Source organism: Paramisgurnus dabryanus, chromosome 23 (genome assembly GCF_030506205.2).
Source record: "Paramisgurnus dabryanus chromosome 23, PD_genome_1.1, whole genome shotgun sequence".
In the NCBI taxonomy this organism is placed as follows: domain Eukaryota; kingdom Metazoa; phylum Chordata; class Actinopteri; order Cypriniformes; family Cobitidae; genus Paramisgurnus; species Paramisgurnus dabryanus.
In genome coordinates, this window is record NC_133359.1 from 18,564,448 (window position 1) to 18,687,133 (window position 122,686).

General features: G+C 38.6%; 3 protein-coding genes and 1 long non-coding RNA gene across 9 annotated transcripts; 2 read left to right on the forward strand and 2 right to left on the reverse strand.

The window, feature by feature from the left end:
* Nucleotides 1-77,231: 77,231 nt before the first annotated feature.
* iftap (intraflagellar transport associated protein) lies at nucleotides 77,232-98,563 on the reverse strand. Of its 4 annotated transcripts, none has more exons than XM_065297648.2 (8): nucleotides 98,527-98,563; nucleotides 97,865-98,007; nucleotides 86,945-87,087; nucleotides 86,717-86,853; nucleotides 82,440-82,514; nucleotides 81,470-81,524; nucleotides 78,121-78,260; nucleotides 77,232-77,841 (listed from the first exon to the last, which is right to left on the reverse strand). In XM_065297648.2, the coding sequence occupies exons 3-8, from the start codon at nucleotides 87,075-87,077 to the stop codon at nucleotides 77,755-77,757; spliced, it is 627 nt and encodes a 208-aa protein (XP_065153720.2). In that variant the 5' UTR covers nucleotides 87,078-87,087; nucleotides 97,865-98,007; nucleotides 98,527-98,563; the 3' UTR covers nucleotides 77,232-77,754. The 4 variants fall into 4 exon arrangements, with proteins under 4 accessions (XP_065153720.2, XP_065153721.2, XP_065153719.2 ...); XM_065297649.2 differs by having other exon boundaries at nucleotides 97,859-98,007; XM_065297647.2 differs by having other exon boundaries at nucleotides 97,854-98,007.
* rag2 (recombination activating gene 2) lies at nucleotides 98,023-101,194 on the forward strand. The gene is made up of 2 exons (XM_065297646.2): nucleotides 98,023-98,153; nucleotides 99,516-101,194. The coding sequence occupies exon 2, from the start codon at nucleotides 99,530-99,532 to the stop codon at nucleotides 101,120-101,122; it is 1,593 nt and encodes a 530-aa protein (XP_065153718.2). The 5' UTR covers nucleotides 98,023-98,153; nucleotides 99,516-99,529; the 3' UTR covers nucleotides 101,123-101,194.
* Nucleotides 101,195-102,435: 1,241 nt separating this feature from the next.
* Nucleotides 102,436-109,625, reverse strand: rag1 (recombination activating 1). Of its 3 annotated transcripts, none has more exons than XM_065292344.2 (4): nucleotides 109,502-109,625; nucleotides 108,174-108,494; nucleotides 106,348-107,483; nucleotides 102,436-104,993 (listed from the first exon to the last, which is right to left on the reverse strand). In XM_065292344.2, exons 2-4 carry the CDS (start codon nucleotides 108,473-108,475, stop codon nucleotides 103,246-103,248), a joined length of 3,186 nt encoding a protein of 1,061 aa, XP_065148416.1. In that variant the 5' UTR covers nucleotides 108,476-108,494; nucleotides 109,502-109,625; the 3' UTR covers nucleotides 102,436-103,245. The 3 variants fall into 3 exon arrangements, with proteins under 3 accessions (XP_065148416.1, XP_065148415.1, XP_073669468.1); XM_065292343.2 differs by lacking the exon at nucleotides 109,502-109,625 and adding an exon at nucleotides 109,351-109,461; XM_073813367.1 differs by lacking the exon at nucleotides 109,502-109,625 and adding an exon at nucleotides 109,351-109,387 and having other exon boundaries at nucleotides 108,174-108,497.
* A 4,892-nt stretch (nucleotides 109,626-114,517) lies between these two features.
* Nucleotides 114,518-120,905, forward strand: LOC135781196 (uncharacterized). Its single transcript, XR_010545094.1, has 5 exons — nucleotides 114,518-114,663; nucleotides 115,459-115,505; nucleotides 116,981-117,027; nucleotides 119,418-119,554; nucleotides 120,784-120,905. It is a non-coding gene; the product is annotated as an uncharacterized lncRNA (long non-coding RNA).
* Nucleotides 120,906-122,686: the final 1,781 nt, after the last annotated feature.

Here is a 122,686-nt window from a genome sequence, read left to right on the forward strand (position 1 = left end):
ATCCCTGATGCTATTTTGCAGTTTCAAAAAACAATTGCGCCACTGACCAAAAAAAAACTAGTCTGAAGTCAGTGGCGCGTTGCGTGTTGTTCATTATGCTATTTTAAGGGCGCATGCTTGACCATAATGTATAGTGTGCACAACGCGCACACAATTTGCTTATCTAATCTACACAGATGCAACAGTTATTTTTGCAAATCATAAATTGTTACAATAAAAAAATATTAACACATGAGATAAGGGAATCTTAGTGGTGAGCATTGTGGTGATAGTTTTTATTTATTGTGTGGCTGCGTTAAAAAATTCTCATGCAAATAACGATTAAAATATTTTCATAAGTTTGTTGTGTGGCTGTATTACGTTGATTTTATGTAAATAATAATTAAAATGTTTTCATAAGAAACCTTAATGTATATGAACTTGATTTGTAAGTGTACTTTGGGGTTGGACCTTGCTTGCGTTTCTTGGGTCCTATTTCAAAGCCCCCAAACCCTTTCAGCGGTGAGGGTGGACACAGATCTGTGTAGAGGCAGATCCACCTCCCGTTACACGGCGTGCCCGATTTATGCTGGCAAGCTTGGGATTCCCCGGTCTCCTGACATCATTGTAGCGCTTGGCGCAACGATGGGGATGCCAGCTGATGAGACAATTGTGGCTATTTCCTCTCACGCCTGTTTAACCTACGCTGATTTGGGCGGGTTTCTCCTATCCCCATACAAAACAACTTCTCTGTCTTTGACTGCTCTTACAAGAACGTCTGTCTCCTCGGCTGTGAACCGCTCCTGGCGTGCGCCTGATAAATTCGTCATAATAATAGCAACCCGGCATTGAACTTGCGCCCTTGCGTTTAAAGGGAATGTTGGATAGCGTTCTGATTGGTTTATTTGAGGTTATGCCCAAACCACACCTATGAATAATGAACCTACTTCAGACCAACCCCTTATTGATTAGCGCCCGGCGCAAGAGTTATTTCTCCCACCGGGAAAAAAGCAATGGCGCCCAAGATCCGCCCACAAAGTCACTTGCACATTGTGCTTCGCACTTGCGTTTCAGATTGTTAAAATAGGGCCCTTTGAGTTATTTTGGCAAATGTCCTTGATCTACCAAGCTTTATAAAGGTAGAAAACAGGAACAACTTTTGACTTTAAACCGCAAAAAAGTGCATTCATCTTTCACAGAAGTAATCCACATGGCTCCATGGAAAAATATCTATATTTTAAACTTTATAAACTATAATAACTAGCTTTCGTTAACAAGATGTACCCATGGAAACAAATGCTTACTACTATAAAACTCTATTTTGAATTGCGTGAGTCCAAGATGGCACCATTACCGCAATCTAGTTATTATAGTTTATAAAGTTTGAAATGTAATTTTTTAACTACAAAATTGCATTGATTACTACAGAGCTTAAGGGGACATGGAGCAAAAATTAAATAAAGTTTAGTTTTGCGTGCGCATTTGAAACTATTGCATGCGCACGTGAAACTATTGCATGCTCACATGAAACTATTGCATGCTTAGTGAAACTATTGCGTGCGCACATGAAACTACCACATTAAGTTTCGAGTGCTCACGTGAAACTTTCACGTGCGAGCGCGAAAGTTTCATGTGAGCACGCAAAAATAAATCTTAAAAAAAAAATCTGCACATGAAGGTTTCGCTGAGCACATGAAAGTTTCACGTGAGCACATGAAATGAAACTTAAGATTTTTTTACCTTATGTCACCTTATGGGCTCGGTAGATTACCCACAGAAGACCTTTAATAACCCCTATGGAGCCGTGTGGATTACTTCTGTGAAGAATGAACACTTTATGGGGTTTAAAGTCAGAAGTTGTTCCCTGATCCCTGTTTTCTACAGTTATAAAGCTTGGAAGATCAAGGACATTTACTAAAATAACTCCAAATGTCTAAAAGATGATAAACATATGTATCTCAGATTGCTTGAGGGTGAGTAAATCATGGGGAATTTTGATATTTGGCTGGAGTATGCCTTTAAAGTGGACAAATCATGAAAATCTAACCTTTTTAATGTTTATTAAATGCTATAATTGGGTCCCCAGTGCTTCTATCAACCTAGAAAACATTAAAAAGAGCAACCCAGTAACTTAGTTTTGGTAAACCATTCTCTGCAAGCATGTAAAAAAATGGTTATTGAAATCTGGCTCCCCTTGTGATGTCAGAAGAGGATAATACCGCCCCTTAATCTGCACTATCTAGCCACGGCACTGCCATTTAGGGCAGATATCAGCTCATTTGCATATAAAAGGACACACTAGAACTGTATTTTGAGCTAGAACTTCACATACGTACTCTGGGGACACCTTGTGAAATGTCCCCTTTAAAGCTCTTTGTTATTGGGTGTTTCTGTAGTTCAGCTAATGGACCACATATATGGGTTTCATTCCTATGGATCACACAAAAGAAAATGAATGGCCTTGAATGCACTGTGCATTCAGGTTCTGAAAATGACACACATGTGAAAAAGTACAAAAAGATTGGTGAAAAGGTTTATAATACTGTATAAGACTCATGACACTAAAGGAAGGTCAAAACCCACTGTTTGCAAATCAGCTCATTTCTATGCGGCACTTACAGCTGCATTACCAACCCATTTAACTACTGACCAGTGAACAGCCGACACAAGATGGCCAAAAGCATTAGGTCATCCCTTTCAAATGAACAACTTTGGCACAGACCCCATAATTTCAGTGAATACAAATCTTACTGCTACTGCATACACAGACATACTACATAATTGTGTGCTTTCTTCCTTGTGGCAACAGTTCATATAGGCCCTTTCCTTAACCCAGCTGTGTGTTCTCTTCAAGTTTTATCCAACATGGATAAAAAATAACTCCGTCTTTGTGACCCTGTTTGTGGAAATCCATAATCTAATTATGAGCATCATTTCAATCATCAATTTTAATCTTTGATGTGATCTTAGTCAATATTAAATATATCAAGGTTATATTTTCACACAATGTTCTTGGATGGTTTTATGTAAAAAATAATTATGTAGTGAATCAGAAAAGGCTTTTACATACTGGCTCACATATGTTTTGGTCATTTGATGTACCTGTTGTCCACCGGTTTAAACAAATCAGAAACCTCCCTCGAGCATCTGCAAGGCCCATTGAAGATAATGAAATTATATGCCCTAAAGGATAAAGTCGGTCGTGTTTCTGGGCAGCCCGAGAGGAGAATTGATCTGTTGTACTGTGTGCGGTGGCAGAGGCCCGCCATGATGGCAGGGGTTCAAATGCTATTGATTCCTCGAGGGCTGCGGGAATTGGCGAGCCAAGCAGGGACTGGAGAAGAGCTTCATGCCCCAGCAACTACGCTAATGCTATGGTCAAGCCTAAAAATATAACACTTGATTGTTTTATTAAGTGGGTCCTTGGACAGACTTTTTCTTGGCTATTACCTGTAATTTATTCAGCAATAACTGGTTAAGGATAAAGAGAGTATGGGGAAAAATCTCTTTTAATTTAGAATACTAAGCACATGTGGGTACAAAGGAGGGTATTTTTGCGATAAAGAAACAGCTCACCTAATGAGGAATCAATCAAAACCCCTGTATGGTCAAATATTAAATGTGTTCTGTGGAGTTTTTCACACCGCAGAAAAATGTTATTGACCACCCAACCAAATGTGAATGATGGAAAAAATGGCAAATAAATAAAAATAGGCAGGATTCTCAGCGTGTCTGCTTTCTGCACTGAAACCACGCCCTCTCTCAACTTTTAAATACAGCTACAACCTGAATAGATGTTTGCGATTGTGTTAGGGGTGGGGCCATGCTCAGTGGCTTCAGTGCATCATCAAGCCACCGCTTTAGTCCCGCCCAAATAATCCTGAACACAGAAATGTGGGAAAAACTGTTTAACTCTGCAATTCAGTACTACATAGTTTACAGTCTTTGTTATGTGTGTCAGCAATACATGTCTAGCATCTATAATGTGTTTAGAAACAATTTTCAATATTGACTTTACAGGGACTTTAAGTATATATGAGGAGCTCAGATGCAAAAGCCTTTAAAAGCCAACTCCATCAAAAATGGCATAATGATTGAATAACCAAATGCTCTCGGCACGTACTATACATTCATCAAATACTTTCGCTTCAAGTCTGCCTAATCCAGGCCTCAGGCCATACAAAAAAACACTCAAGAATCCAGTAAACACTGTTAAATGTAAAAATACACTTTTTAGAACCTATACTTAGAGGATTTTGCAGCAAAAGATGTGCTCCCTATGTTCAAATCCACAACCAATAGGAATAGGGTGACCTATTCCTTTAATAAATAAACAACAGTTTTACACCCGAGCAACAGGTTAAATCTCTAATCTTGTGTAAATCTTTTAACCAGATAAACTTTGCGAAAGAATTGAGGCAATGACTTAAATCGATAGCCGTTCATAATTACTTTCTGGGGAAAAGGCCTCAAGAGTATATGGGCACCTAATTAACTGAATTCCACAGTGGTTAGGGCGTTAAATTGCCTGGATTTTTTACTTTCTTTTAAGGAAAATATTAAAATGTCATGATCGAATAATTCTTGATGCAATCCACACTCAAAATATCACCTGAACCCCCTCTCTGGACTATGTTTCCAGAGAGAGAGCACAGGCTGGATTTGATCTTGACAAAGATAAACAACATATTAATCCCTAGTGTCCTGACAAAACTAATTTGTGGAGGTTACCGATCTTTCCTCTTTGAGCAGACATTTTTATGTCTTACTGAAGTTTGTATTTCTCTTTCATTGGTTAATCAAAAGGTCATTACCAGGTCATCTAACCCTTTCAGTTGTCTCTTCTTTATTGCCATAATCTATTTTAGTCCTGCGCCCTACACCTGCTGATGTACAGGATATGGTCGTTTCTATTTGTAGCTAAACGTTACTCACTTTTATAAACCTCTAAAACAGGGGTCGGCAAGTAAGTCTGGCATCGGGCCAAAAAAAATCATTCCACCTCTAGATGGCGGGTGACTTTTCTTTGCTTATTTATTCTTTACACCATGGGTCTTCAAGAGGGGGTCCAGGGACCCTTGGGGATCCTTGGTGGTATTACTGGGGGTCCTCCAAATATTGTTTGAATGCAACATAATTTATTTTTGAAAAATGAAATTGGGCATAAAACAAAAATGCATTAATAGGACAATAAAAAACTTGAAATGAGCTGCATAACGTTCCCACAGTAAAGTCTATGCCAAAAAATATTATTTTAATATAGTTGTAATGTAACCATCATAAAAGTAAATCCAGTCTTAATTTGTTACATGCACTGAGGGGTCCCTCCACCTCTTCACTATCCATTTAAAGGTGCTCTAAGCGAATTGACGCGTTTTAGACCATAAAACATTTTTTGTTACATACAGCAAACATCTCCTCACTATCTGCTTGCTGCCTGTCCACTGATCAAACTGTAAAAAAACGCGATCTCTGTAGACAGCCCAGGCTTCACAAACGGCAATAACAACACAGTGGCCAAACCTACAAACAGAAACCATAACAAAGTGTTCCAGCCAATAAACGACAAGAAGGATTTGGGGGTTGGGCGCGTTTATGAAAGCACGGAAGGGAGGGGGAGGAGTTAGCTACGCTCCGTTTGTTTGAAAACAATTCAAACGTCAACAAAAACTAACGTCTCGCAGATTCGCTTAGAACACCTAAGTTTCTGATTAACAACATTCCAGCCTCTATGGGTATATTCAAGACAAGAACTGGTTAATTCATAAACAAGTTTTAATTAGACAAGTCAATCCAGATACAGGTTGGGGGAGGGACAATTCGGCATCCCAAATTTGCCTAACTTGCATGTTTTTGTCCTGTGGGACACAGGGAGAATATGCAAACTCGACACAGAAAGGCCACCTGACCTGCCGGGGCTTGAATGTCTTTCAGAACTTTTGAATGTCTTTCAAAACTTTTCAAATAAAAAGCTTTCAATTCATACCAAATAAAACATTGCAAAGATACTTTAATTTTGTAGGCAAAATCACAAAAGATAAAGTGATTAGGTGTGACTTCACCCAGTGATGCAAAAACTGACATCAAAGGGCAGCAAAGTACCGTGAGAATGATTCGAGAAGTTGAACAAATCTTTTGTGAGTAAATATTGCTGTCATAACAAATCTATTTCAAGGCACGGGTAAGATATTATTATTTTGGCTGGCAGGCCACCTGTTGCTGACCACTGCTCTAAAAGGACAAGGTCAAGTATATAACCTTTAGTTTTGGCCACACTCAATGGCAGTCGGGCGAAGATCAGAATAATGCCAGAACCATCAGTCATCCTTCATACGTGTTTTAAAACATCCAAGTACGGCGTGATGGATGCTCCCCGCAGTGTTGCTCCCTCAGCGAATTCGCCAGTCAACTTTTCCAGAAGCTAGCTGATGAGACGGGTCCATTATCTCCTTGCCGTGAAGGTCGGTCAACGGATGTTGCGGCCTGTGTGGATGAAGCAGAGCAAAAAACATTTCCACTCACTAAAGAGGTCTCTCCAGGAGTGCGAGCTTTCTCATTTTAGCGGCTGACAGCCTCTCCGCGGTCGCCGGCACCCTTCTTGCTCCGGGACTCCGGCTCTGGGTGCGTGAGCAAAGAAACACTCTGGGAAGAAGACCTATTCCGTCTCAGAAGTAGTCTAGGGGTCTTTTATCAAGTGCAGAAACCTGCCAAACACGCAAACGTAGAAAATCAGGCCCTGCCGCTAGTTCGGCGTGCTTCCAAAGAATGATTGTGCCCTTGTCCAAAGTAACCTCAATTTCAGACTTGGACAGCCTTTGTAATGAAGCCCGGAAAGAAAGCGGTCAAGATAGAGAGCCGCCGAGAGCAGACGAGAACACAATGAGACTTTTCTGATGAAGAGAGAGGGAGAGTCAGCTCTTCACTCCAAGAGAGGAGATAGAAAAGAGGACGTGATCAACTCTTCAAGTACATCCGCTACAAAGAACGTATTACTTTATGGATATAACTGGCACACACTTTAACCAAAGTGGACGTGTCACAGAATACAGTAGTTATCTGAGGGTGGTCAGCGGTAATAAACCGGTGAACAGGGGAGGAATGTGCTGCTCTCTCTCTCTCTCTCTAAGCGGTATCATGGCGTCTTTTAGCTCCCTGCATGCATGAAACGGTAATAAATATTTATCTCCTAATAGCATCACTGCATTTTCAAAGGCAATGATAGATTCCCCTGTCTTTGCCCACCTTGAGAAACCCGCCTCATGAATATTTAACACGCTCTCCCAAACAATTTTTACATTTTGTCACTGTCAATGATGCATGCCGTCAAACATTCCACTAGCGTATATTTTTTACGTGTGGGAGTACAAATTTCCAGATGGGTTCCTGCGAAGAAATAAGTGCAATCATTATTTCTATGGAAACGTACTTAAATATAAAAACTCTAAATTTAGCCCGATCCGCGCACCGTTTGCTGGCAAGCCACGTTATATAAAAACATTTAGTACATTTTGTAAAGCACTGTTGGGGTAATTATTTACCTCAGCACCAGGACAGAGATGCTCTTTGCACAAAAGCCACATTGATGTAGCCAAGCCTCCCTCTCTCTCTCACCCAGAGCAGATGTCCCCAAATTACCTCTCCGGTGCGTTAGCAAGAGGTCTTTGGCAGATTCCATCATTGGCACTGACAGAAACACCACGGTAGCCCAGCCCAGAGGGGAAACCATGCAGAAAAATATGGAAATTGCCACTTAAAGCCGTCCATCGACCCCTTGTCAGCATTCAGACCCCTACGCTCTGGCATTGTCTGGCACTGTTTGTATCTGTTTGTCCGTAAGGCAGAGAAAGCACTCTGGATGTGAAATAGCTCAAAGGGTGTTTTGACAACCTTATTGCTATGGTCATCAAAGTAACAGGTGCAAAATGGTGGTCCAATACATGGGCCGGCAAACAACTTATCTTACCGAAGCAGACAACGAAAGAAAAAAAAACATTTTACTGTATCTGGGTGTTATCCTAGACTCTCTGTTGGAGAGATTTATTGTATAAACAATATATAGTTTGTGGTTTAAATTTTGATTTTGAATTATGAGGTACATTTCCTCCACCTTGTCATATCCAAGTTTCATAAAAAAGCACATTTTTGAGTTTGAGGATACTTTCAATATTCCTTCGCATAATAAGATGTCTTTTTTAGTGTACACCAGGGCCCTTGCTAGAGCGAATTTGGTGACAAGAAAGCGACATACGCAATCCTCAACCTGCCGCATTGGGGATCAATTAATATAGAGCGCTCGGCCAATATTCCCATTTCTGCAAATAAGAAACGCAAACGGCCGGTCACACATAAAAGGAGCCGGATAAGACAACAACATTACTCACAACCGACTTTAAGGCGCAACAATGTGCAAAAGCTACGAAAACAGTTTATCGACAAATCCAATCATAATCCTCATTGGCTGGTCAGAGATGAGAAGCCATCCTAATGTAAAAAAAATATAAGTTTGGGGTTGGATAGACAACAGCGATTTCGGTCGCACTTTTACCTAATGTAGACCATTCACTTACCTTAGCAATGAACTACCTAACGTGAATAAATAAATGCAGCCACAAAATGAATTTCTCATTTGGCTGAGCAAAGGCCATATCAAGTTTGTTTGTGACTTGGCTGGTAAGGTAATAAGCAAGGGCAGATGGATATCTTTATATGGAACGATTTTAATTGTGTAAATGTATTTGTCAAGGGTCATATTTATGAGTATTATCAACACTTCTATTACAATTACTGGCAACGTCATGGGCCATTGCTACCGGTGTGGTGTTCCCAAACACAATACATCTGTCCTATATATACAGTAGCACGTAATGAGCAAACAGAAAAAAACAGAGCGGCCGTCTCAAACAAATAAACAGAGACCTAATGGCAGGAAGCCGGCTACGAATAAAGGCCCTTATGTTTGTTTGTAATGCAATCTTATAATTAGGATCAAATTCCATTAATGGAGGCCTGCGTTCAGCAGAAATTTCACTTCATTAGAAGAAGCAAGAAGCCCAGACCCCCCAAACACATGCCCCCATGAATGCCCACTGCATCACACACGGCGCGGTAAGACTGACAGGTATAAATTTTGCCTCTTGTGTCTCCTAGCAGCCTAATTACGATGCTAATGAAGAACTAAAAGCTGCAAATTAAGATCAGGACCCAGACCAACCTGATGTAATAAACACTCCTACCAAAAAGTACCAAGTCAGCATTGGACCTGTCACTTAAAAGTGGAGAAATGATGGAGAAATTGGATTTATATACCACTGGGGAGGACGAAGGATCTCAGGCGGCTGCTGGAGATCGGGTTTCGGCTAGAATGGACCACTTTTAAAAGACCAAATGCTGATCTAAACAGAACAGTCAGATTTATAAGCCAGGACGAAGATTGATTACATCATATCAAAGATAGCACTGCGGTTGTGTTTATCGAAACTGCAGCCGACATGTAAACAGGCTCTTATTTATCTCCACAAACTGAGTTTGTGTCAAAATGTAATTAGCATTTCACGCTTTCTCAGAGTCAGGAAACCAACAAACATCAACGGAGTCTTGTGTGTGATGTCTTACGTTTTAGATCTTTTCGCATAATGCAACAGTTATTACTATAAAAGTGAGCCGTAATCTATATTTTCAAAGCAGAAAACGAACATAAGGCCAAACTAGCCACATCATTTGCTAAAACGAATTATTGTGTACCTTATTGTTATACATAATTAGGGATTAGCAAGCAGTGGGTGTCTAATTGAGACAATTTATTTAGGCATATAATAATAAGCATTTCAGCATGCCTTGATGTAATTTGCAGGGTGTGAGGGGTCGTATGGGTCAGATGTCGGACGTATTTACTCATTCACAATCAGCTATGTTTTGTTCACATGATTTTATTGAATTCCCCTATAATAAAACAATTTCCTGTTTTCCTAACTGATGTTGAACTCTTTAATAACAATAACAATAATCTCTGATCCCAATTTTATTGTCTATAAAGCTTGGTATTGTAACATCTATGCATGTGGCAAATGCTTTACCCTTAAATGATTACAGTAATGTGCTGTCAATCAAACCCATGACTGTGACATAACTACAGGCACATTTATGTGAACAAATACGCAGCACTGGATCAGACTAACATACTGCATTAAAGAAAATTTCTAGCAATCTTACATTGTGAACATACGAAAAGCTAAGCAGCAGCTCTGCTCGGATAAATGTCAAACAGACAATGCGAATTTACATCAGTCTCATTGGCAAAGCTGATCTGTACAGAATTGACATGGTGATTCAAGCAGCACAACATTCACGTCGAATCACATCGACACAAATTCCAAGAAAAGGACTATAATCCTGATAAGGAATTGCAGTGTATTTCTGACAGATTGTGGGAACAACACAAAAGAGTCAAATGTGTTGTACCTCTGTAATAATAAGAACAAGCCAATATGGTCTGTTCGCAACAACCAAATGTCTCGCATCCTGTTTACAGGGACGAAAATCGACCTGTTTGAAATCTACAGCTTAGATGTGGCCCCACTGTCACTCAAGTGCCAGGTTCCCCAGCAGACTCAATTATAAGTGTATTTGCATACGTTCACGTTTCACAGGAGAGGGATGAGAGCAGGTTATGATCTCCTCTCGAGGAAACTGTCTGTTGGGAAATGGAAAGAGACTGTCGACTCAACGTCGCCGTGTTAGATACAAGCAAGTTTTCCACTTGCGAATCCCACGCACCGGCACGCGGATCTCGGCGGCAAACACAATTATCTCAGGAGCCCTAGAGTAAATTTACCCTACCGCCTGTATACTAAGAACATTTATTCAAAATATTGAAAACTAAACACCTTGTGTTTGTAAGGTTCGTCAGGGCTAAACTTCTAACACTGTTGCCTTGGAGCACAAAACGTTTGTCTCAACGTGGTATCTTGGTTGTATTTAAGCAATGTCAACATACAGTAGGATGATCTATAAACTATGCCTGAACAATGTTGAGGTTAGAATGATGGAAAATATCTACGCAGCCACCGGCTTTCCAACCATGGCCGTAGCCAGGGTTTGAAAATTTCCGAGGTCCAGGGTTAAGCATGACTTTATTAAAGGTTAACTTCTACATTAAATGAAATAACAGAATTCGTAATGCTTATGTTTTGTTGAGATTATCTTTACAGTTTTACGCTGTTTTAACATATTTGGCATCTTTTATTTAAACCCAATTCTTCTACATCTTTGTACCACAGTTATTTTCTGATATTTTGTTGATACTGTTGATACTCTTACAGACACAATTATGATGATTACTGCTTTTATCTTACGGGATGTAGTATCAGCAATAACCTGCTCGCGCTGAATGATGCGTCTTATTTGATAACTTTCAGTTTCCATGTTGCCAGATATTAGTACGAAAAACAAGCAAAAATAATTGTCCTTAAAAAACAAGTCCGTCCAAACCTTGTATTTCAGAAATAAATCAGAGAAATCGCTAATACTAACCTACACCTAACAATCACTTTATAGATAATGTCAAAGTGTCACATTAATGGGATCTGGCAACATGGCAAATTCTGTACCTGCGCCGTCGCAGCTTAAAAGAATAGTTCGGCCAAAAATGATATTAAACCCATGATTTACTCACCCCCAAGCTGTCCGAGTTGCATATGTCCATCGTTTTTCAGACAAACACATTTTCAGATATTTTAGAAAATGTTTTAGATCTTTCAGTTGATTAAATGTGAAGTTACGGGGTCCACGTCCTTAAAGACCAAAAAAAGTGCGCCCATCCTTCACAAAATAAATCCAAACGGCTCCAGGATGATAAACAAAGGTCTTCTGAGGGTAATCCGTGCTGTGTTGTTGTACAACCCCAAAACAGAAAAAGTTGGGACACAGTAGAAATTGTGAGTAAAAAAGGAATGGAATAATTTACAAATCTCATAAACTTATATTTTATTCACAGTAGAATATAGATAACGTATCAAATGTTGAAAGTAAGATATTTTGAAATGTCATGCCAAATGTTGGCACATTTTGCATTTCATGAGAGCTACACATTCCAAAAAAAGTTGGGACAGGTAGCAATAAGAGGCCAGAAAATTTTAATGTACATATAAGGAACAGTTGAAAGACCAATTTGCAACTTATTAGGTCAATTGGCAACATGATTGGGTATAAAAAGAGCCTCTCAGAGTGGCAGTGTCTCTAAGAGGTCAAGATGGGCAGAGAATCACCAATTCCCCCAATGCTGCGGCAAAAAAATAGTTTTCTGAGTTTCTCAGAGAAAAAATGCAAAGAGATTGAAGTTATCATTATCTACAGCGCATAATATCATTCAAAGATTCAGAGAATCTGGAACAATCTCTGTGCGTAAGGGTCAAGACCGGAAAACCATACTGGATGCCCGTGATCTTCGGGCCCTAAGACAGCACTGCATCACATACAGGAATGCTACTGTAATGGAAATCATAACATGGGCTCAGGAATACTTCCAGAAAACATTGTCAGTGAACACAATCCACCGTGTCATTCGCTGTTGCCAGCTAAAACTCTGTAGGTCAAAAAAGAAGCCATATCTAAACATGATCCAGAAGCACAGGCGTTTTCCCTGGGCAACGCTCATTTAAAATGGACTTTGGTAAAGTGGAAAACTGTTCTGTGGTCCAACGAATCAAAATTTGAAGTTCTTTTTAGAAAACTGGGATGCCATTTCATCGGGACTAAAGAGGACAATGACAACCCAAGTTGTTATTAGCGCTCATTTCAGAAGCCTGCATCTCTGATGGTTTGGGGTTGCATGAGTGCGTGTGGCATGGTCAGCTTACACATCTGGAAAGGCACCATCAATGCTGAAAGGTTTATCCAAGTTCTAGATACATATGATCCCATTCAGATGTCGTCTCTTTCAGGGAAGACCTTGCATTTTCCAACATGACAATGCCAGACCACATAGTGCATCAATTACAACATCAAGACTGCATAGAAGAAGGATCTGAGTACTGAAATGGCCAGCCTGCAGTCCAGATCTTTCACCCAAAGAAAAGATTTGATGCATCATAAAGCGGAAGATGCGACAAAGAAGACCTAAGACAGTTGAGCAACTAGAAGTCTGTATTAGACAAGAATAGGACAACATTCCCATTCCTAAACATTGGTCCTCCTCCAGCGGTTTCTTTTATCTACATTTAACTTTTCTGGCCTCTTATTGCTACCAGTCCCAACTTTTTTTGGAATGTGTAGCTCTCATGAAATCCAAAATGAGCCAATATTTGGCATGACATTTCAAAATATTTTACTTTCAACATTTGATATGTTATCTATATTCTACTGTGAATAAAATATAAGTTTATGAGATTTGTAAATTATTCCATTCCTTTTTTACTCACAATTTCTACTATGTCCCAACTTTTTCTGTTTTGGGGTTGTAGAAATATCCATATTTAAAACTTTATTAATGAAAATAACTACCTTCCGGTAGCGCCACCATCTTAGTCGCGTCCGCATTCAAGATCAGAGCTTTACGCAACTTACGGAGGTTACTCTGCTGTTGCTCTGTGCCCCCGCCCTCCGAATTTGTCATATGTCACTAAGAAAAGTGCGTACACTACGCTAATACTCTCTCCTGTATACAGAGGAGTCTAAGATGGCGGCGCTACCGGAAGTAATACATTTGAAAAAAAATTAATTATCTGTATACCGCTGTTTTCACTGTCCTCAAAACGGGTTGATTTCTTCCTTGTTCTATGAAGTCCCTCCTTCAAAAATACGTATCAAGTTCAGATTGTGTAGTTCGTTTAGTGTGTTGTGATTCGATAGCAGCTTAGCTTGCCGTTAGCTTAGCTGGCAACTGACGTGTTCCTGTGGGCGGAGTTTAGTCAAAAAGCTGTACTAGTGATGTCATTAAAACAGGAAGTAGGGGGCTGGAGTCCAAACCGGCCATTCGCTGTTGGCTTTAAAAGGCAAATTCTGTTCAAGAAAATATATCGCCTGACAGTGAACTTTGAGCTTTATCATTTTACAGGTATTATTTATACTATTATAGCAACATTACACACTAACTAGGGTTTAAAAAATGGGATCATAAAAAATGTGACCTTTAACACCCCACCCTGGACCTGTCACGGTGATCCGTGTCATGTTTTGTTTGTCTCTCCGATTACGTCACCTGGACATTCATGGACTGATTCATCACACCTGTTCCCTGTTAAGTGTTGTGTATTTATACTGCTGTCTGTTTCTCACCTGTCGCCGGATCATTATCATTGTCATTGTCATTACGTTCATGTCTGTTCCTGTGTTCCATGTACTGCGTGTTCCTGTGTTATGGTTTACTCCTCGTGTTTTGTTTCTGTTCATTTTATATTAAACGTTATTTATTTCATGGTGAACCCTGCACTTGCGTCCTGATTCCTGTCACTCCTGTACCCAGTCATGACAGAATGATCCGGCCAGACTGGACGCAGCGGGTTCACGGAGGGCGGCTCCCCCAGGAGTTTCGTCGAGGGGGAGTAGTGACATCGGGGTTCATTCTCCACCAGCCCCGATGTCTCTTGGGGACCACCGTGAGCGATCGCTCGCTCCTGCGGGTCTGCGGGAGGAGGATCGGCCCAGGCGGTCCCCCAACGGTTGAGTCGTCGTCGTCAACGGTCCCTCGGAGAACCACCGTCCCGCTCGTAGGGGGATCCGGAACGGACCACGCCCGATCTTTTCCCCGGGGTGGCTACCGAAGTGAGGGTCCCCATTTCCGCGAGGGGACGGGAGATGACTTCCGGGGGGCATCGGATCGTCGGCGATTCCCAGGAGGGGGGTAATTCGTCTGCCTCGGTCCTCGGAGCGATCGCTCCGGTTCTCCTGGCGCAGTCCGGCCCACCGTCCTGTTGGTTTCGTCCCGGCGGCTGCCGGCAGCGCCAGGGTCCTCAAGCCCTCCACCCCTCCCTTGGACTCTTGCTACCAGACTTTTGTGTTTGTTTTGTTCATGTGAGTGTCTGGTAGCCACTCGTAGAGGGAGGGGTCATGTCACGGTGATCCGTGTCATGTTTTGTTTGTCTCTCCGATTACGTCACCTGGACATTCATGGACTGATTCATCACACCTGTTCCCTGTTAAGTGTTGTGTATTTATACTGCTGTCTGTTTCTCACCTGTCGCCGGATCATTATCATTGTCATTACGTTCATGTCTGTTCCTGTGTTCCATGTACTGCGTGTTCCTGTGTTATGGTTTACTCCTCGTGTTTTGTTTCTGTTCATTTTATATTAAACGTTATTTATTTCATGGTGAACCCTGCACTTGCGTCCTGATTCCTGTCACTCCTGTACCCAGTCATGACAGGACCTCACTAATTTTCAAACCCTGGCTACGGCCATGCATATACTGTATTTCGTTACTACCCAACCCTGGCAATTATAAGACTTTGGCAATATTGCCATTACACTTTACCTAATGTAAACTTCGATCAAAATATGCAATTAATCTTATAATCACATGTGCCATATGTAGATTTTAATCTTAGTAAACATGCATGTAAACATTTTAAATCACATCTATTTCACACTAACTGAAGTGCGCTATTTTGTCAAGCACCTTAAACGCAGATGTAAACATGACATTAGGACCTTTTCCCTGAACTCTGTCAAATCGACTGGCTGACGAAGCGAAGAACGCAATGCCAGCGTTTACAGCCATTACAAAGGCATTGCCAAATATATCTGTGTTCATCAAAGTGCTGAATAATGAAATGTGACCATAGAAACATGTTTGGCATTTGAAGTACATTAAACCAGTGGCCAGTAATACACCTACTGTATTTTTACATGATGTTTCTTACATCATAGTTGAAGTAAGCTACCGGCTAAAATGGCATATATAGGTCTCATGTTCACATTAAAAAAGTTTGAAGACACACATCCCTACAAATGCACTGAGAAAACTATTCACCCTGTGCTGCTTGTGGATCAATAAAATTCCTTTACGGCCATATCTCAATGTCATAGTTGCTCAGCCAACTGTGTAAGTCACCAAACTGTGTGATTTCAACTCAGAATTGGATTGAATCGGATTTACAATGCCTAAATCCACAAACACTAGGGAGAGTACTTAAGTTTGGGCATAACTCAGGGAGTTAGATAAATTAAGTGGGGGATAGAGGGCTTTTTAGTAGCAGCCCAATTTTATTTTAACTAATAGGGCCATTGGTGCTAATTGTTCTTCTTAGCTGTTTGCCACTGGTGAAGATGGTGATGCGATTCAGCATTCCCCACGGATAGCACAAACACTTGACACTTGTCCGATTTGGCCTTCCATCTCCAACGGGATAGTCACAAGTAATTGAGGCGACATTGTTTCGGCTTAAGTAAATATGCGCCCTTGTTAGTAAACTGAAGTGTTTCATTTAGTCTATGAGGTAGCTAGACTACTACATTAAAACTTTATCTGGTACGAAAGAATCTCAATTAAGGCGACAACACTAAACAGATCAATATTAAACGGCACACCATCAATAACACAAAGTGGCGTCATTTAGAAAATTACATAATTTACATGACTAAGTCATAAACAAAATGACGAAAAGCCCCGTTTAACCAAATATTACAGTAATAGGTATAATAGCATTTGGGATAATAGAAAAAGACATAAATGTCAAGCAGGTGTTTCAAATGAATCTGTAAATCATTTTGCTTCATGTAAATGAGCCAAGTAAACGAACCAATTCAATGACATGAATCAGACTTTCCAATGCTTCACATGAGTGAGAGAGAGAAAATGATGTTAGCTCGGCTTTTAAGCTAAACGTACAATGCACTGACAAAAGACAATGTAGCAATTCATTACGCTACACTTCTACTTACTCTACAAAGTAACTTTTTATCTCTTTTTAAGCAGCTAAGAGGATACAATTTTAATTAAAGAGCACTTATTTTATTGCTAAAAACAACGTTATTTTGTGCATTTGGTATAATACAATGTGTTCGACTGGTTTAGGGTTAAAAAACACATTATTTTGCACATACCGTACATTTTTGTAGTTCAGATTTGAACAGCTCTGTGTCCCTGATTGGCCAGCTAATCTGTACGTTGTGATTGGTCTGAATACCTCTGACGTCAGCCGGAAAAGAGACGCTTCTTATCAGGTTTGAAACATTCGGTCACAATGCAATGCTAACCGGAGTTAACTTACAGGTTGTAAGTCCGAAGCAGGAGGAATTATGATAATGTCACTATTTTCCATGTCACCAATCCCAGGACGTAAACTGTTGCCTACAATCTGTGTGTTTGTTGTAATCCAAGAAAAGAGATTTACGTTGGAATGATAACTAGCGTCATCGTTTACTTTGGGGTTTGTACCTTATGTATATCGTTAACATGTACATGAGTACACACTTACACACCAAAAGAAAATTTAAAACATGAAACGGACAATGGGTGCTCTATAAAGCAGCTTTACGACTAAGTACCAAAACAGTGTAAACAAGGACTTTAGTGTCAGTCAAAACAAAACTTTTAACACTGTTAGCATGCTAGTTGGCACGCTCTTCAAACAAGCCTCTAATGTAATTGTCCACTTTGTGGCTCACGTTGAATCGTGATCTTGCAGTGTAAGGGAAATTGTTCGACTTATTGCCGGTCAGGGGGTCAACGTCAGTCATATTTTGTTTGGCGGTTTGTGCTAACAGCTTTGTTGTGAAATGGCCAGAGGGCAAGAAATAGTTCAGCTCCCCGGTTGCTAAATTGTTTACTCATTCCAAAAAGACGGCAACCTCCGGATTCATGGGCACTTCAGCTAGAACACATCTCTAATACTATATGAGCATTTACTGAAAGATGAAAGGCTATAGATGCACACAAGCAATTCGCTTGCAGGTTTTCAAAGAATTCAGTGCATTTACTGTACAGTCAATACATCGGCTTTAATCTAATTCAATAAATGAAGTGCTTTAACAAAATATTCAGTCTGGAGGAAGGCTTTCTAAGAATGAAGCAACCAAGAAAACATGGAAACTAAAGTTCTCTCATTTATGTTAAAGTATTCCAAAGACTTTTTTATTAATTCTACAATAACAATGCGAAGACAGCTGGACTGATCTGGCAGACGGAGGAAAGATCGTAGCCACGCATGTTCTCGGAATTACTTCATCATTCATTTTCATAGGATTACCGCATATTTCATCAGCTAATGGTTTCCTGGTGTCAGTAAAATTAGACTCGAGGATGAGGTCATTTGAGGATCCTGCTTGTCGAGGTTAATCAAAGGTTAGCATGAGATTCTTTGACATTTGACATTGGCTAGACACGAATAGAGCCTGGAATTACAGAAACGGTCAACACAATTCCAAGCCGCCAAGCAAAAACTGCTGGGGTGGAGCCAAAAAAGCTAGCAATGGTAGCTAGCAGGGTGAAAGACCGTCTCTTCCAGGGGTAGTTTAACTTATCCATTCTCGCAAAAGCGCTCGATAATTGGCAGGCCTGACCGTTCGCAGTCCAAGTGCTTTTGTTCCAAACGTTGAAACACTATGCGGGCCGGAGCTGCTCTCAGCTATTAAAGTCTCGATATATACACGTATAAGGAAGTTAGGCTTGCGATGAATGCCAAAGGAAATGGAGTGGATATTAAGCCTGTCCAAAAAGACATCATTTGAGTCGCTAGTGGTGATTAATTGCCGTGCCTTCTCTGAGAGCAACACAGATGACTGAGCTGTTGAGTAACAGGCGATTAAGTTTCGCTACGGAGACGAGGCGCTTTTTTACCTCGAGTGTCATCTTGCATTTGTTTAACAAATGCTTAACACTGTCGCTTGGGAGCCGGAAGACAAAATAAAAACTGATGAAAAGAAACTCACCCCAGTGGTGATTCTGGGATTTTGAGGTCAAAGGTTAAAGAAGACTAAGTGACATAATTTAGAAATTTGGCGTTCAGGTCGGGGTAAGTAGGGACACGTCTTTACATGCCAGTCTATCAAACAGGCCTAGAAACAGCATTCAGATGTCAAAATCTTTAACCTTCTCAGGCCTGGTGTGTCCACATACATGGATGTCACATTTTTTGTTGTTTGCACCATAATATTTAATTCAGTGTAACTGGATGGTTACTATATGGTTATTATAATGGTTATTATATTTATTGGTTCTTCCTAACCCCAAATAGCTCAAAGAAATCTAAAATGCAAGCCAAACCAAAGCTCGGGTCTTATGGGGTTAAATCAACTTGTATTTTTTGTGCTTTTTTGTGTTCTATAATACAGCAAAGAAAACAACAGTTTTATATTTATATGCATTTGGCAGATGTTTTATCCAAAGTGGCTTATAATGCATTACAAGGTATACATTTTGTAAGTATGTGTGGGGCTTGAACCATGACCTTTTGTGCCACTAACACAATGCTCTAACAATTGAGCAACAGGAAAACCATCTCTGAGTAGTATGCATAAATGGCTCCCAGTAGCATTAACAGTACAGCTTTACAATCAGGAATACTGAAATAAGATCACAAAAAAGGCTGCAACTGTCTAAGCTTAAAAAAAGTTGCATATTGTCTTGATTAGGCACTTCATTGAATCAGTAAATACTTAACACTTAACTGTGTGTAGTTTAAATGAAATCGGGACACACTACATTCACCATGCTGTCATTGTCATGTGACCTTCCAGTCACATACGGTTTCTCGCCTACTACAGTATATAGCACGAAAGTATGCTGTTTTGGACGCAGCCAATATCTGGTTTGTACATGCCAGCATGCAGAAAAATTTCTTCCTTATGAGCACCACACTGTTATTTACAGTGCTATGCTGCCCCTTAGCAGCCCTGCTGGGTACTGCAACACAGGCAACAGAATGAAGCATTGAACAGCCACAATCTATTTGTAAGATACCACGGCACATCACATAGATTGCAGAAGGGCACCAGCTGCAGCAATAGCAAATATGTACCATTACTTACAGCTTTCTGATACTAGAGGGTTTGAGTTAAAGCTAGGTAAAACACAAATGTGACTTGGTGAATAAAAGAATCAAAGGCCAGATTTTACAATACTTAAACCTTATGTGGAGACATAGCTTTGGGACTCAATCAATAGCACCAAGGTGGGACACAATGCTGTTCAACTTAAGTAATTTACCGTACACCAAACTCAGGGACAGTCCCAATGGTGAAACCTGATGTTAAGTGTTATGCTTCCAGGCAAAAAATTTATTAGAGATGGATTGCTCAGGTACGTCTACTTGGGACTGAACCTGCAACCCTTCTGTTAGCAGACCTGATCCATATCTATTACTACCAGCACTGTATCTCTAATAACTCTTTAAGAGACTGTTGCATAGCCAGACAGCTTAGTGGCTGCCAATGGGAAAAAGTGTTTTTTTAAGCCACCGCTTGAGAGAATTTGATTTTTATGTGATGCAGGGGCTGTTTTCAGACCTGTCTAAATCCTAATCTTAACTCATAAATGAGAAACCCCTAGCAGTGGCTATAAATCTCACTTGAAGGTGAGAGGATTTTCTAGGGGGAGAAACCTGGTTAAAATCTTCATCGTAAGAAAGAAAATCCAGATATTTCATCAGTGCTTTAATATTTGCCTGCATGGCGAAAACTAAAATAAACTGTTATAGCTCAGTAGGTAACGAATTGCATTCGCAGCTCAAAGGTCAGTGGTAAGATTCCTAAAGAAACCTGTGTGGCTTGAAAGCACTGCAAGTTGCTTTGGATAGAAGCATCTCCAAATGCTTTTCAAGCAAATCGATTAAGGAGATACTCTTCAAGTGTTACAGCCAAGATGAATCATTAACCAGTATCCGACTAAACTACCAAATGCTTTTCCATCACCCATGCATCCCAATCTAGAGGAATAAAAACATAAAACATGTTGTAGTCCTTTGACACTGCGCTTTGAGAGAAGTTCTTGTGCTCAATTACAGAGTTTTTAATCTTAACACAAAACCTCAATCTGCGAAACGTGCCGTGGATTACCAAACACGCTTTGTTTTCTCTCACACAGGAAAGCAACAGATGGCCTTTCTGGTTTCACCATCGACTTTGCGGTAAAAAAAGCCTGTTGTTTTCCCTCATTCCTGATGACTCACTAAGTGAGAGTCTTTTGTTCCGTCTGTGTCCCTTCTCCCTGGGTGAATGTCATTGCATTAGGACCCTTCAGAGTCGATCAATCGTACCACATGACTTACATCAAGTGGACAATTAACTCCGTTCTAACATTAAGTCCCCTGAGGATACTGGACAAAGAGCATCACAATGAGGTTTGATCTTTGGTGGAATATGCTCGGTGTTTTCGAGACCCTGTTTGTACTGATCTGAGATCAGCTTTACCATTGAACTTGACCCCCCCTCATTATAACAGACATCATGTGACTGGCGGTCTATGACTGTTTTATGTGCCAGACATGAGCGCTTTTATATGATCCGTGCGATTGTAGATGTTTTTCTTAAAACCGATTCCGGTGCTGTAATTCAGGCCTTTATGGCCGTACCATTGCTCCTGATGAAAGGCTCTTCGTTCTTGGTTGGAAGCACAAACCATATTTCTTCTTGAGCCGAGCGGGCGTTGGATTATGAGCTGTAGAAAAGATAGAAATCTGACATGGGAAAAGGCAGTAGAAACGAATAAAGTAAAGAGAGAGAAACTGGGCTGTTGAAAACAACATCTTAAACCTGTCTAAGGTGGTTCGCTGGTCTTAAATTGGATTACAATGGTCTCCCAGGCTGGCTGACCAAAGATGAGCTTAACCGGTTGGTAAACCATCTCAAACTGGGTTGTTCTGTTTTGTTTTTCATCACGGGAAGGTTATTTCGCAAGATTGCTTAATAGCCTGAAAGCGGGATGTGAATGCCGTAAACAATAACAATAGCCTTTACCCCCAATTTCCACCGACTGCGGAAAGGCTGCGGATCCGCTGCGGAGTCAATCGGTTTCCATTCAAGTCTACGTGTCACGGTGATCCGTGTCATGTTTTGTGTCTGTTCCATATTGTCATCACCTGGACACTTGTTAATTATCACCTCATTCATTCCACCTGTGTGTCATTAGTCTTTGTGTATTTATACCAGTGTTTGTGTCACACTCATCGCCGGATCATTGTCAGTACTACCATGTTTGTTTCCCGTTACATGTTCATCTGTTCCTGTGTTTTGCTTACCTGCTGTTATTTTGATTCCTGTGTTTTGTTTCCAGTTTATTTATTAAATGTTATTTATTCAGTCATCAAGCTCTGCACTTGCGTCCTCACTTCCTAACTCCTGCAAACGTATCGTGACAGAATGATCCGGCCAGTAAAGGACGCAGCGAGTTTGTGGAGGGGAGCTTCCCCAAGATTTTTATCGAGGGGGAGTAATGGACGTCGGGATGCGCTGTCCGCTGCGTCCCGACGTCTACTGGAGTCAGCGGAGAGCGAACGTTCGGGTCTCCAGGCTCGGCTCAAGTTAGCGGCAGCCACGCTCGATTCATTCCCCGGGGTGGTTGTCGCAACACATGAGCCGGGTCCTCGGAGGCTCGAGTCTGTGGTCGTGGTTCCCTGGATGGTCGAAGCTTCGAGGTGGATTCTCGGGAGGAGCGCCGCCGTGCTCGATGCGGTTCTTGGATCGGCCGCGGCCATGCCCGATTTATTCTCCGGGATGGTCGCGGCTATCTACGAGGCCATTTCCCTGAGGCGAGCGAAGTTTGTTCCTGGGCTGAGTGAATCCTCGTCGGTTCCCGTGAGGGAGGAGTCGTCGGAGTCGGTTCCCGTTTGGGTTGAATCTGCTGAGTCGACTCCTATTATGGTCGAATCTTCTGGGTTGGTTCCTGTGTCGGTCGAACTTTCTGAGTCGGTTCCCACGAGGGTTGAACTCTCGAAGTCAGTTCCCGCGATGGTTGAACTTTCAAGGTCGGTTCCCGTAATGGCCTACGCACCTGAGACTGTTCCTGCATTGGCCGTGCTGGTGACGTCAGGTTTCGTCCTATCTCCAGCTCGGCCGAACCCGCCGTGGTCTCCTACCCTCCGTCCCTCCCCCTGAGTCGCCCTCCCAGACTTTGTTTTGTGTTTATAGGTGTCTGGAAGCCACCTTTTAAGGGGGGGGGGGGTAATGTCACGGTGATCCGTGTCATGTTTTGTGTCTGTTCCATATTGTCATCACCTGGACACTTGTTAATTATCACCTCATTCATTCCACCTGTGTGTCATTAGTCTTTGTGTATTTATACCAGTGTTTGTGTCACACTCATCGCCGGATCATTGTCAGTACTACCATGTTTGTTTCCCGTTACATGTTCATCTGTTCCTGTGTTTTGCTTACCTGCTGTTATTTTGATTCCTGTGTTTTGTTTCCAGTTTATTTATTAAATGTTATTTATTCAGTCATCAAGCTCTGCACTTGCGTCCTCACTTCCTCACTCCTGCAAACGTATCGTGACACTATGTGTGTATTTCCACTGACTGCGTTCCGAATCCGTCACAGCTCCGGCCATCCGCAGCCCACCGGCACAAATACACAGAGCTTCTATTTTGGCCGGATGCCGGACAGCTCCGCAGGGCGGAGCCATGACTTTATCGCGTGATCATACCTGAATTCGCGAGATCTCGTGTTGTGATCTGGGCTGGTAATATCCCAAAATGTCTTCTATTGAAACTAACTTTTTTATTTTATATGCTAAATTCTTCATCCACAAACAAAAATGGCTTAAATCCCCTCTGTAATAAGATCCATTGTCTCATCTCTAATACTTATAAAAAACAAAAAATGTATGCTATTCTTGAAATGTTATGATGATTTATTTAAAGATGTGGCTTAAATTATGCACTTTTTCTTACCCATGTAAAGAATTTACGACAGTATAGGTTAACATCATGCAAACCAATTACTGATTGTGACGTTTATTTGTCTTTTATATTTTTGTATTGTTACTCGAATTGTCTGTAATTCAACAATGCTTTTCTTTCCCTGAATGTATTTGTACTCTTTATATTCGTTAATAAAAATAATAATAATAATAAAAAAATAATCTGGGCTGGTCCAGCAAAACATCATAATTTAACGTCATAATGAGCGGAGACAGAACTAGATATCGCGTGATCATCATGTGAATTTGCGAGACCTCATGGGTCCTCGTCACTTCAGCACAAAGCCGCTCTGCAACAAATACGGAACTGGTGGGTATTGGCGGACGGCGGAGTGCGGAGCCGTAACGCAGCGAAGCCGATCTGCAGCCGCTCCGCAGTTGGTGGAAATCCGGTGATATGCCCAGCTGCACTACTTCCTGAATTTCAGCAAGCTCATTGTTTCCTGTCTGCCATTATTGGACAAACTGATTAATCCAGGTGTGTCTGATTATTGTTGTTGTGACTACTGAGGTCAGGCATACCTGGATTAATCCGTTTGTTTGTGACTTCTGAGTTCAGGCACACCTGGAGTAATCAGTTTGTCCAATAATGGCAGACAGGAAACAAGGTGCTGGCTGAGGTTCAGGAAGTAGTGCAGCTGGGCATAAAGCCTATTGTGAAAGAAAACAACATGTAATGTGTTGGACGTAGAAGACAAAAAGGTTTGCGGCAATATCCGTCTGATTCATGGCTAAAAACGTGACTCGAACAAAGGGCTTACAAAATTTTACCCTTTCCGAATGCTTCAAGATTAGCTTAAGAACCATGACACATAATAATTGAGTAAGCATTGAAAAGCCAACAGCAAAAATAGATCTGAACTATGACGTTACCGTAATAGCTAGGTGTTTTGCTCAATTGACCATAACACATTGGGGACCGTTGACATGTTGCAAGTGTCACGAAAGCCTCATATCTTTAAGAAATTAAATCATAGGGAGAATTAACAAGGTAGTGTTCCAGTCACAGACAAATATGTCTCATTATAAAATTATTGGGGAGAAAGTGACGTGGAAAGAGAGGATGGCCAAAAATGCAGTGAAAGAGAAAGAAAGGAGAGGGTACAATAAGAAATACCCAGACTCTTTAGACTGTTCACTTCACTAACCTACTGCAGAGTCCTTACATGGCACTCCTGCCGATGCCTGCCCCCTTTAAAATCATCTTTATAGACTGGGACGCATCACTGTGGTAACGTCTATTGGACCACTGCTGTCACTCCCGGACAGAGAAGCCAACACAGCTGAGAAGTGATTGCTTACACACACGGCAAACATTAATCACACACCTTCACAAACACACACGCCGACAGCTCTGAGAAATTGGGAGGACAAGGAGAAACGGAGAGACAGGCACAGGGAGGGGGGTACTTTAGCAAAACGAAGGGCATGCGTGCTGTAAGCAATGCTAATATCTCAGCTTTTACCGCAGACTGTCTCGGAAAAGACTTCCGTTTCAAATCTCTACAGCTGAAAACTCGAACCTGTCATAACAGCACTAATGCCTTTACATTAAACGCCATGTTCAGCAAGGTCAGAATATGAACTGGCGAGGACAATGATTAATCTCACTAAATGGATTACGGACCTCTAATTTTCAAACGTCCACTGAACGGAGGCTAATTGAATGCGTTGGAGATAACATACGAGGCAAGACTACAATAAAAGTGAGCTTTGGCGCAAAACAAATTGATCGCTATTATGAAACAATAGGAATTAATGGCTTTTGGGCACCAAGTTTGAGAGAAAACACGAAACAGCAAGTAAACAAAAGAAAGCGCTTGGCTAGGTTCTGGCCTTGCTGTAACGTTCATAGGTTTTGGACTCAGATATCTGTGTAATTGACTTTCACGGTAAACCGATGCTTAATTAATAGGGGTTCTGTTGTGCATGTGGTGTTCATGGACCTTGACAAAAAAAATCAATACATGAGGCGAAACCACACGAAATGTGTATAGGTGGGAAGTTGGCACTTGTTTAAAGAGTTTGACGGAGAAACTCTAAGCAGTAAGGCTGTGACATATATTTTAAAATATCGCAATGGTTTGCAGTACCTTTATGATTTTAATAGTTTTAAAAGTTATATGTAGGCCAGACAGACTGGCGAGAAGTGATGCTTCTTCTTTCAGAATCTGAAATGCATGTTTGTTATTCAATTTTTAGTTTTTAAATATTGTATTACGAACTTATTACATGGCTCGTTGGAATGCTTGATTTTGATTGGCCGTGACATTTGCAGGTTTGTTATTCCCAGATAATAACCACTCAAAACTAATAACACACAGTAACCCGGATGCTACAAGCAGTTTGACAGATAAAATTAAAAATTAAATCTGAATGTCTTTAAATAACATGTATGACATTATATTTACAAATGATTGAACCAAATAGCGTGTTCATGACATTTAAAAGACCGAAAGTAAACTTCCTTGCGGAAGGACTGCATTCATTAAAAATGATCAAATAAAATATTTCATATCGATATTTAACATTTCTTACCTTACTTATGAGGTAAATTGCCGTACTGCAATATGCAGTACTTTCATGTTTTAAGTAAGGGATAATGTACAGGTTCCGATTGTTATTAAATTGCTAAATAAGCCCCTTGAATGTGATACAAGTCCTGATCACACTTTTGGGTCTTATTTCTGCGATAACAACCTGCTGCCTATACTATTATCCTTTACTGAAAACATTAAAGTACTGCATATTGTATATTGCATTGTTCAACAAGTTACCGTTTTTTTTTTCAATATCGTGCATCCCTACACTGTAAAAAAAATCAGTAGAAATTACAATGTTATTGCAGCTGGGTTGCCGGTAATTTACCGTAGATTTACATTTATGTTATTTACTGGCAAGAGTTTGTTCAAAGTTAAATAAATTTTAAATATGAACAAGTCTTTATCTTTACAGAATAAAACTATACAATAACAGCCTCATGCAAAGCATTGTGGGAACCAGAAATCATCATCAACCTTTTTCTGTTTTTTGCTTCAGATTTTGTTTTCCAGAACGTTTTGCTTGATGCTGTTTTTTAGTTTTACTCTGTAAAGACAAAGAATTGTAAATGTTTAATTTTCATTTAACTTTGAACAAAATGTTGCCAGTAAAAAACATAAATTTTAATCTACGGTAAGTTACCGGCAACCCAGCTGCAATTTCTACGGAATTTTTTTACAGTGCAGGAACAGAGTTTAAAATACCTGTCCTTTTAACATGCGTTCCTGTGCTGATGTGGTGGTATCAAACTTAAAACTTAAGAGGCAGATAGAGTTCGTTTCAAATAAATCACATACATTTTTTTCTTCCCGAAAGCTACCTAAAACATGTCAACATATTCCTCAGCAAAATAATTTTTATATAGCTGCTTGCTATCTGTACTATAGTTGACGTGAAAGACAAAACTGACATTACTGCATATATTTCTCAAATGTGTTTTGAGTAAAGGGCTCGTTATAGTATACGTACGTCCCACAGCGTAGCCGCGACAGCTTAGGATAAGTGTAGTTTTTTTTATATATATACTTGTGCGTCGTCGTCCACATCTACGTGCTAACACACATGCAGACTGCTGGTAGGAACTATCCATGCGTTTAACCACAGTAGATCCGCACGAATCAGCCGGTTAGTGGATCTGTAGAGCGAGTGAAGTCTCCTCAAAAGCAAATGCACAACAAAAGCCTTTCACTTCTGAAATAACATGCTTGTAGGTTTTAGGTTTGGTGTATATGGTCGACCATTTTAAAAAATAGGCCTAATAATAATAGCATAATAATATAGAGAAAATATAGAAAAAAACTGTGTCCTGCTTATGTAGACCCCAGAGCCGGAGAGTCTCTGCAATGTTTCCAGCAGATCTGCATATCTGGAGTGTTTCCGGCTCGAGAGACAGTTGCGTGGAACAGCCGGTTACAGATCAGCCAGTTATAGTTGAGAGATTCGAGTTCGCGGCTCGCGTGGATCAGGAGGTCTCTTGAGTTTGTAATGTAAATGATACTAGAGACTCGCGACTCATGAGTTAATTTAAAGATCCGGGTGAAAGATCCGAGTGAGTCACGACTCAAACAAGTCTGCCATCAATGAAGAAGCAGGTTTGCCAGTTTAACCCACAAATGAAGAAGAAACAGCAACTTGTGTATGTATTGGGAAAACCAGCAGTGTTGGAAGTAAATAAACAGCGACTTTTGTTGCAGTGCTAACTAAATAACTCCTCAACTTGGCCAATTTTTATTCTCAGCGTCGCAAACGAAAATACCTATTACTTGAAGAGAGGGGTTCTAGAGGACCAATCACAGCGCTTGCAGTACACGTAGAATTGACGCGCTGTAAAAAATTTGGCACGGTGCACGTCAGGCTACGGGGAGCAACTAATATAAGTTAACTATAATTTCTGCACATACTGTATGGGCGTAGTGTTTAGGCTTCTCGATTGTTGGCCATGTAGTGTCCCTTTGGCTTCTTGCATTTGAATGAACTTGAATAAACTGACCAATTTATAAACTCAGAAGTTGGTTTAAAATGATTCAACTACATTTTGAAGGAGAATTTAAGAAAACTGCACCTCAAGCATAGCAAAACAAGTATATGCTGACCCACACATATTTAGCAGAGGCCAACGACACCCCACAGGCAACGTCTAAACAACACAACAACAAAACCTGTGCATGAGAGTTTTTGACAAAATATGATCAAAAGGTAGTCTGAAAAAACACAACTCAAAACTAGACTTCTGCTTCCTAACCGTATTGCTCACTCAGTCGGATTTGGTGGGCGGCCATCTCACACTCAGCAGCAATGAGAGAGAAATACATATTTAAAGAAATTTGTTGTCTGAATTTCCGTCATCCATCAAATTACGGCGGATATTTGTGGTACGAAGAAATTGCATGTTGACGTGTTATTCCGTTCGGTTATCTGACTGTGTTCCCAACCTGTCACATGAGTCACCACCAGTGTTGCCAATGCTACGCACAATATAGCGGCCCTAATTACACATCGCTCCCATTTCTTCCTGTCAGACACAGCGGAGGAATCGTCTCCACAGTCAAGCAGCTCATTCAACACCCCTTGCTTAGATTTTACATGCTGTTCTTAGACCAGCTGTGTTTATCTGAAGCCTCAAAACATTACAAGACCCGCCACACTACTGACCACAGATCAGACAGAAACGCACAGCGGCTCCCTCGAGACGGCTGGCTGGATCTTTTTTCTCAGGCTCTAGATCTGCTGCGTTCCGGCAGACTGGCTCCGGGATTGGTGTGGATTTTTCATTATTCCCTGGCTCCTGTGGAGAAGTGTCAGTCTCTCGATTTCTCAGGCCCGCGGCCGGAGCTGTGGGTCTGATCTTGCCAGCAAGAAAGGGAAATGTGTGGACAGAAAGTGGAATCTAAAAGAAAGATGAATGTGATAATAAGTCTATCGCTTTGGGAAAGGGTGACCGTGCGTTCATCAGGTGCCATTAGGTGGAAGGGGGATGTGAGGACCCAAAGGGCCACAAAAATCACCTACACTTTAAAGTACAGCCAACAAGGAAAATGACTGAATGGTTCACCCAAAAATGAAATTTGTCATCTCTGCTCACCTCTCGTTGTTTCAAATCTAAACATCCCAGCCATTCATTTCCAAACAAAGAAGGCAAATAGGGACTGAAGCAGACAGACAGACAAAAAGACAGGAATGTGGACAGACAGATGGACACATTTCTATATTGTCTGTCTATCTCTGTCTACATGTCTTTCTATCTACCTGTCAATCAGTCTGACTTTCTGACTGTCTGATTGTCTGTCTACTTATCTATCTATAAATCTGTCTATCTGTCTGTCAGCCTACCTATCTATCTATAAATATATGTTTGTCTGTCTCTTTGTCTTTCTGTCTGTCTGTCTGTCTACATGTCTGTCTATCTACCTGTCAATCAGTCTGTCTCTCTGTCTGGCTACCTATCTTTAAATCTATCCACCTGTCTGTCTGTCTGTCTGTCTATCTACCGGTTAATCAGTCCGTCTGTCTACCTATCTACCTGTCTATCTGTAAATCTGTCTGTCTGTATGTGTCAATCTGTCTGTCTACATGTCTGTCTATCTACCTGTCAATCAGTCTGTCTGGCTACCTATCTAACTATAAAACTGTCTGTCTACATGTCTGTCTATCTCCTGGTCAATCAGTCCGTCATTCTGTCTGTCTACCTATCTATCTATAAATCTGTCTGTCTGCCTGTCTGTATGTCTGTCTATCTATCTATCTATCTATCTATCTATCTATCTATCTATCTATCTATCTATCTATCTATCTATCTATCTATCTATCTATCTATGTCTGTCTGTCTGTCTGTCTTTCTGTCTATGTATGTCAATCTGTCTGTCTATTTGTCTACCTATTTATCTATAAATCTATCTGTCTGTCTGTCTATCTCCATATATGTCTATATACCTAGATATCTGTCTATCTACCTGTCAATCTGTCTGTCTCATTGTCTGTCTACATTCCTGTACATCTGTCTGTCTATCTACCTTTCAATCTATATGTCTCCTTGTCTGTGAATCTACATGTCAATCAGTCTGTTTGTCTACCTATCTATCTATCTATAAATCTATTTGTCTGTCTATTTATGTCAATCTGTCTGTCTACATGTCTGTCTATCTACATGTCAATCAGTCTGACTGTCTGATTGTCTGTCTACTTATCTATCTATAAGTATGTCTGTCTGTCTGTCTATCTATGTCAATCTGTTTGTTTTTCTGTCTACCTATCTATCTATAAATCTGTCTATCTGTCTGTCGGCCTACCTATCTATCTATAAATAAATGTTTGTCTGTCTCTTTGTCTTTCTGTCTGTCTGTCTACATGTCTGTCTATCTACCTGTCAATCAGTCTGTCTGTCTGTCTGGCTACCTATTTATTTTTAAATATATCCACCTGTCTGTCTGTCTGTCTATCTACCAGTTAATCAGTCCGTCTGTCTAACTATCTATCTATAAATCCGTCTGTCTGAATGTGTTAATTCGTCTGTCTGTCTGTCTGGCTACCTATCTAACTATAAATCTATCCACCTGTCTGTCTATCTGTGTCAATATATTTGTCTGTATGTCTGTCTATCTGTCTACATGTCTGTCTGTCTTCCTGTCTATCTATAAATCTGTCTGTCTGTCTGTCTGTCTGTCTGTCTATGTCAATCTGTCTGTCTACATGTTTGTCTATCTACCTGTCAATCAGTCTGTCTGTCTGGCTACCTATCTAACTATAAATCTATCCACCTGTCTGTCTATCTGTGTCAATATATTTGTCTGTATGTCTGTCTATCTGTCTACATGTCTGTCTGTCTTCCTGTCTATCTATAAATATGTCTGTCTGTCTGTCTGTCTGTCTGTCTATGTCAATCTGTCTGTCTACATGTTTGTCTATCTACCTGTCAATCAGTCTGTCTGTCTGGCTACCTATCTAACTATAAATCTATCCACCTGTTTGTCTATCTGTGTCAATATATGTGTCTGTCTGTCTGTATGTCTTTCTATCTGTCTACATGTCTGTCTGTCTACCTGTCTATCTATATATCTGTCTGTCTGTCTGTCTGTCTGTCTGTTTGTCTGTCTATAAATATATCTGTCAATCAGTCTGTCTACCTATCTATCTATAAATCTGTCTGTCTGTCTATCTATGTATGTCAATCTGTCTGTCTGTCTGTCTGTCTGTCTGTCTGTCTTTCTATCTATTTATCTATAAATCTATCTGTCTGTCTTTCTATCTCCATATCTGTCTATCTACCTAGATATCTGTTTTTCTACCTGTCAATCTGTCTGTCTAGATGTCTGTCTTTTACCTGTCAATTAGTCTGTCTGTCTGTCTACCTAGAAATCAATCTATCTGTCTGACCATCTATCTACCTGTCTGTCTACAATTCTGTCCATCTGTCTGTCTATCTATCTTTCAATCTATATGTCTCTTTGTCTGTCAATCTACCTGTCAATCAGTCTGTTTGTCTACCTATCTATCTATTCATCTGTCTGATCTCTCTTTCTGTCTATGAAGGTACACTTAATTAAAGAAAACATCTTTTTATGACAGCGCCTGCATCATGAAGACTTTGTGTCACCTCTTCTCCTGTTTTACCTTCACTCTGGTTTACATATATATGGCATAATCACACATATAAACTAACAAGACAATCTCTCTCTTTCTCTCTCTCTTTTAGAGTTTGTGTGTGTTAGCAGGAGCTGTCTAGAAAGATTAGGTTTCTCTCAGCAGGCGTGTGTTAAGTGATGTCAGCATCCCTCTATATCACAGACACAAAATTTAAAAGAAGCACTCAGACCCATAAAGTCTGATAATAATCGATCCCTCCACCTACAGTCTAATAGAGTGAGATTTTGGTAGACAGGCATAGCTACAGTATGACGTAGCCTAAAAAATATGGATTTGGCACATGCTTTCATCCAAAGCAACTGATCATAATGATCACAATCATAATGGGAAAAAAGACCAGCACACCAATATTCAAAACACAATATGCTCAGGACCAACACAAACTCGACAACCAATCTATTCAGCGCACGGATATTTATAGCTTCTCCCGGGCTTTTTCCAGAACCTCCGCAAGGATTCCTCCTCTGAGTTCACGGGTGATTAGCGGCTCTGTTTTTGAAACCGCCACTTTAGGAGGGCTAAAGGGTTCCGCTTTCTCTCGCTAACAGGGTTCCGCTCTAAAAGCCCAGACTCCCCACAGTGGCGCTGCCCTATGGTGCCTCTGAGGACCAAGTGCCCATCCTAGTGCGTAAAACAAGCAGAGAGGGCCCTTACTTCACCTCCATTTTAATGAGCTTACAGCCATTCAGCCATTCAGTTTTCTATACTTGTATCTGAGAAAGAAACTTTAAACATTTTTAACTGTATGATGTTGCAAAAAAACTTTTTTGATAAGCTTTTATCAAAAAGTAAAACCCTGCTTTGGCTCTGAAATGTTGATCAATAGCCAAAAAGCTTTTACTACACTGTTTAGTCTACTCTTTATAGAGAATGTAGCTTTTGTAGTATAAATAATTTAAATGTGCAATTTGTAAGATATTTGCAGTAAAATAACCAAAAACCACTAGGCCAGTGTCCAACTAATTTCTATCAATATCTGTAATGTTTTCAACTACTTGTAAATCGTGAGAAAACTGTCAATGACGTTAATATCCACGTGACCCTGTTACCACCTTTACTGACGTAAAAAGCACACCGTGTCGTGTACAAATGCGGAAGTATGCGTTAGCGCCTGTCGGGCTACGCGCGTGTTTATGGACTACGATTACTCTTTACCGTCTGCCGCTGGTTGTGCAGCAAAGGCAGCTCCCGTAAGCGTACGGGCCAACCAAACGACCCAAAAAGAGTTTGGAACAAGACGAAAGAAAGAATGAGGACCAATATTGATGTTGCATTATCTGGATGGAGAGAGCTTCATGACAACATTTAACTAGACAGAGTTGCTAATCTTGCTTGTGTTTTACAAGACGGGTGAGTTGTTTTGATTCATAACTCTTTAAAAATGTAATGCCATTATGTCGATCACAAGATTAGTGTGTTGACTGTAATCAGTGCGTCTTCCTGTGGACGAAATAATGCACATCAAGTATTGTACAGCAATAAGACAATTACTAATAGAATAGAGTTTGGTACTGTACAGTCTATCATAATTTTACATCATAACCTCACAATTAGATTTGTACTGTCAATACATTGTGTGAAAAATCATTTTAGATTGTAAGTTTGAACACTTAATTCTGTGCTGTGTTACACACACATTTGGACTCATACTGTAACATCTATGACTAACAATTTCGTTTTGAACATCAAATATAACATTTTATACTGAAATAAAACGATGTCATCAAACGCAACATTTATAAGACTTGATTACCTTATCCGTCAACGTGATTTCTCGTTTGCGTCTGGTTAATGGCCATCAGCGGTTGAGTTAAAGACTACAAATCCCATAATTCCACGTTGCTTCAGAGCGTCATTAATCAACGTCATTTGTTGTTATTGCTGTTTTGGCGCCATCTAGTGGCGAATTCTACGTAGTATTATAAATACAAAGCAAAAATAAACATTTAATTTAGATATGTTACCACAGAAATACATTGAGATCCCAAATGTAAAAAATGGAAATCGATTTAGCAAATTCCTGCAGATTCTGTCTCCAAAACGGCATATTAAGATGCGTTGTGGTTAATCAGATCACAAGTGGACAAGAGACCAGTGGAGGCTTGTGACTGCTCTCCCCGAAAGGCGCAAATTCAAAATAAGTGTTCAGAGTGTCATGTGTGTTGCTTGTGTTTTCAAAATATGTGTTTGTTACATCATGTGAACCATGTGCATCATGTGTTTTGTCAAAATAAGTGCCTGCTGCACACGCATCAAAACCATTTATGATAAAAGAGACGCTCACGTTCACAAAATACACGCCAGACACTCCCTTAACAGTAAACTCTGATTACGCATGAGATTATGCGAGTATCTGGCAAACGGGAGCGTCTCTTTTATCATAAACCCTATAGACGCGTCTGCAGCAGGCACTTATTTGTGATGCACACAGGATGTCTCGATGCGCCAAACACATATCTTGAAATTACGAACCACACACATGACGGGCTACATACATGTTGTGACAAACTTTGCATCATGCGCCCTCGAAAAAAAGCAGTCACCGGCCACCACTGCAAGAGAGACACATGTCCGACAAAAAGCAATGCATCCCCTGAGCTACATACTACATTCTCCTGTTAACGCATGCACGACCTACACGTACAATGCATGCGCGGTTACAAAGATCTGGCGGTGCACAGTGCGAGGGTACTATTCTGATGATGAAATTTGCGCCACATGCACTGTCACTGGACATTTGCGAATGCAAAAAATTGGACTGTACTTCTAGCTTAAATACTGTATAAGTGCATGTGTGTGAGGCAGAGAAAAAAAGGTGTGAAGATGAGTAGCGTGAATTGGCTGAGAGACTCAAATGTTTCCATGCATCTGAAACCCAGGCTGCACAGTGTGACTGTCACTTCCTGTAGAGAGGCCCAGCAACACATTCTTACCTCTGACAGCTGTGTGCTGACACTATCCACCATAACACCCACTCTGCAGGAGAGAGAGAGGAGACGGAGGAGAAGAACGAGAAAAAGAGAAACAGAACTGGAATAGAGGACAGATAAGGATACTATTTTTTGCCAATTAGGTCTTTTGTTTGTCTGATGAAGATGCCACCCCCGTATGACATCGTAAGTGCTACTATATAAGCCCCTCCCACTTACTTTCCAGAGGCCTGTCAATGTATATGCCATACATTTAGGTTAGCAACTGCCCCATATTATGTAGTGTGGGGTTTTTTTTTTTGTTGGCTGACATAGTTTTTTCTCCTACAGGACACGTATTGTCTCATATGCCAAACTATGAGCGAGATAAATCCCGCCGTGCATCTTGTTTTGTTGCGCCTGTCTGCAAAAATTATGACAGAACAGGCGACGTTTTAGCACACAATACATTATAGAGGAATCACATCTACTGTATACCACAATATGCTACGAGTCAGTACAAGCAAAAATACCCTTAAGAAAGAAAACATGGCGAGACCTTTCAACGCATCGAAATACATAGGGTGTAGCTTAATTGGTAGAGCATTGCGCAAAGGTCATGTGTTCAATTATGACAAAACAAATATACTGATAAAATGAATGCACCGTAAGTCACTTTGTAGATAAATATTACTGACGATTAAAAAAATTATAATGGGATAGCTCACCCAAACATTAAATCATTTACCTACGTTCTCCTGCAGAACACAAAAGAAAGAACATTATGGGTGACTCGCGGTCACCATTAAATTATGCCAATCTTCAAAAGCTCAGAAACTTGTGTTAGAAAGTGAACTGCAACAACATAGAGAAAATAAATAAGACTGCACACTGTGTGGAGATGCCTCTTTTGTCAGGCCACATACTGTATATTCCTCTGTGTGATAAACAGAACAGGGAACATAAGGTCACATTTAGACAACAACAACATCTGCCTCATGGGCTTTTAAAGGCTCTTAGGGGTCTTCTTTAAAGCCGAGCATTTTAGGAATAGCATCAATTTGAGGTTAGTTACGCGGTGTACAGGAAGCAGTTGTGTTAGAGTTGCCGTTTTTGGAAACGGGTAATTGGAAATTGTGTACTGCCTCCATGAGAGATCAAACAAAGACTTTGGGAATCAAAAGGCACCTGAGGCGCCCGCGTCTGTTATGATAAAGGCCACCCCATCCTTGCGTTTCTCTAACTACAAACACACAGGATTTGTCTGGTTTTAGCATGTGCGTTTTAGCGTTTCTACATGCATTCTGCTAATGAAGACTTGTTTACCATGTTTGTTTGACAGGTACAGTACAAAAATTAAATATAAATGTTTTTTAATAACATATGTGACATTATATTTACAAATGATTAAACCAAATAGTGTGTTCGTAATATTTGAATGTCTTATCTTAAAACTAGGGCTGTTAAATATATATATATATTCAAATATTCATATATTCAAAATTTAATTCCATATATTCAGAGTTTCATTCAATATATTCAAAGTTTCATTCCATATATTCAGAGTTTCATTACATATATTCAGAGTTTCATTACATATATTCAGAGATTTATTCCATATATTCAGGTTTTTTATTTATATATTCAAACTTTCATTACATATATTCAGAGATTCATTCCATATATTCAAAGTTTCATTCCATATATTCAGAGTTTCATTACATATATTCAGAGTTTCATTACATATATTCAGAGATTTATTCCATATATTCAGGTTTTTTATTTATATATTCAAACTTTCATTCCATATATTCAGAGTTCCATTCCATATATTCAGATATTCAATCCATATATTCAGAGATTTATTCCATATATTCAGGGTTTTAAATTTATATATTCAAACTTTCATTCCATATATTCAGAGTTTCATTCCATATATTCAGAGTTTCATTACATATATTCAGAGATTTATTCCATATATTCAGGGTTTTTAATTTATATATTCAAACTTTCATTCCATATATTCAGAGTTTCATTCTATATATTCAGAGTTTCATTCTATATATTCAGAGTTTCATTCCATATATTCAGAGTTTCATTCCATATATTCAGAGATTAATTCCATATATACAGGGTTTTAAATCAATATATTCAAACTTTCATTCCATATATTCAGAGATTCATTCCATATATTCAGAGATTCATTCCATATATTCAGAGTTTCATTCCATATATTCAAGATTTATTCCATATATTCAAGATTCATTCCATATATTCAGAGATTAATTAAATATATTCAGACTTTTTCATTTCATATAGTCAAACTTTATATTATAAATATAATAATTTCCTGAACGGCATGCCATATATATATATTATGGCCGTTCAGGAAATTATTATATTATTCTATTTGTATGTGTGTATTTATATTTATACATCATAATTTATACATAATAATTACACACAATAAACCCACAAATATATTATGCAAACACAAACTTTTATTTTGTATGTAATTTATTGCAATAAATCTTTTGACAGCCCTGCTTAAAACCGAGAAAAATACAGGTTTTACTAAAAATGAGCAAATTCCTTACCTTACTTATGAGGTAAATGTAATAAGTGTGATAATATACAGGCAGTCAGTTGTTATTGCAAAATAAGCCCTTTTAGTGTGATACAAGTAAGGGATGATTTCTGCGATAACAACCGAGTGCCTATGCATTATCCCTCCAAGCATGTGCTTATAGTCAGTGTTCCCTTTAATGCTGCATTTACACCAACCGCGGTAAGGGCGTGAAGCGCGAGTGATTTCAATGTTAAGTCAATGTGAAGACGCGTTGACGCGCGTCAGGAGGTCCCGCGGCGCGGAAGAGGCGTTCGGCGCGGAAGATGCGTTTCCGCCTCTTTCGCGCGTGAAGCTCGGGCGAAAGGCGCGAATTGAGCGTTGTGCGCGGTAAGCGCGAATGGTGCTTTTTGTGCATCTTGCGGTTCACGCGAATTTGCGGCTGACGCCCGAGTTGAAAAATTTGAACTTTGGCGGAATTTCGCGCCGCGTTAACCAATCAGGAGCCTGCTTGCTGCTGTGGTGGCAGCCCCGCTCGGAGTCACTCATTCAAGCAGTCACTCGGAGCTATATGACACAAGTTCTTATTTCTATAGGATACAGGAATAAAAAGGACCTCGCTTTGAAGAGTGTCAGTAAGGACTTTGGGCAACCTGGTAAGTTGTAATACACACTTCACTTTTGAGTCACGTGACGTTTATCGACCCGCGTCGTTTATTTTCCCCCTATAGTAAGGTTACCCCTCCCACAAGAAGCGGAGTTTGCCTCGGACGCGCGTCAAATGCTTGCTTTTTCCGCGAATGCATCCAAATTGTTCAAACGGCAAACCTGGCGCGGTAGACGCGATTTTGACGCCCAAACCGCGTTTGGTGTAAACTCAGCATAAGACATCATGCATCTTCTCTCTTTCTACCCAGAATGCATTGCAACATGGTTTATAAAACGAAGCAAGGACAGATCCACAAACGGTTAAACAAATTCCAGCCAAAATTAAAAATGAAAAGGTCTAAATTAAAAATCCCACTTCAGTCAAGGCTATCGTTTAGTTTCTGTACCCTCCCCAATGCTTTGCAGGTTTCTGTACAACATGTTCCCAAATAAACCCTATGATGTCACTTTGCAGACAAACCAGGGAATGTATTGTCATGGAGGCCGGTGTGTTTTGCTTATATAAACCTTAGGTAAGTTTAAGTTGCCGGCTTTTTAAGTTTCATTTCACGGTAGTCCTCTGCTCGAGTACGCATTTGCGTTGGCTCGCCCGGAGCTGCTGTGTTTGTTCAGGAGAGACGATTTCTAATTACATTTAGCCTCATTAGCTGGACCCGGTGACTCTGCCTCACCATCAAGTTAATGTATGTGGCCCTTCAAGTTTGGGAAGGGAAAATGGATTTGCACTGCATTAGTTGATGAAAAGCATAAATTACATTACCAGCCACAATGTGATCTTAATGTCACTCATTCAGTCGAGGGGGGGAATCTGTCAGCCAGGACTCCGCCCAGGGCTGTGGTCAAGAGTCTGTCCTTGTCAACGGACACGCCCACTGATAATGAAAGTAAACACTGTTCACTTCTCTTTAAACTGAAACTCACATCCACTGAATCACTCTACCCTTAAAGACCCACTAAAGTGATTTTAAGGATGCGCTGACATTTTCCACTTAAACAGAAAGTTGGGGTGGGACATTGAGTGGCTCCTCCCTCTTTTAAAACAGCCCACAGCATTTAGTTCACTTTATAGCCTGGAATTTAATAGAAGGCTGAAGTGCAGACTGATGTCATAAAAATCGTTGATCCGTATGGTCGGAAATGACAGACTGTATTCATATATTTTAGATGTGAATTTTGACAGTGTTTTGAAGCATATTGGTTTATTAATATGATTTCGACTTACATATTTATACTTACATTTTGATTTCATGGGGACTTTACTATAAAATATCTTAAAGGAACACTACACTTTTTTGCAAATATGGTCATTTTCCAGCTTCCCTAGAGTTAAACATTTGATTTTTACCATTTTTACCATTCAGCTGATCTCCGGGTTTGGCGCTGGCACTTTTAGCATAGCTTAGCATAATCCATTGATTCTGATTAGACCATTAGCATAACACTTAACATAACCAAAGAGTTTCGATATTTTTTCCTATTTAAAACTTGACTCTTCTGTAGTTACAACTTGTATCAAGACTGACGGAAAATTAAAAGTTGCAATTTTCTAGGCAGATATGGCTAGGAACTATACTCTCATTCTGGCGAAATAATCAAGGACTTTGTTTTTGTAACATGGCTGCAGCAGGTGCAATGATATAACGCAGTGCTGAAAATAGTCCCCAGCTATTGAAAGTTAGCAAGTGGACTATTTTCGGCTGTCTTAGAACACGATGTAACTACAGAAGAGTCAAGTTTTAAATAGGAAAAATATCAAAACTCTTTGGTTATTTTTAGCGTGATGCTAATGGTCTAATCAGATTCAATGGATTATGCTAAGCTATGCTAAAAGTGGCACTGCCAGATCCGAAGATCAGCTGAATGGATTCCAAAACGGTAAAAATAAAATGTTTAGCTCTAGGGGAGCTGGAAAATTAGCATATTTTCAAAAAAACTGGAGTGTCCCTTTAATTTGTATTGTAATAAAATATGACCCAACTTAAAATCAATGATTGAAATCAAACATTGATGCTCCAAATGTCATTATTTGATTATGAGAGTTGGATTTCACTGACAGGGTCACAAATGTATACATCATTAGGATAAATCTTCAGGTTTTTTATAGCATTGCTCTATTTGCCACCCATAATGACATAAATACTCTTATTATACATCTGTTCTGTCTAAAACGTTTCATTTCAGCCACACACAGCATTCAGTGCATATTCAATTTGTTTTGATTAAATGCATAAAATAAGACTATTTAAAGATCTTTCAAACAATCAAGACCACCTTGCCCTCGCCATATGTAGCCAGAACCCACACAGTGCATTATAGACAAAGAGTGCTTAGCCCACGCTGATCTCTTTAAATCACTGAATCAACACATGAGCCATGCAGCATCCATGAAACGTAAGTGTAAAAAAACACTCTGTTGGATTGATTCTGGATATCTCCTTTTCCTGGTTTATTTACACATCAATATGTTATTTACCAGTAAACCAAAGGATGCGTGGACTCCGCATCATGCATTTTCAGTCTGCACGTGGCATGCAAACATTCAGCCTGTGATTGCACTTATGCACCCCTACTGACACAACTACAACAGCTATTTATAACCAAATACACACTTAAAGCTTAAAAGCTGCCTATTTTGTGTGGCATTTCTAATGGCGTTGAAAGCTTGCACATCTAAGGATGTTAGATCTCTGACATAGTTAATAATGGCACATTACTCCTTCCAGGAATTGTTTGATAGGAACAAATACAAATGTAATTCATTATAATTTGTATTAAAGAGAAGAGCACGAAAAAATGACAAAAACAATCGCTAGTTGCCCTCACTCACTTGCAAAACTCTCGCCCTAGCTCCGATGAAGTTTACATAACTGCACGCTTACGCTTCCAACAAGCGTGAGCCATCTTGATGAGTGAAATATCAGCAGAAACACAACCTGTTGACACACACAAGGCCAATTCATAGCGTATGATAAATACCATATGCGATGTGTCGGATGAGTGATTTTAAAACTAACTTCGAGTTGTCAAAACAGACCACCTACAGTTATTAACACACAGAAGGTGGAAATCAAAGGCATATGTGTGATTTCTATATACATGATGTGTACCATTTTAATTGTAATTAGCAAAATCAGCAATAGGTTTTAAAGGCAGTTAACACATCTTTCTCACATCTTTGCTCATTCATTGCATGTTTTTCTGAAATACTTCATTCTAATTGGTCAATATTTTTCATTTATACTACGGGTCTGTTGAATGCTTTATTCTGATTGGTTGAGAAATGTTCCACGGGAGTTGATTATTTTTTTTTGTAAAACGCACACCTGACCTGACACATGTCGCTAAAATAGGCACCAGAGCAATGTTTGTGGTAACCGTAGTATAAGAGGAATAATTGACTCCAAGGCTTTGAAATATTTGAAAATAATACCGGCATCGTGCTGCACTACTACCTCGGATGTGCATTATTTTCTAAAAATTCAACAGCCTATCATCAATTATTACATGATCCAATAATTATAAAAAAAACAAAATAATGTTTAATAGGGTTGTCAAAAGATAAACTCTTTCCCCGCCACTGACAAGGTATCAAAATTGCATTAAAAAAGTTCATGATGACTGTTTATGTTCATCTGCAATACCAAGATTATCCACTAGATGGCTTACCCAATTAATGAAAAAACTGAAGCCAAAACTTTATTTAAAACTGTATGTTTTAATAATCATTCTGAATCTGATCTTTAAAAAAATTCCTTCACAAAAATGCAATTATTTTAGCTTTTTGCTAAAAAAAAAATATTTTTGAAGAAAAATACCCATATTTTAAGGAACAGTCTGTAAGAAATTTATATCAATGAATCATAAAATGGCCCTGATGTGTCACTAGACATTAAAAAATAATTTTCATTTCAAATACTTATATCACTGACAACAGTGGTCTGGCCAGGATATTGTCATTTAAAAAGCTCAACTGATGTTTATGTTGTCATGTTGTGTATTGGCCACCAGTTGTGTGATTGCAGTACCAGTTTTAGCCACAAGTTTTGTTATTGCAATACCAGTTTTGACCACAATCCTACATACTGTTCCTTTAAGAGTTTCTAGGCAGAGAAAAAAATAGATAGGATGAAAGGTTTTGTTCCCGTTTTGTTTGAAAGCAGAAGGTCTGCTCTTTCATTTGATATATTTGAATGTTTACATATTTTTAGAAGAATAATTTCCTGGAAGGCATTTAGTGCAACGTACGGAGCTCCTAAGGGGAGATGAAGCAAAAAAATATAAAGTTTAGTTTCTTGTGCTCACGTGAAACCTTCACATGCTCATGCAAAACCTTAATGTGCTCACGCAAACTTTCATGTGAGCACAAGAAACTAAACTTTTTTTTAATTCTGGAAAAAACACATGAAAGTTTCGCATGAGCACATGAAACTAAACTTTAGATTTTTTACTCCATGTCCCCTTAGGAGCTCCGTAGAAACGTTTGTGAAAAGCACAAAAAATATGCTGCTTGGCAACTTTTCAAAAAATGGCTGGCGGGGAATGAGTTAATTGTGATTAATCGTATACAAAATAAAAGTATTTTTGCATTATTTATGTGTGTGCACTGTGTGTACATTTTATATATATATATATATATATATATATATATATATATATATATATATATATATATATATATATATATATATATATATATATACACATTATATATACACATATATACCTAAATATACCTTTCTTAAATTCATACATGTATGTGTGTATTTAAATATACATAATTTACACACAGTACACACACATATATTACACAAACACAAACTTTTATTTTGTATGTGATTAATCACGATGAATCTTTTGACAGCCCTAATATTTAATAATATACAGTAAACTGCTCACAGCAAATTATTTAAACACAAATCTATGTCAGATAGAAATTATGACAAAATAAACTCACAATTCAGGGGTTAATAGAGACCACCTTGGTCATTATTATACACACACAAAGTAAATCTCTGGCTGCTTCAACATTGTTCTGAATTGTAATTGAATTCATATCGAAAATCCTTTTCTTTCAGATTCAATAAAAATGTGCAGAATATAAATGCATATCTCCTGGTGCGGGCCATCTCTGTGTCAAATAGCCTTTCGTCATTGTTGTTACTCTGCAGCTACGCTTGTCTGAAAAGACCTAAAGCGCTCCAAAATTACAGCTTTCTTTCTCTCTCTCTCTGTCAGTGTAGCAACATTCTGTCCGTCTGCACTTTCCAAACCCGAGAAGCTCAAATCAGCGGAAATGCGACTGTCTTTTGTTTAGGGTTTTTGTCTTTTCTGAGCGTGTTATCAGCCTACGACACTTTTCAGATTTAATAGGAGCCCCGTCCAAATGCAAAACCTAGGACAATACATTTAAACGGATGTGCTGACATATTGCACAATTCTAGCATGCAAAATGTTATTTGCAAATGTCTGTTACTAAATATATTTGTAGCGCTTAAAGGTGTATTGTGTAACTTTTAGGAGGATCTCTTGACAGAAATGCAATATAATATACACAACTGTATTGTCAGTGGTGTATAAAGACCTTACATAACAAACATACATACACCGCTGGTCCCCTTACATGAAAGTTGCCGTCATGTTTCTACAGTACCCCTAAACGGACAAACTGCTCTATTTTTGTCACTACGTTGTCTCAGACGATTACGTGTTTGTCCTGTGGCGGTGGTCATTTTACATATGGTGGCACTTCGATAACTTTGAATCTCTTGTGATGAAATGCGCATGCACAAATAATCATGTGACACTCAAGAACCATTTGACATAATCAATGTGCCACCATATTTGAATTTACCACACTGATCTGTTTCCATGTTAGCTGATAATTTTTTGTCACAATTGTATCGTTTCGCTTCAGAAGTCATATATGAACTTTAACAGAACAGGGGCCTTATTTACAAAGTATGCACAAATTTGATCGTAGAGTGTGCGTACACAAAAATCTACGGAAAACTTTTTTTACTTAAAAAACTCCTGCTGCTCGAAAAGGACATTGACAGGTGCTCTTTTATACACTCACCTAAAGGATTATTAGGAACACCATACTAATACTATGTTTGACCCCCCTTTCGCCTTCAGAACTGCATTAATTCTACATAGCATTGATTCAACAACTGAAAGCATTCTTTAGAAATGTTGGCCCATATTGATAGGATAGCATCTTGCAGTTGATGGAGATTTTTGGGAGGCACATCCAGTTCATGAAGCTCCCGTTTCACCACATCCCAAAGATGCTCTATTGGGTTGAGATCTGGTGACTGTGGGAGCCATTTTAGTACAGTGAACTCATTGTCATGTTCAAGAAACCAATTTGAAATGATTTGAGCTTTGTGACATGGTGCATTATCCTGCTGAAAGTAGACATCAGAGGATAGGTACATGGTGGTCATAAAGAGATAGAGATGGTCAGAAACAATGCTCAGGTAGGCCGTGGCATTTAAACGATATCCAATTGGCACTAAGGGGCCTAGAGTGTGCCAAGAAAACATCCCCCACACCATTACACCACCACCAGCCTGCACAGTGGTAACAAGGCATGATGGATCCATGTTCTCATTCTGTTTACACCAAATTCTGACTCTACCATCTGAATGTCTCAACAGAAATCGAGACTCATTAGACCAGACAACATTTTTCCAGTCTTCAACTGTCCAATTTTGGTGAGCTTGTGCAAATTGTAGCCTCTTTTTTTTAATATTTGTAGTGGAGATGAGTTGTACCCGGTGGGGTCTTCTACTGTTGTAGCCCATCCGCCTCAAGGTTGTGCGTGTTGTGGCTTCACAAATGCTTTGCTGCATACCTCAGTTGTAACGAGTGGTTATTTCAGTTAAAGTTGCTCTTCTATCAGCTTGAATCAGTCGGCCCATTCTCCTCTGACCTCTAGCATCAACAAGGCATTTTTGCCCACAGGACTGCCGCATATTGGATGTTGATTCTTGTTGATTTACATAATTGCATTAATGAAAAATTGAACAGGTGTTCCTAATAATCCTTTAATAAATTAGACATGGTTTAAAAGCAGAGTTTTGAAACTGTCCAGCTGCGCACAATTTCAAGATCATTTGCGATTTACAGATTTGAAAGTGAGGCGTACGAGCGTTTTTCTGTGCATACGGTCCTTCTATGACTCACACGTACGCACCTTTTAGAAATGATCGTAAGATGACATTTGGCACGGTTTGGTATGCAGCATTTTATAAATGAAGCCCTTATCACCCAAAAATCATATATGTTGTTTAAAATATGACTTTTGCAAACATGCATTAAAAAATAAAGAGATGTTAGGCATAATACCTAATGCTGTTTTGGGAAAAAAAAGTATGGGAAAGTGTAAAAAGACCATTTTTCGAAACTTTTGTGTGCTTAACAGAAGTGTGTGAAACGACAGAAAGTAAATGATTACAGGATTTTCTATTTGCATAAACCGTTCCTTTAAACAAGTTGGATGTAGAGAAGAAAAGGTCCTTTTTTCCCAACTGAGTTGTACATCTGAGTCACTTCACCCTGGAGCTCCCACATCGAATAAATGTAAAACTGTGACTCACAAAAACGACGAGCACCAGCATCCTGATTTCACAGTAAAGTGCCACTGCACACGGGCAAAGGGACATTTTCTTATCATTCTTATACTCCTGGGAATGATGAAAAACACAAAAGAGCTTCATCTATCAAGAAAAGCAATAGGTCCAAGTGCAATTACGTAACGCGGGCCAGATGCTATTGTTGGTGTTTACGGATTTAAAAACAAAAGACTAAGTTGACTCTCATATTTTATTTCCCTTGAACCTTCAAACAGCTCAAACAAAAAGCCACAGGAAGCTCACAAGGAAATCTTGCTTTGATCCATTTTAGGAAGCGAGATGTCACACTGTAACACTATCTTCACCCTGAAGTATTTATCAAAATGTCAAATGGGCTTCGGAGATTTTACAAAACAAATCCAGCACTTAAAAGAAGAGCTTTTTCTATCACACCTTAACAAAACAGCACCAGTGGCCTAGTTATATCTCATCACATTAAAACATAAAAATCATAACCGATCAAAAATCTACAGGATATACTCTTAAAATAGTGAATTAATCAAGGATTGGGTATAACAGGGACAAACTCAGTTGTTGAGTTAAATAAAATCAGAGTTGTATACTACTTAATTATTTTAGTTACATTTTCCAAGCATCTGTGCTTTATCAGAGTGTTTTTCTTGGGAAAAAAATACTTTACTTTACAAAAAAAATGTAACATTCTAAAGCATAGAGTCATACTGGTAATTACATAAAATTTGTGTACGAAAGTACTTTTTACTTAAGTAAAAGTAAAAAAAATTACTAGATGTTTAATGCAATTAAATATTAAATATAAACCAAAAACTTATGAAATGTAATGTAAAAATTATGAAATGTATTGTAGTAAAAGTTATGATAATATGCTTTGGAATCTATGTTTTCAAAGAAAAACACTATTAAAATATGAATACTTGAAAATGTACTTTTATGTAGAGAGTAAAAATACTTAAGTAATGGCCGCTTCTGAATAAAATGTTTATAGTTCACCAAACAATGGGTCACTAAGTTGTCACTGGGACCCTACCTTTAAAAAAGGTCCCAATATTTACCATTTTGGTACAGATACTGTATGTACTGCTGCAACCTGATCTCGCAAATTTCTGTGGCATAGTCACAGAATTTTTGCTCATTTTTTCGTGGCTTTCTCACAGATCTCCGTCTTTTTCCGTGGCCCTGCCACAGACTTTCTTTTCCGTGGAATTCTCACGGATTGGTTACTCAACTGTTTTGTCCTATTTTCTTACCATTGTCGCTTTAGTTTATGGTTAGATTTACATAAAATGACATCCCTACCCAAACTCAACTCTAACCCCAACGCCAGGCAACAATTGATTAAAGTTAAAAAAATATAAAAGAATACTTCAGAAATTTTTTATAAACCAATACTTAAAGTGACATACTAATGCAAACATCAAAACTAACCCTAAACCGAAGTGACGATGGTTTGAAAATATGAAAAAACAGTTGAGTAACCAATCCGTGAGAATGCCACGGAAAAATGAGCAAAAAAAAATCAGAACTTTGTGAGATCATGTTGACCTGTGAGGTACCAGTACTTTTTGAGATACCAATAATATGCACCTTTTAGGTACAAAGAGTACTTTTTTATAATCGCAACTTTTGCACATTGAATAAAACAACTTGTAAAAATTACTTTAAAAAAATCCTTGTAACAAATTTGCACAAACTTTTTTAAGTAAAATGTACTGCTTTTTCAAAGTACAACTTACCTACTAAAGTCAAATAAAATACTTAATAATGCATGAAACATTTGTTAAATAATTAAGTGACATTTACTTAATTATTTAACAAATGTTTCATGCATTATTACGTCTTTATTTTAGAAGTTAGATTTATTTTAATCGTTTAGATAAAGTCTTTTACGTTTTTGAATATTGAAGCATTGCTGTCTTAAAAATATTAAATAAATATTGTTTACTGTAGTATAGTAGATTGCATTTCCTGATGGTTATTTTCTTTAACATAGTTGCATGGACTTAGAGGCTGTTTACACTTGGCATTAACATGCGTTTTCGTCGATCGGATCACAAGTGGACGACGTTAATGCCAGGTGTAAACGGTGTTCAAAACGTTTTGAACGCGTCCACTTTCGATCACTTTCAACCACATCCAGAGGTAGTCGAAACCACTTTCGATCGGATTGCTTTGGAGTTGCGGAACGCAAATGTGGTTTAATGTGTTCGAACAGCCACACGCGACCGCCTTCTCTCCGCCCATTTTTCTAATCTGAGGTATTAAACACAAGTTTTACGTCTTTTTTGACTTCTGGTGTGAACATACGGTGAACAGCGATATTTTTAGCCTTTCATTGATAAAACTACTGCGGGTGTTCTCCGTAGTTTCGTTTTGAAAGCGTGAAAGTTGCGCGATCGTATTTCATCAATTGCGCTGAAAATTCAGAGAAAGCTCTTACATATACACGTACAAAACATATTACTCCCGCTCGCGTTTGAATGGCAGCAGAGAGACTCGCCCACTGTCTCACGGATCGTCCCTTCACAGTATTCAGGACAGAAGCGGTCGAAAGTGGACAAAAAAGACGGATTTAAATACTAGGTGTAAACGTAATGTGTCTCTCTCATCCACTTGTGATCCGATCGATAAAAACACATCTTAATACCAAGAGTAAACAGCCCCTTAGTTACTCTTACTGATATAAATGGCATTATAACACAAAACTTATGTCTGACTCTAAGTCAATCATTGAGTAAAAGTGATTCTCCACAGAAACATACACAACTGTGTTTTTGACATGCATTTTCAGCATTGTGGAGAGAAATACAATAAACACTGTTTACCTGAATGGTGACTTCGCAAAATTATCATTAACAACAAAACAACATCAATAATATAAAAGCTTAAACCTTTATGACATTTTATGAAGAAATATTTAAGTAGTTAAAGTTATTATTCTGTGAAAAAGCTTTAAAAAATCAAAATATTCAGGCGCAAAGTGGGTATTCATAAAAACATGTGCAAGTAAATTTAAGTTCATTTCACTTGAATGTTTTAGTTTAATGGATTTAATACCATTAAGTTAAATGAACTCAGATTTTTTACATCAACACGCTAAAGTTTTTCATTAAAATGTACTTAATTATTTTAGGACTTTTTATTTTAGGATTGTATGTGCAAGTGACAATAAAATAGTTAAATAATACAAGAAAATATATAATACGACATATTATTCCCACACAGTTCATTTTGTAGATGAATTAATTGTGTATTATTATCATTTTACTTAGAAAAATCTAGTTCTCAATAAATGTTAATATTACTTTGTAGAAATTATGAGTGTTAATATATTTTACTAAACCAAAAAGTTTGTGTTTTCATTGTACCTTCTTGTGCCTTTTTTGTCTGAGTGTGTAGGTTAAATTCGTCCCTTTATGACCCAACGTTGGGTTGAAAATAACCCAGCAATTTTTTAGAGTGTGTTGGATTTGAATGAAAAGTATAGATGCCGTAAAACCTGGGTAGGAAAGTAGAAAGCGTTTGGCAAGCCTATGCCTTTTTAAAACATCTCTTGCTTGACTATCAATAGGTGGCTGTTTTTAATCTTATACACTAAATCTGGCCTTCTGAAATGCATGACAGCTTTGAAAAAAAACATAGCTTACTCACAGTTTGGAAAACATTACAGATTTCTCTGTATTTTTATCTTGATATAAACTGTCTCAGATGTTTCACCAACAGTTAAACAAAACAGATGCCTTTGAATCTCTCTCACTGTACCACGGAGGACCACCGCTGAAGAGCTACGATCATAGAAATCATCACGTTTCACGTCTGGGGCAGCCGAAACTCACGATTTCGGCTTTAATCATAAGACTCATTTACTGCCGGTCTCATTTCATAGCCTTCCTGTTACAGCATCACACAAATTGTTCTCTATCATGGGACTGGCCAGCAAGGGCACGATGCATTCAGAATCAATATGTCTACTTGGTAGTCATTGTCTTAAAGTGCTGGATGAGTGACAGGCGTTATCCTCGGATGCCAAGCACAGAGGTCTCTCATGCAAACGATACAATCGGAACAGCTGCCAGATTCCCTTTCCATCCCATTCTAAACAGAGCGAGTCTGCCGGAAAGAAAGGTTGGCAATAACAACCGACCAGGCACAATGTCCTTCGGTTTCAAAAGCAAAAGCTCAGAGGACTCCGCCATTTGCGGCTGACAGGATAAATGTGCGGTGAAAGCAGAGGCGTGTGCTCTTTCGATGTCACTGTATGGCAAAATAAACACAGAAAAGAGAAAAGTGTGGGTTTTGACACCAGCTTTATGCCAAAATGTAAGCACCACATCAAAAACAATGATATACAGCATAGTCGCATTAAATTATGGGTATGGGTCAATGTAATAAGCAATGATTGTTCGGAAAACGCATCACACTCAGCCACAATTATCCCAAAAACTAAGAACACAGACACGTGAAACACTCATCCCCTTATTGCTCGAAGCAAGGATCAAAGCAAGAAAGTGGATTTAGGCTGTAAAGCTTGAAAAAGACGGAGAAATGTAAAAGAAAAGTACAAAGTGTACAACAAAGTGGACTCAGTCTGAAAAGTTCAACGTGGTAAATTAAAGTCTTCTGTCACATTTCTTAGGTGTCATTTGAAGAATCCTAATGCCATTTTCTGTTCCTCTGTTCTCGGTATAGGCGTGATATTACGGAAAACAAATAAACTCGATTGGATGGGTGGCGAGGTCCTCTGTAAGTATGTATGGGTGAGGAAAGCATCCCTTACTCTTCCATAAAGGTTGCAGGAGCAGCAAGATTAAAGGAGTGTCAGTCAGCAGTCTTCAGAAAAAAAAGAAAGGAAAGAGATTGCAAAAGAGAGAAGAGGCGGTCGAGGAAAAGCAAGCGAGCGAGAGAGTAGAAGTACAGAGTGTGGAGACATTGTGAAGAGTAATTTGGAGCGAGATGGACGGAATGATGATATGCGAATAAAAGGGTGACGGACACTAAAGAGACGGTGGGGTTGCAATTGTGCAGCATTTGACACCTTTGCAGAAAACAGCCCTTGCCAGCCTGTCAATCACAGGGGATAAGTTGATTGATTTTCCACGTTCTCAATCAGGTCCTTAAGAGGATCTCGCTTCTTTTCTTTCTTTGTCTGCTTGACGGCTTTTCTTCGCCGTGTCTTTTCTGCTCTCCCTTCTCTCCCCCTTGATCCCAAATATCACCTTATCTCTTGACACTTATCAATCAAATTGTATACTTGGGCAAAGACCTAGTGTTTATGTATAATAAAATAAAGTCAGCAATTTCCAGAGTTAAAAGTGAAACGTGTCATTTCTGTGCCAATTGGGAAAGTGACTACTCTGTTCAAACGGGCCGTCCAACCCAAAGTCAAATCACACCATTAGTTACACAGAGCTAAAGACAACCAGTAACATTTACATAATGCTGCATATATAATACAATTACATAGTACTTCATCTTTAAAGTCCCCATGAAATCAAAACTGACCAGTTTTTATATTCTGGAATTTTGCTGTGTTCATTATAAAAATGTATCTGTGTGGGTCATTTTTTTTTATTTCACATGCCCTCGTAAACTTTGATAACAATCTGAAATGTACTTCGGCCCTCTTGTGGTGATCATTCTCTGATGACGTCAGCTAGACAGCTTAGGCGGAGCATCGCAGACTTGAAAATGGCCGAGTTGCTTTATTCATAATAAACATTTACTCTGTGTATATAGGGTATTAGCTTAAAGGTATAGCGGAAGATTTTCCCGAATTATTTAAAAGAACCGCCCCTCGATATTTTTTTAAAAATGCTCCCGAGAGGGAACGCCTGTTAAACGCGTGCACGAGACAGAGAGAGAGCATCCAGGAGCTCAGTTCTTCTCTTCGCTCTGTTTACAAGTTTCTGTCGGCATGTTTACCGTGTCTGTGCGGTTCGTGACTTGTGCCAGGGCTAGCATCGCAAATCATAGCTTACATCAACTTTTACCAGCAGTGATTTTAAATGGATTTCTCCAAATAGCATGACAAAATGTACCTTTCCAGTAGAAACTTCGCGTGGGAAGCCCAACCTGTCCTTTTAGCTCACGCCAGCGTGTGAAATAGTCTCCCATAAACATTCTGGTCTTGTTTCTTTATTTATAGTCCTTTCTCTTCTTGTCATACAATTCGTAGACACCTTTTCTCATGCGACCCTCAGACATTTTGAAAAAAAACACAGTGAGAACGCGACCTTCAATGAATGGTTGAAACCGTAGCACAACACACATACACGTGAAAGTGCGCATGTGCAGAAAGCGAACGTAGAGGCGAGCACGTACGACAGTTATACGTCAACATATAATCAGAATGATTGACATCTGGGATGACCAATAACAGTGGTGATCCACCCGGAAAACAAAAATCTTCCGCTATACCTTTAATAGAGGGATGTTTACAGTTTACAAGTAACTTAAAATTGACAGAACTTTATAAGGAGAGTAACACTTAACTCTTTTCCCGGCAGCGGTTTTTTTTTAGGTTTCCAGCTAGCGCCAATATTTTTTATGATTTTCACTAAAGTTAAATGCCTTCCAGAAATTGTGCTTTTTTAAATAAACATACAATATATCAAATGAAAGAACAGACCTTCTGCTTTAAAACAAAAAAAACTTTCATCCGTTCATTTTTTATCACCTCTCAAATATGGTTTCTTCAAAAACTTTTGATAGAGATCATGTCACACCCAGGGGCTGGCTGTTAATGGCTAGAGCCACGCCCCCTCTCAACTTCCACCTCGAGGAGGTCCCCAAAGCCAACCCAATGACCAGACAAACACGAGAGCAGGTAAGTAAAATATAAAACAATCTTTATTGAATTTAAATATTTAAAAAGGACTGGGGAAATGGGAAAGGGGGAATTAAAACTAATGAGTCTCTGGCTCCTCCCTCCAGGGAGACTGCGGCCACGGGCAGGCAGGGACAAGGGGCAACGGGGGTGCAGACCACCGTAAGCCGGGGGGGGGGGAAACGTCAGGCTCCGGCCTGATCCCTGTTATCCGTGGCGCCCTCCTTCTTCCTTCCTGGAGGCAGATTACAAACAGTGTGACTGGTAAGTGGACTTTTCGCTATCTGCGTACCTTTCTCTGTTCGGCAGGGGGTCTTCGCCCCGCGTGCCTTCACGTTTCTCCGTCGTACGTTCACTCTCTTGCTCCTTGTCCTCCACAGGTGGCCGCTGGGACACAAAAGCACTGTTAACTTGGACTTCGAGTACTTCTTACCGGCTCTGCTGTTTACAGCTCTCTTGGTAGGTATAACTTTCCACAGTCTGTTCTCCTAATGTTCACTCTCGTTCTCCTTTTTCTCCACAGGTGGCCGCTGGGACACAAAAGCACTGTTAACTTGGACTTCGAACACTCCTCACCGGTTCCGCTGTTTACAGCTCTTGGTAGGTATGGCTCTCCACAGTCTGTTCCCTTAATGTTCACTCTCGTTCTCCTTTTGCTCCACAGGTGACTGCTGGGACACAAAAGCACTGTTAACTTGGACTTCAAATACCTCTCACCGGTTCCGCTGTTTTCAGCTCTTGGTAGGTATAGCTCTCCACAGTCTGTTCCCTTAATGTTCACTCTCGTTCTCCTTTTGCTCCACAGGTGACTGCTGGGACACAAAAGCACTGTTAACTTGGACTTCAAATACCTCTCACCGGCTCTGCTGTTTACAGCTCTTGGTAGGTATAGCTCTCCACAGTCTGTTCTCCTAATGTTCACTCTCGTTCTCCTTTTTCTCCACAGGTCCAGCAGAGGGGCGAAGATGACACACCGCCTCACCGGGTCGAGCGCTGCCCTATCCTCCTACCCGTAGGGCGATCGAATCCTGGACAGGGGCGCCCCTTTGTAGAGACCACGGGGCGGCGGAACTCTTCCGCCTCCGTCTCTGCGACAGGAGCAGATACAGGTAAGTTTCCAATACAAATATTCCAATGTTGTACTCACATTCGCTGACAGCTCTTAATCTGCGTCGCTTCACGCTCCAAACAGCACACTGCGTATAGTAGTTGGTAATTCCTAGGGTCGTTAGCCTCTCCGTCCTCTGCCCAGTGAAAAATGGATGATGCGGGGTTTCGTCTGACAAGACACACAGCAACCCACAGCAAATACACAGCACCACTTCAACGTGAACAGTTTACTAATTTCAAAGACTCACTCACCACACTATCGGTATACGCCCTGCGTCCTCCACTTCGCTTGGGCTGGATGAGGGCGATGGAAATACGACCGGAGTGGTAGTTCGTTGCTGTGGCTGTTTGGATGGACGCTTCTACAGCTCACCCACCACGCTGTTTCAGGGGTAGGGCCGCCCTCCTTCTCCTGGAGGTATCCAACAATTGCACAGGTTAGTTTTTACAAGTTGCTCAACACCAGAGTTGATACTCACAGCGGTTTGCCTTTGTTTGCGTTGCAACACAAAGTCGGTTTCCTTCCTGCTTTACTCCTTTAAATGTGTCACTTAGACCAATGTTTCTTCTACCTATAGGATTTTCCTTTAACTCCAGCGTTTCCACCGCAGACTACAACGAGAGAGAGAGAGAGAGAAAATATAGACAGCCACCAATGTCTATCGACGAGCACAGCTCCGTTCCTCAGCACACACTAAACTTTCTCCAAAAAGCACACGGGGTGCTCCTTTAAGAGATCCACAACTTGCCCTTCTTTCGCTTCCTGTGGCTCCGTCTTCTTTCCGCGTGCTCCTAGCGCAGCCCGGATCAACAGAGCCTTCGGGCTCTTCAAAGGGTGCGTGTCTCTTTCCTGCCTTCGGCAAAGGAGCTTTCCCCGTGTCAATCGCTTCTCGTGTCCATCGCTTCTCCTTTTGTGTTCCTGCAGAGCTATTTAAGTGCTTCATTCTCCCACAGCCTCCAATCACACTTTGATTAATTAATTCGTTGCACCTGTGGCGAATTTGGCTTCGTTTGTTGCTATGGAGAGTCAGGAAGTAAACTGGTGCATTAAAAAAATCTGCCCGGGCGGAACCTCTCCTCTCCATTTTTGGTTCCGCCCGAAGTCACCCTGTGACAATCAGATTCAGAGCAATGATCAAAACATACACAGACATAAAGCTGTTAGCGCTAGGGCAATAAATCTGGGTTTTAAAAGTAGCTGAAGAGCGCCAATTGGTGGATAATAGCGGTATTACGGACTGCCGGAAATACTCGTCATTGGCAGGGAAGCATTTACTCTTAATTGATGAGTTAACTCGTCAATGGTGGGGAAAGATTTAATATAGACTTTAACTGATACAGTCATGTGTTTATGTTTTTATTTATTTTGGGATCAAACAGACAGAATTCCGATTTCCGATTTGTAAACCTGTATAAATGTCTTTGTTCTGATAAACATGCAGGAAGATATTTTGAGTAATGTTTGAAGCCAAACCGATTATAAGCCCCATTGACTTCCACAGTAGGAAAAAGAATCCTATGGAAGTGAATGCTGCTCATGATCGGTTTGGTTACAAACATTCCTCAAAATATCTTCCTTTGTCTTTATCAGAACAAAGAAATGTATACAGGTTTGTAACAACATAAGAGTGGGTAAAATGAGATAATTTTAATTTTTGGGTGAACTATCCCTTTAACCATGCATTGTAAATGCGACCTTAGTCATATACAAAACCTTTAGGTATCTGTAAGCATTTTAATGACTTGAAATCGTTAAAACAGTTCTTTACATCTTTATTCATTTACAAGTTATGTCAATATTAAAAATGAGATCGAGGAATAAGACCTGAACTCAAACCTTTGTCCTCTATAGTGCATTACCTGCTGCAATAGGGCTCTGACAGTTCAACTTTATTTCATGTGTAAAAAATGTGCAGGTATAAAAGACAGTGACGAGAACACAACATAGGGATTGTGGAACATGGTAACCTTTTCATACTCAGCTTAAAGGTTACACCGCATAAAGGCAGCACACAGAAACCGTCCCCCCTTGCTCATTTACAGAAACTCAGCACTACCTGTTGGTGTATTATTATATTACTCTGAATAGGTTCAAGTTTTAACCTTGGCTGTATTGCCATACAGTACTACTCTTGCTGCAGTAGCACGTACAGTATGTTATTGTGCACTCACTGCACTTTTTTCAGTGTATTCATAGTATGCATTCAGAACAACATGATCTCACGGAAAGTCGAGTTATAGTCACGAAAAATTTGATACATTTATTCATGTCCATGGCACGAAATTCAGCTTTTTTTGTGTCACTCGCACAAATTTCTATAAATAGTTTTTCATGTCCGTGGCACGACTTTCTTTTTCGTGTCATTTTATGGATTGTTTTCTCTTTCTTTTTCCTATTATTAAATCATTGTCACTTGGGGTTGGGGTTAGATTTGGGGTTTATGTTAGGATGTACTTTTATGTATTGGTTTCTACATGTTTTTCTTCTGCTTTTAAAACTATTCTTGCCTGGAGTTGAGGTTTGGGGTCAAGGCATGAAAAGAAGCTGAATTTCATGCCATGGACACAAATAAATAAATAAAAATTTTTGTGACTACTGTATAACACGACTCTCCATGAGATCAGTCTTATTCAGAAACATAGCCTATAAACCACACACTGTCAAAAACCTTGTTAGTATGTTAGTTTTTTGGTACATATCCTTATGTACTATTAGCCTGGTCTAACCAGACTCGCGTACTTTCATTTCATTTGTACAGAGAGTCTGGCCACGCTCCATTGCAAAGCGTTACTTCTGTGAAGGAGGGTCCTCTGTTGAAGTTTAAAACTATTGGATCTGCCCAGAGTCACTCAGGATCTGCCATACACAGTTGCTAACATGTGGTCGTGACGTATATCATGCGCCGAAACCGGACGGAAACAACAAGTACAAAAGATCAGACCAACAAAACTTAGCAAACCTGGTTCTTGCTCCGGCTTTAACTTCTGTATATTCGGCAGCTTTGCAACAACGGACCGAATAGCTTTTCTCACGTCTTTCTCCACTGCCATTACTGAACTACTGTACAACTCAAACTGACGCACGACCTCAACGTCATCATTTTTAGCCACCCCCCTCTGTTCGCTGATTGGACCTGCAGATTTTTGCAGGAGAAAATGAAACTCTACAGCAGGGCCGTGCAGAGACAATTGGAGGGGCAGGTGCTCAAAAAATAAAAAGGGCACTTTGCTCGCTGACACACAAGCACACAACTGAAACAAATAATAAAGTAATACAGAATAGAAAGATGATTTTAAGTCTAACGTTTTCCTTTATTTTCCTGGCAAATAGAGTGAGAGAGAAAAATCTATATAGACTGAGTTTTATATCTATATATTTATGCATTTGGCAGCCACTTTTATCCAAAACGACTTACAGTGCATTTCATTTTGTTTTTGTGTGTGTCAACAGTATATGCAGTTTTGAAATTATATGATATTATTGCATTGTGACATTAAGATATTATTACGTTTACAGTCTTGTGTTTTTGTTGTCATATTTAAAATATAATTCTATTCTATTCTAATCCTGTTCGAAATTTGTATACAAAGAAGGTAGCCTACATATTTTAGTTTTGAATCGTGTTTGTGTTGTGTTTTTGCACACTTTGATGCCTTGATGACACGGCAATAAAATAATGACATTCATCTCTCCTTTCATTCATGTTATGAAGCCTCTAGTACTTTCTTTATTTTCAGGTAAACTAAAACTGGTTGCAAAGCTGGAGAGTTTTTGACTGAGTTAATAATTTAGCACGAGTATGGCTATATTACCCAACATCAGCTCACATTGTCTTTTATCAAAGGCGAGTCCAGGAATCGTAAATTCAATAGGATACAAAAATTAAACGAGTTTTTTTTTACCGTATTCATCGGATCTTGATCCTCCAACAAACTCCGCGTGACAGGTGGATGACATTAGAACAGCGCGAGAGCGATTTGAAATCAAACTCCTCCGTATGATTTCCCGAATATTTCTCGCGGTACTTTGATGTCATGTGCGTTTCGGTTCTTGCATTGCTGCGTGAAGTTGAGCACACCTAAATACTCGAGACAGCTACCTGTATGAACTCCCGGCAGAGAACGTCCCTGCCTTTGCCTCATCCATTGTTTTTATATGGGAAGAATGTTTTATTTTCAGCGTGAGAAATACAAGGTGTGGCGTCACTGGCGTGTAAACTGGCTGAAGTGCGTGTGTCTCCCGCCGAATGCGTGAGACTTGAGAGCCCTGTTTGCATCTAACGTTGTAGAGATGTTAATACACACAGACAGCAATGAACAAAAGCTGTGCATGCTCTCCTCACGTTGTTCTTGTAAAATAATAATAATATAACAAGCATATCGCTTCGGTTCAATGCCGGCTCGAGGGGGATCCTCCCTGTACTGCGCACCGTGTCGTGCAGGTGTGGGCGCTGCTAGCGCTGTGAGCTAGCTAGTGATGATCGTCCCTAAAGAGATTGTCCAATGAAAGGTCAATACGTCATCATGTGACTAATTTTATTTGCGTCTAAATTATTTTTTTTATTAATTTTACTAATAGTTAGATTGGGCAGGCCTTCACAAAAGGGCATTTAATTACAAAAAAATGCCTTGACAAAAAGGGCAATTTGGTCATCCAGGGGTAAAGGGGCAGGTGCTTGGGCACCCGCCGCCCCCCCTCTGCACGTGCCTGCTCTACAGAGCAATCCCAGACGTACTGCTGAAGCGAAATGAAAATTAAGTGGAAGCACGTAGGAGGGCGGACCCAGGCTAATGTACTATAGCTTACTTTTATCAGTTTACATTTGTGGCTTTGGAATGAAACAAGAATGTAAAAGCATTAACTCATTCGCTGCCAGCCATTTTTTGAAAGTTTTCAAAAAAAAACTTTCGCCTAAAAAAATATATAAACATACAAAAATATCAAATGAAAATTTGCAGACCCTCTGCTTTCAAACAAACAATAAACAAACAAACAAAACTAGAAAAAAAACATTTTTCATTTTATCTAAATTTTTTTCTCTGGTTATAAACTCTTAAATATGGGGATTTTTCTTCAAAAAAAATTTTTGTAAAAAGCTGAAATAATTGCATTTTTGTAAAGGAATTTTGTTAGAGATCAGATTCAAAACGATTATCAAAACATAAACGCAGTGTAAAAAAATTGCTTCAGCTTTTTATAAATTGGGCAAGTGCGCCATCTAGTGGATAATCACGATATCAAAGATAACCCTAAAACCTCATCAGTAACACGTTTTTTAATGCAAATGTTTTCTCTAAAATGACGAGATATCTCGTCAATGGCGGGGAAAGAGTTAATATGGTACCATATGTTTTTTATACAGTAAGTAAGGCCAGGCAATCAGTTTTACGTACCTGTAGGGTGTCCCATTTATTCATTTTAAGTTTGAAATGTTTGCTCATGGGCACTCCCTTTACAGTCGATATGTGCCCTTGTGATGCAGACTTCATCCCGACAGTCAAAGCGGCATTACAGTGAGTGGACTTGCAGGAAGACATTAATTGCAGGTTTAATTTGTGCATTTATGGTTGAAAGTTAAAATAACAAGTAGGCCTACATTTAAAAAAAATGTGATTATAACTATTACTGAATTTATTTAATAAAAGTGTGAAAAGCCAAAAGATGTTACATCCATGTATACAATGTGAATCCCTTACCTATTTGCTTTCATAACTAATATACTAATAAACTATGTCTATTCATACTAATATGTTACAAAATTATAAGAAAACTAAAATAAGTAATCACAGTTATTTTGGCAGATTGATTACCATTAACGTAACTATTGTTATTGTAGTGGTAATTTGCAGTGTTGGGGGTAACACATTACAAGTAACGTGCATTACGTAATAATATTACTTTTCTAAAGTAACGAGTAAAGTAACGCATTACTTTGTAAATGTACACATTAATATTGTAGTTACTTTAAAAAAAAGTTACTTTTCAGTTTAATTAATAAGATGTATAAAACAATGTACTGCATTAAACTGAATGTATTAACGTAGAATTACACACTCTATGTGTGAACAGTTTCAGTAAGAAATGGAGATGGCAGACGAGAGCTTGACATTTTTGTGATGGAAATATGCAATTGCTGAATGCAGAACTTCTCAGTCATAAAAAACACCTGGAAAGTAGGAAAAATAACGCAAAAGTAATTTTAAAGTAACGTAAGCATTACTTTCCATAAAAAGTAACTAAGTAGCGCAATTAGTTACTTTTTTGGGGAGTAACTTAATATTGTAATTAATGCATTACTTTTAAAAGTAACTTTCCCCAACACTGGTAATTTGTGGTTACTCTGTTTTGGATAAATAAAGCTGAATACTATGGTAAAACAAAAGAGAGAAAGACAAAGAGAGAGAGAGAAAGTGAGATTTTAAAGATACTGTAAGTGGCTTTGGCTCTCTTTAAACACTCATACAAAGAGATAAATCTTTGTTCACATGATATATTAAGATATGTAAATTGGTAATATTTCATCTTTCGGCTCATTGCTGCATTCTGAGGTATGTAAGCAGCAGTCCCTCGCCCGCCGGTGGGGATTTGCCATGTGAAAAGGAGAAATCAATGGATGAGAGGACTGTATATTTACTTTAACTAGATAAGGACCATCACAGCCGCCAGTATATTGGATACCGTGTGGGAGAATAAGAGAGACAGCAAGTTAATTAAGGAAAGAATAAATGACAAAAGCAAGGTGCTAAACCAAGAGTCACTCTCTCTCTTTCTCTCACTTCCCCGGCTTGATGTAATTTTATCATTCCATCCCCCTCGTTCCTGTAACATTCATGTACGGTCCATTTAAAACCCCTCAACTGTCAATCACGTACTCGAATCATTCAGTCGCCATAGCGAGGGCAGAAATCAATCACCCCGCCGTCCTCTCGACTCGGATCTCAATCACGCAGTCTGTGAGCCTGGCATTTACCAACAGATATTACATACACATATAAAATATAGGACACAGATTAGATATGTGATTACAGAGTCGGATCCGCATCGCTGGGAACGGGACAGCGAGATCTAATCGAAGGGCCGGGCTGAACGGGGTCCATATTGAGTTTGGAGAAGGGGTCGGCTGAAATAGGGAAATGAAAAAGAACTCATTTCTTATTTCCGTTGCACTACGGCGCACCCTGACTTAACATGGGCTTCGGGTGATATGTGAATGATACATATTGCTAAGCCTGGAGGCGGTTTTAAATATACTCTGCCCTTTTCTTTTGAGCAAATATGTGTTTTAATAATTGTATTATAAGTGGGATATAGTGAATGGTTGACTTCGGCTTACATACTGTAATTTTGGGTACATGGTGGTCATAAATGGATGAACATGGTCAGAAACAATACTCAGGTAGGCCGTGGCATTTAAATGATGCCCAATTGGCACTAAGGGGCCTAAAGTGTGCCAAGAAAACATCCCCCACACCCTTACACCACCACCACCAGCCTGCAAGGTGGTAACAAGGCATGATGGATCCATGTTCTCATTCTGTTTACGCCAAATTCTGACTCTACCATCTGAATGTCTCAACAGAAATCGAGACTCATCAGACCAGGCAACATTTTTCCAGTCTTTAACTGTCCAATTTTGGTGAGCTGGTGCAAATTGTAGCCTCTTTTTCCTATTTGTAGTGGAGATGAGTGGTACCCGGTGGGCTCTTCTGCTGTTGTAGCCCATCCGCCTCAAGGTTGTGCGTGTTGTGGCTTCACAAATGCTTTGCTGCATACCTCGGTTGTAACGATTGGTTATTTCAGTCAAAGTTGCTCTTCTATTAGCTTGAATCAGTCGGCCCATTCTCCTCTGACCTCTAGCATCAACAAGGCATTTTCGCCCACAGGAATGCCGCATACTGGATGTTTTTCCCTTTTTTACACCATTCTTTGTAAACCCTGGAATGGTTGTGCATGAAAATTCCAGTAACTGAGCAGATTGTGAAATACTCAGATCGACCCGTCTGGCACCAAGAACCATGCCACGCTCAAAATTGCTTAAATCAACTTTCTTTCCCATTTTGACATTCAGTTTGTAGTTCAGGAGATTGTCTTGACCAGGACCACACCCCTAAATGCATTGAAGCAACTGCCATGTGATTGGTTGATTAGATAGTTGCATTAATGAGAAATTGAACAGGTGTTCCTATTAATCCTTTAGGTGAGTGTAGTTAAGTATATTATGTTTCATTACTGTCAAGAAATTCTTTAACAAGCCAGTCTGGACTCAAAATGAAGGTATAGAGAAATGTCCTTTATCCCCAAAGCAAATGCCACAAAGACCTTATCTTAAAGTCAGTTTGAAGATTTATATGATATACTTCATGAATACACTGTATGCTTTTCCCAAAAACTTTCCCAACTTTCAGCCCTTCGCCATGACACAGATCATCTGTGGACGGTGAAAAGAGGGACACATGGGAGATGGATCGGAAAAAAACTGAGTGAAATTTGCCACATACCGCGTGACGCATTCCCCTGGCTCATGCGGACTGATCCGGCACCAAATCCCGGCTCACGGTGGGCTGAGCACCATGCCACTCTCTCTCTCTCTCTCTCTCCAGCTGTGGAGGGCAACAGTGTGACGGCAACGTTGCCAATGCTGCCTAACTGGGCCTTGGCAAGGTGACTGCCAGCCCTGAGGGGGATAAGAGAGAATTTACATAAACTGCTTTGGAGATCATCAACCCTTCTCTTTCCCTAGCTCTGATCTCTCGCTCACTCACTTCCCTGCGGCACGATGCTTTATTATCAATGGCTTTTATTACACCGTGATTTTGTCTGTTGTAAATCAATGCAACCTTAGCACCGGACACAGTCGTAGAGACGTGTACAATCGAATAACACAGAAGGCAGTGTTAACTCCTGTTTTTCTCCACTGTAAACCTGATGAAACCGGCATAAATTTCAGCACATCCGTTTCATTAATCCAACTTCTCCCACAGGAATCCATCACAGGCTTCGGCACCAAGACCCATTACTGCAATAATGCAGAGAGGAGGAGGTGGAAAAAATGGAATACTCGAAGGCTGCTGTGTTAATTTAGCCATTGTTCTTCCAAGACCCTTAACATTGCGGTTCAGAAGTGCACACAACCTTGACCCAGGCGAGTTTTGTCTTTCCTGACGTTCCTGGGAAATTATTTATTCATGTTGGCAAATTGGCGAAGGCGTGAAAGTCATGTACAATGGCTGTATGCTTAGCGCATTGGTCTTAAGAGGTATTCAAACATAAAGTGATTTATTTTGTGTTTTGTTTAATGTTGCTGATTTCCAGTAACATGAGCTTTAGTAGAGGTGTTATCATGAAAATATGCAAAAGGAAACACGCCAATTTTACAAAACTCCTATATATCATAAGAAAGTTTTTATGCTTGCATAAATGTGGTTTTTCAGGGAATTTGATAATGAAATATATCGCAAAACTGCAATGGAAATTTTTCGCAATTACTGGTCACATGACGTGCATAAAAGTCACATGATCATTCTTTAAAATATGTGATTTTCCATAGAAACACCTCATACGTGCCCGCTCCAAAATATAAGGGTTTTTCCTTGCTATGTGTCTCCTTTGATTAAAGGACAAGTTCGGTATTTTACACTTAAAGCCCTGTTTTCATAGCCTGGTAGAACCATCCTCTGCTATTTTGCTTCGCTTCATAGACAGAGTCTGGCTGGGCATAATTGACAATCGTTTTCCTTCACATGGGAGGGGCTTGTCTGAAGTTTAAAATCATTGGTCTAAACGTAAGCCAATCACATAACGTTTGGATATGATGTGCGTTATGCGCCAGCTCAGCCGCATCAAATTTCTGCTGTAAAGCACACGCATGATGTGAAAACAAACCCATCGAGCGAAATACCGAAGTTAACATGGCTATGAACGACTTCTGCAGATTATGTAAAGTAAATCGGGCCAGAGCTAGTTGAACACTATCCTTACGGTGTCTTTCCACTCACGTCTAAGTGGAGGAACGCCCCTCTCTCCTCTCAAACTCTTCCACCAGACGGCCATAACCATATGTAAATTAAATCTTCCTACCTTTTTTTCTGGTTAATCAGGAACGTCACCAAAGAATGTTTGCCCACGCGTCCTCCACCATTAACTGTGAACAATGAAATTTCCTTCCATGATATCTCGATTGTTGTGCACGTCAAGCTGTGCTGCACACAGTTTCTCGCTGACGATCGATAATAGTTGATAAATTAAACTTTTCCCAAAACCTGTCGGGAGTAGGGCAACAACATAATCTCCATTCAAAATGTTTAACAAACACTTTTCTTGTTCGGGATTAAGTTGGCAAGTGCCGGTTCTCCACAACAGAGCAAATAGCTTTCTGTGCCTCCATGTCCACTACAAACTACAACCGTACATTCGGCGCTTAGCGTCTACGTCACGGCTCTCAGCCCGCCCTCTGTTCATTGATTCGCCGGTTGTTTTGAGACCTGAGGAAAACGGTTTGAATGGGAGGTATCTCAGACTGAGTACAGAAGCGTAATGAAATTTAGCGGAAGTACAAAGTCTGACGTAGTCAGGCTACTGTTTTCAGATTGTTTATGGTGAAATAGAATGATTTTGACTGAAATTTCGACATTTGCGGCTGTCCTGAGAATTTTCGCGTGTTTGTGTTTCAGCTCAGACCTCTACAATGGGTTTAATGGTGCACTGGAACAATCCTTCCTAAAATGCATTAAACTTTCGTTTACAAAGACGTGAAACTCACCGAGTGGTCAGGGGTGTTCACTGATATGCTCACACAAAAATCGCTGCAAAAGATGCTTTCCAACAGCTGTTTTAGCATTCGTTGTTAACTTGTGGACCTATTTTCCCAAACGCCTCACACCCGTACATTCTTCCGCTTAGAGCTTGAATAATAAACACTCCAGCCCAGGTGGTGGCGCTAATCCGCCTTTGCCAATTGCAAGAATAGAAACAAAGTTCCCGGCGCGGAGTAATACCGTACCTCACAGCACATCTAATACGTGTCAATGGAGTTGGCAAAAACTAGGATAAAACCTGTTGGAATGCGTCTTTTGGAGCGATTTTTGTGTGAGCATATCAGTGAACACCCCTGACCACTCGGTGAGTTTCATGTCTTTGTAAACGAAAGTTTAATGCATTTTAGGAAGGATTGTTCCAGTGCACCATTAAACCCACTGTAGAGGTCTGAGCTGAAACACAAACACGCGAAAATTCTCAGGGCAGCCGAAAATGTCGAAATTTCAGTCAAAACCAGTCTATTTCATCATAAACAATCTGAAAACAGGGCTTTAAGTCTAAAATACCGAACTTGTCCTTTAAATAGCAATTTTTTATTGCTAAAAACAACATTATTTGGTGTTGTGTTTTTGGTATAATAAAATGTGTTTGTGTGGTTTGTGGTTCATAAAACACATTATTTTCCACATACTGTACATTATTGTTGCTCCTTTATGCCCTGCCTCCCTGAAACACATTGATTTTGTACAAAGCTCACCGATCTGAAAAGCGCAGTATGCTTTGATTGGCCAGCTAACCAGTGCGTTGTGATTGGCCTGAATTCCTCTGACGTCAGTCGGAGATGTGACGCTCTTCACCCAGTGGCGGAGCCAGAGGGGTGTCCAGGGTAGCACTGGACACCCTTGAATTGTCACTGGCCACCCCGTGTGCCACCCCAAATTTAATGCGCTACTTTCACTTAATCGCTATGTTTATTTTCGACGTGCGGCAGCGCAGCACATTGTTAAAAACAAACATTATGAATATTAACCCTCCCTGCGGTCGCACTGCGCAAAGAGACTTGGATTACTCTGCTGATTTTGGACATACAGATATGATTTAAACATCATTTAAAACGTTAAAGTGTAATTTTTTTGTGTGTCTATAAAAACAATGTTGTGCTTTTCACAAAATTAAGAAAATATACATACTGCACGTTCTGTTATCTCTCCACCAGTGACGTCTTTTTAAAAACGCGTCAGAAAAATTACTGTAACTTAACGAATACTTTTCATATTATCAAAAGATAAATGTCATGTCTACATAATGCTTGGAATCTCTTTAAAATGATGTAAGTGAAGTCGTACATTGCTAATACTACATGATTTCACCGTATATGCTGGAAGTTTGGTAATTTTCTTGTGGACTGAATAAAGTCTAAAATTGCCAATTCTTCTTTTTACAACAAAACCCAGCACCATGTTTTCATTCTTGACGTGATCTTTATATGCTACTGTATAATTGTTAATTCGACTGGATTGCCACATTGAACTTGAAAGCGCGACGCGCTTATCCGATAGTGCGCGTGCACAGCCAGAGCATAAACGACTTCATGTTCGCGTCTTTTTGGCTTAAACGGACAAATGCTCATATGCTCAAAATAGCTGTCTTGGTGATTTTCATAGTAAACATTTGGTTACTGTACGTCTTAAACGAATAAACATTTTATTGCATTCGGTCTTAGCCTAACCTGTTGAAGTCTCTCTGTCATTAAAATTAATTAAATATCAAAAGAAAAAAGAAAACTTTTGCATCTTCTGTATCTTCGTAAATAAAGATTCATCCAAACATCCTTTGTGTTGAGCTCTGCTATTTGAAGTAAGTTTAAGGTTTATCATGGAGTTTAGATTTCCTGATCTTTTGCTTCATTAAAGGGATATTCACAAAATTAAAATTCTGTCATCATTTTTACATCCTTATGTTGTTCTAAATATATTTCTTTTTTTCTTATTAACACAAAAAAAGATATTTTGATAAATGATGGTATGCACACAGCTGTTAACCATTGACTTTCATAGTAGGAATAAAAACAACATGATGGAATTCAATGGATATACCATTTATTGTGTGCTTACCATCATTTATCAAAATATCTTCTTTTGTGTTTATTAAAATAAAATACAGGTTTAGAACAACATAAGGGTGAGTAAATGATGACAGAATTTTCATTTTTGGGTGAATCCCTTTTACAGACAGTAAATCAGATGTAAGAAATACAGTAGAAAGATTTAAAATTCACCGTTATTATGTTTACATCTAATGCGATCAAGAGATTCATCTATGCTTTCTTGATACATGGTTACACGTCATTTTCTTTTATGGACTATGGACCCCCTAAAGTAGCTTTGGCCACCCCCTGGCCACCCCATTAAAAAAATTCTAGTTCCGCCACTGTCTTCACCATATTTTGAAGTTTAACTTACAATGCAATGCTGACAGGAGTTATTATTCCCTTAGTACCTTATCAATAGGGGCCAAATCTGATCCAGAAAATGCAGATGACCAAGCTGATTTGTACCTTTTGCATATTTTTAAATCTTTCCCCCACAGCATTTTTTTTTTTTTTTAACTTGCTAACGTCAGCATTTTTTTATTTTTTACAAAAGTAAAATGCCTTCCAGAAAATGTTCTTCTTTTAATTTATAAACATACAATATTTAAAATGAAAGAACAGACTGTCTGCTTTAAAAAAAAAGTTTAATCCTACCTTTATTTAAAAAAAATTATCATCTCTTAAATATTGCTAGATTTCTTCAAAAATACCAAATTTTGAGCAAAAAGCTGAGATAATTGAATTTTTGTGAAGGACTTTTGATAGAGATCAGACACAGAGCGATAATCAAAACATACACAGAGTTTGAACTGTTTGACTTGTGGGAATAATTACAGGTTTTATAAGTAGGGTAAGAGCACCACCCGGTGGATAATGGCGGAAATACGGATTGCCTGAAAAACTCGTCATTGGCAGGGAAGCGTTAACTCGTTAATGGCGGGGAAAGAGTTAACATGTACTAATACATACTTACACACCAAAGGAAATGGGATAATGGGATAATCGTGAATGGGATAATTGGTGCCTTTTAAAAAAATAATTGTTGTGCAGTGGCTGCGATATACGTAAACCTACCAACATCTGTTGTATTTTTATTTTTATTTTTTAATGGCTTATCACGAGATGAAACAATTTAAATATTCACCGATATATCGACCAATAATCAGTATCGGTCGATAAATGCAATCTTCAAACTATCTGCCATGCAGTTTAAAATGGCCAATAAATCCTGTCAATCAAAAGAAAACAGGAAATTGCAATGAATTTAAGCTCTGTGTATAGACGGTTTCAGCAGTAACAACAAAAACAAGCGGCTGTCGCGGTCCGCACGTAACTTCCGGTAAGCTCCGCTAAGAATAAACAACAACAAAGTTCTTTAAATGTAGTTTATTTATATAACAAGCAAAAAAACAACACATAGATTACCTAGGAAACCAAAATATTTGTTATTTTCGAGGAGGCATTTGTTCAAGATATCAGTTTAGCAACTAGTCAGACCATTAAAAAACGAAACCGGAAGTAAAGTTCGGATCCAGACGTGTATCACGTGCGTCCGATGAAAAAGTTTATAGAAAATGGGGTAACACTTTACAATAAGGTTCATTAGTTAACATTAGATAATGTATTAACTAACATTAACAAACCATGAGCAATACATGTCTTAGTATTTATTCATCTTTGTTAATGTTAGTTAATAGAAATAAAGCTTTAATTGTTTGTTCATGTTAGCTCACAGTGCATTAACTAACGTTAACAAGATTTTAATAAAGTATTAGTAATTGAAATTACCATTAAAGAAACATTCCACTTTTTTGAAAATATGGCCATTTTCCAGCTCCCCTAGAGTTAAACATTTTGATCCTTACCGTTTTGGAATCCATTCAGCTGATCTCCGGGTCTTGCGGTACCACTTTTAGCATAGCTTAGCATAATCCATTGAATCTGATTAGACCATTAGCATCGCGCTAAAAAATAACCAAAGAGTTTGGATATTTTTCCTATTTAAAACTTGACTCTTCTGTCGTGTACTAAGACCGACGGAAAATTAAAAGTTGTGATTTTCTAGGACAATATGTCTAGGAACTATACTCTCATTCTGGAGTAATAATCATCGACTTTGCTGATGTAAAATGGGTGCAGCAGGGAGTTGTTATATTACGCACTGCCCAAAAATAGTACCCTTGGTTATTTTCAATGCCAGGGGAATATTTTTGGGCATTGCATAATATCACTTCGCCTGCTGCGATGCTAATGGTCTAATCAGATTCAATGGATTATGCTAAGCTATGCTAAAAGTGCTAGCGCCAGACCCGGAGATCAGCTGAATGGATTTCAAAACGGTAAGAATCAAATGTTTAACTCTAGGGGAGCTGGAAAATGAGCATATTTTCAAAAAAAGTGGAGTGTCCCTTTAACAAAGATTAACAAATGCTGTATAAGTAAAGTTCATTATGTTAACTAATGTAGTTTACTAATGTTAACTAAAGAAACTTATTGTAAAGTGTTACCGAAAATGTTTCCTAGTTTAATGTTCAATATAGTATGAATGAATAACATTTAGAAAATTTTTAGTTAACCACCAAACTATCGGTATAAGACTGAATAATCGGTTATTGGTGGAAAATTTTAATATTGGTGCATCTCTAAAAATTTTTTTGTTTTAGTCGCATAACATCAGTTAATGGAAACGCCATACCATAGTCATAGTTTTTTTCATTGACATTTAGAAAATATTGCACATTTTGTGCAAATGGACTGCCCATATTTGGGTGTCCAGTGATGCAGTAACATTGAGAAAAGTTGATTTTACTTTATGTAAATTTGCATCGATGGAATGCACACGTTATCTGTCTCCTGCAAAATACGGTTGGCAAGATCGAGGAGATGGTATTGGTACCGTAAATAATTTCACTGTCGATTCAACTCTGCCCTATGAACAGGGATATGATTTTAAAAAATGATGCATGAAAAATCATGCCAGAAATTGTCAGCATTCTAATTGAGTTTAATTCATGCATTTCCAAATCGCCCATCTTGTTCATCATATGATGTATTACAGTATGTACCGCTTCAATTTATATTCAAATGCTTCCCTATCCAGAATGTAAATTGTAGTGACAAGAAAATGAATTCATTGTCAAATTAGAATTACATCTCATTATTAAGAGCAAAATCTGTGATTTTCAAAAGCTATAGCTCAGTAAAAAACGAAAGGTTCTTATAATAAAATAAACAACTGCATGTATGAACGTTACTGTTTAACCATGCGTGTATAACCGACAGTCTTAAGTATGTAAATACTAAGAAACATGATTTCATCCGGCTCGTGGTGGGTACAAGCAGCGTCCGTAGCCGGCAGGCTCCACATCCTTCAACTCTGCAGAAGAATAAGACAGAAAATGGGAGGGAATTGAATCTTTGGTGTCTACATCCGTCTGAATTAATGTTCCAGCAGCGCTACTGGGCTGCCCACTAGCCGGCGTGTTATCAGAGCGAATTTTCAGACGAATAAGCTCCCGCCAGCAGATTTTCCCGAGGTGTGCTCCACATGTTCTCCAATAGTACGATTCATCAAGGGCACTGAACGGTAGTCAAGGCCCAGGGGAAGCATTTATATGTTATATGGATTTGTCGGGTGGCACAAATTTGAGAGCTCTCTGTACTGACCTGGTTAGCTCCGGATAGTTGATTTTCAACGGCGAAGCAAAACTAACCTACGGGACAAGCTGTATTTTTGTGTTTACAGTCGTTTTAACATTTACATTTGAAATTTCAATTCATTGGTAAAAAAGCAGCATTGTACATATTTTCAAATGTAGATTTATGGAAATATGCAACGTGTGTTTGCAGCTGTGAGATTTTCTTGCCTGGGCTCAACAGTGCAGATGGTGCACACTTGGAAGACGGACAAAAACAGTCATGAGAGCAACCGGCAACACAATAGTGACACCATCAGGAGAGAAACATTAAAAGTGTATTTCATCTCCTGACATAAACCACACGACACACACACACACATATAGACTGCTGACAACAACGTTGTCGAGCATACTGACAGTTTTAATCACGGGAACAACACAAGCACTCAAAAATAAAAGTTTGAAAAGAAAGAAAATATGGTCTGCATTAAGGCTTGCTGGCTCTGATTTCCTCGGGCAATTTGGAAATGATTGACATCTTCAATTAAAGCAACAAGAATGTGACGGGAGGCCGGTTGTGATAGGTCTGACTACACAAGCTTGTACATTAGCATATGCTTAATGATTCAGGAAAATCAATTCATAAGGGGTCTTGAAAGGTAAAATCATAATTGGTTCCTCTCACCCATGTCAAAAGTGTTGCCGATGATACTTAGAAACTGCTGCTTGGCAAGGTACAAGCTACTCATAATCTTAAGGAGACTCATTTAACTACAGTCAAGTTGCTCTGTTTCTAACACGGCTAGCAACACAAAATGCATCTCGCCTTAGCTTGAAGCGATGGGGCACTTTCTCTAAAACATATGGGTGATTATATATTTGCAGGTACATTTGGTGTCCAAAGTCATTATTTTTAATGCTTTTTCAAATGGTTATATTTTCATTTTGGATCACATGAAGTTACAGGCCATAACAAAATTATAATTTCTGTAAAAAGTGTCTGTTGTAAGGTCAACACATTTGGGGACACTTCACATTTTGCACAAATACATTCATTTGAATAAAGATGCGCGGCAAGGGCTCAAATCGCAATGCACATGCAATATGCTCTTCAACTTTTAAGAATGCCGCGTCGAAAAGGAGGAAAGCAGCACGGTCACATTTTCTGCACAGTTTTAGACCCGAAATGTGAACTGTCCTTTATATAGCTAAAATCATGAATTAGACCGTGTCTATTCTGTTACTGTCAAACCAGGTCAACAGTACTGTTACTATACAGAGTTTGATGCTGCGTTTAAACCAGCCGCGGTAGAGGAGGCAAAAACGCGCGTAGTTGGACGCTTGATCCTTTAACATTTGAGTTCACTCGCTTCATTCGTGCGTGAAATTCTAGTCATTCGAGAAATTCATGCGGAAATTCCCGTCAAGGGAGGGGCTTCTGTGACTCCGCTGAGATTCCGCCAATCCGCTCGCTTCCTGTAATCACGTCACTACTACAGCAAGTTCCTGATTGGTTAACGCGGCGCGGAAATCCTTTGAAGTTCAGATTTTTCAACTCGCGTGTTTCCTGCGACAACAGTCAATTCGCGCGGAACGTGCCATTCGCGTCACGGTTACCGCGCAATTCGCGTCACGCTTACCGCGTGTACCGCGCCACAGGATAATAATCCGTGTGTAATCGCGTCTTTGCGTTGACTTAACATGTAAATCACCCACGCCTCTACACCACGCCTCTACCGCGGCTGGTGTAAACGCAGCATAACAGTAACACACACTTCTTCACACCCCCTCCACAAAAAAATAATTAGAATTCAAACTAAACAAATCATATTAAATACCACAATGTATTGCTGTTGGTTAGTAGCCTTTTTCTGAGGTATAAATACACAAAATTTATGATAATTTAATGCATTTTATAAAATGTAATAAAACTGGGGCCCCTGGCAACATCTCCCAAGGGCCCCGCCCCCCACTTTGAGAACCACTTTAACCAAACATGAACAGATACTTTTAGCTGTAAATTGTAAATTTTTCACACTCATGTTTTTCTAAACTCATATATTGTTAATTTTGAAAGAAAACTGAAAAATTTGGGGATGTTCATGCTTTTTGTCATATTATTAGATATAATTTCAAAAACATTGAAGTTGTATAAAATCGAATTAGGCTAGAGTTCACAAAAAATTAAAACAGACATTTTACACCAAATACAGTAAAACTACAGCACACAATGCAACTTTTACAAAAGTGCAATGGTATTTCAGTGAATATTTGAAGAGTTTGGTTCCTAAATGCGATAAATGCCAATTTTTTTATTAGTTACTGCCAAAATCAGTATTGTATCAGGTCAGTGTTAAAAAGTTAATTCTTAATTTTACGCAAAATCCAAAATTCGCCGTATTATTCTGTCCTCTTTTCTTCCGTTTTTTCCCAAAACGTAATAAACGCCAGTCCTCCTTCTCTGCAGAATGCAATAAATCCGCTCAACCAATCACAGCACACCATTCTACGCATTGTAAACAATAGGGTGGGACTTTAAATACACACGGAATCCTAGTTTTCCTCATCTACTTTGTACTTTGTGATCAACAAAAAAGAAAAGAAAAAAAAAACAGTAATTTTGATGGCATTGATAAACTTGTGGTGGTTTTCTGAGGCAAGGAAGAAACGTAAGCCATCAAAATCAAATAATTTACGGTGAGAGGCATTCGGGCGAAAAAAAATGCTGGCTGTTGCTTGTTCTTCCGACAGCATCAAGCTTCTGTCATGCTAACACATTGACCCCAGCAGATCTTATAGAAAACTTTCCATAAGTCAACAGAAATCGAGCAGGACCAAAACATTTTACTTTTTTTTTAAATCAGTGTATACCACTAGTCAACTAAATGAATATAACATGGCAAAGATGAATGCACATTTACATATTGATTCAATAGATTTATACTTGTCATGGATTTATTGCATTTTGTGGAATAAAATAATCAGTTTTTATAATAAATCTTTGAAAATCAAATTATGGATTTGATTTTTTTATGTTTTTATAACCTAAAGATGCTATATGAAAGTTTAACAGAAGAATTTTTTTTCATCTTGTCACTTTGCTGGTATAGAAATCACGTTTTGACCCAAATGAGTCAAAATGGATTTATTGCGTTTTGGAACTAAACTCTTAAATATTTCTTCATCAGCTTTTCTAATTCATTTCATGAAATTTAGGACAAGGATGGTCATGTAATCCAACCAATCAGCACAAAGAGGTCTGTTTAACCCTCCCTTACATTTGTCATCATCCAGTTAAGGAGGCGGGAGTACTCTGAATTAAGACTTTTATTCCTCCCATCAGACCGCACGCTTAATATGCTTTATTTTCATGTCTGATTTCTTGATAATAAAAACGTGAACTTTTCTAGGATTGTCCTGATATTTCATAGGTTTTCCACAAGCGTGATGTTGATGAATATTCTGACACATTAAAACGCTATCATTAGATATCACTAAATCGAAAACAACAGAATGAGAATTCAATCCTTATCACATATATTGTGTTTATATTAAAGTACATGAATCTGATTGTTAGTTTATAGCTCTACAACTTTGCCTTTTAAAACCATTTCCCTCCATTCAGTGTAAGCTAATGCTGACCAAGTTGCCGGTCCCAAAAAAGTTCTCAGTTTCTCATTACGCAGGAGAACTTGCCCTTGATAAATCCTTAATTGAATTAATGAACTCTCAAATCAGCCTATTAACAAGCTATTAGTAACATGATCGAGTTCTGAATCTTTGAAGATGCCAGCCGGCCGTAACTGTGTCACGTGTTTAAAGAAGCATCTTTATAACCTTCTCAAAGGTTCGGTTTAACTTTATCTCACCTGGTTTAGACTGTTGGTGTCCCACAAAGCACTCGTACTCGTTCACACACACACACCTGGCTCAAAACGCGGGGGAGAGATCGGGGTTGCCCTCTTTATCTCGCTCGCTATCTCTCTGGTGTCTCTAACTGAAAGTCGTGGTCGTGATCTACGATGCCAAACGCACCGCAAAGGGAACCCCACCTGGCAAACAGGAGCATCCACCTGGTGGGGCATTCAAATGCTTATGTGCAACAGCTATCGGTAGATGAACTACAAGGTCTGAGCGAAACCGAAATGGGTCTCGAACAGATGCAAAGCTGCAGGCATGGTTTGAGCCGAGATAAAGTGCCATCGAAGTGGTCTGCAATGTACCAAATGTTCGTTTCATTGCTCTGTTATTGCTTAGCAACAAGACGGCCAAGTCACAGCAAGCGCTTTGAGCAGATTTCGCAAATAAAAGGGTGTACATAAGACAAAGTGTGCAATAAACACTAGTTTTCTACCGGCTTGGGTGTCTGTGAATGAAACAATTGCACGATAACATATTGCTTGAGATCAAAGTCTAAATATTTATTTTCACTTGTATTGTTCGAATGTGTTGTTATTCTTGAGAAAAACGCAGAATAACTGAGAATTTTTGATAGTTGCATTGCATTTTTATTAATAATAAAATCTTACTAATGAGTTGCTATAACAAGTTGCTTAAAATAAAGTTTACACAAATAAAAAGGTGGTTTTGTACTTTGAGATTGGTACCTCAAAAGTTATATATCTCATATACAAAGGACTTTTTAAAAGGTACCGTCCAAAAAACGTGTACCATTTTTGTGAGGGTGTATATTTATATTAATGCATTTTGCAGATGCTTTTATGCAAAATGACTTGCAGTGCATTATAATGTCTACATTTTTATGGGTTCGAACCCATGACCTTTTGCACTGCTAATGCAATGCTCTCCACAAAGCTATATTTATTTAAAAGCATTAAAAGTTATCATGATTTTATTGATCGCATCATTTTTGCAGCATATATTTGCATTATTGATTTGAGAGTAAGAAAGGATTTATATTCGAGCTGTGGGATAGCTACTTTTATATAGCTTTTAGAGTTTGACCACCTGCGGTTAATATAAATAGCAAGAAAAGATGCATTAAGAATCTTCAACTTTTATCTTACACACAAAGAATAATGACTTAAGGATTTGTAAGGTGAGTAAATAAAGACATACATCTTCGGGTCCTTTTTTTGGCAAAAGGTGCACTTTATGTACTTCTGCGAGAACCTGCCAAGAATAGCACAAGCTTGAACTTTACTTGTTTTTATAAAACACAAACGCATTCGTAGCACGTGAGATAATAATTCAAGCCTCTGTGTCAGGTATATATTTCCACAGTCCTCGGTTTAATCTGTTTGTGCTTGTTTTAATGTCCCGTCCACCAATTACTTAGAAGCAGAGATTAAAAATGCATGGACAAAGGACAGTTTAAATATGCACACTTTGTCTTTTGATATTTTAAAAGAGGTAAATGAACAGTAATGTGTGGACCAAGACTATTTCTTGCTTGAGAAACTCTAGGCCACAGGGTACAAAGAATGAGAAATTGAAATAGCATGGTGAAAATGAGAGAAACATGCTGAAAAACAGCCAGGACGTTCTTTTAACGTGCATTCGGACATTCTTTGAAATGTCAAAATAAATGACTGAGTTGAGAAAACTGTGACAGACTCTTTTCAAAGAGCAACATGTTTGGGCTTTTATTAAAGTTATGAGATTCTCGCGGAGAACAGAGTCCCTGAGCGTTTTGTACCCGTGAATAATACGCAGTGAGAAACTGAAGCAATGAGAAATTAATTGCTTTTCCAAGATTGTCAAAAGTTCAGCACAAAGGTTACACCACAGGTCTTCTACTTGAGCCGTTGAGTCAGAAAATGACTAGCTATAGTTGAAAAATAATAATAACAGTAATAATAACAAGATTTGATTTGAACTGCTAGACAAATACACATCATTTCATCTGTTTGTATTATGCATATTAAACTCAGAATAAGAGCTATTTACAATGAACATAAAAAAATATTTTATTTTCGTAAACGCACGTCATTTAAATGTAAAATGTAAAAAAAATTCAATGTATCAACAAAGCGTATAATTTGGAAAACCTACCACCCAGCTATCAACAGAGAATAGGGAAAAGTCAATATAAGTATGAGAGATAGTAGAATATTTATTGATATAAACCTGTCTTTGTTTTGCTTAACACAAATAAAAATATTTTGAAAAATGTTTGTAACAAACAGATCTGGGACACCTTTGACCTTTATAGTGTAATTTGTTCTATACTGTGGAAGTCAATGGTGCCCCAGATCTAACTTTTTTTTAAATAGCTTTATTAACTCACCGTCAAGTTGCAAACCTGTATACATTTCTTTGTTCTGCTCAACATAAAGGAAGATATTTTTAAAAAGTAGTTTGAGGAAAGGGCAGCGGGTGTGGCCGAGTCTTCTGGACTAATCCATGTCTCAGCCAGAGCTAGGATGTTGAAGGCTGACTGCGTGGCAAAGGCATGGATGAAGTCGGATTTGTTGAAGAAGAGTTGTGGATTGTTTGCACGATTGAGTGAGTGTCCTGCGTCCAAGATGCGTTAGTGTCTGTTGTCAATGACAGGAATGTACTGGAAACACATTGTTAGTCGAAAGTAGGAAACATAAATAGAATTAGAAAGAAATAAAGTAAACAATACTTGAGTGCCTTGCCAGTGTCCTTGCTCGGTGGAGTCACGCAGGTAGAGTCACGGGTCTTTACACACGTATGACTCGAGTCACGCAGGTATAGTCGCAGGTCTTTACACTCATAGGTCTTGAGTCACACACAGGTTAAGTCACAGGTCTGTACTCTCATAGGTCTTGAGTCACACAGGTAGAGTCGCGGGTCTTTACACCCGTAGCTCTCGAGTTGCGCAGGTAGAGTCGCGGGTCTTTGTACTCGTAGGTCTCGAATTGCGAATTTAGAGTCGCGGGTCTTTAAACTCGTAACTCTCGAGTCGCGCAGGTAGAGTCGCAGGTCTTTGCACTCGTAGGTCTCGAGTCGTGAATGTAGAGTCGCGGGTCTTTACACTTGTAGCTCTCGAGTCGCGCAGGTAGAGTTGCGGGTCTTTGACGTCGGGTAATACTGTGTTCCCTTTAAGACGAGACGTTTCAAACATTTTTCAAAACATCTTTGTGTTGAGCAGAACAAAGAAATGTATACAGGTTTGAAACAACTTGAGGATGAGTAAATGAAGACAAAATTTTCACTTTTGGGAGTTCACTTTAATAGAGACTTTATGGAGTAATTCTTCACTGTGCAATCAGTTCCTGATAGTTAAAATTAAGTCTATTCAGCTTAGTACTGGTCATGTAATGGTTCGTTATGAAATTCACAAAAGTAAATCAGATGTATTCAGATTAGTTTAATGAAGTAAAAAGCCTCTGAAGACTTAGTTGAGTGATTGTGCTGAAGATCCTTCAAACTGGTGCTTCACACAATGACATGTGTGATAAACTCCTGATTTATTTTCAAAACAACCATTTCGTCTTTCTCAGCCTTTTAGTGCCAAAACAACAAAACGCCTTTGACCCTCTTAATGAGGATTTACTCTGTAAAACCAGAGTTGTTAAAAGCTTTTGCCAGTCTTACTATGTCCAATTTAGCTCAAGATGCTCTGTGGTTTTGTTCTCAGATCTGATATTTGCGAGTCAGCACGACGGTGTCGTAATCGAAGTTCTCATCCAGATGAAAAGGAAGAACCATATTGCTTTCATTCTATAAAGACAAAGACATCATATAACTGGTTAATCCAAGGTTTTCATCAAAACAAACCTCATTCAAGGCATACATTTTTATCAATACGTGTGTTTGCGTATAATCAAACATGCATTTTTTGTTGCTGATGCAATGCAATACCTATTAGGCTATAGGAGTTCATGTGAAATAAGCAAAGGCAAAATCCAACTCTATGAATGAAATACCACCCGAGCATCTAAGCATTTATATAAAAAACATCAGTAATGGGACGGACAGACAGACAGTCGTTGTGTGTACCTGATCCTCAGCAGTTTGTGTTTTGTCTGTGCTTTGGTCTGTGAAAGTAGAGGACATCTCCAACAGCGTATGATGACAGAGAGATGAAGCAGACGTATCTACTAGATGCTCTTCAACTTCACCAGGTAATACAGATGTGCCTGGCAAAGTGGACATATCACACAAAAGACATTTGCATAATACACATTATTTACTAATTAATACTTACAAAACGGTTAATTCTAGCACTTGATTCTGACAAAACACAGCTATGGCCGCTGCACCCAATGACTCCGACTTTAAGACAATAAAAAGGGGAAAATCTTGTAACATATCAATAAAATGATTTCTGTGCTTTTATGTATCTGTTTTTTGTTTTTGTGTGTTTGCGAGTGACATCGGACTTGGCAGAAACGCGATGTATGCTGATCTTAATTAAACATCCAATTACCAACACAGTCAAATTCAAGATCATAAAGGATACACAGAAAGGAGAGTTTCACTGCTAATGACTTTGAAGGCCATAAGCCCCCTTGACTGGCGTGGAGAGGCGTTTCATTAAAACCGCAGGTACCCTGCCATTAGACCACCGGCCCTTGATCGGATTTGACAAGGCTGCCTTCACGCCACCTTCCCCTTGACCCGACTGAAGATTCCTTTGGACGGCAAAGGCCGGTCATTAAACCTCGATGTAAAGGCAATTATTGCTGTAGTCTCCGAGTTGTGCGCCCGCCTTCACTTTCTCTCTTACTTGCGCTTTACATTTTTTGCAAAGCCCAGCAGTGGCGTGATTATTCATGCTAATTACTCTAAAGTTCTGCATCCACCTTTTTGTTATTCAGAGGGTTTGACTGGCATTCTAACCACGACACCTAATGAATTTTACATACCTCTCCCTTCTTCTGTAGTAACCCATTCAATCATGAAAAACATCACAGGGATGGGCCGCATACGATTAGTCGTGAGGTTAACTAATCTAGTTTTATTTTTCTAGTTTTAATATTTTGCAGCACTTTACAATACGGTGAGATTTGATAATAGTTAATGCAATGAAATAACAATGGACAATTCATTTACATCATTTATTAATGTAGCCTATCTTAAATTTATTGTACACTTTACAATAAAAAAGCTTAAATGACCTACACTGTAACAAATGATATTGAATCAACATATATTTATATATAACTTAACAAATTAAATTAAACAAAATCAACTTGTTTTTATAAGTTATATCAACTTATTACATTAATTGTAACTGATTTTGCCCTTCATGACAACTGTAAAAAGTTTTGTAACTCATCCGTTTAAATTATATTTAAAGCAACACCAAAATTTTTTTTTACTTTAAAATAATGTTTCCGAAAAAGTTTCAGTCGTTCATCCAGTCAAAAAAGCCCTCTATCGGCCAAAACCGCACTAAAGAAGTTTCCAACCGTCGGGTAGTGGTCCTGTAGTTCGAGTGAATACTACAAAAACTTGCTTTACGCCAGACCTACAATCCAATCAGAGACCGCTATGCTGCAGTATTTTCGACAGTGATAATGGACAATTCCGCTTCTAACCTGTAGGGGGAGCAAAGAGCAAAAACTCTTTAGAGTGTTGCTTTAAGCCGTAAAGTTCTGCATAATTAAGGGCGTGGCCACTTGAGTGATGGGTGAACTGCCACTGCTGTCACTAGAGTCGAGCTAGATGGGTGTGGCTTCACCCACATCCCGCCTCTTTGCCTATTTTCAGCCATCCATGAGTGATGTGCAGTGACATACGGCCAAGATGGCAGAGTGATGCACATGATAAATGGCTTTTCATACTTGAAAAAGTTAACCCCGGGTTATTCTAAAAGGTTAACAGAATCCTGGGTTATACTTTTTACGCTGTTCATACTTAACCAGGGGTTAAGAGATAACTCTAGGTATTCATAATCTGATGTTTCACACTGTGCATTCCTAAACCCTGGGTTAACATTTTCATTTGCATATTTGTGGTTTTGTCAAAATAAGTGCCTGCTGCACACGCTTCAAAACCGTTTATGATAAAAGAGACGCTCAAGTTCACAAAACAATGCAAGACTCCTTTAACAGTAAACTCTGATTACGCATGAAATTATGCGAGTATCTGGCAAACGGGAGCGTCTCTTTTATCATAAACACTTTAGACGCGTCTGCAGCAGGTACTTATTTTGGCAAGAGGCGTGATGCACATAGGATCACTCGAAGCGCAGACTACATATTTTGAAATTACAAACCACACACATGACAGGCTACATACATGTTGTGACGAACTTCACATCGAGCGCCCTCGAAAAAAGAAGTCACCGGCCGCCACTTGTCTCGCAATGCCACGTCGGTGACAGAACAGTTTACAACGTAAATCTCTCTTGGCTGTTTTAAGTCTCCTGGGATGTCATTTTTACTCCCATTCAGGTGTTTTCAGTACTCAGATCATGATATTAGGTACATGCTCTTTAGTTTCTGATAAGCTGTCCACGCTAAGCATTTAGTCATTGCATTCTAACCCCCCATCGTTTCACATCGCATGCGTTTGGCACTGCAATGCGGGGTTAACTCCAAAAAAGCGGTGCTGACTCTGCTTTGGAGCAGGGCTTCAAAACCCTGAGTTAATTTCAGAGATAACCCCGCTTCAAAATTACAAGTGTGAAACGCTGCTTAACCTAGGGTTAAAAGCAGGGTTTAGAACGAAGATAACCCAGGGTTAAGCGCAGTGTGAAAAGCCCTTAAGAAAGAAAGTCTGATCCATATTAATACAGAGTTAAATCTTAGTTAAAAGAAAAAAAGCAGTTGTGAAGACCCCAAAACCTCCGGAAAAAAACAAGGGTATCCTCTTCTGAACATTATGCCTCTCTAATGCAAAAATGTTTTTGTAATTTGTCTATTAAACTGGTCATTTGAGTTTAAATGAGTCTGTCTGGTGCAGAAGAAAAGAGCTGGCTCATGTGCCGTCTCATTACAAGCCCATACGACGAGCGTTAAGCCTCTCACAGCTAGTGTTTGCCCCTGGCTCTATCGAAGAGGGAGCGGGTTAGAAATTTGCATTCACTGAATACGTTTAATGAATGGTAATATATTTAAATCGAGCCGTACGACAGCCTTAATTACAAAAATATAGTGTGCATATGATATCTACTAAACTCCATTAAAGGTGAGCTGAGCCCATGCAATCCTTACAGTACATATCCATTTGAAAAGAATACTTACGCATTATTTTTGCAGGTGATTTTAATATGTGAATCTGCATTACTGTGTATGTGAATTTCATGCGAATCAGTGATTTGCATAGCCGAACCTCATTTACAGCTGTGAAATAAAATAATGTGCACTGTACATTACATATAAATATGAAAAATAAACACCTGTGGCATCAGTGGTTTCCTCTTCATCCTCCGAATCTCCCAAATAATTATCAAACTGCCATGGAAAAGAGTAAAAAAGCAAAAAATTTTGTAATGTTTTTATATACTTCATATATTATAATGAATAACACAATTCACTATAGACTTCCCTTATGTTCTGTAGTATATCGGTCTTAACTCTTTCACCGCCAGCGTTTTAAAAAAAAGTTGCCAGCCAGCGCCAGCGTTTTTCAAGATTTTCACCAAAGTTTAATGCCTTCCAGAAAATGTTCTTCTTTAAATATATAAACATACAATATACCAAATGAAAGAACAGACCCTCTGCTTTCAAACAGAAAAAAAAACGTTTCATCCTACCTTTAGTGGTTCTTTTGCAATCAGCTTTTGAATATGGGTAGGTTTCTGCAAAAGCACCACATTTTGAGCAAAAAGCAGAGATAATTCCATTTTTGTGTCTGACTTTTCATAGAGATCCCATTCAGAGCGATCTTTAAAACAGACACGGACATGCAGCCGCTTGCCATAGGGCAATACTTTCGGGTTTAAAAAGTTGCCACCTGGTGGATAATAGCGGTATTGCGGAAAGACGGAAAATCTCGTCATTGGCGGGGAAGCGTTTTCTCTTAATTGACGAGATATCTCGTCAATGGCGGTGAAAGAGTTAAAGGGATAGTTCACCCAAAAATGAAAATTCTGACATCATTGACTTACTCATGTCATTACAAACCTGTAACAATGTCTTTATTCTGTTGAACACAAAGGAAGCACCATTGCCTTCCATAGTATTTTTCTTTCCTACTATGGAAGTCAATGGTGCTCATGTTTCTTGCTTGACTACAAATATCTTCCTTTTAAAGACATTATGAGAGTGAGTAAATGATTATTTTTGGGGAAAACTATACCTTTAACTGATTTTTGCTCTGTTCCAAAACCTAGTAAGCCATCTGCTGTTTAACATCCAATCATTTACCTTCACAGGTTTGTCTGGATTGGGCCTGGCAGCACCACCCAGTATCCCTCCAACACAACCAGCATCCAGCACCACCTACAGTACAAACAAACACACACAGACTCTTAAACTCACCCTCGTCATCTCATTTCACCTAATAATGCTCAAATATGCCGGCACCCAGTGAACTAGCATGATTACGTTCGAAGCGGCATTAGGATCAATACGACTGTTTTTCTCTCCCGGTGGTGTGGAGCTAAATATGGCAGAATCTCTTTTAGCATTGAGCGGCCTGCGCTGTTGGCCGATGTGCTTTGTGTTATTGACAGTAACTGGTGTTGCGGCTCGTCAAATCCCCGCTAAGATCAATATGCGAGCTAGGCAGAAGTCGTAAGCGTCGAGCGCTGACGTGAGGACTGATGACAAAATACATGTATTAATGAAAGAGTCCAATACTGAGAGAGCGGACGACTACAAAAAAAGGGAAAATAAAAAGATAGAGAATGTTAATGGTGCTTGTCAGTACAAAAGTGACCATCATGATGCTAAACTGTTGCCGGGGTTTTATGAGTGCCTCGGACATGGGTGGGGTATAATTTTAGCGGCATAGGGTCTCGAATCATTTAAAATGACTGTGTTTTTGCCAAAAAAAAAAAGAAGGCCCGAGAAGACCCAAACTATCTTGTGTGTGCATCAAACCTCCTCTGTTTGCCAAGAGCACTTGTGACATCGTGTGCCTGGAGGTAGGTTAATTTACGTTGAGACAGACCTGTCAATCAATCCATTTTGAATGTACATTTAGGTTACCTTGGTTCATCGTCAGATAACAAATGAAAATAAATGGAGCAGCGGATCAAATTTGTTGCGAGCCCACCAGGATTTCTTTTTGCTTGGCTGGTGCGTGTGAGGCTGCTGACTACACACATGTTGCTGCCGTTTTCATTCGGGTCCAGTTGGGTTAAAAAAAATTGCCACTGGGTTGGTTTGGTCTTGAGTCTAATTTTCGCGGGTTTTTTCTCTGTAATTTTGTCTGGGGGTTCGGGTAAAAAGGGTCATTTCGGGTCGGGTAGATTTTTTTATTACATTTCTGTACATTTCTTTGGACCCGAGAAAACCTCTGGTTGCAACTACATTTTTAATTGTGAGTGGTTTGCCATGATGATGCTAGGTTACTCTGTGTGGTTGCTAGGGCAATGCCATGTAGTCTGTAGAGGCAAACCCAGCATCCGAAATCGCATACTGTGACAGTAGGTACCGAATTAGATGAAGTACCTACTCAGAGGCGTCATGCCCATTCAAACTGAGGGGGCACGTGCCCCCTTTGTTTTTTGAGCCAAATGGATTTTGCATGCAACCTCAAACAAGCATCCATCAATCTGTTACTTGTCTTTTAATCTGTTTAATATGCACAATATTATCAAATCTGTGCTGCATCCTTGTCACTTTTTAGTATTTGATCGTGTTACATTACTTTCTGGCGGCAGGCGCTGCAGACAGCGCAGACGTCATCAGCGTCTGAGCACGCTCACGAGCTTTCATGTTGCTGCTGCATTTGGCTATCTGAGGAATTAAAACGTGCAAAAAACGCTCACAACATTTTCAAACCCCAGTACGGTAATGTGCAGGTAACCTTCTCTGTGAAGAAAATGTATGGTTTAAAATGTGACCGTCTTGACGTTAAATTAGTAGAGATTTTTAGATTCATCTTCTTGGTTCAACGCCAAAGTTCACCAGAGTTCACGCGGGCACGGATCACACACGCTTACATATGAGGTAAAATTTAATGCAAAAATCCGTTCCTCTAATATTTTTATCTAAATCTTTATTTTTTTAAATCATTATTGAACATTAAAATCAATCACGTGGCTATAGCTTATGTCATTTTCGTTGTTTACTTTATGGATTTAAAATTACATTAATTTTATAGGATAATGCAGTTGTTGTGCAAAATGCATTAATGACACAATTAAACAAGTCATTAAACAAAACGTAAATAAACAAAACATGCCATTTCAGATGTAAATATGATACTAATATGTCATTATTCCGATTGAATAGTATTTGATATGAAAGTTAGTCAAGACTTTGATTTTGGATATTTTTTGCATGAAGGCAGGGGCACTCAGATTGTTAGAAATGTAAGTGCCATAAAGACTGAAAGCTCTATAATATTTTGTTTGTGTATGCACAAATTTCCACCCGCTCTCCAAATTTCTGTGAACTGTGCCCCCTTAAAAAAAATTGGTGCATGATGCCCCTGTACCTACTCATTGACTGTTAAAAGAGTAGGTACTATGTAGTATGAATATTGGTAGTATGAATGAATAGTAGTTCAATTCAGAATTGATTCTTGATGTACTATTTGGATATATCTGTGACGTCATTACGTCACATTTGCTCTCAAAGCCAGGTTAATGTTTGCGCTTTTGCTACTACAGTACTGTCATATAACCAACTTTAAACCAACTAAGGGATAAATAATGTTATTCTTATATTCATATATGTCCTGTTTCTGTTGTAAGACATTAAAATCATAAAAATAGTAATTAAACGTGACATATTTATTCTTTATGTTAACCGTCATTAACTTCCACGAAATGACTAACGTTAAGCGTCTAGCATCATCATTATACACAGTGATTTTGGCAGTATTACTGTATTTATATAATGCAGCGCACCCAGCGACTGAATAACAAACTATCTGCATATTTTTACAGAAGTATATTCATGTTATATCTAAACAGTCAGTGGATGGTTTAGGGAAACGATAGCACAGTCAGAAGAGTCATTAAATTAAATGCGCTGTTTCTCCATGCCACCTACTGAACAGAGAAAAGGCAGAGCAAGACTATCCCAAAGTGTATCTTGTTTTCTTGCAGTTTAGAATGAGTCAAACAGGGCTGTTCTAGATTTTTTTTATTTCTCTTCTGCTCTTGTAAGCTCCGCTATGTGCTTGTGCAGTGCGCGCTCTCTTCCAGCACCGCTAACCCAGTTAAGTTCCGCCTTTTGGTTCTGATAACGTCACATAATTATTTTGTAAACTAACATTTAAGAATCAATTCTTGACATTTGTGAATCGATTTGAGAATCGGCCACTTCCGAATCGCGATTCATCTAAGAATCCATTTTTTTTGTCCCACCCCTAGTGGACATCGTCATAACAAGTTAGTTTTAAAGGAAAACACCACCGTTTTTCAATATTTTACTATGTTCTTAGATTAATCTTTTTTCAATGCGTGCACGTAATCTTTGTACAGTGCGTCGTGAATGTGTTAGCATTTAGCCTAGCCCCATTCGTTCCTTAGGATCCAAACAGGTATGAATTTAGAAGCTACCAAACACTTCCATCGCCAAAATAAACACTCAGTGGCCTTCTTTGCAATGCCTCAGGGTAGCTATTTCAGTCATGCATGAATAAAGTCCTTTCTAAAAATGTTTTATATATTTCTGACCAGGAATTTAACCTTAAATCAACTGCATGTTTGTTTCTTAAGCTCAAGTTGTACTAAAAACACCTTTATTCAATGTCATTTCAGCTACCAATATTCATACATTTTGGCAAGTGCCTCACGTTACTGTACCAAGCCCCTCTCCAGGAGAATCGTCAGTCTTTATCGATTGATGATTCTTTTAACTGAATGGTGGGACTTTAGTCGCCAGAGTGGCAATATTGAGCATTGCATTATCCCCTAATCATAATAGTAGTGCTCAATGTTGTTATATCAAATATCTTTGGTCAAATGTTCTGGTTGCTTGCTAAGGACATTGCTAAGTGGTTGCTAAGGTTGTCCAGCCCGATTCTGGTTTCACCAAGGAAGATATTTTGAGGAGCAGTTTTGGAGCACCATAAAAAATGGAAGTGAATGTTGCTCGAAAACTGCTTTATTGCAAACATTCCTCAAAATATCTTGCTTTTTTATAGATTTATATAAATGTATACTGGTTTGGAACAACTTGATGGTGAGTAAATGATGACAGAAATAATGACCTTTTTGGGTGAACTATCCCTTTAAGGCCAAAACGCAATGCATAAGGCTAAGGATTTCAACCTCTGAAACCTTTAAACTTTAAGTATGAACAATAGTAAAATTGATATTTGCCTTTCACTTATAATAAGGCCACAAAATCAGATGTACCTGCATATTTGTGTGTGTAACTGATAAACAGAGCAAAAGCCAATGCAGGAAACTTTGACTTTGATTGAAAGGTAAAAGAAAAAATCTGACTGATAAGAGCGGGCTGTCGGTTAAGATCTATAAGGTTCACATCTATGAGGTTTAGATCTATAATGCACTGACCTCTTCCTGATCAGTAGTCAGTGTGCTTTCCTCTCTTTCCATCTCTGACGCTTCATCTTCTCTCTGTTCCTCTTGGCTGCTGTGGGACGAGTCTCCGGGTCTTCTGTGAGCGGTCACACGTGGATTCCTCACATCCTCTGGAGTTGGAATGAACAGTGAAGGTCACGAGTAGAAATTTGAGGATGTATCAGAGGACAGAAGACATGACTGGCATTCGGTAAGGCTTACCTGGGGTCAGGTAGGTGAAGGTGGAGAAAAACTGTTCATAGGTTTGCTCTGGGGCACTGCAGAACTGATCAAGAGCTTCGGTGATGGCCTGGTCATGGTCGTCTATATCTGAACCCTGAACTAAACCTGGCATCCTGCCCAATCTGTTGACATTCACAGTAACAGAGAAAAAATTTATTTGGAATAAAGTCATACTTATAAAAGTGCATAGCTTGAATACAGTGTTCCCTGGGTTCGAACCCATATGTGTTGGTAATTCAATGCTCTATACGAGATTTGTTGGTTCAACAAAAAAAATGTCAACACCATGTCATCCAATATGTTGATGTCTTTCTTTATTCAGTCGAGAGGAAATTATGTTTTTTTGAGGGAAACATTCCAGGATTTTTCTCATTTTAATAGACTTTAATGGACACCAACACGTAACACTTAACTCAACACTTAACCCTTATGTGTTGTTGGGGCCATTTTTGGCCATTTTTGCAATTTTTTTGTCTTAATTTGGCCACAACTTTCTCTGTGTTTCAGCAAATGGAATGAATTTTGGTGACAAATCTTATATTTACACATATTTTAAGAAAATGCTTTGAAATTTTTCAAAAACTTATCAATATACCGTGGGCAAATTTACTACCCTTACGTGTTGTTAGCGGCCAAAAAAGGCCACTAAATTAAACTGCTGTAAAAATTTATCGGATGAAATTTTTTTCACATTTTTTTTTGCATAAATCTGTTAATCAACCTCAGTACTGATCAAAACTACCAAATGTTTGCAAAAATTCCATGATTTTAACTCTTTCATTGCCAAGTTAATAAGTAGTGTCACTGATTTGGGGGAAAAAAACACACAAAATGACAGATTTTCAATATAAAACGTGACTGTGGACTGGATTTTCTTTTACCTTTTTTACAGTCTTGGGCATGCCAAAGATTGGTAAAAACATTGGCTTTGATGCATTTTTAGTTTTTGTGCAGCATCAGATTAAATTTTTTTCTCCCTCATTTATTGTTTGTGGCCATTTTTTCCCCATTGACTTCCATTATAACAACATTTTTTGATTGCTGAGCCATGACACCTTATTACCATGCATTCTTGAATCTTTGTTCCTTTTCCTTTTGCAAAGAGGTAAAATTTGTCATTTTTACTGTTGATCACCCTGTGGCACCATTAACCCTTTAGTAGCCTGTGCAAAAAAACAGAGCATAAATTCTGGTCTGTACATTGAGTTATATGGACTATAAAACCATTGTGTGTGTACGAGTGTGTGTACGAGTGTGTGTGTGTACGTGTGTGTGTGTGTGTGTGTGTGTAGGGTTAGTGTTAGTATTGAGGAGAGAGCACCTCCCTCGCGCACCAGTTAGTGCTGCACTGGTGAGAGGGATTTAGTCTCCTGTAGCTGTCCCTCTAGACACAAATCCACAGACACCAGCAGGCACCAGCAGCTCAGGAGTGAAGAGGGGAACATGCAAGTGGTGTACAGAACCAAAAAAAGAACAGTCAGCATTTGTATCCGTTGTGGTAGACACACTTGCAGAGAGCACCAAGTAATATGCTGCAGGTCCTGCTAAAAAGACTGAACACACACACGTACACATATACACACCAAAAAATTAGTTTGATTGTTTAGTTCTCCATCCATCCTCTACTCTTGCTTCATTGTTCAGTTTATTTGAAGTTGTTTTTGCATTTTGGTTCATAATAAATGTTGTTAATAAATCTGATGAAGAGAAGATTTTTTACAGATTTTTCCACACAGACGCACACACATGCAAGCACGCACGCACACACACACACACACACACACACACACATGTTGGTGTATGTGGTTTACGGGGACATCTCCATAGACGCAATGCATTTTATACTGTCCAAACTGTTATATTCTATTCCCCTTACCTACCCCAATCCCTAACCCCAATGTCACAAAAACCTGTTGCCAGTCTTTAATCTATGAAAAACTATCATTTAGTATGTTTTTTTAGCTTTTCCGTTTATGAGGACACTCTCTGTGTCCCCGTAAACCACCTTTATAGCATAATAAACATGTCATTATACACTATTCATGTCCTCGTAAACCACATAGACCAACCCACACACACACACACACACACACACACACACACACACACACACACACAAACTCTCTCTCTCTCTCTCTCTCTCTCTCTCTCTCTCTCTCTCTCTCTCTCTCTCTCTCTCTCTCTCTCTCTCTCTCTCTCTCTCTCTCTCTCTCTCTCTAATATGCTGTTATAGTCCATATAACTCAATGTACAATCCAGAATTCAAGCTCTTTTTTTTGCACAGGCTACTAAAGGGTTAATTGTGCCACATGGTGATCAACAGTAAAAATGACAAATTTTACCTCTTTGCAAAAACTAAAACCACAAAGAATCAAAAATGCATGGTAATAAGGTGTCATGGCTCTGCAATCAAAAAATGTTGTTATAATGGAAGTCAATGGGGAAAAAATGGCCACAAACAATAAATGAGGGAGAAAAAAATTTAATCTGATGCTGCACAAAAACTAAAAATGCATCAAAGCCAATGTTTTTACCAATTTTTGGCATGCCCAAGACTGTGAAAAGGGTGAAAAAAAATTCAGTCCACAATCACTTTTTATATTGAAAATCAGTGATTTTGTGTTTTTTTTTTTTCTCAAATCAGTGGCATCACTTATGAGCTTGGCAATTAAAGAGTTAAAATCATGAAATTTTTGGAAACATTTGGTAGTTTTGATCAGTTCTGAGGTTGATTAACAGATTTATGCAAAAAAAATTGAAAAAAATATTAATCTGATACATTTTTACAGCCTTTTAATTTAGTGGCCTTTTTTGGCCGCTAACAACACGAAAGGGTAGTGAATTGGAACAAGGCACAAGGGTTAACAGTTTTTTTCATTGGAGTTTTAAAGGACTTTAAATGATCCCAAACAAGGCATAAGGGTCTTATCTAGAGAAACCATTGTCATTTTTGACACGAAAAATAAAAATATGCCTTTTTAAAACACAATTTCTTGTGTATCTCCAGTCCTGTGATGCGCCAGCACGACCTCACGCAAAACGTCATCACGTCAAGAGGTCACAGAGGACGAACGCGAAACTACGCCCCAGTGTTTACAAGTGTTGAGAAAAAGGACCGTTCCTACGTTGTTGTATGTGGAATGATACTAATTAATGTCTTTGTGTCAGTTTATTGTTTACAATGGTCCGCAAATTATTCGATTAGTCGACTAATCGTTTCAATAGTCGGTGTTTATTCGATTATTAAAATAGTCGTTAGTTGCAGCCCCAGTTTGGATCCTAAGGAATGAATGGGGCTAGGCTAAATGCTAACACATTCACGACACGCTGTACAAAGATTAAGTGCATGCATTGAAAAAAGATTGGTTTGTATTAATGAATCTGAGCAGGGACGTCGTTAGGCCTATTTTAGGGGGGCTGAAGCTACCCCAAAATGTTCCTAAGCCCCCCTAAATGACAGGGCTCTCAAGTGTCACGCATTGAGCGTGACAGTCACTCATTTCGGTCTTTTGTCACGCACTCCCGCCACACATTGTATTTCTCACGCAGAAAACTATTTATAATATATTTAATATATGCCGCAGGCCCGCAGCGCACAAAAGTTATCTGGTCGCGCCGCTCTCACTATGGAAACCGGCAGGAATCAAGCGCGTATCCCCTAGAGCCTGCCACTTATCAGCCAATCAAAAAAAAAAGAAATAGGCTACACAATAGCCAATCAGAAAATAGCACTATTGTATCTGGGTAAGATTTAACGCAACAACCAATGAAAGGCGTCATGCTGCGTCAAGTTTCGTCTCCTCCCCTGATCTGAGTCAGCAGCATGGATTTAGCGCGTTTATCAATCCGCAGGGGGCCGAGCAGAGCGAACATCAGTAGTACAAGGTGTGTGCAGGGCGGACTGGCCATGTTGACCTGGCGGCTGTTCTGACCCGCCGTGCAGTCGTCTCAGGTTGACATGTGAAAGAGAGAGAGAGACAGACGCAGCGAGATGCTGCAAAATCAATCACAGAAATATTCTCCAGGAAGGGAGCAGGTCAGTCACCAGTAAAAGCACGCGTCTATATATTGCTTATTAACGTAACAGGTTTTAAAGTCATGTGCTGGCGTGATGCATTGCATTATGTACAGTTGTTGTACTGAACGCATCAGGCAGATCATTTCATGCAGCGAAACACCAGGTGATTGTGAAGTGTATCCTTTTATAAAACTAGTTTTTTTTGTGGAAAAACTGGATCAAACGTGCAAATTGAGCTTTTAATGGGCATTTCACCTTATATTTGCAGTAAAATAGCTTTTTTAAAATCTAATAATATAATTAAATTATAGCTTATTGAATATGTTTGTTTCATTTCATTTAAAATATTAATATTTTAACATTTGAACTCCTTCCTTTTAAAAAGTGTAAGGCACCTGTGTATTTGTCTTTGGTATGGTAGTATAATGTGTATTCCTAGTAAGTTTTTGAGGGTTCAACATGGTATTTTTAATATTAGCTTGGCTTGGTTTACCTATCTTAACATTTTAAACAATACTAAAACGTATCAACAAGTAAAGTAAAATAAAACAACAAGTAAAAGAAAAACGTTTTGATTAAACTATATCAGAAAGTAGTAAGTACCCATCCAGATTGTTTTATCCATTGTGGTAGCCCTTGCTTATAAAAAGGTTGGAGACCCCTGACCTACAGTATAGACATAGGGGCTGTTTCCCAGACAGGGCTTAAGTCTTGTTCAAGACTAAAATGCCTGTTTGAGTTTTAGTTCTTAACTAAAAGTAGCTTGCACTAACATATCTTAAAATACATCAGTCACGTTGTTTTGTCTCAAGATGCACACCTGTAATATTTTTGTGCTTGTAAAAACTACATAAACATCCTAATATAACTAAGGCCTTGTCCTGGCTTAATCTAAACCCTGTCCTGAAAACCACATCATAATGCATCTTGACAACTCAGTATTAAGGTAGATCACTTGTTGGTCATTCCCCTTTTCTAAATTTTAGATCTGTATAATTTCCAGATTAACACAGTGGCTATCAACTAATAATATTAACCTATAAGATTAGCAAATCCGGTTTATGTTTACATTTATGTGAACACACACATTTATCTTATTTTCTGGTTAAAAGTTTATTTTGTCAAAAAAAATCCTTGGCTAAGGTTTCTATGTGAGCATAGAAATGCAAACAGTAAAATGATGTGTTTGTACTGGAAATGTGTACGTGTATTTACACAGTGAATAATGAATCAGGAAGTCTTCATTGTAAAAAAATCTCCATTCCCAAATGAACATTTTCTAGTCCCATATATGACACACAGGGAATACAATGGAATAGTGGATTGCAATAAGGTTAGTAGTATACAACCTAATAGTTAAATAATATTTGGGGTGGTGGGGGGGGGGGTATTTGGAGGGGTGTCACTCTTGCCTGTCTTCAAAACTTGAGAGCCCTGGTCAATAGCTTACCTGGTAAAGTATGCAGTGATGCCAATTTTTTTCTATTTCTTGTACTGCTTTTTCTCATTTGTTTAACTTACCAACTTTTTAGCTGTCTGACCTCTGTTTATGGACATTTTGGATGTTTCATGTGACCAATTTGCAGATAGCATTTAAGTCATTGCTTATAGAATAACTAATCAGGAGCAAAGTCTGGCCTAAATTCCCCCATGCAGCTTTGATGTGTCTAAAAGCTAACATTACAGTAACTTTTATTTAACAGAGTAGAAATGGAAGAGGAGGATATGTCTGTCATGTTTTACTTGTTAACATCTTGGTTTCTTGACTGGTTGTTGACATAATTGTAACTCAGATGTGAGTGCAAAAATTTTGCAAACACAAGTTACAAATACTCTGTGGGCTGAGCCCCCCCTGTCTTCCAATCCTAGTGACGTCCCTGAATCTGAGTTTTAGGTAAGAACATAGTAAAATATTGAAAATCGGTGGTTTTCATATATGTAACACGTGACCTCTCTACGTCACTACGCAATAACGTGAGGTCGCGCTGGCTCGTCACAGGACCGAAGATAGATAAGTTGTTGTGGTTTAAAAGTGCGTATTTTTTATTTTTCTTGTCAAAAATGACAATCGTTTCGCTAGATAAGACCCTTATGCCTCGTTTGGGATCGTTTAGAGTCCTTTGAAACTACGTTCTTTAAAAAACATAATTTCTTCTCGACTGAACAAAGAAAGAAATCAACATTTTGGATGACATGGTGGTGTGTAAATTATCTTTTTTTTAAGAGAATTGACTAATCCTTTAAAATGTTGAGTTAATTCACCTTAAAAATATTAGTTAACTCAAAACTTTTGTGTAAAAAAATGTTAAAGTAATATTTTTTAAATTGAATTAATTCAAAATTTTAAGGCAACCAGGTAACTAACTTTTTTAAGTTGAACCAACTTCTTTACAGTGCATACACAGGATAGGACAGATATATTGGCAATGTTTGGAATTATAACAGGAGTCAATCAAACAAGTCATTCCTATTATATACATTTATGCATTTGGCAGCATGCGTGATACCTGTGATCAAACCAATGATTTTTAGAACTCAGCAGCCTTTTTTTTTTAATGTTGCCCGCCAGCTTTTTTGTGATTTTCACCAAAGTTTCACAAAATGCCTTCCAGGAAAATTTTCTTTCATAAATATATAAACACAAAAATATATCAAATGAAAGAACAAACCCTCTGCTTTGAAACAAACACAACAAAAAGTTTCATCCTATCTTCATTTGTTCTCTTTTTTAAGAAAATTAATTAATTAAAGGGGCCATGGCATGAAAATCTGACTTTTTCCATGTTTAAGTGCTATTATTGGGTCCCTAGTGCTGCTATCAACCTAGAAAATTTGAAAAAGATCAACCCAGTAACTTAGTTTTGGTAAACCATTCTCTACAAGCACATGAAAAAATAGATTGTTGAAATTTGGCTCTCCTTATGATGTCATAAGGAGCTCTTATTATAATAAAACCACCCCTTAATCCAACCACAGCACTGCCATTTAGTGCAGAGAGAAAATAATTCACAGAACAATTGAGTTTCAATTTCAACAAACCACCATCTTTGTGATCAGTGTTTGCACTTCATCCGCTCATGTGCATTTTAAAGGACACACCCAAAACGGCACATTTTTGCACACACCTACAAAGTGGCAATTTTAACATGCTATAATAAATTATTTATATGGTATTTTGAGCTAAAACTTCACATATGTGCTCTGGGGACACCAAAGATGTATTTGACATCTTAAAAAGTCCTGTGACATGGCCCCTTTAAGTGAAAATTAAACATGCTGTGTGTTTATTAAATACTCTGTCATGTGTGCACATTGTATTATGTTTAAAAACAACTAAAGTAATGCTACAAGAAAGGTTTGCATGTGAAAAATCTACAAAATGCAAAAATGGATCCTGCAGTTCTCAACAGGTCACCATTATCCATCAACATGCGTTAGAGTCGCATTAGCTCTGATTGGAATAAAATTATCACTTTGAAGTTCAACTTAATTACAATCAATAACGCTTGGAAAGAGGGGCGGACAGTGATTGCTGTGACATTAAAAAATAATGAAGAATGGAGATGATGATCGTCAGAACCTCCAAGCTGTCGCCGTATCATTCATCATGAACTCGCCCCAGGGAGAACCATCTTCAGGTGGCACAACATTAGCCGGGACCAAAACAGGTGCTTCACTAGAGTCTAATTACTCCACTCCATCAATAATACAGCACAAATCCTTGCATGGCCCTGAGCGTCAGCTGTACCACTGACCCTCTTATTTCCTCCATCTCTCTCTTCATGTTCAGAACAGCACACTTTGTACTTGTACTCTTTTAGTAGTATAGCATTTATGTACTCCGCACAATATGCAACTTATATGCACTTTATGGATGACTGAAACACCTGGGTACACTAACAAAAATACAGTAGGCTCATTTGAGATGCGCCTAGCCTGGAATTTAGAAGAGAGCAGGGGACGCCTAGCCTGGAATTTAGAAGAGAGCAGGGGAGGAGTGAATAAAGAGCTTGCTAGTCGGACACTTCTGCAATCTCGTAGTCAAGTTGACTTCAAAGGGGCCATGGCATGAAAATCTGACTTTTTCCATGTTTAAGTGCTATAATTGGGTCCCCAGTGCTTCTATCAACCTAGAAAATGTGAAAAAGATCAACCCAGTAACTTAGTTTTGGTAAACCATTCTCTACAAGCACATGAAAAAATAGGTAGTTGAAATTTGGCTCTCCTTGTGATGTCATAAGGAGCTCTTATTATAATAATACCGCCCCTTAATCTGCACTATCCAACCACAGCAAGGTCATTTAATGCAGAAAGAAAGAGAGAGAGAGAGAGAGAGAGAGAGAGAGAGAGAGAGAGAGAGAGAGAGAGAGAGAAAATAATTCACAGCACAATTGAGTTTCAATTTCAACAAACCACCATCATTGTGATCAGTGCCACAGCCAAATGCGAAAGTCCTCCAGATCTCAACAGGTTTATTTTACCGCATTCGTAAATGTGAACATTGACATGTAAGTGCGCTTGAACGGGGGAATAAAGCTCTCTACAGCGCTCAAAAACACCGGAGGAATTCTTTATTGTCTGCTGCTACGTCTCAGGGGAGACGATGAGCGTCCTCTTTCACAGCCCTGCTCTTCAGCACGGGCTCACAAACACAGGTGCTCCACTGTTTGTGTTTTTCAATGTTCTTATAGGCACTCGTGGTTACAGTTACTTTGTTTTGCACGCTGTTTTGTCATCACACACACACACACAAACATCTTTACACCCCCCAAAACACAAAGAAATTATGCTTTCTCTCTCCCCAGTCTCCTAATTTTTCCTTTAAAAAGCAGCCGAGCAGAAAACAGTTAATGCAAATATAAGCCTAGGGAAAATAAGGAATATCTTTATGGATCCGAACTACCCCCTGCCAAAATCCAATGCGTGACTCACATTCGGTATTTGGCGTAATGACAGTGAAGCATTCGGTTCCTCCCTCAAACCTGGCATCACACACCACTCAAACGCACAGGGAAATGATTTGAACAACATATTACATAGTGACATGATACACCATCACAGATGAATAATGAACAGCTTGTTTTGTGGTGTATGTTGCAGGTTGTTGCCCAAAAGAAGTTGTGTGTGCCCGCAGAGTACAGTACCAAGACAAAAGGAAATGATAGACAATAATCAAAATCCTATCAAATCATAATCTGGAATAATCAAAATAATGGGATCAAAAGGGAATACTGTACTCTTAGAATCTAATACGGTCCTTCTTGACAAACTGAAATATTAGTAGGGTTGCAAAATTCTGGGAATTTTCAAGGCTGGAAACTTTTCATGGGAATTAACGGGAATATATAGGAATTAATGGAATATATGGGAATAAACTGCAAAATTGCCTATAATAACAGGGAACTTAAATGTAGTTTAAACATAACATAATTCGACAAAATTTGGTTTAAAACAACCAGATTTAATGCAATTGTAGTTAAATTTCTACCCTGCACATTCTTCAGTCACATTCACACCGCACACTGCTTACTAAAGGGCCATTGAGGCCACGCCCCCTGCATGTACTTGCATTCTTTCATAACATGCAGAGATAATTTCTTGAATCCTTCACACAAAATAATGTCAAAATGTCCGTCTTTGCATGTGTTCACATAAATTACATTAATTACATTTGTTTTAAACATCATTGTGCTGTGTGTAACAACATTATACTGTTGTAAAGACAAATACACTGACTGAGAAAACATTAAGGTGAAATAATTAAAAAGTGGTGTCTAAAAATTACTCTCCCCCCACACAATCCCCCCCCCCCCCCGAAATAAAAAAATAATCCTCCATATATCACTTAAGGGGGGGGGCTTCCCCTCCATTTTCCAAGCTTCGACTAACACAGAAGCCACCCTTGCTGCATTTTAACAGTTTAACTAGCAAATAATACCAAAATGTGTTTATACAGTAGCTAGCTAGCCAGTAAGTCATATATCTAAATGTAACCTAGCACCATTATAATTGCTATAATAATGTTTATTATGCTTTTGTGTTACTCAATAAAATAATCAATTAAAGTTCTACTTACAATTAAATTTGTCAAGACATTCATTTTTTTTTTTTTTCAAAAAATTCTATTTCCTTGTGTGCATGTCTGCTTATGACCAAACAATTTTTTTTATTTATGTTTGTATATGATATAGTGTATATAAATTAACCTAAATTTCCAAATAATTCCCATAAATTCTCGTAAATTTCCATAAATTCCAATTAAGTTTCCAATTTGGAATTTTCCAAAATTCCCCAGGTTAAGTTCCTATGGAAAGTTTCCAGAAATTTACTGGAAACTTTCCTCCCCTTTTCAACCCTAAACACTTCTTTATTTCAGTCATATTTCATGCCATTTAGCATGCAACAAACTCTTTCTGTTTTCTTTCGTTTTCTTGTTATTTCTATACTGTTAATCGTATGTTTCTACTGTTTGTTCATAAACAATTATTCTGCGAAGCTGCTTTGCTATAATTCAGATATATAAAAATTATAAACTTTATTTGATTATAAATTTGATTTGATTTAGAATAATGGTTGATCGTATATTCCTGTAGCTCAAGGCATTGCATTCCCAGCACAAAAGGTTGTTGGTTTGATCCCAGGGAACACGCATGCTCATCAAATGTGTGCCTTGTAATGCACTGTAAGTTGCTTTGGATAAAAGTGTCTGCCAAATGCATAAATGTAAATATAATATGATTCAAATTTCAATATGATTCAGATTCCTACGCAAATGCAGACTTTTGAAGTGCCTGTAACATCCAACCATCCAGTAACATCCAAACCAATTGTGATATTAATTGCAAAAATGTACCGAGTCTACAGTATTACCTGACTTGTACCTGTTGAATCTATTGATAGTCTATTGATGAATGAATCATAACCAGCTGTAGACCACTAATGCAAAGTACACATTAGTACACCAACCTATGGTGCAGTGAATTTCGGCTTGTTTTCATTCAAACTGGGTGATGTGTTCAGCCACCTGTTAAAAACAGCAGTTACAGGCAGTTAACCTCAAGATGAGCCAGTCAACCTTCACAAACACAGAGTCCCAGCCACTGTCACTAACCTATTTGTTTTTATATATCTAGAATAAGCTTTCACATTTCGGAGTGCATTGGCAAAGAGGTAAGAAATATACAAATATACAGTTATTAGGAGTCTGTATTGTAATATAGATTGAATATTAAGTAATGCTTGCAATGTCGTCGTTATGGTGTCATGTAAAGTAAAATCGCAAAAAATGTCATATACCAGTTAGATAAATATTTTTATATATTTTGTTTTTTAATATAAAACCGCTAATTTGTTTTAAATAGTGTCATTATGCAAGTGTTGACAGTTTGCGCAGTTCATTTGGTATGTTTTAGCGTATTTTATTACCTAAAGACATTAAGATTCTGTCTAAAAACCGTAAAAATTATAAACAGTGTTGTCTGGTAATAAAGATGTTAAGTAATATAAGCGTTCCGAGCTCATTAACAGATAAAGTCAGACCTACCATTTAAATGTAGAGCTAGAGGAAGCGGTTGTCGCACTGAATGATGGGTAATGTAGTCTTTACATCGCAACCTTAGCGACAGCGTCTGAGGGAAATAGAATAAAGAAAAACTACAACTCTTGTGCTGTAGGAATACATCCCGCTTTTTGGGAAACAAGGAATGAGAAATATTGTTCCGTATTAGTAATATGTGACCATACCTGTGAAATCCACGCTAAAGTTTGATTACCTAAAAAATTAGGAGCATAAGAGTTTGATTTTAATATTTTTTAAGAATAATTTTATTCTTTGACATTACATTAATTAGTCAATGTTAAAGATATCAAGGTTACATTTTCACATAATATTCTTTACATTATGGTTATTTATAAATAACAATAAATCAATTTAGCTGTTTTATTCTTACTTATTAATTATTTATTTATTCATATATAACCTTAGGGACATTCCACTTTTTTTGAAAATATGCTAATTTTCCAGCTCCCCTAGATTTGATATTTACCGTTTTGGTATCCATTTAGCTGATCTCCGGGTCTGGCGCTACCACTTTTAGCATAGCTTAGCATAATCCATTGAATCTGATTAGACCATTAGCATCGCGCTAAAAATAACCAAAGAGTTTTGATATTTTTCCTATTTAAAACTTGACTCTTCTGTAGTTACGTCATGTACTAAGAAAATTAAAAGTTGCGATTTTCTAGGCAGATATGATAGGAACTATACTCTCAAACTGGCGTAATAATCAAGGACCTTGCTGCTGTGACATGGCTGCAGCAGGCGTAGTGATATTACGCACTCCCCGAAAATAGTCCCCTTGGTTACTTTCAATAGATCAGCTGAATGGATTCCAAAACGGTAAGATTCAAATGTTTAACTCTAGGGGAGCTGGAAAATGAGCATATTTTCAAAAAAGTGGAATGTCCCTTTAAAAATAAAACAATTTTTTTATATTTTTTATATTATTATTATTATTTATTATGTTTTCACAGCTCTCTGCAAAAGGATGACTTTACAGTCTCTAACTGCTGTAAACTGTGCCAGTCTTATTCAACCAGGCTGCTCCCTGCTTGAGTTGGAGGGTGATGTTTACCTCTTCGGCCAAAAAGGCTGGCCAAAACGCTCATGTCCGACTGGAGTTTTTGGTGTGCGGCTAAAACAAGGAGAACTTAAGCTCCGTCCAATTTCTTTCTCAAACAGCTCCTGTTATCTTCCTCCCCTTCGATGCCCAGCGATAGCTCATTTTAAGCCCTCCGATGACAGCCCTGAATGTTACCTCATTCACGGCGGGCGAACGCCCAACAACGAGCTGTCCTCAAGTCTCTATATGCTGAGCGTGGACAGCAGGGGATGCAACCGTAAGATCACCTTGCAATGTAAAGAGAAGGAGTTGGTTGGAGAAGTTCCTAGCGCACGGTATGGCCACACCATCAGCGTGATCCACAGCAGAGGGAAGACGGCCTGTGTTTTATTCGGTGGTAGATCCTACATGCCGCCTGCTGAGAGAACCACGCAGAACTGGAACAGCGTTGTGGACTGTCCACCACAAGTCTTCCTTATTGACCTGGAGTTCGGTTGCTGTTCTGCACATAACCTACCCGAGCTCACTGATGGCCAGTCATTTCACGTGGCCCTGGCAAGAGAGGACTGTGTCTACTTTCTGGGCGGTCACATTCTCAATTCTGATTGTCGACCTCCTCGACTGATCCGTCTACGTGTGGAGCTTCTCCTAGGAAGCCCTGTCCTGACCTGTAGTGTTCTGCAGGATGGTCTGGCTATTACCAGTGCCATTGTCGCTCCTATTGGCTATCATGAGTACATCATTATTGGTGGTTACAAATCGGAGTCCGAAAAGCGTATGGAATGCACTTATGTTGGACTTGATGATGTTGGAGTACACATGGAGCAACGTGAACCACCACAGTGGACCGGCGAAATAAACCAGAGCCGAACTTGGTTTGGCGGAAGCTTGGGAAAAGGAAGCACGCTTCTTGCCGTTCCCACGGAAGGAAATCCAACTCCACCAGACGCCTACCATTTCTACCAAATCAGCTTCCAGCAGGAACGAGATGGAGATCAAACAACTCAAGGCTGCAGTCAGGAGTCCAATGAATTGGAGGACTCTGCACCATTGGAGGACTCGGAGGAGCTCTATTTTGGCCGAGAACCTCACGAGTTGGAGTACAGCAGCGATGGAGACGGTGACACCTACAACGAGGAAGACGAGGAGGATGAATCTCAGACAGGTTACTGGATCAAGTGTTGCCTCGCCTGCCAGGTAGACCCAAACACATGGGAGCCATATTACTCTACTGAGCTCACCCGTCCTGCCATGATCTACTGCTCCAGGGGTGAAGGTGGACACTGGGTTCATGCTCAGTGCATGGAGCTCTCCGAAAGCCTTTTGCTTCGACTCTCGCAAGGCAACAGCAAGTACTTCTGCCTGGATCACGGAGGCCTGCCCAAACAAGAGATGACACCACCACGCCCGATATTGCCTTTGAAGAAAGTCCCATTGAAGATGACCCATCGCAAGACTCCGGTCACACTGAAAATGACCCCAGCCAAGAAAAGCTTCATCAGGAGACTTTTTGACTGAGCTGTTGTTGTGGAATGTCATGATATCAAACAAATGTGATTTTTGTGTGTTTGGTTGTTTTATATATTTACGGAGTAAAATGTTTTTTAGTTAAATTATAACATGCACTCAACTGTTTAACACATCATTGTTTTATTATTACTGGGCTGTTAAATTGTTGCATTAAAAAATGTAATGTTTTCAAATAAAAACAATTTAAAATGGTTTATATCGCTACCTATTCATTTCACCTACATAAAAGATATATATGTGACTCTGGACCACAAAACCAGTCATAAGTAGATTTGTAGCAATAGCCAACAATAAATTGTACGTGTCAAAATTTTTATTATTATGCCAAAAATCATAGGGTATTAAGTAAAGGTCATGTTCCATGAAGATATTTTGTAAATTTCCTACCGTTAATATATAAAAATGTATTTATCATTAGTAATATGTGATGCAAAGGACTTCATTTGGACAACTTTAAAGGCAATTTTATCAATATTTAGTTTTTTTGCCCCCTCAGATTTCAGATTTTCAAATATTGTCTTATCCTAACAAACCATACAACAATGAAAATCGCTTATTTATTTTGCTTTAAGATGACAAAACTCTATTTCAACCCTTATTGACATTTATACAGTATACCCTCTAAGACATGCTGGGTTATTTTTAACCCAGCGTGGGGTCAAAAAGGGACAAACTCAATCCATAAGAGCTTGGTTTATCCCTTTTTGATCCAAAACTGGGTTCAAAATAATCGAAACATTTTTAGAGTGTATATAAATAATATATAGAATATGCATACAACAGGAAAAAACTAAATACATTTATTATTTCTTCTTTTTTTAAATTATTACAAAATAATTATTTAATTATTATAAAATATATTATATAGTATTATATATAAGTATATATTATAACCTAATAATATTAATTTAGAAGGCACATGTAAAGTATGAATCGACATGTTCAATGTAATGTAATGTAACAATAATTGTAATGTTCTCACACAATGAAAGAAAAAATAACATTTTGGGTCAGGAACATCTTCAGAGTCATTGTGCAAGTCTACAAAATTTTATTAAGGAACATTGGAACATTGCAATGCAAACATTACAGTAATTTTAATGGAAATCATATAAAAGGCAATCTTGCAAGATTTTACTTAGTTTTACACTTTTCTGTAATTACGAGATCTTTGGGTAACAAGGAACTCCTGAAGATAGCAGGAGTACCCAAAGTTACTAAAACAAATACAAGCATTTTAATTACCCATGTGTAGGATATCAAAGAAATCAATTAAATCAAGTCAAAAGATTTTAAATCATAAAGTAAAAAAGTCAATTAAATCATCTCAATGTACAGTAAATGCAATGAAATGGAAAAACTAGTACTAACAAATTCATCATTAATAAAATGAGGTAAAATTTTATGAGGTGTACGGTTACACAAAATCATAAAGAAAGTAAATCTGATATAAATCAAGTGTTTGTGTCAATGAGGTGGTGCAAATGTCCTTTGGTAACTGTAGGATTGAAGACTGAGGTAGATAACATGAGAGGATTAACATGCATGTGCAAATACTGTAATAAAGTGTCCTTCAGAATTCTTTGTGGCCCAGTGGATCACCATCAGAATATTGTGATGATAAAATCATCTCAATGCTTCCTGTAACCTAGTTTCTAATTACATTTTGTTTTTGTCTTTGGTGATATATTAATATATCCATCATAAATGTGCGGCTTCTTTAACGCAATTTCATGCAGTGACTTACAGTTGCCTCCTATGTTTTCATAAATAACCCTTCTGTATGAATTCATGGAAGTGTCACAATACAATAAACTCCCCCATATTTCACAAGCAGCAAGAAATAAAACACAGAACATTTGCCTGTAAAAGCTGGGGAGAAGAAATAACCCTTCCTATACAATTTTATCTCTGCCATGAAACAAATTTGCTCGCTTTTATGTAGAGCTTCAAGAAAAAAAAGATCAAGTAAACAATACAACTATCACACCTGATATTGCATCTCTCAAGAAATAAAGTAATTTACTTAATATTTTCATTAGCAAGAAATGAATGTGCATTAAAGAAAGTCAATCAAAGGAAATCATTTATTTACTTATTTAATAAATGACTTAAAAATCTGGGATTTCAAGATCCAGGTCTACTTCTTCTGGGATCTCTTCTGGGTTGATTGTGGCCTGCAAAGCTTTAGCTGAATTCTTGTGAGCCTCCATAAATTTCTGTAGATACTTTGAGGTGTACAACCAGTGGTGTTTCAGTACATCTTCAAGTTCAAAGGTTTTCGACTGCCTCGCGTTCATTTTACGAAAACGACGAAACAGTTTGTTCCCGGACTCGTTTCCTTCGCTGGCCCACGCTCCGATCGACCCATCTCTCTCAATGATCTCGGGAACATGGGCTAGAGTCTTATGTAGGTAGTTGGTGATTTTTCCATCGTAACGGTACTTGAATGTAGTTGAAAGGAGATCTGCGAACTGCTGCGAATTGTAGCTATATTGACAAAGTTGGTCTGGGCAGTCTCGTGAAGGATAGGTGGACCTCCACACGGGCTTCATCTGGAGGTAGAGATCCATCAGCTTCAACAGAGCCTCGCGACGTTCCTCAGAAGGAATAAGCTCGCAGACCGCCTCCGCGGCTTCACGTGTCATCAGTTTGCGGGCGAAGTTTCCGTTCATTCTCATCACAGGCTTGAGCTTTAGTTTCTTCCTCAGCTGCTTGTCCAGGGCTGAACGCCAGCGTCGGCGCTCCTCTCGACTCGGATTGCTCTGCAAGAAGACCTCGCCGATCTCATCCTGAAAGATTTTGTAGAATTCGGTTGCGTTTCCTATGTCACAGTGCAAGGCATCCAGGGTGGGCTGAGTCTCCATGAAAGGCTTGGCAGAAACACCTTTGACCCGGTCACGGAGTTCATCGGCTGATTCTGAGAAGGGATTTGTCCTCCAGATTTCGTAACGCTCAAGGTTTTCACCGTGGCAGCGTGTGATGGAATGCAGCACCATGTTCTGAGAAGCCTCGGCTCGAGTTGAATCACAGAGAGTACACACATACGTGGAACCAGAAGCCTCTAGGCCTTCCATTTCACGTACCATCTTCTCATCGTAGCCTGTGCCTCGGAAGAAAAACCTAAAGGAACGTAACAAACCGCCAACAGAGAGAATCAGCCGACTTTCCAGCATGGCTTTCCGCTCTGCCACCACTGGTCCCAAGATAGCCGTGAGGGTTTCGTGGTCTGACTCGTCCACAAACATGAGACACAGAGGTCTGCAGGAGAGCTCCGAGTTTGGCTTCTGTTCTTGGAAGATCGTGATGGCGTCCTCCTCACCTTCAGCTCGAATGGAAATGGACATGATTGTAAAGGAAAACCTTACTGCCTTTTCAGGCACCGCTGGGCCAGATCCATGCTTCTCGCTAACATCTCCCATACCGTCACACGATTCCTTTACCACCACGGTAAAACCAGAGGTGCACGTGCTGTCATCCAGGCCCCTCTCTCTCAACCCCTCCATGATGTCCTCCTCTAAGTCTTTTAAAGCAGAAACTAGTGCCACATCATAGCGGAATCTTCTTGCGATGGTGTCCGCAGGGACATCATCCACGGAGGAAGTCCAACCCGAGAGGCCATCGATGATTCCCACATCCCAGGAGGTGGAAACATTTTTCAGAGCTGGCTGCCATTCAAACTGGTGGTAGCCTGGAAGAAGCTCTTTCTCAGCATTGCGAAGGGTGTGCAGAGGCTGAAATATCTGGCGCCCGCTTGTAGCCTTGACAGTGCGGTACATCTTGTGGTATTGACTGCAGCTGAGAAAGGTATTGACCCTTATAGCTAAACACACAGCAGGATGGAGACCGAATCCTCTGCCTAGGTGGGAAACAGAAGGAAAACAGCGTGAGATGGAATCAGAAATACACAATGAATTTTTTAAACTGTGGACAACACCCAGCAAGCTGTCAGTTCCCTCTCTAGGTTAGCTAGACCCAATATAATCCAGTTATGAGGAATTCACTAGAATTTGATTACATGTTCAAAACTTGCAAGATGTAACAGTTGTTGTTATGTCGAGATTGGTCTGTTTTCCAGTGGTTTTTTGCATGCACAAGGTTTACATAAGAAGGAGCAAACAATCCTATTTGATGCTCACAATATGTCATTACCATGTACAGAACTAATCCATGCCTAGGTAAATATCATTCTAAGGCACCTTTAAATAACTAAATTGTACTATATTGATGTAATGAGGATCATCAATGACAATAATAATAAACTCTTCGTGCAAAATATGTAAAATCTCACTCTTTATTATAATTTTGGAATTAAATATTAACCATGACAGGACTCTCGAGATTCCCCAACCAAATGAGTTTTAGTAATTTCTAGAATCCTGAATCTTCCTAATTGTGGTAGATGAGTACGATGATTAATGTTTAAGTTAGATGAGAGGTGACTCAGCTGGGCTGGAGATAGTGATCTATTGGCTGCTGATGAAAACAGACACCAGCTGGGCCCGGTTCCCCTGGGGCTTGAAAACAGTATCTGTATCATTTGCAGATACAAGGCCTACTGATGTTGTTTTCATCCTAACAGGCGCTTTACAAGAATTGTTATTGTGTAAAAGAGTCTCACATGTGCACTCGCACGTTTAACAGCATGGTGAAGAATCTATTTACATTTTGACAGTCAGGCATACAGCCAAATAATGAATTCATTTTGTGTCATAGGAACATCTTGGACATGCCCAATTCGCTTTACGCATCTGTTAGTGATAAATAAAAACATAACAGTGTAAAATAACATGTTAAAGCTTAGGAAAAGTGAACAGGTGAATAAAATGATAGCAATAAGATGATAATAATTGTAGGTGTTTATATACAGTCATTTTTAATGATGTATGAAGTCAGATCCTCTGATGTTGATCTTGTGGCTAAAGTGGTAGAGCATCACAGTAGTAACACAAAAGTCATGGGTTCAAAGAATTTCTTTGAAATGTTTTACTTAAAACTTTGCTAATTTTGGTTTGATCACCCGGAGGCCATTTTTTAATTATATAAAACGTCTTTAAATGTCTTAATACTTTTTGTGGCCACTGAATTCTTACTCTTAGTGACCCTTAAGCGGAATAAATCAATATTTAATTATCTGTTCTTTCTAGTTGAATTTGTGCGACCGCTTTGACAGTCACATACTGTACTGTGTGTGATATGCTTCTTGGCATTACCTTGCATAGTGGCTTCCAGCTCATCTGCCTGTTTATGTTCATTCCCAGCTCTCAGCGCCAGAAGAAAGAGCGTCAAACAGACCGACTTCACATCTCCACCTTCTTCCTTATCGGCGAATATCTTCACATGGTTCTTCAAGTCCCTCAGTCGGTGCTTTTGGGCTCGACGGGTCAGCGACAGCAGGTGTTGCCGAGGACGCCCGCCCTTGTTGACCGGCAGGTAACTGTCTAAGTTCTTCTCCGAAGGCGTTTGCTCTTCTTGGGACTCTTTGGCATGGTAGTGGTTGAGGCAGTGTTCTCTAAAGGAGTCCAATCTGACCCATTCCTCACACCCCTCGCTGGGGCATAGAAGAGGTAGAGAGTTGAGGGTGGTGAGGAAGAACTTTGCCGGTCTGGTCAAGTGAGATGGGTTCAGGTGCTGGTTGCAGGTGGGACAGTTCGGACCCAAAGCATGACTGTACTTTACAATGCAGAGACGGCAGAACAGGTGTTGACACGGTGACTGGACTGGGTCAGAAAGCAAGTGATCACACACTTGGCAGGTGAAAGCACACATCAGGTCCACTGGGAGTTCTTGAGGTACAAGCTTAGTGCTCAAATGATCTTTCTGACAGTGTGTGATGCTTTTTACCCACTGTCCTCTCTGAAATGATGGTTTAAGCCATTCCTTCCCTCCCGTTGTCCCGAGATTCTCCGGCGCATGCCTCCACAATTTATTGACACCTGAAGAAGTTGGGGAGTCACGTTTGATTCTCTTTGAAAGGCCGTGTGAACCTTTTAGCAGCTTGACTCGCTTCCTTCCCATCCGCCTGAACGAGGTCTTCCTGGGGAAGCAGATGTTGCAATGGGAGGTGTGGGGTTCCCAGTTCGGGATCGTGGTCCTGGTGAAGGTACAGAAACCTCCACCCCTCATGGCAGCAGACCAACAGCGGTGACAGAACAGGGAAGGATGAACCGTCTCCATGTCGGTTGTAACGTCCACCTTGAAAACCTTCGAGATGACCTCCGGCCAGGTGGCAAATTTGCAGCCCATCCTGCGCAAAGCACATCTGCTGGATTCTTCCAAGTCTCCTTGAATCTCGTGCGCTGGACCTTTAGCCTTACGTATTGCCAGGCCACACAGGCGACACAGACTTCTGCAAAGGGCAAAAGTAAAAGCTAAGCAACTTAAATATGACAAACAAGGACACATGTCCAAACTCTTCAGATGAATAATAGCTTGCAACATTAAAACCCCAGGGGTTGAATCAATAATCTCAGTTACAGTTGTTTCTCCTAGACAGAAGCAAATGGAAACTTAAGTCTTGAGTCTCAAATATTTCTCTTGAAAAAAAGACCCAGAAATCCCACATGGTTTCAGAAAAGATCTCAATAATGTCACAAACTGAGCCAAGTCTACAATCCGAAATCAATATTGTTGAAGATTTCAATGTGAAAACTATTAAAACCAGATACACACATTTGTTTTATACTTTTATATAATCTTTATGTATTTCCATAATTGTATCGCTGGTATCTATTTCTTCATGCAATTTTAGGAGAAACATCTTAGACAAAGTGGATGCATTTCATTCGATCTCCTAAGCTTTTTTCTCTCAGTTTTAATGAAGATTACATTTTGATTTTAAAAGTGTGTTTTTTCAGACTTATTACAGTTAATGACATTAAGATCTCTTCTAAAACTTTATGGCAGACACATTGAAATTACTATGGTCTTTATTTTCTCAGGAGAAAAACTGAATCTTAAGCTAAAGTTTCTTTCTAATCTTTATTTCACTACTGCTGTCCAGAGGAACAGATTTGTCTTTACTGCGTTGTTCACTCACTTCAGTAGATTCATATGATTATCAATCTCCTGCAGTTTAAGGTCCACTCTCCCCCGAGCTCCTTCCACGTTCTCCTTACTCTTGCCTCCAAAGCAAAGCTTCATTACACTGCCCGGTGAGCCCACCATCTCTACCTCAGCCAGGTTCTCCTTCTCCACCTGTGCTTCATTCGGGAGCGGGGCTTTCTCCATGGACTTGACCCGAAAGAGCTTAAATTTCCATTCGGAGAACTTCGGATGAGAGAGCTCGTCTGGCATTGAAGCTCTGGGAGCGTCCTCAGAACTCCACCTCTCTTTTTCCATGGCGTCGGTTTAGTCTGTGCTGCTTTCAGAACAAAATAAGAAAGCGAGAAGCAATGAGATTAATTTATGAATCACAAGACTACCGCTGGGGAATATAGGTGTTAAAGAAAAAGCTCTCAAATCCACAAAAGAAGTGCAAAACAACTTTATTTCCAAAGCCACCACACAATCAGAGAGATTTACACAAGTGTACATGAGCGGTTTGTTGAAAGCATTGTGAAATCCCAGCCCAAACGGAAGAGCTTTGGTGTGACCCAGAGTACAGCATTATACCGTAAGTGGCATTTAGCGCCTCTGTAAAATGCATGAGACGAGCGTTCGGGAATCGATCCACGGCTGAAAACTTAATTTCTCTTCTACCCAACGCCCCCGCTCAGGGACTGGCCATGTCCTTTTTCCAATCCCTCATCTTTAGTTTTCATTTCATTTTTTTCCAGCTCTCCCTTCTCAGGTACCTTGAGTTTGCTAAATGGACACCTCTAGAGCTGTCAATCAGTTATAATAGTCATCTCTGTTCTAAAATGGAAGGTTTGAGTCCGAAGAACAGCTTGTTGGCATTTAACAGAGAAGGAGAAAATCTGTAGCCTGCATTTTTTAAATCAGCTGGTGTGTTCTTGAAGTACTGAAAGTATTGCTAAAAGCCAGAATACTGTACAAATATTTTTATGCCATTACCATATCACAGTTTAAGGTAATCTTTCAATGTCCCACATTGTCCCAAACAAACTTACTACTTATCCCACATTTGGTTTATTTAGTGGGGGTCATCCTATAGTTGGTCTAGCAGCTGCTGTCAAACCCTCACAGTCTCAAAACAACCTATCCGATAAGAACGTAAAGTCCCCGATCTGATCAATAAATGTACAAGCGCTTACCATAACACTCCCATAGCGAGCGCATGCTGGCCTGTTCTTTCTGTATATCATTGCACCCTGGGTCTTTCCAGCTTTCATGTCTGAAGTGAACTATTGAGACACACAAACAGCTGAGAGCAGTCAGTCTGGCAGTCAGCTGGGTTTGTCCTACCTTGTTGTTGAAGCTCAGCTGGCAAATTCTCCCCTGAGGCTTTTCTGCATGGGGGCGCAGGGGAAGCCTGGTGTGTGTTTTTTCGCCGTGCTGCTGTCTGTCATCAAGTCTTTGGATCTCAGACGCTTGGAGCTCCAATAAAAGACTGTGTCTCTCCATGGGAAGACGGTCCTATTTATACCTCTCTGTGAGGCCTTCAACTGCCACATTTTAGCACCTGAGAGTCAGGGAGGATTTTGGGAGGGGGGTTAACCACATACAAACACATACACACTCATGCATCAATATTATACAACATATGAGAGGTTTCTTCTATCTTCCAGAAGACAAATCATCCTCAGATCAGAATCTGAGGGGATAAATGTTTATCTTACATAATTACAACCTAAATAAGATTTTTTTAAGATAAAAACTTAAAAAAGGCTTGGAACAAATATTGAAGTACAGATTTTTGTCCGCCTTTAATTTAAAGTATAATCAAATTTAAGATGACGCCATCCTTTTTATTGGTATTTGACTTACTGTTAATCTAATTTTTGCATTGCAACATTTGCAATCTGAGAAAACATTTTTGATCTTCATGTTTATTTCACTGCTATCCATATAATATGAGTAGCCTATGTGACAAAACTAAAATCTCGAATCTGGAAATAATGTTTAATTGGCTCCACTAGTAATTTCAATTTACTATTTTAGATCTTGACTTGTGATGAATTGGTGTAGCTTATAACACAATTGTTTCAACATTTCTTACAAAAACTGAGGTAAAGTATTTAAAAAGGATCTTATTTCTAAATATTAACTTGCCCATATATTGTGAAAGCTGTATTGTTGCTATTTAACCTCTTCAACACTGCAGTCCCACCGATGGGACCAAATCACATTTATTTAAATATATATATTTCATATTTCATATAGTTGTGGAGCACAAAACTAGACATGCATACCTTAGCAAGGCTGCCTTCTTACCAGTCCTATTAATTTTGCATTTATATTACATAAAACAACATAAGGTCTGACTTCCTCTTCAAATTACTTAATTAAAGATAATAAAAATATGACTTTTTATTTGTGTTTATTATGAGATTATTTACAAATACAATACAAATACATATGAATTATTTCACCCCTGTCACGACACGGTACACGGGGAAGACAGGAAAACCCAAACGCAGACTTAAATAAAGAATAATTTAATATAAAAACCAAAACACCCACGAGGGGGTAAAACAGTACAATGATAAACACAAGAACTAAACTGATTAACATAAACACTGGAAACACTAACTACATAAACTACATAAGACTAGGAACAGGAATAAAGACTAGGAACAGGAATAACACTGGGAACTTTGGCAAGGAACATAGAATAATACCAACGCACGGAGGACAGGACAGAAGGACATTAAATAGGGATTTCTAAACAACAAACACCTGAAGCTAATCAAACATAAGGGAGCGGGAAACAATTCACGAACCCTGAGAGAAACGTGTACCGCGGAAGGGCATGTCACACAACTCTCTCAGGGCAGACACGTACTGTCACAACCTAATCCCTCAAACTCGGATGAGACAAGAAATAGAGAGACCAGGTCGTGACAACCCCTGTTTTAAAATGTAAAGTGTTTTCTGGATCAATTTAATCCTGGAAAACCCACAGGTCAAATTTAGCCAATGTTAATTGGTTAAGCATGTGAGTAGGGGACTCTTTTAAATTCAGGCTCGCCGAAGTCTCAGTCCCTCCAGAAAAATGCGATTATGTGATCGCACGATTCAATGCATAATCAGCCAAAGTCCGCATATTTATGCGGTGGCTGCATTTTTTAAATACGCCACACTTTCGCTGAATAAAGTGCAGATTTCTGCTCGCAAAATATGCGGGCTTGCATGATTTCATAATCCCCGCATTTTTTATAGCAAAAAGTCCTATATATCTTAGCAGAAAGTGGAAAATTTTTGCATTTACTTTACACATGCGCAGCCATGTCCACTGTTGCTTTGGAAATGTTAGGAAGTGATGTAATTACGCGACATAAACATCAATGAAAAGCTTCAGTTTTTGCAAGTTCCTGCACTTTTGGCAAGTTCCCGCAATTTCAATCCATAAAATTGCATAAATATCCCGCATATTCCATTGCATTTTTTAAAAAAAAACGTTTAACAATTTAATTTAACAAATTTAAATTATGCTGCAAAGCAGGAGAGGTTAAACTAAAGAAAAAATCGATATGTTATATATTCTATATATTTGATTATAGAAATATATTCCTCCTCTTTATTTACACTTTAATCTCTACATTCAGAGAAAAACTAAACACTGCTATAAATTAAATGTACATTTATATACATTTAATTGTGTAAGAAAGAGGTATGTGTAACTAAGTGGTGCCGGTTTATGTTTTGGAAACATTCATATCTGAAAAAAAAATCACATGTATAGACAATATAAACTATAAATTTTGTAACTCAGCAGGTTTTGAACAGAAATGCTGTGTGTTTTAGACCTAGACAGCACACACACACACAGCACACACACACATAAAGCAAACTAAACTGTTCATATGACACAGATACGCATTCTCTATCATAACCATGTCAATACAAAGCATATATACAAACTAAGTATCCCCCTGCTGTTTTCTTTGCAATCTCTGAAACCCATCTTCAGCAGGTGGTCCAAACCAACATGTTGCAGCTCTGCTATTTAATATCCTGTTTAAAAAAACATCAGCCAGTGGAACATCAGATCAGATCCATTAAAAACACTAAAAACAATCCTCTATAAACTCTGAATTCTGAAGTATTTGGACAGTTTCACATTTGTAATAAAAAAATGGCTATTTTGAACAAATTAGACTTTTAGTAAATTCTGAGGGCATTTCTTTGTAACACTTTAATGAACGTTCGTGTTAAATGTCCCACTGAGAACTGTTTTTACCATCAGCATGAATTATAGGGATTGATTTGTTGATACGTAAATTAAGGGCAAATTTGCTTAACAATCGCTGTGCTGTAATCGGTCTTGCGTATTTGTACGGACCCTTTCTTAGCTGGACTTCTCAATGCAGGGCAGGATCAGTCAGACTATTCATTAAACACACAGCGAGAGGAAGTTTCATAGGCAGAAAATGATCAGAAGGCCATTGTTTCTGCAAAGAAACAACCAAATACATCACTGACTGTAATACAGCACTAGTGAACATTAAATAAGTTTACAGATGAGGGGAGAAAGGGAAAAAAGAGAGCAAAAGAGAGAGAGAGAGAGAGAGAGAGAGAGAGAGAGAGAGAGAGAGAGAGAGAGAGAGAGAGAGAGAGAGAGAGAGAAAGAGAGAGAGAGAGAATAAATATATTGTGTGATAATGGGAAGGAAAGTGATTTTAATGCAAAAGGCAGTTTGCTCTCGGCCAAGTCATAATAGCCAAGTCTATAAACTGATGAAAATGAAAAGGTCACACAAAATACCAGTTTTTACAAGTATTCTTCCCTTTCTTTCTTCCTTTCTTTCTTTCTTTCTTTCTTTCTTTTTTGATAAGACTCTTCGGCTATGTTTACATTAATGCGTTTATCCTTTAAAACGCGTTACTTTTGCTACGTTTACGCCTTTCATCTACACTACATCACCGTTTTCGACCCTCATAAACGGATTCGTTCGCAAACGCTGAAGACCCCGTTTTAGTTTGAGAACTCAGACGTTGCTCTGAGTGTAAATGAACATAGACGGAGTCTTATGTAAACGAACAGCTGATGTTAACGTGACAGCGCATCATTTTCAAAGTAAAAATTATTTTATTCATGTAAATGTTGGTTTGTTACGGAGGTTTTGCCAAAAATAGTAAACATCTACCAACCAGCTATTATAAACGCTATATCGGATAGTTTTAACATGTATCCTTATAGATAATGTCTGTTTTATATGAATGTTTGAGTATTGTTGGGTTTAATGTGTTTATGTTTTGTTTAAATGTAGTTAGCTTATGAAAGATAGACTGTAATTTTAAATGCCATATAGGCGTTGCAAAGGCCAATATGAAGGGAGAATTGTAATGGGTCAGACATTATTTTCCAGTTTAATGTAAGTTTTGTTTGCTACTTTAAAATGAATTTCGTTTCAGATAATTTGTCTCTTAATTTTAATCGATGTTTTGTTGATAAGTTTTGTGAATATAAATTAATAAAAACAATAAACTCAACGTCATTAATATAATGCTCGTTTAGGCGCTTGGCTTTTAGCTATTTGTGTGTTGCTAGCGGAGGACGTGCACGGACCTCGCACACTTTTAAAAATTAATGCAATAAGCATTTCTGCCCAGGTAGCCAGTGCATTCGGGCCAGATCCGGCTGAGTGTCGGCGCACACGGCTGTGTTCTGGCTGCGGCTTACCAGCATTAAGCCAGCACTGGCCCAGCAAAAGTTGCCAGATTCGGCTAGGCTGTGGATATGCGGATTTGGTCCGATTTTGGCTGACAAATGGCATATTTTCCACATATTGGCTTTCACATTTCACGTTTGTTTTAATAAAAATATATTAATTTAACAATTGATATGCATATAATTGTTTCTATTTAATGTTTTGATAATTGTTTTTTTAGTTTTCCTGATTAATGGTAGCCTATGTCAATAAGTGAAAAGTAGTGTGAGGAAAAGTTAAGCTTAGAAATTTTTCCCTAATAAAATAAGGGAAGGGGAGAAGCATATTTTAATGTTAAGAATAGGTTTGTAGAGGCATAAAGTGCCTTTAGCCTATTGAATGTTAGTATCTGGGCTATTAAGTTTCTACTGAAATATTTTCTATGTATGTAATATTTCAACAAACATATATTGTATTAATTAATGGTCAAATACTAAATTGAAATTTTATAAAAATATAAAAAAAAAATTAATAAGCTGTAAAGCTTGTCAATTTGTTTACTTTATTACAACTACAATTTTTCAGCCCTTTTCCAGAATTTGAACTAATTTGATCATAAAGATTATAAAACCATTTCTATTTATAATTTATCGATTACAATTTTTAGACAATTAAAGCTGGTTAAAGGAACTTTTATTTTGGAAAAAGAACTGCTGCTGTTTCAAGACATGCGCACTAGCTGCGACATCTAGTGACGACATTTACCGGGCTTTAACGGTTGTTGCTGCATGAAGTCTGCTGCAATTTCTCTGAGGTAAGACTTTTTGGAAGTTATTTAACATAATTTTAATTCATAAAATATTTATACTCTGCACATATTAGATATATGTAAACTTCATTTAAAAGAAGGACAAACTGGTGTGACTGATATAGTATACGTAATTTTTTAAATGACCACAATCCCGCTTCAACAAATATGTAAATTAGCATTTGAATTTATTATTAAAATACTGAAGTCTTTCTAGATAAATTTGAGTAGAAAATCGATTTTTATAATTTATCTGACAAGGAGAATTCGGACATAAGAAATGAACTCTGCTCAGTTTAATGAACTTATTTAAACAGTAATATTTCGTTTAGCAAAACAAACAAATAATATTTCGCAACTCATAAAACTGGTCTGAGGATTTGCCTCAGCAGTCTATGCAGCAGGCGGGAGTAACTGAGGGATCGTGAAGCTATTCTGCTAAACACTCATAGCCACCTCAGCCAGTTCCGCTATTATACAGCTGACTGAGGTAATTTTTTTTACCAAGGGTCGGGATAACTTTGTCTGGTACAGAAAACGTTTAAATTTCACAGAATAGAGAGCATTGCAGCTACAGGACACAGCTGGTAGTTAAACTTCTTTACTTAAAGTGCACCTGCAGTAAAAATATTTCCACCTCACTGTTGCACAGCATTATAACCGATTTCATCTATTGAAAGATACTTTGTAGAAAATGAGTGAACCTTAATTATGTAATTATTACTCAACATTTTGTATCTATGATCTGTCTGTCTGTTATACAACTTAACAACTTATTGTGATTGTTTTTGTCACATTTAGATTTCTCAAGATCATCAGTTTGGACAGAATTCATTTGAAGAATTAATGTAAGTAAAAGTACAATATTGGACGGGGCATGGATATTTCTTGGGAATCAGTTTTGTTGCATTGTTAATGTCAGGACTGTCTGAGGGGTCAATTGGGGCCTGAAGTATGATAGGGATTTGTTTAGGGCTACAAATATATATTACAAATAACAAGTCTTTAAAAAGTCTTTACATTAAGTAGTCTAAACTAAACTTTGATATGTAAACGTTGTTATGTAAACTATAATAACAAGATATTTTATTAGATCACAATTCCAGTTTATGGATTTGGCATTTGCAGTCATTTTGAAATATAAATATAATGGTAGAGAAAACACAATTATCTGTGGATGTGTGTGATTAAGAGTAAGGAAAACTTACTTTTTTATATCATTGAAAATCTCAAAACAACCCTTAAAAACCAAATTGAGTTCTCTTTTGCTGCATCTTGCAAATATTACAATTTTAAATAGGCAAGGCTTAAAAAGGTATAAAAATAATAATGAACTTTCTCGATAATACAACACTGGCACAATTGGGCATGTAACCGTTTTTTTTTTACCTTAGTGGTGTGCCCTTATTCTAGTACTTATGTTTCTAGTAGCTATGTTTACATGCAACCAATTAATCAGTTTGTAATCGTATTGATGGCTCAATCGTATTAAAAAGTCGTCATGTAAAAACCTTAATCAATACGATTGAGGTAGATTGGATGCAAATTTGAATCGTATTGAAAGGGGTGGTGTAGTCCAATCTGTGATCCGATCAGCAGGAGAAAAGTATGCATGTAAATGCGTGAATTGAAGTATTTTGTCGGATGCAAAAATACATTGTGCATGTGCACAGAAAATTTGTGCTCAAGTTCACGTCGTATATTTACCTCTTATTTGCTTTGGTTTGGCTTTGGGGTGGCATTGCCAAGTCCTCTCTTTTTTTCGTTCAGATTTGGGCTACTGTTTAAACTGTCTTTGCGAGTTGTTTTTTCTGCGGGTCAGATATGAAAGGATTTTGTTCATTAGTTATTGGTATTTGGGCTGTGATAAGTCATTGGGATGCTTTTGGGCTAATTTTGAATGTCCATGGGGATGGTTTTGATATGTGAAGCTGCCAACCCTGGCTGTGCGCTTGCACAGATGTTCGGTTTATATAAAATGTACATGAAAACAAACATTTTGAGGTGCAAACATTTAAACATGTTTAGGGTGCATGTAAACTGTATTGTTGTAACCTTTCATCGGATTAAATTCAGTCGGATTGACAAAATTTTGTGCATGTAAACATGGCCCTTGTGATGACAGTTTGTTCGAGGATAAGAAAACTGCCATCTAGGGTTTCAGAACGAAGCAAGAGCCATCAATATTATATATGTATTGTATGTTTATGTATATATACATTAGCAAGTAAATGTAATGGTTTTCTGAATAAATATACATAAATAACATAATGTGTCTAAAAATTATTACACAAGAAATTCAGATCTTTCATGTGTTTTTCAGAGCACTAGCAGGTTCCAATAAAGGCTGGAACAGAACAGACAGAAAAGGTACAGTATACTTTCTTTCCATGTCCGCCTTGCCCACGCACACATCCGTACCGCTTTAAAAAGTATATATTATTTACAGGACATTCACAAATTTAAAAAAAATGAAGAAAAGTAGCAGCTCCACCACTGCATCGAATATACTGTTCTGTATGAGTGTGCAACTCAGCGTTCCCACAACGCGCACGCTTGACATTTGTTCCTCAGACATGAGGGCTCGCAAAGCACGCACACAGCACGCAGTCAACACATGCGTGATCACTAAACTAAGTTTTCTTTCTTGTTTAAGTGAACATAAACAGCTAGATGTGTCAGTATCAGTATATTAAAGCAGTGCAGTCTTAAAGCTGTTCTGGGTCTTAAAGTGACAGTAGCCTACTGCTTTCTGTGTCAGAAATGTGCTTTCCACCCAAAAATGAAAATCACTCAGTTTTCTTAACTGAACAACTTTTGCAGCTGCACATTTAATTCATACAGTGAGGACTGTGCAGTGTTTTGTGTGTATTTATTGCTAATGTTAAATCATAGATTCTAATAACTAATATTTTTACATTTAATACAGATGCCTGAAAAGTAAAACAAGATGAGTATAGTGTTATGATAAAAAAAACAAAAGATTTGGTTGTTTGTCAGTAGCATTGTTGTAGTGACAGCCAAAATACATCGGCCTAGGGCTGGGCAATATGGCAAAAATCTATATTGAACGATAATGATATATATTTCGATGTAAGTTGTTAATGCTTCCAGCTTTAAAACAGTATGCCAACAATGACTGAAGCCACAAAAATAAGAGGGTTCATTATATTTTAATCTGCGCCTCGTCAGTTTTTTAGCTAGCCAAACCACTTCCATATAAAGGAATTCGTGCTACCTTTTTGTCCACAATTTATCATCTTTGGATATTCGTTGCCACTTCCACTCATTTTTGTTTAGTTTTTTTGCTGTTGTGTCGAGTTTGCAAAGTAGGAAATGGACTTTGTACTACTCATGTGTATTACATATAGGCCAATGTATTTTGGCTGTCACTACAACAATGCTACTGAAAAGCAACCAAATTTTTAATATTTCCTCTTAATCATAATACTATACTCATCTTGTTTTACTTTTCAGGCATCTGTATTAAATGTAAATATATTAGTTATGAAATTGTCTGTCAACATGATTTTAACATGAACCTTAGCAATAAATACAAATAAAACACTGCACAGTCCTCACTGTATGGATTAAATGTGCAGCTGTGAAATGTATTCAGTTAATAGTAGTGAGGGGTTTTCATTTTCTTTGTATAATGAACATTGAACACTCAAGACAGCTTTGAACACCCAAGACAGCTTTAAGACGGCACTGCTTCAATATACTGATAAACATACAGCTGTTTATGTTCACTTAAACAAGAAAGAAAACTTAGTGAGCCCTCGTGTCTGAGAACCATATACGAGCTATACATGCTGGTAAACAGGCACGTCACCTTGTGGAAACGCACAGTCGCACACTCATACAGTACAGTATATTCACTGCAGTGGTGGATCTGCTAATTTTCTGTTATGTTTTCAGTTAATAAGATGTGCTTTTTGATTACTGAAATTTAATTTAACCAGAATCCAGAATAAAACGAAAAACACGGAATTTGAGAAATTTAACTGAATCTGGGGAAAAAAACAATAGGGCCATAGCTGTGCTAAAACCTGACTCCAATTGGCTTTTTTGAGGTCATTCAATTAAGGGTTCACATTTTTTTCACAAGCACTAAGATGTTTTTTGGTAGTTCTCAATAAAGACATGAAAGATCTGAATGTTTTTGTGTAATTATTTTTAGACACATTGGGGCGGTTTCCCGGACAGGGATTAGACTAGTCCTAGACTTAAACAGTTTTAAGAGCTCTCCAAACTGAAAACAACTTGCACTTACATATCTTAAAATACATCAGTGCCCTTTGTTTTACCTCAAAATGCACACAGGTAATGTTTTTAGTAAGGCATGTTTGTTAAAACTAATTATATTTCCTAATTAAACTAAGGCCTAGTTCTGGATTAAGCTAATCCTGGTCCGGGAAACCGCCCCATTATGTTTATCAATGCCCTTGACTTAGATAAAGTTTAGATCGCATTTTATGACAAATTTGTTCAGAAAACTGTGAAATTCACATACTTTTTCTTGCCACTGTATATAAAGCCATTACAATGTTAATCTATGAAGCTATAAGTCTTCCACCCTAAAGTACCTGTCATTGTTTTTGAAGCAGAATAGCTTGTAGGTAACATTTAACCCTGGAGAACCCACGGGTCAAATGTGGCCAGTGTTAATTGATTCTAAGAGAAGGGTTCTTGGGTTCTCCAGGGTTAAACTAACATGCTTGCATTTACCTAATTAAATAATTTTGTTTCTTTTCAAGAATCTGTCAGAAGAAATTCAACTACTGTTCGTGCACCAGATGGTAAAGTAGAAAAGTTCGTAAAAACTTCTACAGCTTGCATCTGAAAAAGATGCAAAAAGAATAAGAGAGCGGGCCTGAAAACAAGCAAATTTAAGGTATTTCAATTGTTGTTAAAGGGATAGTTCAATAGATATTCTTTCATCATTTACTCATCCTCATGTTGTTCTAAATCTGCATGATTTTTTCTGATGAACACAAATTAAGATGTTTTGCGTAATGATGGTAAAAACACAGCACATTGTAACCATTGACTTCCATAGTAGGAAAAAGTATTTTGAAAGTATTGTGATATATGATGAAGAAAATATTTTGATAAATGATGGTTAGCACACAGGTGACGATACCCATTAAATTCCATCATATTTTTTTATTCCTTCTATGGAAGTCAATGGTTACAATCTGCTGTGTGTTTACCATCATTACTCTAAATATCTTCTTTTGTGTTCATCAGAAAAAATTCATACAGGTTTAAAGGTAGGGTAACACATTTTGAAAAATGCTAACGGTAGCCGCCTAGTAATGAAATCACGATCCCACCCTTAAGTCAAATCGCCATCCAAAGTCACGCCTCTTTCATGAACATGCACAGATCAGACGGTCACATTTCATGTCTCATTCACCAGTGAGAAAACTTTGCAGTACAAAGTGAATAACACTTCCAAAATAACCAACATAAACAACTGGTTTACATCAGAATTAGTTTAAGCACACGTTCGATTGTGTAGACGTAGTAACTATATCGTTATGCTAATCCGTAAACAAACACAAATTTCATAAGCAACACAACGTTTCATCAAAGTAGAATATCTGAATCCATCTCAATACAAACATATCGCGTACCTACCTTACCAAAATAAACAACGACCCTTTCAGACCCTTTGCCTCCTGCAGCTGTTTGCATCTCGTGCTAAAGCAGTAAAGTTACAGATGTTAATTTGGGTTTTTGCTCTTGCTGATCCAGGCAGTTTTTGCTGTTGTTGTTATAAAAGATGCCTTTCGTTTTGTGGCTCCTGTACAGGTTGTCAATTCAGCAGAAAAGTTTGCTTTTCTTGCTGTTTACAGACAGGAGGTGAGCGCACGTGAACACGCATCTTAATACCAAGTGTAAACAGCCTCTTAACCAGCATAACTAAAAATCTTTCAGGATCAAATCTGTTACCCTACCTTTAAAACAACATGAGGATGAGTAAATGATGACAGAATTTTTATTTTAGGGTGAACTATTCCTTTAACATTTACCCAATTTAACATTAATGCCTTCAGTCTATCTGATGAAGTAACCATGAGTCATTTTCTGTTCCCCCTCTTATCTCTTTTCTCTCAGTCTTTCCTTCTTTTAGGGTACACTTGAGGAGTGTCCAGATGTTTATTAATGTTTTATTAATGTAATGTTATGTTTCAAATAAACATGTAAACAAACTGTATATTTTTCTTTCTTTTTTAAACACCTAAAGTAAAGTGTGACACTTAACACATTAAAAGCATCACAAACATTGAGGATAGAACTTCTTATGTGCAGTTTAACTTTTTTTAACTAAATATAATAAAAGTTTTTTAAGAAGGGATAAGTACATGCCATCTTAAGGGCTAAGGTTATAAAGTATTGTTTTGTGGAAAAAACACTTAAAAAAAAATTTGGGGCTAGTTTCGTCTGAGTGTACAGTTTAACCTGGCATGATTCTGGCACTTTGCTGGCAGTGTCGGCTGACTTTAAGCACCCGGACATTGGCCAGTTTTGGCTGAGTGTACAGTTTTAGCTGGCGTGATTCTGGCACTGTGCTGGCAGTGCCGGCTCACTTTAGGCACCCGGACATGGGCCAGTGTACTTGGGCCGATTCTGGGGCGTCATTCATCCCAGAGTTGGCCCTTTTCTGGCAGCCGGAACTGGGCCGTGTTTTTTTTTCTGGCCTGCCGGATTTGGGCCATTATTGGGCCAAACTGTTTTGGCTACCTGGGTGGTAGGCTAAAGCAATACTTCACCTCTTACTATGTTTGATTGAAGTTTGAATTTGCTGATTTATTTTTGCTTTAAGTTCGCTATACTGTTAAGTACTGTTCACTTGAATGCTTTCTTTTTAAATCATAAAGACCTTTCTGTTTAGTTATAAAATAAAAATTAACCTATTAATCATATTAATATGTTGTAGGGGGGAGCTAGAACAGTATAAGTGTTTATGTTTTGTTTAAATTTAGTTAGCTTACGAAAGATAGACTGTAATTTTAAATGCCATAGGCGTTGTAAAGGCTAATATGAAGGGAGAATTGAAATGGGTCAGAAATTATTTTCCAGTTTAATGTAAGTTTTGTTTGCTACTTTAAAATGAATTTCGTTTCAGATAATTTGTCTCTTAATTTGAATCGATGTTTTGTTGATAAGTTTTGTGAATATAAATTAATAAAAACAATAAACTCATCGTCATTAATATATAATGCTCTTTTAGGTGTTGCGCTTTTAGCTTTTTGTGTGTTGCTAGCAGAGGACGTGCACGGACCTCGCACACTTTTAAAAATTAATGCAATAAACATTTCTGGTAGGCTAAAGCAATACTTCACCTCTTACTATGTTTGATTAAAGTTTGCATTTGCTAAAATTTATTTTTTTGCTTCAAGTTCGCTACTGTTTAGTACTGTTCACTTGAATGCTTTCTTTTTAAATCATAAAGACCTTTCTGTTTAGTTATAAAATAAAAATTAACCTATTAATCATATTAATATGTTGTAGGGGGTAGATAGAACAGTATAAGACTTTCCCAAACACATTTTCATAGGTTCAAAAATAGTGTCTGTTATAGTTGCCAGCAAAGGACCCAGGTATGAATTTTTGTCAATATCGCACACCCCTAGGCTGCGTAAACGTGCAGGTAAGCTATTATTAGAGTAAGAAGTTATTTTACACTTTTATGCGCATGCCCAGTTACATGATTGGTCATGTTTCATGCGTTTATGGTGGTGTATAGTGTGGATGAAGATTCTTTTTAAAATGCCAGTATAAACGAGGATCGTTTTCATTTTAAAATGCCGTTTTAAAACGCAAATGCTCTAATGTAAACATGGCCTTCAATGGCCTTAAAACATATTGGATGACATTCAACTGATTAATAGCATGCACAAAAAAATAAAATAAATAAATGCTGGGTTATTTTCAAATGGGTCAAAAAGGGACAAACCCAACATGCTGGGTTAAATTAACCCAGAAAATGTTATGTTTGACCAAACAATGAGTTGAA

Coding starts and splice junctions, on each gene's coding strand:
- iftap (XM_065297648.2), bottom strand. CDS start 87,077: ATGCCAGGTTTAGTTCAGGGTTCAGATATAGACGACCATGACCAGGCC. Junction 86,854..86,944: donor CTTCACCTACCTGACCCCAG/GTAAGCCTTACC, acceptor TTCCAACTCCAG/AGGATGTGAGGAATCCACGT. Junction 81,525..82,439: donor ATCCAGACAAACCTGTGAAG/GTAAATGATTGG, acceptor TTTCCATGGCAG/TTTGATAATTATTTGGGAGA.
- rag2 (XM_065297646.2), top strand. CDS start 99,530: ATGACTTTACAGTCTCTAACTGCTGTAAACTGTGCCAGTCTTATTCAA.
- rag1 (XM_065292344.2), bottom strand. CDS start 108,475: ATGGAAAAAGAGAGGTGGAGTTCTGAGGACGCTCCCAGAGCTTCAATG. Junction 107,484..108,173: donor AATCATATGAATCTACTGAA/GTGAGTGAACAA, acceptor TGCCCTTTGCAG/AAGTCTGTGTCGCCTGTGTG. Junction 104,994..106,347: donor GCTGGAAGCCACTATGCAAG/GTAATGCCAAGA, acceptor TTTCCCACCTAG/GCAGAGGATTCGGTCTCCAT.